Here is a 144,179-nt window from a genome sequence, read left to right on the forward strand (position 1 = left end):
TGTGACAAACATACCTCAAAAAGTCACAGTAAAAGTTTGTTTCTTGGTCACGTAATAGTTCAATATTAGTGTTCCTGGTTAGGGGTGGAGGAGCAAGAGAATAACCCTTTGCCATACAGTCATCTAGGGACCCAGGCTTATACAGGCTCTGTCATCTTCAACATGTAACTTCAAAAGTTTCCCTTGGGGCTTCCCTGGTGGCGCAGTGGTTGAGAGTCCGCCTGCCGATGCAGGGGACACGGGTTCATGCCCTGGTCCGGGAAGATCCCACATGCCGCGGAGCAGCTGGGCCCGTGAGCCATGGCTGCTGAGTCTGTGCTCCACAACGGGAGAGGCCACAACAGTGAGAGGCCCGCGTACCGCAAAAAAAAAAAAGTTTCCCTTGACATCAAATTCCAAACAGTAGATGCCAGAAGAGAGGGAGGACCACATGTGGGAGGTTTTATGGGCCAGGCCTGGAACTGGTGCCATCACTTCTGATCACATTCCATTGGCCAATGGAATGTAAGTAAAAGTAGAGCGTGCATATTCCAGGAAGTGTTCTTAAAGGGAGGGAGCATACCTTTCTTCCTTCTGAGCATGCCTTGCATCTTCTTGCTGGTTGGAATTGAGAAATGGCTGGAGCTAGAGCAGCCGTATTAGACCATAGGGTAAAAACCACACGTTAAGGATGATGGAGCAACAGAGCTTGGGTTCCTGATGATCATGGAGCTCTCCTACCAGCTCTGGACTCTACCTCCTGTCTTTACTCAATTAAGAAAGAAATGAGCTTCTGTCATATTTAAGCCACTGTTGTTTTGAGTTTTCTTTTATTTGGAGCTGAACCTAACTTTAACTTACATAACTATTCTCTAACTGTTCGGTATGGTTACTTTTTCTTCTGCCCACTCCTCTTAGTTGGAGACCACTTATACTTCCTTCTCACAGTAGAGGGTACTATAAGATCTCTCAAATCTCTGATACAAGTAGTCTTAGCACATGACTAGCACCTTTATCGTTTTACCTGAGAAGTAAAGCACTTAGGATTGGTCCATAAATTCATATCATTTCAAGAAACACTTATTGAATACCCACTAATGCCAGGTATTGGGCTAGATACAAGAGATACAAAGATGATTAGCAAACCATCCCTGCCTTTGAGGAAATTTATTATAGGTATTGGGGTAGATATTTAGATCTGCTGCCTCAATTTCCATTCCATTATTCTACTTGAAGAAGTTGGAAAGCTAAAAATTATATTCCTCAGACTCCCTTGCCACTTGAATTCTAGATGCAAATAAGGTCAGCCAAATAGATGCACTTATGAAAAAATAGGTGCAAGTGAAATTCGGGCTATCTTCCGGCTGTTGAGGCAAGTGGGTGCTCAAAAGCTTTTTCAATCTTATTTCCTTTTCTTTGAAGTACAGAACACCTTGCAAGCAAGCTGTGATGACATGCTTGTGGCATCTAGACCCTTCATATGGGCTCCATGGTGGTGGCAACAGCAGCAGCAGCGCCCTATTTTCAGTTTCTCATCCCAGCTACATTGTAAATTAGTCAGAAGAGGCTAGCCTAATGCTTTAGTTACAAGCAATCCCCCCAAACTCAGTGGCTTAATACAATAAAAGTTTCTTTCTCACTGACAAAAGTTAACTGCATGCACAGCAAAGGAAACCATCAACAAAATGAAAAGGCAACCTACGGAATGGGAGAAAATATTTGCAAATCATATATCTGATAAGGTGTTAATATCCAAAATATATAAAGAACTCATACAACTCAATAGCAAACAACAACAACAACAAAAATCCAATTTTAAAATGAGCAGAGGGAGAATTCCCTGGCAGTCCAGTGATTAGGACTCGGTGCTTTCACTGCTGGGACTGGCTTCAATCCCTGGTCGGGGAACTAAGATCTTGCAAGGTGTGAGGCACGGCCAAAAAAAACAGTGGGCAGAGGAATCAAATAGACATTTTTCCAAAGAAGACGTACACGTGGCCAACAGGTACATGAAAAGGTGATCATCATCACTAATCATCAGGGAAATGCAAATCAAAACCACACTGAAATATCACCTCACACTTATTAGAATGGCTATTATCAATAAGAAAAGAAATAACAAGTGCTGGCAAGGATGTAGAGAAAAGGGAACCCTTGTACACAGTTGGTGGGAATGTAAATTGATAGAGCCACTTCAGAAAACAGTATGGAGTTTCCTCAAAAAATTAAAAATAGATCTACCGTATGATCCAGCAAGCCCACTTCTGGGTATATACTTGAAGGAAAGAAAATCACCATCCTCAAGAGATATCTGCACTCATGTGTTCATTGCGGCATTATTTATAATAACCAACTCATAGAAAGAAACTAAGCGTCCACCAATGGATGAACGGATAAAGAAAATGTTATATATAGACATAATTCGACCATATGAAAGAAGGACATTTTGCCATTTGCAGCAACGTGGATGAACACTGAGGGCATTATGCTAAGTGAAATAAGTCAGACAGAGAAAGACATATACCATATGATCTCACTTATATGTGAAAACTAAAAAAAAAACACACAGATACAGAGAACAGATAGGTAGATGACAGAGGAAAGGGATGGAGAGCTAGGCAAAATGGGTGAAGAGGGGTCAAGAGGTACAAACTTCCACTTATAAGAGAAATAAGTTCTGGGGATGTAATGTACAGTATGGTGACTATAGATTTACTGTATTGTGTATTTGAAAGTTGCTAAGACGCAAAAGGGAGGGGATATGGAAACATATGTATATGTATAACTGATTAAATTTGTTATAAGGCAAAAAATTAAAAAAAAAATAAACAAATAAATTTAAAAAAAAAAAAAAGAAAGTTGCTAAGAAAGTAGATCTTAAAAGTTCTCAACACGAAAACACAAAATTTGTAACCATGTGAGGTGATTGATGTTAACTAAACTTATTATGGTAATCATTTCACAATGTATACCTATATCAAATCATTATGTTGTACATCCTGGACAAATACAACGTTACATGTCAATTATATCTCATTAAAACTGGGGGACAGGGCTTCCCTGGTGGCGCAGTGGTTGAGGGTCCACCTGATGATGCAGGGGACATGGGTTCGTGCCCTGGTCCGGGAAGATCCCACATGCCGCCGAGCGGCTGGGCCCGTGAGCCATGGCCGCTGAGCCTGCACATCCGGAGCCTGTGCTCCCCAATGGGAGAGGCCACAACAGTGAGAGGCCTGCGTACCGCAAAAAACAAACAAACAAACAACTGGGGGGCAAAAGTTTATTGCTGCTGCGGGCAGTTGTTCTCCAGGGGCTGACTCAGTGATCTGGGCTGCTTCAATCTTGTGGCTACCACATCTTCACACAAGGTTTCCTCCATGATAATTGTAGCAGGGAAGAGAAAGTCTAGAGAACTGCTCAAAAGCTTGTCACTGTCTCATCCTGGAAATGACATATTACTTCTCACATTTTATTGGCTAGATCTAGTCACATGGCCCTACTGAACTGCAAGGGGATTGGGAAATGTAAACTCCCATATGCCCAAGAAGTAAAGAAGGACCAGATATTAGTGGCATCTGATAATATTTGCCACAAATGATGTGACTTGAATTCACCAGTCTGTTGACTTCTACTCCACCAGCCCTTCCAAAGGTTTCAGAAGCACTGAATTGCCTGACTGATATCCCTTTGTTTCAGGTTTCTACAGGTAACCCTGCCTGAATCAGGTGTGCGCTGGTAGCTTTCTGTCCCCTAAACTCCATCACTCTCCACGCTTCTGTGCCTCAGGAGGCTATCCTCTAACAGCTGCATCTTCCAGGTTCCTTTGCCCTCTTGCTTTGGTTGGTTTTAGATCATGCAAGGTACCAGCAGGAGATCAGAAAGCAGGAGGTGAGAGAGGTCAGGATATTTATCCCCCCTCCTTTCAACTCCCCACCAGACTATGGGTTCCTTACTCTGCAGTTCTGTAAAGAATCCTTTCATTAAAATTTCCTCATTTAAACACTTTGAGTATGATGTCTGTTTCTTGCCTGGACCTTGACTCATACACGCTGTTTAATAATCAAACCACGAGTCTAAAAAAAGAATACTAGACTCCCTTCCTTCAGTTTTACTGAAGCTGGAGATCTTTATATACTTCAAATCTGAGTAGATCATTCCTGTTTTAAAACTTCAATGGCTCCCTATTATATTCGCGGCACCACACCCCACTCTAAGTTGCAGCCAGACTGAACTACTTTCAGTTCCTCCTGCAGCATGGTCTCTCTTCCTCTGAGCCTTTGCACACGCGGTACCTTCTTCCTGGAGACTGCTCTCCACCCCCACTCTTGCCATTCAGACATAAGCCCAGAAAGTTTTCCACAACCCTACTTATCCTAGTTGAATGTATTGTATTCCCCCAGCAGCCTCTATTAACCCACTGTCATGTAAAGATAGAATTCAATGTTACACTGTACCACAACTGCCTGCTTACTTACCTGTGTCCTCCGATAGACCCTAAGATTCCGCACAGAGACTGCATCTTAGATCTCTAGGACTTATCAAGGTGCTTGGCACATATTAAGCACTCAGTAAATCTTGGATAGTTCCTGAATGTCATTGAAAAAGCTTGAACCCTCCTCCTCTAGCTACTGTCCTTTCTCTTTTCATTCACTGACAAAAATCAGAAAAAAAAAATTTGGTCACCTACCCCTCATGACTACCTACCATTCACTTCCCAGATTGTTACCCCAAAACTGGGTTTGCCACTTGGTGGGTGTTGAGCCAAAAGACACAAAGAGAAGGAAGGATTTTTTACTTGCAACAAGTAAGGAGAATACTGGGGATCTTTCCCAAAGCAGTATCTCCCCAACAGCAAAACTGGGGAAATTTTAAGCTAAGGGTACATGCGTATTCATGAAGGGGCTTGAACAGAGGAGAATTCAGCATAGAATTGGGGCAAAGGTGGACAGAGCCCAGGCTTTAGTTGGTCGAAGCCAGAAAAAGTCATCATTCCTTAGGTTCTGATCAGTCTGGGGTCTCAGCATGTAGTTACGGTCCTCCACCTGGGTGAGGGGCCTTAGTTCCTGCAGAACTCAAAAATAAGTATCAGATTGTAATATATATCCCTTGAGGAGGAACTGGGACTCTGTTTTATTGCTGAACTATTGTTACTTGACTGCTTTCCCTTTGTCCTGCATTCCCTCACTTCCCTTAAGATCATTAATTACTGACACCTGTTCAAGGGCAACTATTGTCTCCACGCTTAGATCCCCAAATGGCTTAGGCCCAAAACGGCTTCTCTTATGTCAAGAAAACCATGCCTGGTTCTTTTTCTCCAGGGACCCCCTACCCTATCTGCTTACAAGACCATTTTAATCTTACTTTGCCATCACCTTTTATGCAGGCTTCTCTTGCCAAGATTACCAGTGACCTCCTAGGACTTCAATTTAATAGCTTCTTTTCAGTCCAAATCCTCCAGGACTGCTTCTCAGCAATAGACTGCCCTCCTCTACTCTGCATAGATCATAGACCTACCTCTCTCTCCCCCCTCTAATTTATCTGCTTGCGTATCTGTATTATAAGCCCCTGTGTGACTTGTTCATTTGTATTCTCTAGTCCCCAGCACAGTGCCTGGCACACAGTAGGTATTAATAAATACGAATGTTAAATGCTTAAAACTCTCTCTTTTCTTCCAGGCCATTTATCTTCCTTGATCTCCTCTTTCTCTGTTCTCAGGTGCCTTCACAAGCTCCTCTTCCTCCATCTACCCATTAAATATTCTTCAGAGTAACTCATTTTTATCCATTCTTGGGAGTTCAGCCGTCAGGGAAAATGCTCTAAATCCCAAATGCATATATTCAGTCTTAACCTCTCCCCTGAGCTAAGGCTGCCCTTCTCTCCCTGGATGTCTCCCAGTTCAAATAAAGGTTCATTATCGCTTCCATTTCCAACCTGCCCTCCTCCTGCTTCCAGCCGTCCAACTAGTTTTCCAAGTTACAAACCTCAAAGTCCTGTTTAACTCTTCTCACTGCCTCTTCCCCTTGTCCTGCTGGCCAACCAGCTATATTCACTACCAAACCCCCAGCTCCAAACTCCTAAACTCTGTCCCTGTGTCTTTACCTTCATTTCCTTCACCTGGAACACCTCCCCTCCCCCCCACACCCCACCTTGTCCCAAATCCTATTCATTCTTTGAAATTTAGAACACTGGTTAACTTCAATTAATTGCTCCTGCTTCTGAGTTCGAGACAAACTGCTTCTTCATTCTAAACGCACGTGCTAGGTTTGTTTTTTAACGACAGATTTGTATATGTCTCTCACTAAATTGTACAACTCTTGAGGTCAGGGTTTTTCTGTTTTTTGCGTTTTTTAAAAATAAATCATTGGGTCTAGACAGTGACTAATATTTTAGGCGATTAAAAAAATTTTATGTGAATGAATGCGTGAATAAGTGAGTGAACTGGGAACGAGAATCTCTTCAACGGCAGCCTTTCAGAGAGATTACGGAGAGGGTTATAACTCAGACCGAAAACACGAAAATTATGTAACCAAGTAGGCAATATACATTGTAACAACATACACCTACCTGCCTATAGAGGGCAGGTAATTGCTATGCATCTATGGAGACTTTGTTTTTAGGCTTTTCAGTTCCCGGTATAGACAGACGAATTTTAGAAAGGAAGGTACTATTTTCATCCTGTCTGTACTCTTTTATCCGGGATGACAGAAATTAAAGAAGAAACAAGAGAAAACGCCTGTGGCAGTATAGTGCCTGAGTCCTCAACACATTTTAATCCTTTCCTTGTTCTTCCTCGTTTTATATTAGGAGGCACATGAATTTAGAGTACCTAAAAGAAATTTTAGTTTTAGGATTTCAATTTGACGAAAACAACGTCGTGGAGATTCTGATTAACCCTATTAACCCATGACTCTCAAACCCAAGGGAAAAAAAATATGAGTGGAGGGGAAAGGGAAGAAAGGGGCGGAGCAAAAACTGAAAGAAAGGCAGAGAGGAAACTGTAGAAGGAAGTTCGTTTTTGGTAGGATTTGTCTTTTTATTAACCCCTGAGAGGCGTGACGCCCTAACGCCCAGAACCTCCACCCCCGCCCTCCCGCTTCCGCCCGGCAGTGCGCTGCTGGCCGTTGCCGCTGGGGGCGCCTCCGACCCCGAGGCGTTGAGGAGGCGGCGGCAGCAGCAGCGGCGGTTCTCGGAGCTTCGCCTCCCCTCCTCCCAGACGGGCGGCGGCGGCGGTTGCAAGCTGCACACCGAAAGGGCGCCCACCGCTCAGGCGAGCTGCAGCACGACCGCTCCCCGTGGGTCCGCGCAGCGGCCGCCGCCGCGCTCCGGCCGGGGCTGCCGCGAGAGGAGGCGGCGGCGGCGGCACCGGCCCCGGCCGCGCCTCCACGCGCAGCTCGCAGCCCCGGCCATGGGGCTGGGCGGGCCCGCGGCTCGGCCGAGTTGAAGCGGCGGCGCCGGCCCGGGCGCCCGTTGGGGCCGCCCCCGCACCCCGCTCGCCGGCGTCTGGCTCTCATGATGATGAAGAAGAAGAAGTTTAAGTTTAAGGTGGACTTCGAGCTCGAGGAGCTCTCCTCGGTGCCCGTCGTCAACGGGGTCCTCTTCTGCAAGATGCGGCTGCTGGACGGCGGCAGCTTCACCGCCGAGTCCCCCAGGTAACGCGCCGGCCGCTGCTCACGAGCAGCTGCGCCCTCGCCTGCCCCGCAGGGGCTTGTTGGATGGGCAGCATCTCTTTCCGTGGCCCATTTGCTCCAGGAGGGCGGCCAGCCTCGTGAGCTCTTCTTTCTCTAGGGACCCGTCTGAGATCGGTCAGGAGTGTATCGATCTGCGCCAAGTGCTTCGCAAATGGGTTCTCGGCTGGAGTAAGCCACCTGTGCTCATGATTCCAGATGGTTCCTGGTATCTGCCCTTCCCTCCTAAATTCTCTTGGAATGGGAGCGATGGTCAGAAGGGAGAGGATGCTTCTGGTTTCTCTTTAGACCTTTCCATATTTGTGAGATGCAAAGTGGAACTTGAGCTGTTGTTAAAACAAAAATAACCCAAACTGCTCGAGTTCCAAGAGCGCCCGCTCTAAACCGAAGCCTGTGCTTTTAGCGTTTCTTCTTCTCCGTGTTGGTTACTGGAGGGCGCTGGAGTCCAGGATGAGGCCGGGGTAGGCCTGGTCAGGTTTGAGTCAAGTGTTCCCTGGCACAGACAGGACAACAGTTTGTGCCTCATCTCAGAGCTGCGTGTCCAGTTACGCGCTAACACGCACTGAATTGCCCGTTTTGAGGTGACCACTAGTGGCTCTCAGTGGGGAGGAATTAGAACCAGAAGGAGAGCCCAGGCCCTGCTCTCATTTTGAAATGAGCCCTTGGGCTCTCTCAGGGAGTGTCGTTGGCAGGTTTCAGAATGAAGTCAGGACTGGTAGTGTTCCTTGAGTCATTTCAGGGGTATTTGTAGGTTGACAGATCTCTCCTAGGGTAAATGTTCCTTAAGAGAAAATATGTGGAATTTTAAAAAATGAACTTTTACGTTCCTGAGATCAAGGAATAAGGCTCATAGTTAATGCTTATTTTGCTTAGATGTGCTGTTCATGGACTTCATTTTTACCCTAAAAAATATTCTGCTTTCCTTTTATCTGTCATCCCTATTAATAATGTAAAGGAAATAATGTCCATGGGTTGTGGAATTGGGACCAGAAAATTGTCCGCAGTGGCAATATTGAAGCCTATGAAAGCCAAAAAATGTAAATGTCTAGTTGGCCAAAGCAAAGGACGTATGAAGCAATACTGATTCTCAGAATTAAAAAAAAAAAAAAAGATCAGCTGAAGATAGTTTTTTAGATTAAGCTATGATGACACATCTACACAATCATTTTTAACACATTGGTAAGAGAACACTGTAACTCAGAATGGTTGAGCAAATATTGTACCAGCTCTTAAGGTGCTGAATGAAGTCCAAAGCCAATTCTTGAATGTTGTGTAGGTGCAAATGACAGTCTTACCCTGTTCTGTGGCAAAGTCCCACCCACCACTCTGGCAGTTAGACCAGCTCTCCTGGGCCAGTGGTGACACCTGGTGGTCAGGGTACTTCCCTGCTCTCTCCTTTCTCCCTCAGATTATTGGTTTGGCTTGCTTATAAATCAGTTATTCTGGTGTTGCAGACAGTCATTTATTCAGCAAATAGGTATAGGCTAAACCTTTTAAATATCATATTTAATTCTCACAGTAAGCCTATGAGGTAGGGATCCCCATTTTGTAGATGAATAAACTGAGATTCAGCATAACTAACTTTCCTAAGGTCCCCACATCTGGTAGGTGAAATGCCAAAATTCTAATACAAGTCTCTCTAATTTCAAGCAGATTGATGCCATGTAAAGGAGAAAATTGTGTGTTGTGCTGAAGAGGGAGCTTCCCAATGGTTTTAACAAGCAAGGGGTGTAATTTGATTTGGAATTTGCAAGATTGGAAAGGAAAAAGCAGAGTACCCTGTATTAAATTTACCCCTTTTTCTTCCAACTAAAATGTGACTTTAATCGAAGTCAGTTAGGTTAAGAGTAGTGCTCTGTATAACCAGCCAAAAAACACCCATAGTTTGGAGGGAAGTGATTCATAAGAAGGAGCATGTTCCTTATTAGGTACAGGTAGTTGGTGTAAAGCTAAGACCAAGATGTTGGAATGAGGTGGGTCTGAACCTAAATCCTAGCTCCACCATGGCAAACCTGGGTTGGTTACTTAGCCTCTCCAAGCTTCCATCTATAAAACAGAAACCATCACTGGCTTATGGGGGTGTTGTGAGGATTTAGTAAGACGATGCACCTAAAACAGCTACCACAGTGCTCTGGCACCAACTGACATTTAAAAAGAAGACAAGGAGCTTGTCTGAAAGGGTTTGTTTCCTTTACATGTTATACTTAATTTTTTTCAATTTTTTTCTCCTGGCAACTATGAAAGTATTGATTTCAAAAAGATACCTCATTTTAGAAGAAAAAAGAAAGAAAACCAGAAATACTTAAGGATGTGAATTATTTAAAAATTGCATAACTTAAGGCAGAAATGTAGAGAACAAACGTATGGACACCAAGGGGGGAAAGGGGAGGTGGGATGAATTGGGAGATTGGAATTGACATATATACACTAGTATGTATAAAATAGATAACTAATGAGAACCAGCTGTATAACACAGGGAACTCTACTTAGTGCTCTGTGGTGACCTAAATTGGAAGGAAATCCAAAAACGAGGCGATATATATATACATATAGCTGATTCACTTCGCTGTACAGCAGAAACTAACACAACTTTGGTAAAGAAACTATTCTGGGATTTCCCCAGTGGTGCAGTGGATAAGAATCCACCTGCCATTGCAGGGGACACGGGTTCGATCCCTGGTCCGGGAATATCCCACATGCCGCGGAGCAGCTAGCCCGTGGGCCACAACTACTGAGCCTGCACTCTAGAGCCCGCGAGCCACAACTACTGAGTCTGCGTACCGCAACTACTGAAGCCCACATGCCTAGAGCCCGTGCTCCACAACAAGAGAAGCCACCGCAATGAGAAGCCCGTGCACCGCAACGAAGAGTAGCCCCCGCTCACCGCAACTAGAGAAAGCCCATATGCAGCAACGATGACCCAACACAGCCAAAAATAAAATTAAATCTTTAAAAAAGTAAAAAAATAAAGCAACTATACCCCAATAAAAAAAATTTTTTTTAAAGGCATTGAAGTTTTAAGTGTTTTTTAAAAAAATGGTATAACTTTTCATTCTTGGGTACCAGTCTAGGCAGTGCATCTCTAAATAAATGCTAGATTTTAATTTTTAAAAGAATCACCTGTACCTCTCATAAATCAAATATAGTTAACACTTAAAATTTCTCCCATAAAAATATGCAATGAACTACACAGAAAAGGGTTAACTTAGCAGGCCCAAGACTGCTTTCCTGAGAAAGGCCTGTTTACAGTGTTTTTGCTGGCATCTGGGAGCCTGAATGTTCAGCAGTTGCCTACAGTGAATCAAACTTTAGAGTGGCTCATTGTGCCTAGACTACAGTGTGATTTGTGCTGAATACTTTCTGGGAGTCTGGAATTTTGGCCTGTTCTAGGCAGAGGGCGCCTACGTGACCAGCCCGGAGGTGCCTATGTGGGGGGAGGGTACCCTTAGGTACTGCATCTCTAATGAGTTTCCTTGGTAGACACATGTGTTGTCACAATTTGATGTTGGAGAAATTGTGTTCTGGATGACTCCACTGAGAAAGAACTCTTGGAAGCTTGCTCTTGGTTTCTGAGGACTTTGTTCTGTGCCCCTTTCTCCTTTGCTGATTCTGCCTTGTATCGTTTTGCTATAGTACATGTACGATACATCTTAGACATGGGTAGGACTATATGCTGAGTCCTGTGAGTCCTCCTAATGGATCACTGAACCTGGGGGTGGTTGTGGGGACCCCTGATGCATGAACCTACGTAAAAGAATAATTCATTTTGTTAAAGAAAAGCCTTGGAGGTACATAGCAAATTATAAATATATTTAAATATATTTTGTTTTGTGCAGAAACTAAAGATGAAGATCATTCATTGTTTACCAAATATTGAGCATTTACCAAGTTTCTAGCTGCCTGTCAAGGGCAACAAATATAAAGGCCTATAAGGCAATTACCTCTACTTAATGAAATTAGATCATACATGGATAATTGCTTGATGATAGGAGACAGTATAATCAGTGGGTCACACAATATGTGAGTGTTGTTGAAATTCTGAAGGTAAAGAGTTTGTTTACAGCTGTAAAGGTTACTGAAAACCACATCAGCTTTTCAGTTGTGCATGCTGGAAGGATGAAGTGGCGTTGACAAGGAAGTGTGGGTGGGAGGACTGATTGAGCAAGCTGGCAATAGGAGTTGGTGATAGATCAGCCTGACTGCTGAGAGAGTTCACGTTAAACTTCTAGCAGAAGATAGAGACATTGAATGCAATTATAAAGAATTTACTTTCCACTGCTTATAGGATAAAAGTCAATCTAATTACTCCAATAAAGATGTTAAAAAAAGTCAATCTAAGATTCTTGAGCTAGGTTGTAATGTAATTAAAGTGGTGTTTAAGCTGGCTGGTGGGCTGATGCTCTTTGGATTCAAATGGGGATAGATTAGAAATGAGGAGACAAATTAGGAGTCTATTAAAATAACCCAGGCAGAAGTGAATAAGAACTTGAACTTGGAGGCTTCTCATGGAAGTAAGTGATGAAATGAAAATGCTATGACAGATGCCTTGATGACATGACAGAGTAAAGAAGCCAGGAAGAATCTTTGTTTTGTTTTGAAAGGGGAATATACATATCGTTGGGGAGATAAGAGGAGGTCAGTTATATGTTTAACATACTACATTTAGTGACAGGCTGATAAGCAGTTGGAGACATATTTACTGTGGATTTCTTAGCTCTGGTCTATTGTAAGTAAGCCTGCTTACTGGATTTTTCATCTAAAATTTCCTTACACCGTTTTGCCCTTTTAAAGATTATTAATGAAAATTAATCTTAGAAGGATCCAGTTTCTCATGGGAAGGTGTATCCAGTGAAGATGTTAAAAAAAAAAAAAGACTTAAAAGGTACTTATTTGTGTACCGTATGCTAACACATATATATGGAATCTAAAAAAAAATGGTTCTTAAGAACTTAGGGGCAGGACAGGAATAAAGACGCAGACGTAGAGAATGGATTTGAGGACACGGGGAGGGGGAAGTGTAAGCTGGGATGAAGGGAGAGGGTGGCATTGACATATATACACTACCAAATGTAAAATAGATAGCTAGTGGGAAGCAACCAAATAGCACAGGGAGACCAGCTTGGTGCTTTGTGACCACCTAGAGGGATGGGATAGGGCGGGTGGGAGGGAGACACATGAGGGAGGGGATATGGGAATATATGTCTACATATAGCTGATTCACTTTGTTATACAGCAGAAACTAACACAACGATGTGAAGCAATTATACTTCAATAAAGATGTTAAAAAAAGATATTTATGTGTAATAAATGTTATTAAAAAGGTCAGATTTTTACATACAATAGTTAAAACACTCAGAAAATACATTGTACGATTATAATAATCTAATAAACTGAAGCCAAATTATTGCCTAATAAAATATTTTTGAAGACCTTTCAAAATGACAGAATGTTACATAAAAATCTTTTCAGAGCACTCTTCCTTTGTAAAAGCATTCAAATCACTTTAGAGGTTTACTAAGACTATCAGAACAAGTTTAATAATTTTGGGTCTGCTTTAATAAAGAAATATAATGAGAAAATTTTCCTGTATTTTTTTAGAATTTCCAAGTTTGCTTTATTTTTTTCATCTTTTTTTGTGCTCATAACTAAATACTTTTCTAAGTTTCACATGAGCTTGTGGCAGAAAACCACATGTGAATTCAGGGCGTATCTGGGAAGCTTATGAGCATATCTGTGTTGGATCTTTTACTTTGTAAACAAGTTGAAGGCATTTTTTTCTCTTTGGCCAGAGTATCTTCATGTTTTCAAGATTTTAGTTCGCTGCACACTGTGTACTTCTTTTTAGTAACTTTTTTCCTTATTGCAAAAATAACACATATTTATGTGGAAAACTTACAAAATAGAAAAGCAAAAAGAACAGAAATTGCATATAAATGAACCAGCTAGAGATAATCACTTATTATTTTGATGTATAACCTTGGAGGCTTTATTGATCTGTACACACACATATATATACACAAACACCCTCCACACACACTTATCACATACTTTTTAAAAAAAACCAAAGTGGGATCATACTATACTTATTTTTTTTTCATTTAATGTATCTTCCCATATCATTAAGTATTCAATTACAGACTTATTTTTAATAGATGCATACCATTCCATTGTATGGATTTCCATGGTTTGCTGAACAAAGCCCCTTTTGAAATAGTCTTTCTTCTTTGCTTTCTTTTTTATTAACATTTTTATAAACACACTAAATTGAGCATCCTTAAAGATGTGCACATCATTGTTATTTTTTTAGGATTCACACTTAGAAATGGAATTATTGAGTCAAAGGGCGGTTTTAAGGCTTTTGATATATGTATACTATTAACTTGCCCTTTGATACATTAAATTGACTTTTTTAAGATGAAAACATTACTAATAAGTAGCAAATACAAAAAATAATGCTATTTGACCATATGGCACAAAATTATTTATACCCTGACCAGAAATGAGGTCATCTATTCACATTATTATAATAGCTATGAAAATGGTAGCTAACACTTAATTGAGCTAGTACTTTTTAAAAAGTAGATAGCACTTTGCCCATGTGTCAGGAACTTTTCTAAGCCTTTACAGCCTCAAAATAATCCTAGGAGGAAGGTATTATTATTACATTATCACTATTATTACTACTGCTATTACTCTCATTTTATACCTGAGGAAACAGAAGCCCAAAGAGGTGCTGAAAGTTAACACAGCTAGTAAGTGGCAGGGCAGGGAGGCAGTCTGGCTCCAGGGTATGCTCTTAATCACAAAACTCTGTTGCCGCTCAAATTTTGTTACATGTTTTCTCATTCTTATGTTTTAACAAAACAGTAGATAAATATATATAGTATGGCTTTTTCTGAATGCTAGTCTCAGAAAACTGGTTCCAGTGTGTGACACCACTAAACAAGTCATTAGACCTGGCCCCTTTAGATTTGCCCAAAGTTATTGTATATGAAAGATGAGAAACATAGTACTCATGCACGTACTGTTTTTTTCAAGGTGTGACTTTCCAGTTGTAAGTCCTCAAAATTGTTTCATTACTGGATTGTTGTACCTTGTAAAACTGTTATTAATGCCATTTTCCACTAGTAAGTTAATAGTCACTATTGTATGTCTAAGCCTTGTACACTAGGCAGTTTATAAATATTTATTGAAAGAATGCAGATATTTGGAGAAAGGATCTGTTGTAGCTTTGCTAAGAATGACAAATACACAGAGATTCCCAAATTAAACACATGGGGAAGTCATATGGGGAAGTATATGCTGTTCTATGTACACAGCTTATAAAGAATTAATGTTCAATTTGGGGTGTCAGCCTTTGAGGGATATTATCAAGTAGAGATCCAGGGAACTGTATTAAGATTCTGAGGAATCCCGAATTGTGTTCGTAACAGGAGACTAAGGTGAGTCTCAAGGGAAGATGATGGTGTTCAAATACTAAAAATTGAGCAGGTATACATGTATATTTTACATTCCTAATTTTATGTATTACAAAATCCTTTTTATAGATGTGTTACCTCCTGTTGGGTTAGGATATAGATCAAGTTCTGTAACACATATATTTGAAAAATAACAAGTGGCTTAAACTAGGTAGAAATTTATTTCTCTCACATATAAAGCCCAAGCTGATGTGGTGGCTCTGACCCCTCAGGTTATCAGGGGCCCTGACTCTTTATCTGGTTGCTCTGTTATGCCCAACCAGATATTTTTCTCATCCCCAGGGACTAAGTTGGCTCACCCCACGTCTGAATTCCAGCCACTGGGAAGGAGGAAAGGGGAAGGGGAGGCCCTTTTTGCTCACAGCCTGTTGACCAGAACTTGAGCACTAGGACACATCCAGCCCCAAGGAGGGATGAGAAATGTTGTCTTTGCTGGGTGTCCATGTGCCCAGCAAAAGAGTCAGTTACGATAAAGAGAAGGGGAAGACGGTTATCAGAGGACAGTTAGCCTCTACCACTCCTCTCTTTTAGAGAAGAGAAAGTTGATCTGCAGAAAAGCAACACAGTTTGTTCAAGATCACACGTCAATTAAATGAAAGATATTTGAAAGACTGTCCCATAAAGAGCGAATAGACTTATGCTGGGTACATCAGAGAAGAGAACAGGACCAGTGGGGAAATGTTAAAGATGGCATGTTTCTATTCAATATAATAACAGAAAAGATAATCTGTAACACTTAAAAGAAGACGGTAGTTGGTGAATAGGCTACCTTGTCCATTTGTCAGGAATGTTATCCTTCATTAGAAGGATGGGTGACCTAGGTGATTCTTAAGGCCCTTGCTAACTCTAGGTTTTCTATGATTAAGCTTTCAATTTTATTTCCTAATACTGCTCTTTCTAAACCTCCCATTTTAGCCAAGACTGGTCAGTTTATATTAGCCAAATATGTGTGCATTTCTGTCTCCTTGGTACTCTATTTCCACCTCTTCTTTACCATTCTTTTGGTTGATTGAAATTCCAAGCATTCTTCAAGATCTAGAGCAAATGTCTCATCAGCTTTATGCCCACATCTGTCCCAGCCTACAATCCACCCACTGCTTTCCTCCAACACTTACTTCGTATACTATGTCCTTAATAAATATTCCTTGGTTGTTGAATGAACGAAATCTTTTTTCATCGCCCTACTATGATTTCACCTCTTACTCAATTCCTGTACTTCTTGTTTCTACCATTCATTTCACCCAAATTTGTTCTTTTAATTACCTATAAAAATTTTCCATGCAGTGTAAAATTTACAGTAGTAGAAATAAATACAAGAAAAGGTAGGAAGAAGTGTTTAACTGTTTTTATTTTTTTTGGAAGGGGTGGGTCAGGGGAAGTGTCATGGAAGATAATTTTTTAGCAAGGTTTTGAAAAAAGTCTAGCTGGAGAAGGAGATGGAACGGTAGAAGGAACAGTACACACAGCGGCAGGGAACAGCAGCATGGTGTGTGCTGGAAGTACCGTGAGTATAGTGGTGTATTACTGCCGCCACATAAAGAGCAGCAGAGAGTGGTCATTTCGCGGGGTCTGGGCTTGCTTGGATACTCAAGCATCTTGGGAACAAAGAGCAAAGGAGTGACTTATGCAAAGTTAGTAGGTTAGCTTAGGTAGGGCTGGAATTTAAGAGAATTCTCATCTGATGACCTTAGCTTTCTCAGTAGGAGCCAAAAAAGATGAAGTGAGGGATATGAGGATAATGATAAAAAATCAGAAAAGCTTCTATAAGGAATGAGAGAAGCAGCTGACCAAAGACAAGGCCTAACTGAAATTTAGAACATGAATTTTAGTGATGGCAGCATGCATTTTCCTGCATCTTTCTCTAGAGAAAGTCTAGAGAGTAGGCAAGGTCCAGGGTATAGGTGTTACTGAAATGGTATGAGGATAGGCATAGGGCAAAGAACTCTGGGTCTAGGGTGTTAGGTTATTTGCACAGTGTTAAAATAGCCAGTATGATTGCAGGTGTTGGAGTGAAGAGAGAGAGAGAGAGAGAGGGAAAGGTACTTCTGTGTGACATTAATTAGGAGAAGAAGAGTGTGACATAGCCATATGTCATGTGCCTCAAGCTGAAAGTAAAAGAGGTAACAGCCTGTAAGTGGCACTGAGGAGTTAGGGAAATGCTATCGCTGCCTCCTGTGGAAGATGGGAGTGGAGAACACTACCCCCTATAGAGCTTCAACACAAGTAGTGTGCTCACGAGCTAGCCAGGTTTCACTTAGGCAGTGAGTAGACTGTTAGGTGAGGAGGTTGAGAATGTAGAGTTTGTTCAACCCTGGAACCAGGGTTTCAGGTGGTGTGGTAGAATGAGTTGGGAAAGAGAGCAGCAACAGAAGAATGAATCAGGGTGAGGAAGAAAAGAACTGTAGGAAAGAGCAGTCTGGAGATTCAGGGAGAATAGGTGACCAGGACTTGCACTATCGTCTTTTCCTGTGGATTACAGGGATGAAAAGTATACATACAACTGAATGGCCTTAAGATTTCTAATACGGATATAAAACAAGTTAGTGTCATATCTAAGGCCCAGGTAATACAAAACAGGTTCTCCAGCTGCTACTTCTAGGAGAGCAAGAATGAGATCATGTTAAGTTGTGCCTTTCACTTCCTAGGAGTCCTTGCCTCCTTTTATTGGCTGTGTCTGTTTCTGTCTCACACCCTCCACCTACAAATTTAATCTTCATCCTCACTAATCTTTTCACACTCATTTTGGAGAACAAAATATTTCTCTTTCTGTTCAGTGCCAACCCATTTCCCTATCTTTGATCCCATATCCACCTAACTTCCCTTTCTCTCTCTGTACAGTTCTGATCCAAACTTTATGAAAGAATGATCTGCATTTGCTGTCTCTTAAACATTCCTCCTCTCCCCTCAAACTCATACTCTGACCTCCACCCCACCACTCAGCGGAAACTGTCCTTGCTCATATCATCAGCTATTCTAATAGCTAGTCATTATTTTCTCATTTGTGCCTTTGTGCTCTATTCAGAATTCTGTGATCATTACCTGTTTCTTGAAACTTGCCTATCTTGGCTTCCAATAACTTTTTTCTCCACTTTACCCTCCCACTTCTCTGATTCCTTCACTGAATTCTCTGAGGGCACTTCTACCCACCCTCTCTCCCCCTTTTTTTTTTTTTTAATAAACTTTACTTTTAGAGCAGTATTAGGTTAGCAGCAAAATTGAATGAAAGCACAGAGAGTTCCCATGTACCCCCGCCTGTGTGAGTGTACACACACACACACAGAGCCTCCCCTGCTATTAACATCCCACACCAGAGTGGTACATTTGCTACAGTTGATGAACCTACATTGACACATCATCATCACCCAAAGTCTGTGGTTTGCATTAGGGTTCACTCTTGGTGTTATATATCCTATAGGCTGTGACAAATGTATAATGACGTGTACCCACCATTATAGTGTTATACAGAATAGTTTCAGTGCCATAAAAATCTTCTGGGTGCAACTTATTCACCCCTCCCTCCCCCTAACCCCAGGCAACTACTGTTCTTTTTACTGTCTCCATAGTTTTGCCTTTTCTACAATGTCATATAGTTGGAATCATACAGTAGGTAGCCATATTCTGTAGATAGTCTTCTTTCACTTAGTAATATACATTTAGGTTTCTCCCATGTCTTCATGGCTTGATAGCTCATTTCTTTTTCACACTGAATAATATTCTGTTATCTGGATGTACCATACTTTATCCATTCACCTACCAGTCACTGTGTGATTCCACTTATATGTGCTACCTAGAGTGGTCAAATTCACAGAGATAGAAAGTAAAATGATGGTTGCCAGGGGCTGAGGGGAGGGAGCATTGGGGAGTTGTTGTTTAGTGGGTACAGAGTTTCAGTTTTACAATATGAAAGGGGTTCTTAGAGATTTAGTGAACAACAATATGAATGTACTTGAAGCTGTTGAACTGTGCACTTGAAAATGGCTAAGATAGTAAATTTTGTTATATTTTTCCACAATTATTAAAAATGAATAAATATCTTACACTCTTCCCCCAATTTTTATTAGGCCAATCCAATTATTTACATGTTAATATATTCAAGTAAAGTGAATTAGTATTAAAAAGAAAGTTTTCTCTCTTTTTTTAAAAATTTATTTATTTTATTTATTTTATTTTTGGCTGCATTGGGTCTTTGTTGCTGTGCACAGGCTTTCCCTAGTTGCGGTGAGCGGGGGCTACTCTTCATTGCAGTGCGAGGACTTCTCATTGCCGTGGCTTCTCTTGTTGCGGAGCATGGGCCCTAGGCGCACAGGCTTCAGTAATTGTGGCACTGGGGCTCAGTAGTTGTGGCTTGCAGGCTCTAGAGCGCAGGCTCAGTAGTTGTGGCGCATGGGCTTAGTTGCTCCGTAGCATGTGGGATCTTCCCGGACCAGGGCTCAAGCCCGTGTTCCCTGCATTGTCAGGCGGATTCTTAACCACTGTGCCACCAGGGAAGTCCTGAAAGTTTTCTTTTTTTTTAACTTCGTAATTTAGAGACATTTTGCCCTGAATTTTCTGCAAATTCAGGGCAAAATGAGCATTGATGAGTCTGTTCAGTCATTCTACCAACTAATATGATTTAACAAAATATAGACATATTGGCTTATTTGGTAATTAATTTTTTTTAATTAATTAATTTATTTATTTATTTTTATTTTTTGCTTTATAACAAATTTAATCAGTTATATATATACCTATGTTCCCATATCCCCTCCCTTTTGCGTCTCCCACCCACCCTCCCTATCCCACCCCTCCAGGCGGTCACAAAGCACCGAGCTGATCTCCCTGTGCTATGCGGCTGCTTGCCACTAGCTATCTACCTTACGTTTGGTAGTGTATATAGGTCCATGCCGCTCTTTCACTTTGTCACAGCTTACCCTTCCCCCTCCCCATATCCTCAAGTCCATTCTCTAGTAGGTCTGTGTCTGTATTCCTGTCTTACCCCTATGTTCTTCATGACATTTTTTTTTCTTAAATTCCATATATATGTGTCAGCATACAGTATTTGTCTTTCTCTTTCTGACTTACTTCACTCTGTATGACAGACTCTAGGTCTATCCACCTCATTACAAATAGCTCAATTTCATTTCTTTTTATGGCTGAGTAATATTCCATTGTATATATGTGCCACATCTTCTTTACCCATTCATCCGATGATGGACACTTAGGTTGTTTCCATCTCCAGGCTATTGTAAATAGGGCTGCTATGAACATTTTGGTACATGTCTCTTTTTGAATTATGGTTTTCTCAGGGTATATGCCCAGTAGTGGGATTGCTGGGTCATATGGTAGTTCTATTTGTAATTTTTTAAGGAATCTCCATACCGTTCTCCATAGTGGCTGTATCACTTTACATTCCCACCAGCAGTGCAAGAGTGTTCCTTTTTTTCCACACCCTCTCCAGCATTTATTGTTTCTAGATTTTTTGATGATGGCCATTCTGACTGGTGTGAGATGATATCTCATTGTAGTTTTGATTTGCATTTCTCTAATGAGTAAAGATGTTGAGCATCCTTTCATGTGTTTGTTGGCAGTCTGTATATCTTCTGTGGAGAAATGTCTATTTAGGTCTTCTGCCCATTTTTGGATTGGGTTGTTTGTTTTTTTGTTATTGAGCTGCATGAGCTGCTTATAAATTTTGGAGATTAATCCTTTGTCAGTTGCTTCATTTACAAATATTTTCTCCCATTCTGAGGGTTGTCTTTTGGTCTTGTTTATGGTTTCCTTTGCTGTGCAAAAGCTTTTAAGTTTCATTAGGTCCCATGTGTTTATTTTTGTCTTTATTTCCATTTCTCTAGGAGGTGGGTCAAAAAGGATCTTGCTGTGATTTATATCATAGAGTGTTCTGCATATGTTTTCCTCTAAGAGTTTTATAGTGTCTGGCCTTACAATTAGGTCTTTAATCCACTTTGAGTTTATTTTTGTGTATGGTGTTAGGGAGTGTTCTAATTTCATTCTTTTACATGTAGCTGTCCAGTTTTCCCAGCACCACTTATTGAAGAGGCTGTCTTTTCTCCATTGTATATTCCTGCCTCCTTTATCAAAAATAAGGTGACTATATGTGCATGGGTTTATCTCTGGGCTTTCTATGCTGTTCCATTGATCTATCTTTCTGTTTTTGTGCCAGTACCATACTGTCTTGATTACTGTAGCTTTGTAGTATAGTCTGAAGTCAGGGAGCCTGATTCCTCCAGCTCTGTTTTTCTTTCTCAAGATTGCTTTGGCTATTCAGGGTCTTTTGTGTTTCCATACAAATTGTGCAATTTTTTTGTTCTAGTTATGTGAAAAATGCCGTTGGTAGTTTGATAGGGATTGCACTGAATCTGTAGATTGCTTTGGGTAGTAGAGTCATTTTCACAATGTTGATTCTTCCAGTCCAAGAATATGGTATATCTCTCCATCTGTTTGTATCATCTTTAATTTCTTTCATCCATGTCTTATAGTTTTCTGTATACAGGTCTTTTGTCTCCTTAGGTAGGTTTATTCCTAGGTATTTTATTCTTTTTGTTGTAACGGTAAATGCAAGTGTTTCCTTAATTTCTTTTTCTGGTTTTTCATCATTAGTGTATAGGAATGCAAGAGATTTCTGTGCATTAATTTTGTATCCTGCTACTCTACCAGATGCATTGATTACCTCTAGTAGTTTTCTGGTAGCATCTTTAGGATTCTCTATGTATAGTATCATGTCATCTGCAAACAGTGACAGTTTTACTTCTTCTTTTCCAATTTGGATTCCATTTATTTCTTTTTCTTCTCTGATTCCTGTGGCTAAAACTTCCAAAACTATGTTGATTAATAGTGGTGAGAGTGGGCAACCTTGTCTTGTTCCTGATCTTAGAGGAGGTGGTTTCAGTTTTTCACCATTGAGAACGATGTTGGCTCTGGGTTAGTCATATATGGCCTTTATTATGTTGAGGTAGCTTCCCTCTATGCCTACTTTCTGGAGAGTTTTTATCATAAATGAGTGTTGAATTTTGTCAGAAGCTTTTTCTGCATCTATTGAGATGTTCATATGGTTTTTATCTTTCAATTTATTAATATGGTATATCACATTGATTTGCATATATTAAAGAATCCTTGCATTCTTGAGATAAACCCCACTTGTTCGTGGTGTATGATCCTTTTAATGTGCTGATGGATTCTGTTTGCTAGTATTTTGTTTAGGATTTTTGCATCTATGTTCATCAGTGATATTGGCCTGTAGTTTTCATTTTTTGTGACATCTTTGTCTGGTTTTGGTGTCACGGTGATGGTTGCCTCGTAGAATGAGTTTGGGAGTGTTCCTCCCTCTGCTGTATTTTGGAAGAATTTGAGGATAGGTGTTAGCTCTTCTATAAATGTTTGATAGAATTCGCCTGTGAAGCCATCTGGTCCTGGGCTTTTGTTGCTTGGTAGATTTTTTTTTTTTTTTTTTTTTTTTTTTTTTTTTTTTTTGCGGTACGTGGGCCTCTCACTTTTGTGGCCTTTCCCGTTGCGGAGCACAGGCTCCGGACACGCAGGCCCAGCGGCCATGGCTCACGGGCCCAGCCGCTCCGTGGCATGTGGGATCCTCCCGGACCGGGGCACGAACTCGCGTCCCCTGCATCGGCAGGCGGACTCTCAACCACTGCGCCACCAGGGAAGCCCTCTTGGTAGATTTTTAATTACACTTTCAGTTTCAGTGCTTGTGATTGGTCTGTGCATATTTTCTGTTTCTTCCTGGTTCAGTCTCGGAAGGTTGTGCTTTTCTAAGAATTTGTCCATTTCTTCCAGGTTGTCCATTTTATTGGCATAGAGTTGCTTGTAGTAATCTCTCATGATCCTTCATATTTCTGCAGTATCAGTTGTTACTTGTCCTTTTTCATTTCTAATTCTAGTGATTTGAGTCTTCTCCCTTTTTTTCTTGATGAGTCTGGCTAATGGTTTATCAATTTTATCTTCTCAAAGAACCAGCTTTTAGTTTTATTGATCTTTCCTATTGTTTCCTTCATTTCTTTTTCATTTATTTCTGATCCGATCTTTATGATTTCTTTTGTTCTGCTAACTTTGGGGTTTTTTTTTTTTCTTCTTTCTCTAATTGCTTTAGGAGTACGGTTAGGTTGTTTATTTGCGATGTTTCTTGTTTCTTGTAGTAGGATTGTATTGCTATAAACTTTCTCTTAGAACTACTTTTTGGTGCATCCCATAGGTTTTGGGTCATCGTGTTTTCATTCTCATTTGTTTCTAGGTATTTTTTGATTTCCTCTTTGATTTCTTCAGTAGTCTCTTGGTTATTTAGTAGCATATTGTTTAACCTCCATGTGTTTGTATTTTTTACACTGTTTTTTCCTGTAATTGATATCTAGTCTCCTAGCATTGTGGTCGGAAAAGATACCCGATATGATTTCAGTTTCCTTAAATTTACCAAGGCTTGATTTGTGACCCAAGATGTGGTCTATCCTGGAGAATGTTCCATGAGCACTTGAGCAGAAAGTGTATTCTGTTGTTTTTGGATGGAATGTCCTATAAATATCAATGAAGTCCATCTTGTTTAATGTGTCATTTCAAGCTTGTGTTTCCTTATTTATTTTCATTTTGGATAATCTGTCCATTGGTGAAAGTGGAGTGTTTCCTTATTTATTTTCATTTTGGATGATCTGTCCATTTGTGAAAGTGGGGTGTTAAAGTCCTTTACTATTATTGGGTTACTGTTGATTTCACCTTTTGTGGCTGTTAGCATTTGCCTTATGTATTGAGGTGCTTCTGTGTTGGGTGCATAAATATTTACAATTGTTATATCTTCTTGGATTGATCCCTTGATCATTATGTACTGTCCTTCTTTGTTTCTTGTAATAGTCTTTATTTTAAAGTCTATTTTGTCTGATATGAGAATTGCTACTCCAGCTTTCTTTTGATTTCCATTTGCATGGAATATCTTTTTCCATCCCCTCACTTTTAGTCTATATGTGTCCCTAGGTCTGAAGTGGGTCTGTTGTAGACAGCATATGTACGGGTCTTGTTTTTGTATTCATTCAGCCATCTATGTCTTTTGGTTGGGGCATTTAAACCATTTACATTTAAGGTAATTATCGATATGTATGTTCCTATTACCATTCTCCTAATTGTTTTGGGTTTGTTATTGTAGGTCTTTTCCTCCTCTTGTGTTTCCTGCCTAGAGAAGTTCCTTTAGCATTTGTTGTAAAGCTGGTTTGGTGGTGCTGATTTCTCTTAACTTTTGCTTATCTGTGAAGGTTTTCATTTCTCCATCGAATCTGAATGAGATCCTTGCTGGGTAGAGTAACCCAGATCCCTGCTGGGTAGGTTTTTCCCTTTCATCACTTTAAATGTGTCCTGCCACTCCCTTCTGGCTTGCAGAGTTTCTGCTGAAAGATCAGCTGTTAACCTTATGGGGATTCCCTTGTATGTTATTTGTTGCTTTTCCCTTGCTGCTTTCAATACTTTTTATTTGTATTTAATTTTTGATTAATATGTGTCTCAGCATGTTTCTCTTTGGGTTTATCCTTTATGGTACTCTCTGTGCTTCCTGGACTTGATTGACTATTTCCTTTCCCATGTTAGGGAAGTTTTCAACTATAATCTCTTCAAATATTTTCTCAGACCCTTTTTTTCCCTTCTTCTTCTGGGACCCCTATAATTTGCATGTTGCTGCATTTAATGTTGGCCCAGAGGTCTCTGAGACTGTCCTCAATTCTTTTCATTCTTTTTTCTTTATTCTTCTCCCTGGCAGTTATCTCCACCATTTTATCTTCCAGCTCACTTATCCTTTCTTCTGCCTCAGTTATTCTGTTATTGATTACTTCTAGAGTATTTTTAATTTCAGTAATTGTGTTGTTCATCACTGTTTGTTTCCTCTTTAGTTCTTCTAGATCCTTTTTAAATGTTTCTTGTATTTTCTCCATTCTGTGTCCGAGATTTTGGATCATCTTTACTGTCATTACTATGAATTCTTTTTCAGGTAGGTTGCCTGTTTCATGTTCTTTTATTTGGTCTTGTAGGTTTTTACCTTGCTCCTTCGTTTGTATCAAATTTTTTTGTCATTTCATTTTTTTTTTTTTGATGGGTGGTGCTGTATTCCTGTCTTACTGGTTTTTGGCCTGAGACATCCAGCACTGGAGTTTGCAGGCAGTTGGATAGAGCTGGGTCTTGGTGCCGCGATGAGGAACTCCAGGAGGCCTCACTCCGATTGATATTCCCTGGGGTCTGAGGTTCTCTGTTAGTCCAGTGGTTTGGACTCGGAGCTCCCACCACAGGAGCTCAGGCCGGACCTCCGGTCTGGGAACCGAGATCCTGCAAGCTTTGTGGCATAGTAAAAAAAAAAAGAAAAGAAAAAGAAAAAGAAGAAAGAAAGAAAAAGGGAGCAGTACAGCATGAAAGAATAAAAAACAAAATAAAATTAGAAAGATAAAAATTATATTAGGAAAAATAAAACTATAATTGAAACAACTGCAGCAAAGTAAAATAAAACCTCAACAGAAGAAAGAAAAATATAAAAAAGGGGTGGGGAGGTGGAACAAGCCAAAAGCAGACATCACTAACAAAGTATAAAGAATAAAATAAAGTTAGAAAAATAGAAGATTTATTAGGAAAAATAAAAATATAAAAGAAGCAACAGCAGTGAATCAACAAGGTATAACAGAACCCCAATCTAAAAGAGGAAAAAAGGAAAGAAAAAACAAGCCTTGGCTATAGGGGTGGAGTTTAGGCAGGGGTTGGAACTTAGGCAGAGGTGGGGTTTTGGATGGGGCAGTGTTCAAGTGTGGGGCGAGGCCTCTGCTTAGGACCTGTGCAGAAGGGGAAAGGCAGCATCTGGAAAGGAGAGCCTCTGGTGTGTGGAGTTCAGAGTTTGGAGGTAGGGCTGAGTGAGGGTGTGTGGGTGGGGTTTAGGCCCAGCTCCTTGGAGGGGGTCTCCGGGTGTAGAGGTAGGGCCCTGGGTGCGGGCATAGGGGCGGGGCTTGGGCTCTGTGTGGCAGGAGGGAGGCTCCGAGGGCAGAGGTTTAGGTCTGGGAGCCCAACAGGCTTCTTGGTGCCTCAGTTCACAGGGAAAGCACTGGCCCGGTTCTGTTCCTTCGTACCCCTCCCCCACCGTCTCCCCCAGGGTCTCCCCCCTCACCACTGGACCCCTAACCGTTGGTGGGTCCCACTGGGTGTAGGAATTCCTTCCCTCCCCCAGCCACCCCTCAGGGGTGCCAGTCCCGGAGGTCCAGCCTTTACTTTTGTTCCCCCTTCCCTCCCTCCCACTCCCTCAGGACCCACGCCATTGGAGGGGGGCCTTGGTGGGCAGATGATCAGACCTGGGATCTCAACAGGTCCCTGGGAGCCCAAGTGGGCAGGGGAACCTGGCCACGCAGACTTTTGATGCTCTGCCCTCCCAGTGGTTCCCCAGTTTCCCCCTTTGGGTGTAGGATCCCTTCGTCTCCCCCAGCCACCCCTCAGGGGCACCAGTCCCGTCCGGCCTCCACTTCTCCTCCCCCTTCACTCTCCCCACACCCCACATCCTACCCAGTCACTGGGGGTTTCTCCCGTCCCCTTAGGTGTCCGTGGTCCCCCACCAGTTCCTGGTAGGTGCCCTAGTTGTGCAAAGGAGTACGTTTCTAACACACAGCAAAACTTTGTAAAGTCCTATTTCTCTTGCTCTCAGTATCTTTCATTTGCAAGGCAGCTCCAGATGTGCATGTAAAACGTCCCAGGAGTTTATAGGAACAAGAGAATAATTTTGCCCAGGGGCTCAGAAAGCGCATCATAGAAAAAGCTTTTGAGTGAAGTCTTGATTCATAACTCTCTGTAGTTTACACAGTTATAAAGATATATATAGATATTTACACAGTGATATATGTATGTTTGTACATATATATATATTTTTTTAATTTCAAATTACCCTTTTTTTGAGTGACTAAAACAATGGAAATTTATTTTCTCACAGTTCTGGAGGCTGGATGTTCAAGATCAAGGTGTGGTTGAGTTTGTTTCTGGTTTGCAGATCCCTTCCTTCTTGTTGTGTCTTTTCTCTGTGTGCCTGCATCCTTTGTGTCTCTAAATTACCCTTTGCAGTAAGTTTTTATAGATTTTATAGATTCAGGCAACATGTTTACCAATTTATATGGTATATAAGTATCTATACATATAATTTATATTAATACATTTAGCTGAATTCAAAGCATTTCATAAAAGAGGAAACTTATGTAAAGGAAAGTAATTTGTGCAGCATCATTCAGTGTTGAAATTAGACTTGAGCACAGGTACTCTGAGTCTTAAGATTTGTTTCCTTTCCTATATCATGTGGATGAGGTTGGATCACAGGAAAAGGCTAGAAAGCATCCTAAAGGAAAAGAACAGCATGCAGGCAGGTGTGCATAGAGTCTGGGTAGGGAGTAATGGATAATTGAGTTTGGTGAAGTCACCGAAGGTAATCAGAGGGGGTCAAAGTTGAGAGGCTGAGGGCAGACCTTGGAGGGGTAAATGCGTAGTTGAAGAATTTGGCCTTTAGTCTTCAGACAAAAAAGGGGCCATTCATTTATTGATCTGGAAACTGGCTGATTGAATAAGTGAAGAAACTGTTTACAGCTGTTATTTTCACACATGCCTTTAGACAATTCAGAAAGGAAAGGAAAAAGAAGTCCTCTTGTTCAAACGTAAAATATTTTTTAGAGAACAGGTAACATACTGAATTGGTTTCTTGCCTTTTTTTGATTCTTAAGCTCTAACTTGTAATTCATTTTTCTTGTTCTTGCACAATTCTTTAAGTGTCTTATTCAGAAAGGGTACCTGTGATAGTTTTTTGAGATAGTTTTTTGCTTTGTTTTGTTTAGTTTAGTGCTTGCATACCTCACAAAATATTTCTTTTTCCTTCATACACAATACATTTTTTGGCTAGATACGGAATCCATAGTTCACATCTGCTTCTGAGTTCTGTAGTTAGTCCCTTGTCCCTTTGTTTTTAGGGTTGTGGAGGACATAGTTTCATTCCTATGTATATAACCTGATTTTAATTTTCGATATATTGAAGGACTTTTACCTGATGAAAGTTGGGAAGCTTTGTGTAGTTTTCTTTTCATTAAAATTTCCTAGACTATAATAGTATTCTTAAATTTTTAGTATGGGTCTTTTCTTAGATTAGGATTTTTTTCCTGTTATTTCATTTTTTATTGTGACATTTTCATCTGTACTGTCCTTTCTAGAAACTGAAGAAGTGATGCTATGTAGAATGTGTATAGTTACAGAAAAATAAATTAATTTTCATGTATGATAAAATATTTGTCAAAAATATTCATTTTGATTCTACATAGCTCCTAATTCAACACTTGTTACTCGATGAGGAAATTGAGGTCCCAACAGGTTAAATGATTTGTCCAAAGTCACTTATATAGTTTATGCTAGAAAACATCTTGATTCTGTGTCCTTTTCTCTTTCCATTATGCTATCCTGCTTTCCTTTTGACTGGCTGATAAGCTGAAAAGTTATGAATAGGAAACTATATATTAGAGAACAGACTTGTGGTTGCCGGTGGGGCGGGGGTGCAGAAGATTAGGAGATTGGGACTAGCAGACGCAAACTATTGTATATAGGATGGATAAACAACAATGTCCTATTGTATAGCACAGGGAACTATATTCAATATCCTATAATAAACCATAATGGAAAAGAATATGAAAAAGTATATATATAATTGAATCACTTTGCTGTACACCAGATACTAACACAAGTATAGTAAATCAACTATACTTCTATTAAAAAAAAACGAAAGAAACTAAACTATATGTAAACTGACCTGGATGCTAGTCTTCCTTTTTTATATTATTCTAATTGTATTAAATGTTTAGAAATGTGATCCAAAAGTATATAGAAAGAGTGATCTGTGAGTATATATGAGGGAACTTAAAGAATACATGTCTCTTTAGGTAAACATAAATTCATATTTGAGTTTAAACATTTTTACTCATAAAAACAGTTATTAACTAGTCAATTATCATACTATAAAAATGGGCATAATTTTACATACTTTTTTAAAAATGAAATTTCTCATTAGGACATCTGACAAGTCACTGAACAGCAGTCTTTCTTACATGAGACTTCAAACATATTTTTGTTATGTACAGCAGATTATTAACAAGCAAGTATTCAGCAAACATTTATTTGAGGACCTACTATATACCAAGCAGTACTGTTTTTTATATGAAATTTCTCATTAGAACAGTTCTGGGCAATGAACAGTGATCTGTTGACAAACTCACCTGCTTTGGAGCTTGGTCCTTTCTCTTCCCCTCCTCATGATGCAAGAGGAGCCCCTTCTGTCCAGGGCCAGTCCCCCCAGCTATTGTCTGAATCCCATCCCGTCTGACATTCGCAGCAGTGAGTCCCTCTGGCACCATCATTCATACGCTCTCAGATCCTTGACTTTTTCTCTGTCCTGGTTCCCTCCTATAACACTAAAGCATGTTAAAATGAAATCCTCACTCTACCCCATATCCCCATCTGGCTGCCACCCTAATTTTTTCCACTTTATTACTAAAATATTTGAAATCAATTGTCTGTGTTCCCTGTCTCTACTTCCCATAGTAATCTGCCTTCACCCCCACCTTTTCACCGAAACTACATTTGTCAGTGTTATCAGTGACTTCATTGTTGCTTCTTTCTAATCTTCATCTTACTTGATCTCTCTGCCACATTTGATTTTGTTGAGCAATTCCTTCTTAAAAATCTTTTGGTGATAGCATGATCTCCTTTGTTTCTCTCTGTTACACTTGAGTCTCCTTTGCCTGCCCCCTTCTTCTCCTATATCTTATATGTCAGTGTTCCATAGAGTTCCAGACTCTAGCATGGTGGCACATGGAAACATTCTGGTTCCCTGATGTGGAAGCTCTCAGGAAAAGGACCAAAACACTATCCTTCTGGGGTTTTATGAAGCCTTCATTATATAGTCTGGATTGTCTAAATCATTGGTCAATGGCTATTGATTCAACCTTAAAGCCTCTCTCCCCTCCACAGAAATCAGGGGGTGGGACCGAAAGGTCCAATCCTCTAATCACATAGTTGGTTCTCCTGGCTACCAGCCCCCAACCTCCTGCGAGATCTGAAAGTCACATCATTCACATAACAAAAGACACCTTTATCAATATCAGCATAGGACATTCCAAGGGTTTGGGTAGCTGTGAGCCAGGAATAGTGGATGAAGACCAAATATATATGAGAAGTATATTTTGGTCATCTGAGTGAACAAATATATATTTCTGATAAGTTACAGTATCACAGGGACTCTCAGGTTCCTCAACCTCAAGATGTCCAAAACTGGATTATCATTTCTCTCACTAACACTACCAGCAAAATGAATGAATGTACAACTGAGTGAATGAATGAATAAAAAAAATCTTGTGTTCAGTTTTTTCCACTGAACGGTGGTACTGTCCACTGAGTTCCTCAAGCCAAAAATAACCTCTGGGGTATGAGAGATTCATTAATCCTTAGTGTTGTATTTTAAAGTCACAACTTTATAGATCTAATTTATCCTTGGAGTCTCAAAATATTGTTTTTGCCTCAGTTTCCAAAGGTTCATTTTTTCAGGATTCTATATATCTTTCATAAAATAGAAATCTCCATTAATGTTGAAGAAAATTCTCTACTCATAAATTTAACCATTATTTCTCTGTGGAGGGCAAATGTAAGTGGACTTAGAACTACTTATATCCTTGATAGTAACAATTTCTAGCATTTATTTATTTATTTATTTATTTATTTATTTTATTATTATTATTATTATTTGCGGTACGCGGGCCTCTCACTGTTGTGGCCTCTCCCATTGCGGAGCACAGGCTCCAGACGTGCAGGCTCAGCGGCCATGGCTCAGGGGCCTAGCCGCTCCACAGCATGTGGGATCTTCCCGGACCGGGGCACAAACCCATGTCCCCTGCATCGGCAGGCGGACTCTCAACCACTGTGCCACCAGGGAAGCCCTCTAGCATTTATTATTGAGGTCCATTATAAACCAGGCATGGTTTCAAATACAGAGTGTAATAACTAACTTGGTTTCCCAAAATTCCCATGAGGTATAAGTACTATTACCATCCCTGTTTCACAGAGGAGGAAACGGAAATGCAGAGAGTTTAAGGACTGTGTCCAGAGTGACACATGGCAAGTAGAAGAAGCAGGATTTGAATGCAGGCAGACTGGCTCTGGATACAAGCTCTTAACATGCATGCAATAATGCTGTCTGGCAAAACAGCTTGCATTCCTCATAGCAGTTTTTTATCACTGTTTTTTTTTTTGTTTTTTTTTTTTTTTTTTGCGGTATGCGGGCCTCTCACTGTTGTGGCCTCTCCCAGTGCGGAGCACAGGCTCCGGACGCGCAGGCTCAGCGGCCATGGCTCACAGGCCCAGCCGCTCCGCGGCATGTGGGATCTTCCCGGACCGGGGCACGAACCCGTGTCCCCTGCATCGGCAGGCAGGTTCTCAACTGCTGCGCCACGAGGGAAGCCCATTATTACTGTTTTTAACAAGTTAAAAATGCTTTAACTAGCACAACATTGTAAAGCAACTATACTCCAATAAAAATTAATTTAAAAATATTAAATAGAAAGAAAAAAGTCCAGAAAAAAATTGCTTTGCATTACCAAGATATGGCATAATTTTATTATGTGCCTAGAGTATACACGTGCAAGTTATTCTTAGAATATTAAGTAATGCAGTTCGCTGGTACAGTAACTAAGCAGTCATAAAAAATGGATCCATAGTTTTTATTTCATTTTATATTATTTTTATTTTTTTAAGACTTTTTAGATTTTCTTTGACTCTTTGAAGCATAAACAATGGCAATAGCAACATTTATCTTCTGTTAAGTCCCCTGCTTACATATTTCACAATCAGCAACTTTATCACTTTATCTTGCAAATACTTGGCTGTCCACAGTATCAACACGAATCATATTCTTTTCCTTTGTTGCTTGAAAATGGTTAAGCAACTGTATAAGACTCATAGGAAATCAATGAGTCACATAATGGAAAGCATTTACTAATGTGACTTTTGTCTCGGTTGCCAAGTAATCTGAGTTTGTTTCCATGGTGACCCATCAGTATAACAAACTGTCACAAACTGACTTGGCCACTTTGTTTGTGTTGTCTGGACAGCTTTCTGCCAGCTGTTTGTGTGTGTGTATGCATTAAAGATTACCACAAAGAAAATTCTGAGTAATTGCCTTAAGCACACAAAATTTTTTTTATTTGGATAAATTGTTTCAAACTCCAGGGCTATTATTTTTTGTTTTGTTTTGTTTTGTTTTGTTTTGTGGTACACGGGCCTCTCACTGTTGTGGCCTCTCCCGTTGCGGAGCACAGGCTCCGGACGCGCAGGCTCAGCGGCCATGGCTCACGGGCCCAGCCGCTCTGCGGCATGTGGGATCTTCCCGGACCGGGGCACGAACCCGTGTCCCCTGCATCGGCAGACGGACTCTCAACCACTGCGCCACCAGGGAAGCCCCCAGGGCTATTATTTTGATAGTACAAAATCTAAAAGCTTATTTAAATTAACATATTTATTTCTACTTGAGTTCCTGTTAAGAAAGAGCATAGTCAGGAATATCTTAGTCTTATAAATTTTTTTCTTTACAATATTGGTTCATTTGAAATATATAATCATAGGAGAATCTGCCAGAAACAAGGCAAGGATAAAGGAAATTAGGACTACATCCTGGGGGATGAGGCCTGAATGTAATGATGGAGGAGGCCAACTCAGCCAGTTCCTGTCAGCCCCTCCCCTGGGTGGCAGTGCTCTAGGACAGGGAATGGTGGACGCTGATGTATTCAGGGGATGAAGGCAGGCCATGTCATACAGGACACCAGGCTTTCACCTGGAGGCTGAGTCAGGGAAAGATTCCTAGAGGGGGTAATAACTAATCTAAATGAGTTAAAATTAAATTGGTGAATGTAGTAGTTGAAAGGGAGAGTAGATAGAATACGAGGGAAAGAAAACATCATGAACAAAGGCATACAGATGAGAAATAGTGTGAAGTAAATTGAAAATGACAATTAGTATGAAACAGAAGGCATCAAGCAATGAGACTAAAGATAGTCAGGGGCCTAATCATGCAGATGCCATGTGAAGGAGGTTGGACCTAATCTGAGATGGGGAAGCAGTGAGGGATTTTAAACAGAGGAACGACATTACCAAATTTGTATCTTAGAAGAAGCTCTCTGGTAACATGAGGAAGGTAGGTTTGCATGGGGGCCATTTAGGAAACTGTTGCCGTATTTCAGGGAAGAACTGTTGAGGGATGGAATCAGGGTAGTGGGGCTAGACATATGAAAGAGGTTGATTTAGGAATAGTTGTGAAGTAATACAGGCAGGAATTGGTAGCTGGGACTGTTCATTTGTAGCCCATGAATGACATTTATGTGTTCAGTTCACAAATATTTATTGTTTACTATGGTTGGCAGTGTATTGTCCAGAATATTATGCTGGGTTCGTATCCTCTGCCTTCATCATTTTTGGGTTTCTCCTCCAGTAAGGATTCTTTACTGTGCCACATTGTGAGTTAATTAATAGATGAGTATACTTTGCATAGTGCAATTCATCCCAGCCTGATCTCTTGGCTCATTAGACTTTCTTACTCTCACATAAGAACCTGTTCCAAAGTCCTAGCTCATGTGTCAGTCTGCTGCTTGGGAGGCGGTATTCATGTGTCTAGATCGTGTCTTAATCCCTAGCAAGTGGGTCTGAGTTTATCTGTGACTTCATGAGGTGAGGCTATACAAGTCATGAAAAATATGGATAGGTTCCAAAGCATTTCATTCAAACAGTAATTTTTTTAGCTTTATTGAGGTATAATTGACAAATTTAAATTGTTTATATTTAAGGTGTACATCTTGATGTTTTGACATACATATACATTGTGAACTGACTGCCATAATCAAGCTAATTAACATATCCATCACCTCACTGAGACGATCTACTCTCTTAGCAGATTTCAAGTATACAATGCAGTAGTGTTAACTATAGTCACCATGCTGTACATTAGATCTCTAGAACTTACTTATCTTGCCTAACTGAATTCTATATGCTTTGACCAACATTTCCCCATTTCCTCCACTTCCCAACCCTGGCAACCACCATTCTCTGTGCTTCTGTGAGTTTGACTATTTTAGATTCCACATGTAAATGAGATCATGCAGTGTTTGACCTTCTATGTCTAGTTTATTTCACTTTGTATAATGCCCTCCACATCCATACATGTTACTGCATTTCCTTTTTTGTGGTGGAATAATATTCATATATATATATATGTATGTATATATGTTTCACATTTTCTTTATCCATTCATCCACTGACAAACACTTAGGTTGTTTCTATATCTTGGCTGTTGTGAATAATGCTGCAGTAAACATGGGAATACATCTGTCTCTTCAAGATACTGATTTCGTTTCTTTTGCATGTATACCCAGAAGTGGGATTGCTGGATCATATGATAATTCTATTTTTTTATTAATTTTTTATTGGAGTATAGTTGCTTTACAATGTTGTGTTAGTTTCTACTGTACAGCAAAATGAATTAGCTATACATATACCTATATCCACTGATAATTCTGTTTTTAATTTTTAAGGACCCTTCACAGTATTTTCTGTACTGGCTTTACCAATTTATATTTCCACCAACAGTGTACAAAGGTTTCCTTTCCTCCACAGTCTTACTGACATTTATCTTTTGTCTTTTTGATAATAACCATTCTAAGAGGTGTGAGGTGATACCTCATTGTGGTGATCTGCATTTCCCTGATGATTAGCAATGTTGAGCATCTTTTCATATATCTGTTGGCCTTTGGTATATATTCACTTGAGAAATGTCTTTTCAAGTCTTTTGCCCATTTTTTAGTTAGATTATTTGGGTTTTTTGCTATTGAGTTGTTCAAGTTACTTATATATTTTGGATATTAACCCCTTATCACATAATATGGTTTGCAAGTGTTTTCTTCCATTCCATAGGCTGCTTGTCACTCTGCTGATTGTTTCCTTTGCAGTGCAGAAGCTTCTTAGTTTGATGCAATCACATTTGTCTATTTTTGCTTTTGTTGCCTGTGCTTTTGATATCATATCCAAAAAATCATTGCCCAGACCAATGTCAAGAAGCTTTTTTTCTGTTTTCTTCTAATAGTTTTACTGTTTCAGGTCCTGTGTTTAAGTCTTTAATCCATTCTGAGTTGATTTTTTTTTTTATGGTGTGAGGTAATTACAGATCCAATTTCATTCTTCTGCATTGGATAACCAGTTTTGCCAGCACCACTCTTCTTTCTCCATTGTGTGTTCTTGGCACCCTTGTCAAAAATCAGTTGAGTGTACATAGGTGGATTTATTTCTGGGCTCTCTATTCTGTTCCATTGGTCTATATTTGTTTGTATGCCAATACAATACCATTTTGATTATTGTGGCTTTGTAATACATTTTGAAATCAGGAAATGTGATGCCTCCAGCTTTGTTCTTCTTCCTCAAAATAGCTTTGGCTATTCAGAGTCTTTTGTGGTTACATGTGAATTTTAAGATTGTTTTTTCTATTTCTGTAAAGAATGCCATTGGGATTTTTGTAGGGATTGCATTGAATCTGTAGATCACTTTTGGAAGTACAGACATTTTAAGAATATTAATTCTTCCAATCTATTAACACAGGATATCTTTCCATTGTGTCTTCATTAATTTTCATCAATGTTTTATAATTTTCAGTTTACAAGTTTTTTACCTCTTTGGTTAAGTTTATTCCTAAGTAGTTTATTCTTTTTGTTGTTATTGTGGATAAGATTGTTTCCTTAATTTCCTTTTTGGGCAGTTCATTGTTTGTGTCTAGAAAATACCCTGATTTTTTTTAATGTTGATTTTTGTATCCTACAGCTTCACTGAATCCATTTATTAGTTCTAATCTTTTTTGTTGCTGTTGAGTCTTCAGGGTTTGCTGCATATATGAATAATGTCACATGCAGATAAAGATCATTTTACTTCTTTTTTCTAATTTGGATGCCTTTTATTTCTTTTTCTTATCTAACTGCTCTGGCTAGGATTTCCAGTACAATGTTGAAGAGAAGTGGTGAGACTGAGCTTTCTGACCTTGTACTAGAACTTAGAGGAAAAGCTTTCAGTTTTTCCCCATTGATTATGGTATTAGCTGTGGGCTTTTCACATATGGTCCTTACTGTGTTCAGATAAGCTCCTGCTGCACCTCTTTTGTTGAGAGTCTTTATCATAAATAGATGTTGAATTTTGTCAAATGCTTTTTCTGCACCTATTGAGATGGTCATGTTTTTTTAATCTTTCATTCTGTTACTGTGGTATATATATCACATTGATTTTGCATATGTTTATCCTTTTAATATTTTGTTAAGTTTGGTTTGCTAGTATTTTACTGAGGATTTTTGCATCTATCTTTATCAGGGATATTGGCCTGTAGTTTTATTTTCTTGTGGTGTTTTTGTCTGGCTTTGGTATCAGGATGATGCTGCTTATAAAATGAGTTTCAAAGTGTTCTTTCTTTTTTGTTTCTTGGAAAAGTTTAAGAAGGTTTGGTATTCTTCTTTGAGTATTTGGTAGAATTCACCCATGAAGCTAGCTGGTCCTGGGCTTTTTTTTGTAGAGAGGTTTTTGATTACTGACTCAATCTCCTTATTTTTTATTGGTCTGTTCAGGTTTTCTTTTTCTTCTTGATTGTTTGATAAGTTGTGTATTTCTAGGAATTTATTAATTTCTTCTGGGTCATCCAATATGTTGGCATGTAATTGTTCATAATAGCCCCTTATGGTCCTTTTTATTTCTGAAGCATCTGTTGTAATATCTCCACTTTAATTTCTGGTTTTATTTGAGTCTTCTCTCTTTTTTCAAATTTATCTAGCCAAGGGTTTGTTGATTTTGTTTACTTTTTATATAGGCAACTCTTATTTTTGTTGATTTTTTTCTGTTGCTTTTCTGTTTGATTTATGTCCTCTGTAATCTTTATTATTTCCTTCAGTCTTCTAACTTTATGCTTAGTTTCTTCTTTTTCAGATTTTGAGGTATAAAGTTAGGTTTATTTGAGATCTTTCTTTTTTAATGGAAGTGTTTATTGCTGTAAACTTAGTATGCTTTTGCTACAACCCATAAGTTTTGGTATGTTGTGGTTTTGTTTTTATTTGTCTTGAGATATTTTTTAATTCTCTTTTGATTTATTCTTTGAACCAATGGTTGTTCAGGGGTATGTTGTTTAGTTTCAACATATTTATGAATTTCCCCATCTTCTTACTGTTATTGGTATCTAGTTTCATTCCATTGTGGCTGGAAAAGATACTTGGAGTGATTTAGATCTAGTTAAATCTGTTGACTTCTTTTGACCTAACTTGTGATTGATCCTGAAGAATGTGTGCACTTGAGAAAAACGTGTATTCTTCTGCTGATAGATAGAAAGTTCTATATATATCTATTAAGTCCATTGGTTCCATAGTGTTGTCCAGTTCTGTTTCCTTACTGATTTTCTGTCTGGATGATCGATCCATTATAGTGAGTGAGATATTGAAGTCTTCTGGCAGGAGAAGGTCTTTACCTGCCAAAACCAGTCTGTAAAGACTGGAAGAGGTGTCTTCTCTTTCAAACACACAGATACCATGCAAGATTACATGGATCACGAAGAGTCAGGTAAACATGATATCACCAAAGGAAATTAATAAATCTAGTACCAACTGAGGTGCAGACCTGCCTTCTCAAAGCAGCCCTCCTTAGTTTTGGGGCTCCATCAGAGTGTCACAGCCTCCTACCTGGAACCCAAGGTTCCCACAAAACCACTTTTGTTTGTGGATGTCTGTCAAATAGTTGTTTCTGTAAAAGGATGAGGGCTAGGAACCTCTTACTCTGTCTTGCTTCATACAGTAATTTTAAATGAGGAGAACAGGACTCTGGGATTCCTGGAGCACCTACCATGATGAGAATAACATTTGAATTTTACAGATTCCTTTATTTGGGAATGATCAGTCTTAGGCTATATCAATTAGGATTTGGTTAAGCTGCATATAACAAAACCCCAAATAAGCATTTTAAATAATAAGGTGTAAGTTTGGAGGGAGACCGAGCTGCATGATTATTGGGACCCGTCTTTCTTCTGTCTCTGTGCACTATCATCACATTGCTTTTCCTCAAGGTAACCTTATGGTCCAGGATGGCTATTGACACTCTTAACTGTTGTCATTACAGTTTTCTAGGTAGAGGAAGGAAGAAGAGAGGAAAGGTAAAAGGACATATCTTAACTATATTTCTTTTCTTGTGCCTTTCTAGAAGTTATACCCAGTAACTTCCATTTATATCATTGGCTTGTACTCAATCCCATGGCTACCCCAAGCTGCAAGGAAGAATGGGAAAATGCAGTCTTTTAACTGGACACATTGCTATTCTGAATAAAATCAGGTTTCTGTTTGTTTTGGTTTTTGTTTCTTTTAGATTTTTTTTTAATGTGGACGATTTTTTTTTGAGTCTTTACTAAATTTGCTACAATATTGCTTCTGTCTTATGCTTTGGTTTTTTTGGCCATGAGGCATGTGGGATCCTAGCTCCCTGACCAGGGATCGAACCCATACCCCCTGCACTGGAAGGCAAAGTCTTAACCACTGGACCGCCAGGGAAGTCCCAGGTTTCTGTTTTTAAAGAAGAGATGAGACTGGATATTGGATAAGCAACTGGCAATCTCTGTCACATATGCACCTGGGCAGTCCATTGACTAGTTTAGCTAATTAGTTAAGCTGGTGGGTAACCAGCCTACTGGTGAGTACCATTATGGACAGAGGTCAGAGGCCTAAAGCCTCTCCTAGAGACTAAGAATTCTAGGTGGAGATTGCTAGTAAATTGGTGGATATATTAATCCAATGACTAAAGTAGAAGACTTTAAATTTATATATTCTCAGTGTATACATAGTAGTTAAGGCCATAAAAGTAAAAAGAAAAGAAAGCTAGAGATAGAGACATCAACATTTAAAGTGGTGGACATCAGCATTTTGCGGTGACAGAAGAAGCTGAGAAGAACTAGTCACAGAAGTAGAAAGGGACTAGAGTATTTCAAGAACATATAAGAGGAGTCAGCTACGATAATAAAAAAGAACTCATTGGATTTGGCAGTTTATTGTTCACTGGTGAGCAGTTTCAGGGGAGTGGTGGAGGATAGAAGCCTGATTGAGGGCATGGAAAAGTAACTGAGAGGTGAGGAAATGGAAGGAAAATGTCTACACTGTAGACAGGTCTTCAAATTCCAGTTCCAAACAAGTCACTGACTTTCTCCTTTTTTTTTTTATCTATAAAATGGAGCTAATAGTACCTTCCTCATAAAGTTGTTTTGAGGTCTCAATGAGTTAATACATGTGAAGTATTTACAACAATGCCTGTTGTATAATAAGCACTCAATAAATGCTGTCACTGTTGTCGTCATCATCTTCAAAGGGCTTGGATCTGAAGGGAAAGAGAGTGGTAGTAAGTAGATGGGAACATAGGGTTATAGAAGCATACTCTTTTCCCTTAAGATTTAACATTATATCCTTTATGAAAACTTATTCTTCACCTCTATTCTATACTATGATATCAATTATCTACCTGTATTTGTAATGGTAAAGTTTTTTTATCTCTTGTTTCTTCCCAAGTCTACCAGACTTAATGTTGCCTTCCTCCACTCTCTAGCCAAACTAGACCAGTGTTTCTGTAGATACTCCTTTCCTACTTATGTGTTTTTTAAAGAAAAACACCCACATATGAAGTTTGCTTGATTTCTCTTATTTTTATTACTCAGGCCAAAGCTGCCCTCCATTTGTGATAGCATATACCATTTGGTATGTAAAGGCTGCTACATTATAAGGGCATTTTAAACTAGGTAAAAATCTAAAGATGTATTTCTGTAATTAGTATTGCTGAGGAATTGTTTCACAATGTAATGAAAAGTAGCAGAATATAAAACAAAGTTTTAGGGTTTTGCACTGAGTATTAATGGATTTTTTTATACTTATGACATAATTTCTAGAATAATTGGCTGAAAAACATTTTTTTTTTTTTTTTTTTTGGTACGTGGCCTCTCCTGTTGCAGAGCACAGGCTCCAGACACGCAGGCTCAGCGGCCATGGCTCACGGGCCTAGCCGCTCCACAGCATGTGGGATCTTCCCGGACCGGGGCACGAACCCATGTCCCCTGCATCGGCAGGCGGACTCTCAACCACTGTGCCACCAGGGAAGCCCTGAAAAACATTTTAAGATACCATTTAATTTTCATGTATTAGCCAATAAAGAAGGTTCTTGGGTTTCTTTTTTTAAAAGCAGTTAGAAAAAAATGGCTTGCAATGTTATATACTTTTGTTCCCATTTTCAGATTATTCAATACTAGACAACTTTTTAAATTTGGTTTTTATTTTAACCAAGTTATAAATACATATAGTTTATTTTTTTGTTTGGCTTTTTTTTTTTTGGCCACGCCATGCAGCATTCAGGACCTTAGTTCCCCAACTAGGGATTGAACCCATGCCCCCTGCATTGGGAACATGGAGTCTTAACCACTGGACCTCCAGGAAAGCCCCTAAATGTATATAGTTTAGAGACTAAGTTCTACAAGGTATATTATGGAAAATTGCAGTCCCCAGCCACCTCCCTGTTTTTCATGTGGCCTGACAGGGAAGGAGCAGGAGAAAAATACACCAACTTCTCTCTCCTCCTGCGCTCCATCTTTGCATTATTTGTCCCTTTAGCACATGCGGAGGCAGAGGGCAGGGGAGCCTGGTTGATATAGTCCGTAAAAGCCAGCCTCCTGGGCCACAGCAAAGGGTAGAGTGGATCTGGAATGACAAACAGAATATCAAGCCCAGTAGTTTTGATTTCCATGAGTACTTTTTAGTTTCCTGTATGTTCCTTTTTTTAAATTTAACAGCATCCTATTTCTGTATGGTAGATGTACTTTTTTTCTCTCTGAGAATCTTTTCTTCTTCCAGCATAGACTTTGTTTTCTTCAAGTTGCTTTTTGCTCTTTTTTTATCTCTGTCTTTCATATTAAGATAAGTGTCTGCTCATTTACTACAAAGCACTAAAAGTTGATTAGCTTTGTGCATATGGCGGGTGCTCACTGATTCAGATTTTCACTGTAGATTGTTTTGTTGGGAACCCTCAACATCCGTCTCATTTTCTTTGGGGCTGATTGGCTTCCCCAGGGAATATTCTTTCCACATCTTGAAGAATGTGCCCTGGCTCCAGCATTCTGAGGAGGCAGGTTAAGGGAGAAGATTGGAGGCTTCAGCATTCAGTGAGTCATCTTTAATCCACCTCCCCCCAATATAGTCATGCTATCATGCCATTTTCAATACCTTGCCCTCACGTCAGGTGTTTCAGGGATCCCTTTGTTTTACCTTGTCAGGAGAATGATCTCAGTCTTCTGCAGGAGTCACAGGATCTGAGGTTCTGTTTCTAAAACAGTTTTCAATCAATCCTTCTGCCTTTTGTGCTTCCTTCATTCTACTTCAAGATCAATTTTAGATTCCTTCTCATGGCTTTCATTATTACCAGCTTAAGGTTCAGCTTTCTTCAATTTGCTTAATCAGTTATCACTTGTCTGCCCCTGTCCACTTTTTTTTTGTCTCCTGTCTGGTTCTCTTTGTCCTTGGTGATGGTGACTTCAAAAAAAATTTTTTTTTTAATTTAGAAGATTTTGGGGAGGGAGCAGAGGCTAATACAGGTACCCAAACTGCCATCCTTAACCAGAAGTTTTAATGTAATTTTATCAGAAAAGTAAAATAACAGGTTTTTTTTTATGTTATCTCTGATCCTTGATCATTCTATCAGTGGTCTCAGTAACAGGAACAACAAAGTGCCTTGAAGCTCAGCATACTCTTGAAGGGTCCAGGAGTATTGGGACATTGTTATATCTGCATACCTTTTTTGGGAAGCTCCAGAGGCCATGGCTGATGCCTTGACCAAGTCTTGAGGCCAAGAGATGTTGAGAGGGAAACAACAATAAAAAAAATTCTGGTTTTATTTTTTTCTTGCTTGTTATTTTCATTATTATTCATTGATTTTTTTGAATTCACTATTTTTCAGTATACAGGTTAGCTACTGCTCATCTTACTATGGATGCCTTAGGTTGCCTGTCAAACACCTTCAGATCTGTCCTTTGCCAAACAACTCTCAATCTGCCTGTGTTGTGACCATACAGATAAATTGCACCCCTGCTGGATTTCTAGGGAAACTCCCCTAAGAACACATATACATTCTCGTCATATCATAATTCATTAAATCACCTAAAGCTTCCTAATGAAAAAAAAAAAAGCTAAAGTTATGACAGTTAAACCTATGATAAAACACACACCCTCCTTTCTGTTTGCATGTCTGTTTACATGTATATAAGTAAACGTACATGCACGTACCACACACAAACACATACTTGGTTTTTAAATTATATTTGTTTTTGCACTTCTTGTTCTTAGATTTCTGTGCATTGATGGAGAAATCCATAAAACCAAATTGATTTGTCCCAATACAAACTCATTTTATTCACTGAGGCAGCTACTAAGTTGACTCCCTGTCACCTTCACCGTCCTCAGCCTTTATCTAAACTTAACAACTCGCGCATCAGCTACTATCATCCTGTAGAAGTAACCTCATCTATTACTTTCCTAAGAAAATGAAAACTAACCTGGGCTCTCTTGCCTTTCCTTTTTGCTTTCTCCAGCTATGTCTTTATTTTTGCCCACTGCCTTTCTTTTCTTCTGATGTTAGAGGAATAATTATCTTTCCTTTCTAAGGGAATGGTAGAGGGAACAGCATGTACAGAGGCCTGGAAACTTGAAAGAGCAGAGTTGTTGGAAAAAATAGACAAGTGGACTTTTGAGTTAAATGAGCCTAGTTTAAATGCTAGTTATGCTACTTCCTACCTAAATGACCTAGAGTTATCTTCTCTCCTTGTGCTTCAGTTTCCTCACCTGTAAAGTGAGGATAATGCCAGCTACCTCCTAGGGTTGTGAGATAAAATAGCATGTGGTAAACTGTCCATAAATGGTAGCTGCTGTTGCTCTTATGGCTGGAATAGGAGTGAAACTGTGACAGTAGTTCACTTTAGAATAAGTAATGTTTATATTTCTGTCTCTTACACTAACTAAACTATAAGCCCTATAAGGTTAGAAACGCTGTCATTCTGATCTTCGTATTTTAATCACCTAGCACATACTCATCACATCTAATACAAACAAATGTGTAGTGTGTGTTGAATGAATGAATAGTGAAGCATCAGTTTATATTGATTAAATTGATAAGTAAATTCACTTTTTTTTCAGTTTCCTGTGGATAATAAAACTTTCTAAAGATTTTTCAGATCACATTGTTAGGAATTTGTTTTCTTCAAGTTTCATTGTTTCCAAGTACTGATTTTTAATATGTCATGTTTGCATTATAGATTGGAGTGAAAGACTGTGTGTGCTTTTTATTTTTAACATGTCATCAATACTAGTTAATTAACTGGTTCTTTTTTTTTTTTCCTCAGGGAGGTGGTGCAAGCAAACTGTGTTCACTGGAGAAAGAAGTTCTCATTTATGTGCAAAATGAGTGCAAGTGCCACCACAGGCATCCTAGACCCTTGTATCTACAGAGTATCTGTGAGGAAGGTATAAAAACAGCCTAGTACTTCTCCCCTTTCAGAAACCATGATAAGTTCCATAGTCACTGACTCACTTTATTTAGCTGTACTTTATTGTTAGAACTGTTATATGTAATTTCACTTCACACTTGCAACATAATTTAAATTACTGTGGCAAATATGATGAGGAATCTGAAGTTATAAATTAAAATATTATTCAAGAACCTTCATCTCATCATCACTATACATATAATTATTTGTATTAGTTTGGGGGCTGTAAATGTCTCTATCCTGCCATTCATTAAGTTTCTCTTCTTTATTAGGCACTAGTTTTAGGGACTTTACATATTTTGTGTCTAATAACCCTGAAGATATGTGTTATTTTTTCCATTTTCAGGAAAACCAAGGCTCAGAGAGGTTGTTACTTGCCCAAATTCACTTAGCTAATAACTGACAAAGTAGGAACTCAAGCACAAATCTTTCTGATTCTAAGTCCATGTTTTCTTTTTTATATAGTTCCTTTTCCACTTATTAAGTGGAAGCATATTACCAATAATCTAAAAAAATTGCAATCTCAGATTGTTTCAACTTAATATATATCATATATACATCCTACCTCTTTTGGGTGAAAAAGAGAAATCCATTAGGAAGCCACTACTGGTGAATTAAACTACTTGCCTTAAAATGTAAACTTCATGTTTTACATTTTACATACATTTTTTAAATAACCAAAGTAATAACATATACATGTTCAGAAATTAAATAGAGAACTATTTAGAATGAAAAGCAAGAGTCCCTTGCCTCATTCTTTTCCACTCCAGTTTTTCATCCTTCTGTATCAGATAAAAAGTTGTATTTTTAGCTTTTTTATTCTGTTTTTTGAGTGAACTGGTAGCACTATGATGTATATGATTATATTTTAATTTCTCTTATACTGCTTAATTTACTCAGTTAAAATATATCACAAGCACATACATACGTTTTATAGGTTTTAAGCCTTTAATGAAAATAGACCTCTAAAATAGTCATTTGGTGCAGCAATAGTTGAATGGAGGCTTCTTTAAGGGAAGGATGGTGCTGTGAAAGTGTTTATGGCATCATATTGACCTGGGTTTGAATCCCAGATATATCATCTATTAACTGTGAAACCTTAGGCAGTTCTCCTGACTTTTAAAAATCAGTTTTCCTCATCCAAATAAGGGTATAATAACTTCCTCATTGAGTTATTAGGATTAACCAAGATATAAGTAAATCATTCTACCTTCTTCCCTTGCTACCTTAATTCCTACTGTGACTCTTACATTGAAACTTTTTTTTTTATTGTAGTAAAATTGCTTTACAATGTTGTGTTAGTTTCTGCTGTACAATGAGGTGCATCAGCTATATGTATACATATATCCCCTCCCTCTTGGACCTCCCTCCCACCCCCACCATCCCACCCATCTAGGTCATCACTGAGCTGAGCTTCCTATGCTATACAGCAGGTTCCCACTAGCTGTCTATTTTACACATGGTAGTGTATTTATGTCAAACCTAATCTCCCAATTCGTCCCACCCTCCCCTTCCCCCCTGTGTCCACATGTCCGTTCTCTACGTCTGCATCTCTATTCCTGCCCTACAAATAGGTTCATCTGTACCATTTTTCTAGATTCCACATACATGTGTTAATATACGATATTTGTTTTTCTCTTTCTGTCTTACTTCACTCTGTATGACAGACTCTAGGTCCATCCACATCTCTACAAATGACCCAGTTTCATTCCTTTTTATGGCTGAGTAATATTCCATTGTATATATGTACCGCATCTTCTTTATCTGTTCATCTATTGTTGGACATATAGGTTGTTTCCGTGTCCTGGCTATTGTAAATAGTGCTGCAGTGACCATTGGGATACATGTGTCCTTTTGAATTATGGTTTTCTCAGGGTATATGCACAGTAGTGGGATTGCTGGGTCATATGGTAGTTCTATCTTTAGTTTTTTAGAAACTTTTTCTAAATGGAGTTTAAATCATGATTTTTGAAAGATGATCTGTCTTTGAATTTTAAGAAAAGGAAAATATGTAACCAATTTATAGTAGAGGATAACGCAGAATTCCTTTATTTTTAACTTTTCTTTTTTGTTTTTGCTACTTAAGGTAGGGCTTATTCAACTGAAATAAACCAGTTCTTCAGACTATAATGGTTTGGTGTATTAGTTAAGGCATATATGATAAGCTGCTAAAACAGAGACCCAAATATGCAATAACTTAAACAAAATAGAAGTGTATGTCTCTCTAGGGTAGTAGCCAAGGGATCCAGGGCTGGTAGAGCAGCTCTGCCATCTTCACTCTATGGTGCCCATTTTTAGATCCAAGGAAGTTGCTTTAGTCTTGTTATCTCTCCACCAGTGAGAAAGAAGAAAAAGCCACATGAGAACAAATGTATTCCTTTTCAGTGCGTGACTCAAAAGTGGTGCTAATGGCTTTTGCTCATGTCCTACTGGTTAGAACTTAGCTATGTGATCATGCCAAACTGGAAGAAAAGCTGTGAATGTAGTTTCTAACTGAGTGGCTGTCAGATTCCAACACTAAAGAAGAAGAGAAGAGATATTGGTGAACCACTAGCATTCTCTTACCATGCTTGGTAAATGGAAATATTTACTGAACTTACTCTACCTATCCTATCTAAGTATTATGTAAAAGTGAGAACCCATAAAGAAAATTTAGTAAAGTCAACTGTATAAATATTTTCTGCATTGCAAAAAATACCTTAAGATATAATATTTAACCAAATATCTAGGCACCCCATGACCCAGTCAAGTTGACATATAAAATTAACTGTCACAGACCTGAAAGTTAAAAAGCCCTTTGTTAGATCGCTAGGGCTGCTGTAACAAAGCACCACAACCTGGGTGGCTTGACACAATTTATTGTCTTACAGCTCTGGAAGCCAGAAGTCCAAAATCAAGGTGTCAGCAGGGCCATGCTCCCTCTGAAGACAAGTCTTTCCTTGACTTGTAGCTGTCTAACTCCAGTGCATGTCTATATTCAGATTTCCCATTTTATATTAAGACTCCAGTCATATTGGATTAGGACTTCATTTTAACTTGATTACCTATGTAAAGACTCCTCTGTTTCCAAATAGGGTCATATTCTGAGGTACTGTAGGTTAAGATGTCAACATATTTTTGCAGGGAGCACAATTCACTCCATAACAGACACTAAGATTATAATAAACCTGGGGATTTATGCTTCTGAAATTAATGGACTGGCTTGTTACAGGCCATCCTTCCCTCTGAGAACAACCAGAAAATCTAGACAAAATATTAAAAATAGCTGCTTGAAGGTATCAGAAGCTGCTTCAGTAAGGATTTATGAGGCTTAGAATCATAGACCAGGGGAGCTTAAAGAGATGAGCCTGACATTTGGCATTGCTTTTACCCTCAAAGCATTTGCTCATTTGTAAGCAGTAGCTAAGGAGCTGAGCCAAAAGCAGTGATGGAGAGACTAAGAAGCTGAGCTGAGATTCTGGCAATTTTACAGGACTAAGGGGACAAAAATGGAGTCCAGGGCCCACCAGCAGAAGGAGCCTTGGTAAATACCCCAAGCTTTTAGTTGGGACTCTCTAAGCTTTAAGTTGGGACCCTCTTAGCTTTTAGTCTAAGACTCTCTAAGAGTTTCAGCCTAGAAGAAGGAGTATAGTGGCTACAGATCGACCCTTACAAAAACTGAAATTCAACTTCCAATTAGCTCAGTCGCTGCTTGGATGAAGGTTAGCTCAATCCCTGACCTTACTACTTGCCAGAAGCAAATGTATCAATATATCTTCTCTGGAGGAGAATAACATTACTCTGAGCCTAAAATTATTTCTTCAAGTTGTCACACACACAAATTACCAAGCATACTAAAAGACATGACTACATGACCAAAATCAAAAGGAAAAATAGATAATAAAAATAGACCCGTGGAAGATACAGATTTGGAGAAGATCTAAGACAGGCTTTTTACAATAATTGTAATTAGTCAGCAAAACAGGAAATCAGAGAACTTGAAACTATTTAAAAAATCAAATTGAATTCTAGAACTGAAAAATACAATAACTGATATTTAAAGCTAAGTAGATGAAACTAAATCTCAGCAGATGTATTTAACAGCAGGCTTGTCACAACTGAAGAAAATCTTGGAAAATAAGACAAAATAAAATATCCAGACTAAATCATGGAGAGAAAAGGTGTGGGATACACAGAACTGAGTGTAAGACATGGGAAACAGTGTAAAGGTTTCTCACACACACACACACACACACACACATAAAATTGGAGCCCTAGAAGGAGACGTGAGAGATTGTGACTGAGGATCTTCTAAAACTGATGAAAGATACTGAGCCACAGATTCAAAAGTACCGTGCACCTCATGCAGGATAAACAATAAATCTGACATGTTTAAAGATAGAAGACCAGCCTAGCTGGAACATGGAAAACATGGAAAGGGAAGTCCTTGATGATGAGGTTGGAGTCACTGGATCAGGTAGAGCCTTATAGGAGTTTAGATTTTATTCCAATTAGATTTGGAATCAATTTGAGGATTTTAATAAGGAGAGACGTGATCTTGTAAGATCACTTTTGCTGATCACTTTGTGATCTTTTAAGATCACGAAGGATGAATTACAGAGACCACTTAACTGATTGGAATAGTTCAGGTGAGGAATGCTTATGTTTTGGCATGGAGTTATAACAGTGGAGGTGGTATGATTCAGGATGTATTTTGGAGGTAGACCGCCACTAATGGATTGGATATAGTGAATGAGAGAAATTGAATTGAGAATAACTCTTAGACCTTTTGCCTGAGCATATGGGTAGATGATTGTGCTATTTATTGAAATGGCAAAAACTCAAAGTGGAGCAATTTTGGGGGCAGATAAACAGAGATCAGTAGGCCTATTTTGGCCACGTTAAATTTGAGGTGTCTATGAGACATCAAGTGGACATGTCATGTAGGCATTTAAAATACTACTCTCGGGAGAAGTTCAGACTAGGGATAAGGATTTGGGAGTCATCAGCATACAATTTTTATTTAAAGCCATAGACCTGAATGGGATAAACCAGGGAGAAAGTGTAGATAGAGAAGACAAGAGGCCTAGACCAAACACTTAGAGGTAGTATAAAAGTATTTAGCAGGTACAAGAAAGGAGGAGGAATTCATATATATCACTTCTTGTATACTTTTGGCCAGATCTTAGTTACGCGGCCATAGTACAAAAAGCAAGTGGAAAATGTAGTCAGTTACTTTATTTTGGGTAGCCAATGCCCAACTAAAAATAGAGGATTCTATTATTATGGAGAGGGGGAGAATGGATAGTTGGGATACAACTAGCATTCTTTCCACAGAGGTTGAATAAAGGAATAGGTCTTGCCAAGGAGAGTGAGGAGCAGCCAGAGAGGTAGGAGTAAAACTAGGCAACGGTGGCACCTTGGAAGTTTAAAGAGCAAAATGGTATAAGGAAGGAGGCAGAGTGGCCAAGACTGTCAAATACTGTTGTGAAATTAAGTAAGATAAGACAAAGCCTCTGGCTTTGATAAAAATGGAGATCATTGGCAATCCTTAGAGCCACTGCAGAGGGAAAAATGAGGGCAAAAGCCCAATTAGAGTAGATTGAACAGAGAGTGGGATACAGCATATTTGGGTAAATCTTTTGAAGAGTTTGGCTGTAAAGGGGAGCAAAGAAAAGAATTAGCCAGTAGAGACACGGATCACCTGGAGAAAGTTTTGTTTTGCTTTGTTTGATGAAAAGCGCTATTAATGATATGACAGTAATCTAATAAAGAAGGAAAATTTGGTAATTCATAATGGAGTAGATCTGGTGGCTTGGCCACAGCCTCACTAAATGGGCAGGGAAGGGGAGGGATAGCAAATATTCATGAACAATAGAATTTACCATAGATTACTCTTCAGCTTATTTCAGTTTGCCTCTTTAAAGATGGAAATGGTAGATAATGAGTTGTGTATCTGGTTTATGAAAGAAAGACAAGAGACAGCTCCATTCAGCAAACACATTTTTAAAAGTGAGTGAGGAGAGCTGTGGCGGCGGTTTCCATCCTGTTGATTAGTGTTTCTTCCCTGCCGGAGCGACTACATAGACCATGGCGTCATGGTCGAGGAGGTACAGAAACATTCTGTGCACACACTTGTGTTCAGGTTATTGAAGAGAACCCATGTCATGTTTGTGGCTGATAATGGAAAACCTGTGCCTTTGGATGAACAATCACAAACGAGAAATAACAATCAAGCTGCATAATGAGTATGGTCCTGTGTTGCATATGCCTTCCTCAAAAGAAAATCTTAAAGAGAAAGGCCCTCAGAATGCAGCAGATTCATATGGACACAAACAGTATCCTGCCAATCAAGGACAAGAAGTTCAATGTTTGGTGACAGGTACACATCCATATCCACCAGGACCTGGGGTTGCTTTGACAGAAGACACTAAGATCCAAAGAATGCTGAGTGAATCAGCTGCACAGTCCTTAGCTGTGGCATTACTTACTTCTCAAGCCAGGGTCGATGCCAACCATAGTGCACCTGCTGGAGGTGAATACCGACACCCTGGGGCTTCTGACCAGTCACAGCCTGCAAGGGCAGTTGTTACAGACAGTGGCAATGCCAAGAACTCCACACTGATGGCTAAAAAAGCCCCTACAATGCCAAAACCTCAGTGGCACCCACCGTGGAAACTCTAGAGAGTGATCAGTGGGCATCTTGCCTGGGTTTGATGTATTGCTATGGAAGCTGGAAATCAGTGGTTTGTTACTGGATCTGCTGACAGAACTATAAAGGTCTGGGACTTGGCTAGTGGCAAGTTAAAACTGTCATTAACTGGCTAGTGGCAAGTTAAAACGCACATCAGTACGGTGCGTAGTGTGATAGTGAGCCCAAGGAGCGCGTACCTGTTCTCCTGTGGAGAAGACAAGTCAACTGCTGGGATCTTGAGTATAATAAGGTTATAAGGCACTATCACGCACATCTGAGTACAGTGTATGGTTTGGATCTGCACCCAACAATCAACGTACTGGTGACCTGTAGTGGAGACTCAACTGCACGGATTTGGGATGTGAGAACTAAAGCCAGCGTACACACCTTATGTGGACATACTAATGCGGTGGCTGCAGTGAGGTGTCAAGCTGCAGAACCACAAATTATTACTGGAAGCCATGACACTACAATACGATTATGGGATTTGGTGGCTGGAAAAACAAGGGTCACATTAACAAATCACAAAAAATCAGTCAGGGCTGTGGGGTTTTTTTGTTTTTGTTTTTTTTAGATGTTGGGGGTAGGAGTTTATTAATTAATTTATTTTTGGCTGTGCCGGGTCTTCGTTTCTGTGCGAGGGCTTTCTCTAGTTGTGGCAAGCGGGGGCCACTCTTCATCGCGGTGCGCGGGCCTCTCACTGTCGCGGCCTCTCTTGTTGCGGAGCACAGGCTCCAGACGCGCAGGCTCAGTCGTTGTGGCTCACGGGCCCAGTTGCTCCGTGGCATGTGGGATCCTCCCAGACCAGGGCTCGAACCCGTGTCCCCTGCATTAGCAGGCAGATTCTCAACCACTGCGCCACCAGGGAAGCCCAGGGCTGTGGTTTTACATCCAAGACATTACACATTTGCATCTGGTTCTCCAGATAACATAAAACAGTGGGAATACCCTGATGGAAGTTTCATTCAAAATCTTTCTGGTCACAATGCTATTATTAATACACTGACAGTGAATTCTGATGGAGTGTTTGTATCTGGAGCTGACAACGGCACTATGCATCTTTGGGACTGGACAACTGGCCACAATTTCCAGAGAGTTCATGCAGCAGTGCAGCCTGGGTCTTTGGACAGTGAGTCAGGAATATTTGCTTGTGCTTTTGATCAGTCTGAAAGTCGATTACTAACAGCTGAAACTGACAAAACCATTAAAGTGTACGGAGAGGATGATACAGCAACAGAAGAAACTCATCCAGTCAGCTGGAAGCCAGAAATTATAAAGAGAAAGAGATTTTAATGTGGCGTTGTCTTCATGGTGGTTCCAGTTTTGTTTTTTGTTTCTTTTTAAGCTTGGTGTTGATGAGAATATCCAGTCATTTGTGCTCTGGCTAGGAATATAAAGCAAAAACTCACATGCCTGAATCATTACTTTTTCATATTTTACAATGAACTGTCCTCTCCCCATGTTTTTATTTCTAAAATAAACAGTTTGAGATCCTGGGAGGTAAGATGCAGATATCGAGCATATGTGGGTTTGCTGAACATAACTCTCCTAAAGGTAGAATGATTTATCACTTTTATTAAAACACACCTTTTTTTTTTTAACTTACAAAACTGCTTACTGTAGTACGACATGTTTTGAGGGGAGCAGTCTTTCTTTTTAATCCTTTAAAAACTGCTATCTGTGACTGATAATTTGGGATTAGAGGATTTGAAGTCTTCTGTATGTTTATTCCACAGTTTTTGAGTGCATGTTCTATAAAGTTCTGCACTAGATACTGTTCAGGAAGTAGACAGGTGAGGTGTGTGTCTGCCTTTTAAGACAGGGGTCCCCAACCCCGGTACTGGTCCGTGGCCTGTTAGGAACTGGGCCGCACATCAGGAGGTGAGCGGCGGGTGAGTGAGCTAAGCTCCATCTGTATTTACAGCTGCTCCCCATCAATCACATTACTGCCTGAGCTCCGCCTCCTGTCAAATCAGCGCCTGCATTGGATTCTCACAGGAGCGCGAACTCTACCGTGAACTGCGCATGCGGGGGATCTAGGTTGCGCGCTCCTTATGAGAACCTAATGCCTGATGATCGGAGGTGGAGCTGAGGCTGTGATGCTAGCGCTGGGGAGCGGCTGCAAATACAGATTATCATTAGCAGAGAGGTCTGACTGCACAGAGACCATAATAAATCAATTGCTTGCGGACTCATGTCAAAACCCTATCAGTGCGTGGCAAGTGAAAACAAGCTCAGGGCTCCCACTGATTCTGCATTATGGTGAGTTGTATAATTATTTCATTATATATTACAATGTAACAATAATAGAAACAAAGTGCACAATAAACGTAATGCACTTGAATCATCCCGAAACCATCCCCCCACCCCAGCCCCAGTCCATGGAAAAATTGTCTTCCATGAAACTGGTCCCTGGTGCCAAAAAGGTTGGGGACCACTGCTTTAAGACTTCCACTTCAGTACCTTATTACAGAAATGCTGTCATAGAGGTACCAGCAAAAAGCCAGGATAACACAGAGGAAAAGCCCATTTATTTTCCCTGAGAAGGATTACGGAAGACTTCATCAGAGTCAGTGGTGTTTGAGCTGAGCCTTGAGAGAGGTCAGAGAAGAAAAAGGGTACTCTAAAATGAGGTGTGAAGTGACAAACCAGACATGTGAGAGGTGTGTGTCCCAGGAGTAGAGAGTTGTCTGCTGCAGTTGAATGAGAACAGCTGGTGGTGGCAGGGAAAGCTTATGTTTTGAGTTTCGATTGTATTCCACAGGCAGTAGGTTACCAATATAGGTATCAAGCCCTCCAAGCCCTTTTGGAGATACCAATGGACATATGTGAAGCTATAGCAAGGGCTGCAGTCTTTTATGAAGACTTCATAGAAAAGTGTTAACTTAAGTTTCTGATGCCTGTGCCTCTTTCTGGCATATACTGAGTTTTACAAACCCTGTCCTTAGCATCCTGATTCCCTATCAGGCAAGAAAATTTGTCACACTTCACTTTCTATAGTTAGAAAACAAAATTACAGGAACAATCAGTTTAAAATTTGTTTCAAATTAAGAAATTATACCATAATTTTGAATAAACATTTCCAAATATACGTATCCCATCTTACATGCTGTAGGTGGGAGTGTAGTTGTTACAACCTTTAGGAGGGTAGTTTTCCAGAATATACTGAAGATGCTTGGAATCTTTGGCTAACTCTTCATTAGGAATGAAATTACTAGGAAACTGCCTAATGGGAATAATCAGACAACTGTACACAGCAAATATATTTCACCTTTGTCTTTAATTAAAACTAGCCCAGATGTCCTAACAATAAGGGACTGGTATAATAGATTATGGTATCTTCATGTAGTTTCTCTCCATTAAGAGTGAGAAATATCTCTGGAATAACATGTCCAAATTTTACTCTTACATAAAAAAGGAAGCTGTCCAAGCATTTTTTTTTTGGTAGAGTAACTTGTTAATGCTCTAAAAAATAATGGGGCTTCCCTGGTGGCGCAGTGGTTGAGAGTCCGCCTGCCGATGCAGGGGACTCGGGTTCATGCCCCGGTCTGGGAAGATCCCACATGCCGCGGAGCGGCTGGGCCCGTGAGCCATGGCTGCTGAGCCTGCGCATCCGGAGCCTGTGCTCCGCAACGGGAGAGGCCACAACAGTGAGAGGCCTACGTACCACAAAAAAAAAAAAAAATGGAGAAGTAACACCACATTGTTATCAGTGGCTTTGTGAGAGTGGGATTATGGGAGAACTTTCATGATTGGCTTTATATATTTCTATAATGTTTTAATTTTCTATAAGCATGTATTTTGTAAACAAATAAAGGAAAAAAACCCACTAGAAAAGAAAAAGTGAGTGAGGAGAGGAGAATTTGGCCCTAATTTTAATGGCAAACACATAATACAGAGTACATATACTGTGTGCTAAGCAGTGTTCTAAGTGTTTTACACTTAATTCTTGCATCTGTGTGATGTCCTAAATTGGGGGATTTGGCAAATTAATGTAGTTATATATTTTAAAGTAAAATGTTAAGATATATATATACTTTTTTTTTTTTTTTTTTTTTTTTTACTTTTCACTTTTGCCAGTCTCCTTCACTTAGATAAGAATTAGGTAAGGGAGTTTCTACTATATTACCATAGAACAATGCCATATATATTAAGTGGAAAAAGTAAGGTATAGAACAGTATATGTAGTGTGCTATCATTTGAGTAAAGCAGAAATGTATATACACATCTTTTGGACAGTTCCTAAAAATTGATAACAGTGGTTGTCTCTGGGGCGGGGGTTTCAACTCTTGTTGAAATCTTTGTACAATATATTATTAATATGCTTAACTCAGAAATTAATTTAACCTTTCTTTGGTGATTCATGTTCTTGCAATGTGTCCAGGACATTTTTGGCAGTTTCTTCTTCAGCAAATAGATTAAATATTAGCTTGTCTTCTCACCATTTGTCTCCTTCAGATTTAAGTTAAATTCTAAATAAAAATTCTGGTTATTTTCAGGGGGGCAGGGGACATCCAAACAGTTGGATTTAAGATCATCAGAATTTTACTCTGTATTTGCTAGTCTGTAAATATCTACCTCAAAATTATTTTACATATATTTAATTTTAAATCTTTAGTCATATGATATCCTTATAGTGTTTTTTATCTTTGACAGGAATTAAAAGGTGGAAAAACTTATGCAAAGGTAAGTTAGTGTTCTTTAACGCCTTTGGAATTTGCTATTTATAAGCTTAAAAACTAAATGGTTTGCTTTTCTAATTGCTGTTTAAGCTTGACTATTTTTAAATAAAGCAACTCCGAGATTGAATAGTTGGATCCAACAATAAATTATAGGCATATTCTTTCTAAATGTTGATTATGGGATGTTATTCTTAAGTTTCAGTTTCCTTACTAGGAGACAGTCTCTGGTTTGCATTAAACAATAGCAACTGTTAATTCAGTTTCCCTTGGGAAGTATTCTCAGTCCCACCCAACCCCCAGTGGAATAGGACTTGCCCTCTGTGCTCTCTTAGCACTCTGTATACATGATCACTACTGTCCTTTATACTTTTACTAGCTGTATGGAATTACTAATGAATGTGCTCACTTTTTTTGCTGGATAGAAGGAATTAGTAATTAATACTACTACCAGAAACCCAACTCTTTTATTTCTAAACCTCTTTAATCTCTAAATCACTTTTTTTTTTTTTTTTTTTTTTTTTTGGCCACGCTGTGTCACTTGAAGGATCTCAGTTCCCTGACCAGGGATTGAACCCGGGCCACGGTAGTGAAAGCCCGGAATCCTAACCACTAGGCCACCAGGGAACTCCCCACGTACTCCTCTTGTATTTCTCTGTGATGGTAGCTCTATCAGTCTAGTCATCTAAGCATCTAAGCCAAGAACCAGGGCACTAGTTTCAACTATCAAATCTACCTACCCCTCTAAAACTAGTTGGCTGCAATATCAGTTAGGATGCTCTTTGTGTACCAAAGAGTAACAGAAAACCCTCCTCACCTAGATATTTTTTTAATCTCACAAAACAGGTAGATATGAGATAGAGCTATAGATGTGAGATAGAGCTGCTCCAGGATTGGTTAATCCACTGACTAAAGAACATCATCAAGAATCCATGTTACTTTTCTCTTTTTTTTCTTACATTCTCTATGTGATGTCTTTGTCCTTGGCTAACTCCCTTCATGGTCGGGAGGTGGCTAGCTGCTCAAGTTTTAGTCAACACATTCACATATGACAAAGCCCAGCTGCTTCCCCATTTATGACTTTTTCAAGTGAGAAAACTTTTCCTACATGGCCCCCAGAGGATTTCCCTGTACCTTTGATTGGACACAACTGGATCATATGCCCACTCCTAAACTAGTCATGGGCAGTAGGAATGGATTGCCATGGTTAGCTTAGACTAATCACAATTTAACAGTCAGCTAGAGGTTGGGTTACTTTCCTTGTGTACATGGATGAGCTAAGAGTGGACACTTGAATAAAATCAGGACTTGCTAGCAAGGAATATCAGGGCATTGAATGGTGGGTAGGCAAAAAACGGTCTGCTTTGACTGACAGATCTTGATTTCTCCCTTCTAAAAAGCTTTTGAAACCATCTCTTCTCTCCAGTCCCAAGACCACTGCCCTAGGTTATGCCTTCATTATTTCTTATTTAAAACCTGCATTGGCCTCCTATCTTTTCTCTGCCTCTGTCGCCTCCCACCAGTTCATCCTCTATATTATTGCCAGAGGGATTGTTCTGAAATTCATTGATGATCATATCCTTTCCCCACTTTTAGTCCTTCAGCAGCTCTCTATTGCCTGTAAAGGAAAATGAAATGAAAAGTCTTTAACCTAGCATATTGGACCCATCTTGGTTTGCAAATCATCTGTCTGCACACTCACCCACTCACTCACTCATCCTTATGCTTCAGACATACTGCCCAGAGAACATTCCTGGAGGGTGCCATGCTGTTTTAGCCTTATTGCCTTGTGACTTGATGTTTTCCCTGCCATGCATGTGCTTCTGTTGACTCATGTATCATTAAAAACTCAACTTAGTCATCCCTCCCCACTGAGAAATTTTCTTTTCCTCTCTTGTAATTGTGCCTTCCTTTATCACAGCACTTATACTTTTTTATAGGAATTTATTTCCTTTTCTATCTTCCCTTATTAAACTATGAGTTCCTTGAGAATAGGAATAATATACATTCTTAATACCTAACATTATCTGGAATGAAGGTGCTCAAAATTATTTGCCAATTGAAGGAAGCTCTACCACAGTTATACCTACAATTTATATATATATATATATATATATATACACACACACACATATATATATGCCATTTTATTGAGACAGTTATCTCAGTGAAACCAAAGAGAAAATCATAAGGAAATATGGACTCTCTTGTACCTCATTACAATGTAAGCTCTTGCAAGATGCTTCTTATCTGTCCTGTTCATCACTGTTTTCCAGTATTTAAAGCAGGGCCTGGCACATAAAAAGTACTCAGTAAATGTTGACCTTAGCATGCTTTCTTAATGGGGACTGACCAGATTCTTTTTTAAAAATACTTGCTTTATGCTTAGTGACTGTAATACCAACATTCCAACAGTGGATGGTAAGCCAAAGGGCTGTTTTTTATTCAGAAAATACGTGTTAACTGCCTACCATGTGCCAAGCATTGTTCCTGCCACTATTTTAAGTATTAGAGATACAGCAGTAAACAAAACAGACAAAAATCCCTGACTTTGGGGAGCTTACATTCTAATGGGGAACTGAGGGAGGGGGACAGACAATAAAATAAATATGAAATGTGTATATACATGATGTGATGATAACTACTAAGAAAAATAAAGCAGATAAGGGGTAGACAGTGCCAGCTACAGGGGAAGGGAGGGGGGAGCCAGGCATGTTCTAGAATGGTCAGGGGAGGCCCCTTTAGAGAGATGACATTTGAACATAGACTCTAATGCAGTGAGGAAGAAAGCTGTGAGAAAATCTAAGAGAGAATGTATCAGGCAAAAGAACAGTAAGTGCTAAAGGCCTTGAGGTGATCTTGGCATTTTTCAAGGAAAAGGACCTTGTTGCTGGAAGACTGGATGAGGAGGAGAGGGGGAAATGAAGTTGACAAGGTGGCCATGGACAGAGGAATCAGAAACAGTCAATATAGACAAGTCTTTCGAGGAGTCTTGCTCCAAAGGGGAGCAGAAGAATATTACAGTAGACTGGAGAGGGGTATGGCATGAGGTTTTGTTTTCTTTTGTTCATTAAGATGGGAGAAAATCCAGCATGTTTGTGTTCTGGATGTGATCCATAGAGAGGGAAGAATCCCTGAAGCGATGAACTTGAATAGGCGAGAGGAGAGTGGTTGGCCTTGGATGGGAGCACAGCCAGCTCACTTACAGTAAGTGGGAAGGTAAATATGTGGGCACAGATTCAGGTAGGCAAGTGGATGTGGCTGGTGATAAGAGCTTGTGGAAGTTGAATGCTCTTTTGATTGCTTTTATTTCTGAGTGAAATAGGAAGCAAGGCATCAGCAAAGAGTGTGGATGGAAAAGGTATTGGAGGTTCAAAGAGAAAGGATAATGTATGAAATAAGGCATGTGGATGACGTGTGATCACACAGCCACAGGAGTCTTCCCATGTTCATTTGGATGTGGCTTTGCCCTGGACATATCCAGGCTTTTTGCTGATCTCTTGGACCCCTAAAAGAGGCAGTAAGACCAGAGTAATCATGTGAAGATTAGGTAGATATTACCTGTGGCTTGATATGTTCCTGACTTACTGCTTTTGGAGATTGTGGTCCTTCAACTGGTCTCTTAAGTTCTTATTCTTCATTCTTCTTATACCAATTAAAAACCACTAAAATAATGCTCCATCCTACAATAAAAATCTTCATCTTAAATGCCATTCATATGTTCTTCACTGCATGTTTTAAAGCAGGCAACTTAAAATCATGGCACTCAACTTAAAATCAAGCAGGGTTTGACGTGTATAATACTTTTTATTATATATTCAGGGAGATGTACTTGCAAGCTCAAAACATTTTTTGTTAATAAAAGACTGTATACACTTAGTCATATAGAATAGACTGTTCAAAAAATAGTGATATAAAGGAGTGATTTTTTTGTACCACTTGGAAATGAGAAATAGGGTTGAGCAACATCAGAGGAAAGACCATAGGGTAATGTTTGGTAGCTGCAGAAAATGGGGACCAAACCTGAGTAGTAATAAGAGGGAGGAATGCGTTTGAGCTGAGCTTCTGGGTAACAGCAGAGAAGGTTGGTGTGGGAAAGGAAGGAAGAAGGCTTCATAAAGAGAGATTCAGCTCAAGGGGGACCAGCAAGGCAAATGTTGTGGAAGGTGGTAAAGGAGGAGGAGCTTGTACCAAAGGAAGTATGTGATACACTTAAATCGTTTCGCTCTTGGGTGGGCAGTGAGAACTTAATAACCTGCAGCTATCTGCAGTCACCAGTGGTTAACTGGGAATAGAGCCAGACCAGAACAGGGAGAGGAGAGTCTGACTGGTTTTCTCTGTGTGTGCAAATGACCATGATTGGTCTGCTAGTATTTCCCATAGAGCGGTGTGAGCACCGCTGCTAACTTGCAGTGATTTCAGTTGTTTAATATGCATTATTTTTACCTTAAGTTATATATTTTAATGTGTACAGAAGAATACATTTAGCAGTCAAATATGTGATTTCAGAGATCATATTGCTTAAGACAAGAGTAGAATAGGTGGTACATTTTTGCAAAAAGGGAGCCAATTTTTTAAGACACATTAGGGTGGCCAAAAAGTTCATTCGGTTTTAAGTAAAAAGACACATTTTTCATTTTCACCAAGAGCTTGATTGAACAACGTATTCATTAATCGAAGAAGCTTTTTGGCCAACCCAATATTAAGCAAAGAATAGAACAGGTGTTGTTAAGTTGGCAAAAACTGCAAATAACTGAAGTTTGAGACCACTTGGCTAGAGCATGGGTTGAATGTTTATTTTAAAGGTAATATTAATATTCTATTAATATAATTATCTTTCTTTTCATAGCTGGGCTTTGCAGATCTAAACCTGGCAGAGTTTGCTGGATCAGGAAATACCACTCGTCGCTGTTTACTGGAAGGCTATGATACCAAAAATACAAGACAGGATAATTCCATTCTTAAAGTAAGCACGTTTCTAGACTTACATGTCAACAAATGAGATTCTTTGCCTTTAAATAATCATAGGTATATACTGTCAAGGGCAGGATGGGAATCAGTACTGAGATCATAAGCTGGACATACCACTGAAATACTCACCATGTAGAAGAAAAAACTATCCAAATCACAGAAGCACTGAAAAGTAACAAATGTTCACCTTCATGATCACATGGTGCTGTAAACATTCAGGGAAGAGTACACACAACCACTACAGCATAAGGGCTCAATGAGTGGAAGGGAAGGAGCATCATAAATGAATACCTTACAATATGCGTATAGCTCCCAAGAGGTGATTTCCAAAGCAGCTGTGGTGGGCACATAGAAGTCACTGGGTTCTCTCGCAACAAGTGAAATTCACTTTGGGCATCTGCCCTACTGTTTCCAAGTACCTTCAGGAGCCATGTATTCTGGTGAACCCAGAGGGAATACACACTTCAGAGAGCTGGAGTATTAAATGAAACCAGTAGAGAAAATGTTTGTAAGGTACCTTGCATCTGGTAAAACTCACTGGATAAACCTTTTGCTGTGTTTTAGTTAGGTTTACCCCATTATGGTAAGTTATCTCATGATAAGAAAGGAAAATAATCCTGAATAAAAACTGAATGGTCAGAAGTTAGTGGACAAAAGAATTACCCTATATCTAACAGTTTTCAAACCCACTTAGCTTATGCCTGGCACTTAATAGATTCTTAATTTATGACTACTGTTAAGGTTTTTGTTACTATTACCATTATCATTATTATTCCCAGAACACAATAAGATCCTATGGCTGATTCTTTTTTTTTTATTAGTTTCTGCTTTATAACAAAGTGAATCAGTCATACATATACATCTGTTCCCACATCCCTTCCCTCATGCATCTCCCTCCCTCCCACCCTTCCCATCCCACCCCTCCAGGCGGTCACAAAGCACCGAGCTGATCTCCCTGTGCTCTGCGGCTGCTTCCCACTATCTATCTACCTTACGTTTGGTAGTGTATATATGTCCATGCTATGGCTGATTCTTAAAAGGCAATCAGCACCTAGAGAATAGCAGCATTTCAGAAAGCATTAGCAAAGCTTTAAATTCTGGTCCAACAAAAATATACCATTTCTGAATAATAGTACTCTAGGTATTCATTCATTCATTCAATCAGAATTTTTTGAGTAGCCAGAGGTTTAGGGAGCTTAAGGAGCATAACCCCAGCCATGTAGCAGGAGCGTGGATTATGGTGTCAGGGCTCTGTGTTTGTTCTTAGATCTCTGGAGCCCTGTGTAAGCACTTCACCTCTGCCCCACTGTTTCCTCCTCTGTAAAAAGGGAATTTCAGTAGTTGCCCCATGGACCTGTTCTTGAGGCCTAAATGAGTTACTGTATGTGATTTTGCCAACACTAGTTGTATGGAATAGAAATCCCTCAGGTTAGCTCATGTAAAAGAGAACTTTAGTTCAAACACAAGGACGTTTCATAGAGCCCTAGGGTGGGAAGTTAACAACAAGACCTGAACTCCCAGGAACTAAAGGAGCTTTCTAGGCCTCTCAGGGACTGTTCTTGGCTCTCTGCATTATCATTCTGTCTGTAGACCAACTTCTTGTGCTTACTCACGGCTTCCCTGCCCTCCCTAGAACTTCAGCTGCTAAGTGGCATTGGCTTGCGATGACGTCAGCAGAATCTGGGAGGCGGGGGAGGCTGTTTCCAGAGACCTTCTCTAAAAGGTCTTGTCCTGGTAGGTTTCCCAGAATGTGTTTGCAGTAGTATCCTCACAGAGCCTAGTATACTCTGGGGCAGGGTGGATGTTCTACAGATGCTAACTCCTTTCTAGAAGGTGGCAAGAGCATTAGTTAAAGTCACATAGTAAGTACCTTGAGAGAGAAGCTGATCCATTTGGTAGATAGAGAAGGACATTGAGTACTTCTAAATTTTTATAGCTTTATTGAGCTATGATTCATTTACCATACATTTCACTCAGTTAAAATACACAGTTGAATGGTTTTTAGTATATTCATAGGTGTGTCCAACTATTGCCATAATCAATTTTAGAACATCTTCATCACCCCAAAAAAGAAACCTCGTATGTGCCCAATAGCAGTCACTTCCCACTTTCCCCCAACTCTCCTCCCTTCCCCCCAGCCTAAACAACCACTAATCTACTCTCTGTCTATGGATTTACCTATTCCGAACATTTCCTATAAATGGGATTATAGAATATGTAATGTTTTGTGTCTGGCTTCTCTAAACTTCTCATAATGTTTTCAAGGTTCATCCATGGTGTAGCATGTGTCAGTACTACACTCCTTTTTGTGGCTAAGTAATATTCCATTGTATGGCTATACCACATTTTATTTATTCATCAGTTAATGGTCATTTGGCTTGTTGTTTTCACTTTTTAGCTATTATGAACAATGCTGCTCTGGACATTCATATACAAGTTTCATTGTGGGCATATATTTTCTTTTCTCTTGGGCATATATCCAAGAGTAAGTACTCTTGGAGCAGAATTCTTGGGTCACATGGTAACTCTGCTTTTAACCTTTTGCAGAGCTACCTGACTGGTTTTCAGGTGGCTGAAACATTTTACATTCCCATTAGCAGAGTGTATGAGAGTTCACATTTCTCCAGATATTGAGTCCTTTTATTCTTTAGCTTCTTAGAATGAGGGACTGCATAGATAACCCTGTGCATTTCATATTTCAGATGCTGCTGATAGGTATGTGGAGACTTGAATTAAGCATTTAATCTTCAGGATAAACACATATAGAGATCCTCCAGAGGAAATGCCTCTTACTGTGGGTGAAAGGTCTTGAATAGCTCGGGGTGTCAGGAAGATCAGATATTTCAAAGCCTGATCTTTACAAAATATTATAATTGCTTCATGAATGAATAAAATCATGAATGATTAAAAAATAAATTCATTCATTCATTCTTGTCCAAAGCTAGAGCAAAGGCCAGAAGCATTCTACTCTTACAGGCCACCAGCAGGCACCCCTGAAAGCATCATTATGGCAAACATGTTGGAGGAAAACATTCCAGACACTTAAACACCAAAGGAGTCTGGGAGGAAAGACAGATAAAATAGACCAGAACAGCACACACCCAGAAGATTGTTACTGGTGAAGCCCTTGCTTTTTGTTTCCATCTTTTCCACTCTTATTTTTGCAGTGACAAAGTTGTTAATGTTAAAAATGATTTTTAACCTATGTTTGTATAAAGCAGCAATTCAATATTGGATATAACCCAATTCAGTAATCATTTTATTTATAAATAGGAAATACTGGACTAGGTGATTTGGAAGGTGCATAGATTAGCAGAATGTGGCTTCTCCTCTCAAGATTTTTATAATTACAATATTTCTTTTTCTTATGTTTAGGTTTTAATCAGTATGCAACTGATGTCTGGTGACCCATGTTTTAAAACGTAAGTTGATGCTCAGTAAATGAGTTATTTGTCTGAAAGTTTAATAGTGATTTATTTGTTTAAATTTTCACATTCATATTATGTAGTGTTTGTAGGCTAATACCAGTGAAGGAATAGTTCCTCTTTTAGGAGACTGACCTGACCCTCACAGAAGTTACTATTACTTATTACCAAACAAACTCTCCATGCTCTAAATTATTTAAGCCATGGGTCTTTTGTCATCTTCAGGTTTTGGGTGAAATTATACAGATTTAACTTTTTAATTTGATCTCTGTGGATTTGTCATTTCTTCAATAAATGCCTATTAAGTGCCATGTGCTAGGCCCTAATCTATAGACACTAGAGCAGGGGTCCCCAACCCCCGGGGCCGTGGACTGGTACCGGTCAGCAGCCTGTTAGGAACTGGGCCGCACAGCAGGAGGTGAGTGACGGACAAGCCAGCGAAACTTCATCTGCCACTCCCCATCGCTCCCCATCGCTCACATTACCACCTGAACCCCCCACCCTCCCACCCCTGTCCATGGAAAAATTGTCTTCCAGGAAACAGGTCCCTGGTGCCAAAAAGGTAGGGGACCGCTGCACTAGAGAAACAGCAGTGAAAAAAATAGATCAAGTCCCTGACATCTTGGAGTTTGTACTCTAAGAGGAAAACAAACAACAAGCTAACAAGTAAATATACACTATAAAGATAGTTATGAATGCTTTGGAGAAAAACAAAGCAGGGTAGGAGAGGCATGGTGTGAGAAGTATTGCTGTTTTATATAGTCAAGGACGTCCTTCCTGGTAAAGGTGATATTTGAGCAGAGACCTGAGGGAGGTAGGAAGCAAGCCATGCAGATATTTGGGGAAAGAGCATTTGAGACAGCGGTAACAAGGACAAAGGCCTTGAGAGAGGTGGGTGTTTGGCATGTTCAGGTAACTGCCAGGAGACCAGTGTGTCTAGAGCAGAGTGGGTGAGGAGGAGGGTGATAAGAGATGAGACCAGATGATAAAGGATCTTGTAGGCCATTATAGTAATAGTCTCATAGGCCGCTTATAATCTGAGTGAGATAAAAAGCTACTGGAGTGTTGGGAATTCCCTGACAGTCCAGTGGTTAGGACTCCATGCTTCCACTGCCAGGGCCCGGCTTGGATCCCGGGTCAGGGAACTAAGATCCCGCGTGCTGCACGGCGCAGCCAAAAAAAAAAAACATGCTACTGGAGGGTTTAAAACAGGAGTAAATGTAAAATTATCAAACTTCTGGCTGCTAGGTAGAGAATAGACAATTTGTGGGAGCAATGAAGGGGCCAAGGGCAGAAATAGGTAGATGAGTTAGGAGGCTGTTTTGTAATCCAAGGTTCTGGGCCTGAGTAAAGAATGGTGTAAATTTATTGAAATGAGAGAGCCTACAAGAGGAAAAGGTTGGGAGCTTGGGTATCAGACATGTTAAGTTTAAGATGTCTATTTAACATCCAGCCAGGCATTTTGAGTAGGCAGCTGGATATATCACTGTAGGGTTCAGTGGGGAGGCCCAGACTGGAGATATAAATTTGGAAATCATGACATCATCGGCACATTGGTACTGGTTAAAGCCATGAGCTTTGATTAAATGACCTACAGGGAATGAGTATAAATAAAGAAAAGGACCACAGACTGAGGTGTGGGACACTCCCGCATGTTAGAGGTCGGTGAGATAGGGAAGAACCAGCAAAGGAGCAACCAGTGAAATAGGAGGAAGGAACCGAAGGAGACTACTGTCCTGAAACCAGGTAAAGAGTGTTTCAAAAAGGACGGAGTAATCAGCTGTGCCACACACTACAGAATTAGGTCACGGAAGACGTGGGCTGAGAATTGACCTATGGATTTTGCGGTATAGAGACCACTGGTGACTCTGACAAGCACTGGTGGAAAGCTTTTAGACTACGGCCACATTGGAGTGGGTTAAAGAAAGTTTTGGAGGAGAAAAATTGGAGACAGTGAGTATAAACAATTCTTATGAGGAATTTTGCTACGAAAAAGGAACAGAAAAACGGGGTCATAAATAAAAAGAGGATGTGGGGTTAAGGGCAGCTTTTTGTCTTTTTTTTTTTAAGATGGGAGATAGCACAGCATACTTGTATCCTGATATGAATGGTCCAGTAGACAAGGAGAAATGTGGTGCAGAAGACAAAAGGGCCAATTGCTAGAACAGTGTCCTTGGATGGTCAAGAGGGATGAAGGCAGAGAGTGTGGATACAGATGCATATATATGAGAAGTGGAAACATATAGAAGCTATTTTCAAATTGCTCCTTTTCTTAGTGATACAGGAAACGAGGTAATCATTGAAGAGCGAGGATGGGAAAGATGGAGGTGGGGGTTTGAGCAAAGAGGAAAAATGTGTAAAAGTCTTCTCAGAGAGCAAGAGAGTGAGCTGAATGGGAAAAGGCAGTAGGATGCCTGTCAGCAATCTTGAAGACACTTAATAGTTAAAAATGAAAGGGACTTCCCTGTTGGCACAGTGGTTAAGAATCCGCCTGCCAGTGCAGGGGACACGGGTTAGGTTCGGGAATATCCCACATGCTGCAGAGCAACTAAGCCCATGCGCCACAACTACTGAGCCTGTGCTCTAGAGCCCGCGAGCCACAGCTACTGAGCCTGCGTGCCACAACTACTGAAGTCCACGCACTTAGAGCCCGTGCTCCGCAACAAGAGAAGCCACAGCAATGAGAAGCCCGCGCACCGCAAAGAAGAGTAGCCCCCGCTCACCACAACTAGAGAAAGCCCACACGCAGCAACGAAGACCCAACGCAGCCAAAAATAAATAAATAAATAAGTTTATACCAAAAAATAGTTAATCAGATATCATTTAAATATCTGAGAAAAAAATACATCTAGAAAAGAAAACAATTAATTCCCTATGCATGAACTTCCATGTAGCAACATCCATGTAGTTCTCTATTTACATACTATTTTATAAAGATGAAAATATATATATTTAACACAAATCAATTCTTGATTAAAATTATGCATTTTCGTAAAACTTAGCCTTCCTGTGCTGTGTTCTCTCAAACCATAATTTCCTGGCTTCTTTCTTTATTTCCTGCTCTTTTGAGAGTAAACAATTTTTGGTTTCTTAGGTAACAATATGTTTTCCTAGTGGAATATGTTTAGGGTGAAATGTGAAAATGAGCATTAAAATTTAGTAGAAGAAAATGTATTCGTCATTCCTTCTTAGGAGCTTTTTATGAATGTTCCCTTTCTGGCACTTTCTCTGCCATTTTATCTCTCTATCTGTGAAACTCAAATACTGCAGAGCTCAAAAAGTAGATTATCTTATGTCCTGTATTATCTCCACAAATGTAATTCTGATAATCTAGAGATTATACTTATAGAGAAAGACGTTTTTTTGTAAACGTTGCTATTTTTATTACTTTTAACAAACAGGATATCACATGTTAGCCTTCTCCTTTCCTAGACATGCGCATATATCAGCACATCTTCATATAACATATTACCCATCCCTTCCTTTCCTTTTGGACTGTGCCGTTTTGGGGGGTTTTTTTAAACATCTTTATTGGAGTATAATTGCTTTACAGTGGTGTGTTAGTTTCTGCTTTATAACAAAGTGAATCAGCTATACATATACATATATACCCACATCTCCTCCCTCTTGCGTCTCCCGCTCACCCTCCCTATCCCACCCCTCTAGGCGGTCACAAAGCACCGAGCTGATCTCCCTGTGCTATGTGGGTGCTTCCGACTAGCTATCTCTTTAACATTTGGTAGTATATATATGTCCATGCCACTCTCTTACTTCGTCCCAGCTTACCCTTCCCCCTCCCCGTGCCCTCAAGTCCATTCTCTGTGTCTGCGTCTTTATTCCTGTCCTGCCCCTAGGTTCTTCAGAACCATTTTCTTTTCTTTTTTTTTTTAGATTCCATATATATGTGTTAGCATATGGTATTTGTTTTTCTTTTTCTGACTTACTTCACTCTGTATGACTCTAGGTCCATCCACCTCACTACAACTAACTCAATTTTGTTTCTTTTTATGGCTGAGTAGTATTACATTCTATATATGTGCTACATCTTCTTGATCCATTCATCTGTAGATGGACACAGGTTGCTTCCAAATCCTGACTATTGTACATAGAGCTGCAATAAACATTATGCTACATGACTCTTTTTGAATTATGGTTTTCTCAGGGTACATGCCCAGTAGTGGGATTGCTGGGTCGTATGGCAGTTCTATTTTTAGTTTTTTAAGGAACCTCCATGCTGTTCTCCATAGGGGCTGTATCAATTTACATTCCCACCAACAGTGCAGTAGGGTTCCCTCTTCTCCACACCCTCTCCAGCATTTAATGTTTGTAGATTTTTTGATGATGGCCATTCTGACTGGTGTGAGCTGATACCTCATTGTAGTTTTGATTTGCACTTCTCTTACGATTAGTGATGTTGAGCATCCTTTCATGTGTTTGTTGGTAATCTGTATATATTCTTTGGAGAAATGTCTATTTAGGTCTTCTGCCCATTTTTGGATTTGGTTGTTTGATTTTTTGATATTGAGCTGCATGAGCTGCTTGTATATTTCAGAGATAAATCCTTTGTCATTTGCTTCATTTGTAAATGTTTTCTCCCTTCCTGAGGGTTGTCTTTTCATCTTTATGGTTTCCTTTGCTGTGCAAAAGCATTTAAGTTTCATTAGGTCCCATTTGTTTATTTTTGTTTTTATTTCCATTTCTCTAGGAGGTGGGTCAAAAAGGATCTTGCTGTGATTTATGTCATAGAGTGTTCTGCCTATGTTGTTTTTTGTTTTGTTTTTTTTTTTTGCGGTACGCGGGCCTCTCACTGTTGTGGCCTCTCCCGTTGCAGAGCACAGGCTCCGGACGCACAGGCTCAGCGGCCATGGCTCACGGGCCCAGCTGCTCCATGGCATGTGGGATCTTCCCGGACCGGGGCACGAACCCGTGTCCCCTGCATCGGCAGGCAGACTCTCAACCACTGCGCCACCAGGGAAGCCCTGCCTATGTTTTCCTCTAAGAGTTTTCTAGTGTCTGGCCTTACATTTAGGTCTTTAATCCATTTTGAGTTTATTTTTATGTATAGTGTTAGGGAGTGTTCTAATTTCATTCTTTTACATGTAGCTGTCCAGTTTTCCCAGCACCACTTATTGTAGAGGCTGTCTTTTCTCCACTGTATATTCTTGCCTCCTTTATCAAATATAAGGTGGCCATATGTGCATGGGTTTATTTCTGGGCTTTCTATCCTGTTCCACTGATCTATATTTCTGTTTTTGTGCCAGTACCTTACTGTCTTGGTGACTGTAGCTTTGTAGTATTGTCTGAAGGCTAGGAGCCTGATTCCTCCAAATCTGTTTTTCTTTCTCAAGATTGCTTTGGCTATTCGGGGTCTTTTGTGTTTCCATACAAATTTTGAAATTTTTTGTTCTAGTTCTGTGAAAAATACCTTTGGTAGTTTGATAGGGATTGCATTGAATCTGTAGAATGCTTTGGGTAGTATAGTCATTTTCACAATGTTGGTTCTTCCAATACAAGAACATGGTATATCTCTCCATCTGTTTGAATCGTCTTTAATTTCTTTCATCAGTTTCTTATAGTTTTCTGCATAGAGGTCTTTTGTCTCCTTAGGTAGGTTTATTCCTAGGTATTTTATTCCTTTTGTTGCAATGGTAAATGGGAGTGTTTCCTTAATTTCTCTTTCAGATTTTTCATCCTTAGTGTATAGGAATGCAAGAGATTTCTGTGCACTAATTTTTTATCCTGCTACTTTACCAGATTCATTGATTAGCTCTAGTAGTTTTCTGGTAGCATCTTTAGGATTCTCTATGTATAGTATTATGTCACCTGCAAACAGTGACAATTTTCCTTCTTCTTTTCCGATTTGTATTCCTTTTATTTCTTTTTCTTCTCTGATTCCTGTGGCTGAAACTTCCAAAACTATGTTAAATAATAGTGGTGAGAGTGGGCAACCTTGTCTTGTTCCTGATCTTAGAGGAAATGGTTTCAGTTTTTCACCACTGAGAACGAGGTTGGCTGTGGGTTTGTAGTATATGGCCTTTATTACGTTGAGGTAGGTTCCCTCTGTGCCTACATTCTGGAGGGTTTTTATCATAAATGGGTGTTGAAATTTGCCGAAAGCTTTTTCTGCATCTATTGAGATGATCATATGGTTTTCTCCTTCAGTTTATTAATATGGTTTATCACATTGATTGATTTGCATATATTGAATGATCCTTGCATTCCTGGGATAAACACCACTTGTTCATGGTGTATGATCCTTTTAATGTGCTGTTGGATTCTGTTTGCCAGTATTTTGTTGAGGATTTTTGCATCTGTGTTCATCAGTGATACTGGCCTGGAGATTTCTTTTTTTGTGACATCTTTGTCTGGTTTTGTTATCAGGGTGATCATGGTCTCATAGAATGAGTTTGGGAGCGTTCCTCCCTCTGCTGTATTTTGGAAGAATTTGAGAAGGATAGGCATTAGCTCTTCCCTAAATGTTTGATAGAAATCACCTGTGAAGCCATCTGGTCCTGGGCTTTTGTTTCTTGGAAGATTTTAAATCACAGTTTCAATTTCAGTGCTTGGATTGATCTGTTTATATTTTCTATTTCTTCCTGCTTCAGTCTCAGAAGGTTGTACTTTTCTAAGAATTTGTCCATTTCTTCCAGGTTGTCCATTTTATTGGCATAGAGTTGCTTGTAGTAATCTCTCATGATCTTTTGTATTTCTGCAGTGTCAGTTGTTACTTCTCCTTTTTCAATTCTAGTTCTGTTGATTTGAGTCTTCTCCCTTTTCTTCTTGATGAGTCTGGCTAATGGTTTATCAATTTTGTTTACCTTCTCAGAGAACCAGCTTTTAGTTTTACTGATCTTTGCTATTGTTTCCTTCATTTCTTTTTCATTTACTTCTGATCTGCTCTTTATGGTTTCTTTCCTTCTGCTAACTTTGGGGTTTTCTTGTTCTTCTTTCTCTGATTGCTTTAGATGTAAGGTTAGGTTGTTTATTTGAGGTGTTTCTTGTTTCCTGAGGTAGGATTGTATTATTATAAACTTGCCTCTTAGAACTTCTTTTGCTGCATCCCATAGGTTTTGGGTTGTCATGTTTTCATTGTCATTTGTTTCTAGGTATTTTTTGATTTCCTCTTTGATTTCTTCAGTGATCTCTTGGTTATTTAGTAGCATATTATGTAGCCTCCATGTGTTTGTATTTTTTAGAGATTTTTTTCCTGTAATTGATATCTAGTCTCATAGCATTGTGGTTGGAAAAGATACTTGATACCATTTCAGTTTTCTTAAGTTTACCAAGGCTTGATATATGACCCAAGATATGATCTGTCCTGGAGGATGTTCCATCAGCACTTGAGAAGAAAGTGTATTCTGTTGTTTTTGGATGGAATGTCCTATAAATATCAATGAAGTCCATCTTGTTTAATGTGTCATTTAAAGCTTGTATTTCCTTATTTATTTTCCTTTTGGATGATCTCTCCATTGGTGAAAGTGGGGTGTTAAAGTCCCCTACTATTATTGTGTTACTGTCGATTTCCTCTTTTATGGCTGTTAGCACTTGCCTTATGTATTGAGGTGCTCCAATGTTGGGTACATAAATATTAACAATTGTTATATCTTCTTCTTGGATTGATCCCTGTCCTCTTTGTCTCTTGTCTTTATTTTAAAGTCTGTATTGTCTTATATGAGAATTGCTACTCCCGCTTTTTTTTGATTTCCATTTGCATGGAATATCTTTTTCCATCCCCTCACTTTCTGTCTGTATGTGTCCCTAGGTCTGAAGTGGGTCGCTTTTAGACAGCATTTATATGGATCTTGTTTTTGTATCCATTCAGCCAGTCTATGTCTTTTGGTTGGAGCATTTAATCCATTTACATTTAAGGTAGTTATCAATATGTATGTTCCTATATCCATTTTCTTAATTGTTTTGGGTTTGTTATTGTAGGTCTTTTCCTCCTCTTGTGTTTCCTGCCTAGAGAAGTTCCTTTAGCATTTGTTGTAAAGCTGGTTTGGTGGTGCTGAATTCTCTTAGCTTTTGCTTGTCTGTGAAGGTTTTAATTTCTCTGTTGAATCTGAATAATATCCTTGCTGTGTAGAGTAATCTTAGTTGTAGTTTCTTCCCTTTCATCACTTTAAATATGTCCTGCCATTCCCTTCTGGCTTGCAGAGTTTCTGCTGAAAGATCAACTGTTAACCTTATGGGCATTCCCTTGTATGTTATTTGTTGCTTTTCCCTTGCTGCTTTTAATAGTTTTTCTTTGTATTTAATTTTTGATAGTTTGATTAATACTTGTCTTGGCGTGATTCTCCTTGGATTTATCCTGTATGGGATTCTCTGTGCTTCTTGGACTTGATTGACTATTTCCTTAACCATATCAGGGAAGTTTTCAACTATAATCTCTTCAAATATTTTCTCAGTCCCTTTCTTTTTCTCTTCTTCTTCTGGGACCCCTTTAATTCAAATGTTGGTGTGTTTAACGTTGTCCCAGAGGTCTCTGAGATTGTCCTCAATTCTTTTCATTCTCTTTTCTTTATTCTGCTCTGTGGTAATTATTTCCACTATTTTATCTTCCAGGTCACTTATCCGTTCATCTCCCTCAGTTATTCTGCTATTGATTCCTTCTAGAGAATTTTTAATTTCATTTATTGTGTTGTTCATCATTGTTTGTTTGCTGTTTATTTCTTCCAGGTCCTTGTTAAACGTTTCTTGTATTTTCTCCATTCTTTTTCCAAGATTCTGGATCATCTTTACTATCATTACTCTGCATTCTTTTACAGGTAGACTGCCTTTTTCCTCTTCATTTGTTAGGTCTGGTGGGTTTTTACCTTGCTCCTTCATCTGCTCTGTGTTTCTCCATCTCTCATTTTGCTTAACTTACTGTGTTTGGGGTCTCCTTTTCTCAGGCTGCAGGTTTGTAGTTCCCGTTGTTTTTGGTGTCTGCCCCCAGTGGCTAAGGTTGGTTCAGTGGGTTGTGTAGGCTTCCTGGGGGAGAGGACTAGTGCCTGTTTTCTGGTGGATAAGGCTGGATCTTGTCTTTCTGGTGGGCAGGACCGCGTCCGGTGGTGTGTTTTGGGGTGTCTGTTACCTTATTATGCTTTTAGGCAGCCTCTCTGCTGATGGGTGGGGTTGTATTCCTGTCTTGCTTGTTGTTTGGCATAGGGTGTCCAGCACTGTAGCTTGCTGGCCGTTGAGTGGAGCTGGGTCTTAGCGTGGATATGGAGATCTCTGGGAGAGCTTTCGCCATTTGATATTATGTGGAGCTGAGAGGTCTCTGTTGGGCCAATGTCCTGAACTTGGCTCTCCCACCTCAGAGGCACAGGCCAGACACCCAGCCGGAGCACCAAGTCGCTGTCAGCCACATGGCTCAGAAGACAAGGGAGAAAAAAAGAAAGAAGGAAAGAAAAAAATAAAATAAAATAAGAATTTATTTTAAAATAATTAAAAAGTAATTAAAAAAAATGAAAGAAAGAAGAGAGCAACCAAACCAAAAAACAAATTCATCAATGATAACAAGTGCTAAAAGCTATACTTAAAAAAAAAACGGACAGACAGAAGCCTAGGACAAATGGTAAAAGCAAAGCTATACAGACAAAATCACACAAAGAAGCATACACATACACACTCCCAAAAAGAGAAAAAGGAAAAAATATATATATATCATTGCTCCTAGAGTCCACCGCCTCTATTTTGGGATGATTCGTTGTCTATTCAAGTATTCCACAGATGCAGGGTACATCAAGTTGATTGTGGAGATTTAATTCTCTGCTCCTGAGGCTGCTGGGAGAGATTTCCCTTTCTCTTCTTTGTTCGCACAGCTCCTGGGGTTCAGCTTTGGATTTGGCCCCGCCTCTGCATGTAGGTCGCCTGAGAGCGTCTATTCTTCGCTCAGACAGGATGGGGTTAAAGGAGCAGCTGGGGCTTCCCTGGTGGCACAGTGGTTGAGAGTCCGCCTGCCGATGCAGGGGACACGGGTTCGTGCCTTGGTCCAGGAAGATCCCACATGCCGCGGAGTGGCTGGGCCTGTGGCCCATGGCCGCTGAGCCTGCGCGTCCGGAGCCTGTGCTCTGCAACGGGAGAGGCCACAACAGTGAGAGGCCTGTGTACCGCAAAAAAAAAAAAAAAAAAAAAGGAGCAGCTGATTAGGGGGCTCCGGCTCCCTCAGGCCGGAGTGGAGGGAGGGGTACGGAATGCGAGGTGAGCCTGCGGCGGCAGAGACCAGTGTGACATTGCACCAGCCTGAGGTGCACCATGTGTTCTCCCGGGGAAGTTGTCCCTGGATCACGGGACCCTGGCAGTGGCGGGCTGCATAGGCTCCCGGGAGGGGAGGTGTGGATAGTGACCTGTGCTCGCACACAGGCTTCTTGGTGGCTGCAGCAGCAACCTTAGCATCTCATGCCCGTCTCTGGTGGCCGCGCTGATAACCGTGGTGAGCGCCCATCTGTAGAGCTCATTTAGACAGTGCTCTGAATCCCCTCTCCTCGCGCACCCCGAAACAATGGTCTCTTGCCTCTTCTGCAGGTCCAGGCTTTTTCCCGGACTCCCTCCCGGCTAGCTGTGGCACACTAGCCCCCTTCAGGCTGTGTTCATGCCGCCAACCCCAGTCCTCTCCCTGGGATCCAACCTCCAAAGCCCGAGCCTCAGCTCCCAGCCTCCACCTGCCCCAGTGGGTGAGCAGAGAAGCCTCTGGGGCTGGTGCGTGCTGGTTGGCACCGATCCTCTGTGCGGGAATCTCTCTGCTTTGCCTTCTGCACCCCTGTTGCTGCGCTCTCCTCTGTGGCTCCGAAGCTTCCCCCGTCCGCCACCCGCAGTCTCCGCCCGCGAAGGGGCTTCCTAGTGTGTGGAAACCTTTCCTCCTTCACAGCTCTCTCCAGAGGTGCAGGTCCCATCCCTATCCTTTTGTCTCTTTCTTTTCTTTGTCCTTTTTGCCCTACCCAGGTACGTGGGGAGTTTCTTTCCTTTTGGGAGGTCTGAGGTCTTCTGCCAGTGTTCAGTAGGTGTTCTGTAAGAGTTGCTCCACATGTAGATGTATTTCTGATGTATTTGTGGGAGGAAGGTGATCTCCACGTCTTACTCCTCCGCCATCTTGAAGGCCTGTCCTGTGCCGTTTTATAATCTATCCCATATGCAGCTCATCTCAGCGCTGCATGCTGATTATCTGCTCTCCATGTCACCTCTCCTCAGGGGGCTCAAAGGAATAAGCAAATCCCCTGCATCAGAGCTAAGAATCCCCAGCACAACCCATTCACACACAGCGGGGTGGCTAGAGAAAGACTTTTATAACTCATTAAAATAAACAAACTTTACCTAATCCCCAGATACATGAAAGTATTTCTCAGGAGAATCAAACTCCCAATATTTGTTTTCTCTTTTCTTTGAGTATCTGCCTTTGTGCAACTGTCAGTAGAAAAGGGACAGCTCTAACACATCCATGTACTTACTGAGTATGGATTGAATAGAAAAATGTTTGAACTGCTGATGTGAAAAGTAAATTCTTTTTACCAGGTTGTGTTTCAATGTATTTCAAACATGTAAAATCACAGTACTTGGGAATTCCCTGGTGGTCCAGTGGTTAGAACTCCATGCTTTCACTGCCAAGGGCCCGGGTTTGATCCCTGGTCAGAGAGCTAAGATCCTGCAAGCCGAGTGGCGTGGCCAAAAAAAAAAAAATCACAGTACTTAAGAGCTGAAAAGAGTGTTGGTAGTTGTCTAGTCTGGTGACTTTTTTCCCCAGAATATTTAGCCACAGAATCCCTTTGCACAAATACATTATGAATCCTGTATATAATATTTGTCTATTGCGGGAGAAAAAAGGTGTAGTACCCTACTACCCCTGAAGTCCCTAAGGGAGCTTCATGAAGCCAGTTTTTAAGGTATGGGTATAATGCAAGTTCACTTTTTACTGATGAGGACCCTAAAGCACAGAGCAATTGAGGGACTTGACTGAGTATTTGTAAGACAAAGATGTAAATAACTGATGGAGAGGGTCATTGTACTATTCTCTCTGCTTTTGTCTGTCTTTTAATTTTTCATGATGTAAGTTTTCAAAAACCTACTAGAGAAACAGACAAGAGTGTAGCAGATTCTTAGCACTCTGAGTTAAATTCTAGTTTTGATATTTTACGAACAGAGGATCTGTGACTTAGATCAAACAGTTTTTCAGAAACACAAATTTTATACTAAAGCCAGTATTTATGAAGAAGACAGCTGATAAGTCAGCCTCTAACCACTTACCCTAAACTCCGCTTTATAGTTCTCTACAATTTGTCAAATATCCACCAGCTCTCAAAAAGAATGAAGCTGACTCTGAAGAGAAAGCCAACCACTAATGCTTATGAAAAGGATATTTTAAAGGAGAAATTATATGTACTGGCATTTAATGATTTGTGGTAAAGCAGATCTAGGGATGATATACTCTCTTGAATAGCTAGGGCTCTGGAGCGTTCATATTCTAGAAAGGAGGAAATTACCACTTGTCAAAATGATTTAATGAATATTACTGTGTCCCAATTTAATTCTTGAAACAACTCTGTGGTGTGAGGACATTGAGTCTCAGAGTCTACAGAACTAATTTGTTCAACTCCCCAGTATTCTCTCATTCATTACATGTGCATAGATAGCCTACCATGTGCTAACGTTTACCAAACTCAATAAGACCAACCCCGTGCTCTGAAGGATTCACTATTTATATGGGAGACAGAGGCACAACATATGATGTTATTGAGGCATAGAGGAGAGTCCTTAACTACTCTTCCTTGAAAGCCAGGAAAGTCTTCACTGAGGGGGTGACACTGAGCTAAGTTTTAAAAGATGAATAGGAAATCACTAAGCAGGGGAGGTGGGTAGAGACATTCCAGGAAGAGAAAACAGCTTGCACAAGTTTATAGCATTGTTACAGGGCATGGAGAGAATATTTATGAAATACCAAGTAGGTAGTAGTGTCATTTTAGGAGGTCATTTTTCACATACTCTTAACATTACATGAAATTAAAATAATCCCATCCCTTTCATTCTGAAATTGAACTACATTAAACAATTTCTGATAAGAGATATAAAAACACTTTCAGAACAAAAGGGATAATAGAATAAAAAAGTGGCACGTGATAGGCACTCAGTGATTATTTATTCAACGATTGAAATTTCCTAATAGCTGTTAGGAGATTTCAAATTCTAAATTTGCTAAAATTTTAGATTCTATATTTGCCTTAATATCAGTCCCTGTGGTTAATGAATTTTCTGCATAATGCTTAGTTGCCCCAGCGTTAGATCAGTTTGTGCAGATGGCTGAAATTATCAAAGGTTGGGGTTCTTCAGATGTTTTGAGACTGCAGAATGAGTAGTGCCAAACTGAAGGTATTGCTCAAAGTGATATGGCTGTGAAGTCAGGCTGGACAGGGAAGAGCGGAGCCAGAAGGAGACTGATAGAGAGGGAGAAAGGGAAGAGGCCACACGGGGGGAGTTCTGAAGGGCTGGAAAACAGGTCTTAGAGGTAGATGGTTGGAGACACTGTAATCAGGCCAGCTGTGAAAGAAAAAACAAAAGGTAGTGGCATTAAAAAGATAAGAATTGGGCTTCCCTGGTGGCGCAGTGGTTGGGAGTCCGCCTGCCGATGTAGGGGACACGGGTTCATGCCCCAGTCCGGGAAGATCCCACATGCCGCGGAGCGGCTGGGCCCGTGAGCCATGGCCGCTGAGTCTGCGCGTCTGGAGCCTGTGCTCCGCAATGGGAGAGGCCACAACAGTGAGAGGCCCGCGTACTGCAAAAAAAATTTAAAAAAAAAAAAAAAAGATAAGAATTTAGGGAGGTTCCCTGGCTGTCCAGTGGTTAGAACTGGGCGCTTCGCTTTCACTACTGTGGCCCCGGGTTCAACCCCTGGTCGCGGAACTAAGATCCCACAAGCCATGCGGCATGGCCAAAAAAGTAAAAATAAGAACTTAGACAGGCAGTAATGTGTCACCATCAGTGATTAGTGACTCTGACTACAGACTCCATTCTTTGTAAGTGTATTTCCTTTACGTGTTAGTATTTCTTATAGAATATTGAATGCAGGAGGTTTTTTCACCAAGCTGTTTGACGTTGTTTAAAAATATGCATTTTGGTAATTGAAGAGGTAGCTCTAGGCCAGACTGCAAAGGGCCTTGTATTGCCATTCTGAAGAGTTTGAGCTTTATCCCATAGGAAGCTATTGAAGCATTTTTTGTTTGTTTGTTTGTTTGTTTTTTAATATCTTTATTGGAGCATAATTGCTTTACAATGTTGTGTTAGTTTCTGCTGTATAACAAAGTAAATCAGCTATATGTATACATATATCCCCATATCCCCTACCTCTTCTGTTTCCCTTCCACCCTCCCTATCCCACCCCTCTAGGTGGTCACAACGCACCAAGCTGATCTCCCTGTGCTATGCTGCTGCTTCCCACTAGCTATCTCTTTTACATTTGGTAGTGTATATATGTCCATGCCACTCTCTCACTTCATCCCAGCTTACCCTTCCCCCTCCCTGTGTCCTCAGGTCCATTCTCTACGTCTGCGTCTTTATTCCTGTCCTGCCCCTAGGTTCATCAGAACCTTTTTTTTTTAGATTCCATATATATGTGTTAGCATATGGTATTTGTTTTTCTCTTTCTGACTTACTTCACTCTGTATGACAGACTCTAGGTCCATCCACCTCACTACAAATAGTTCAATTTCGTTCCTTTTTATGGCTGGGTAATACTCCATTGTATATATGTGCCACATCTTCTTTATCCATTCATCTGTCTATGGACACTTAGGTTGCTCCCATGTCCTAGCTATTGTAAATAGTGCTGCAGTGAACATTGTGGTACATGACTCTTTTTGAATTATGGTTTTCTCAGGGTTTATGCCCACTAGTGGGATTGCTGGGTCATATGGTAGTTGTATTTTTAGTTTTTTAAGGAAACTCCCTACTCTTCTCCATAGTGGCAGTATCAATTTACATTCCCACCAGCAGTGCAGTAGGGTTCCCTTTCCTCCACACCCTCTACAGCATTCATTGTTTGTAGATTTTTTTTTTCCATTTCAAGAGAAATTTTACTTTTTTTTTTTTTGCTTTATAACAAATTTAATCAGTTATACATATACATATGTTCCCATATCCCCTCCCTTTTGCGTCTCCCTCCCACCCTCCCTATCCCACCCCTCCAGGCGGTCACAAAGCACCGAGCTGATCTCCCTGTGCTATGCGGCTGCTTCCCACTAGCTATCTACCTTACGTTTGGTAGTGTATATATGTCCATGCCGCTCTTTCACTTTGTCACAGCTTACCCTTCCTCCTCCCCATATCCTCAAGTCCATTCTCTAGTAGGTCTGTGTCTTTATTCCTGTCTTACCCCTATGTTCTTCATGACATTTTTTTTCTTAAATTCCATATATATGTGTCAGCATACAGTATTTGTCTTTCTCTTTCTGACTTACTTCACTCTGTATGACAGACTCTAGGTCCATCCACCTCATTACACATAGCTCAATTTCATTTCGTTTTATGGCTGAGTAATATTCCATTGTATATATGTGCCACATCTTCTTTACCCATTCATCCGATGATGGACACTTAGGTTGTTTCCATCTCCGGGCTATTGTAAATAGGGCTGCTATGAACATTTTGGTACATGTCTCTTTTTGAATTATGGTTTTCTCAGGGTATATACCCAGGAGTGGGATTGCTGGCTCATATGGTAGTTCTATTTGTAGTTTTTTTAAGGAACCTCCATACCGTTCTCCATAGTGGCTGTACCAATTCACATTCCCACCAGCAGTGCAAGAGTGTTCCCTTTTCTCCACACCCTCTCCCGCATTTATTGTTTCTAGATTTTTTGATGATGGCCATTCTGACTGGTGTGAGATGATATCTCATTGTAGTTTTGATTTGCATTTCTCTGATGAGTAAAGATGTTGAGCATCCTTTCATGTGTTTGTTGGCAGTCTGTATATCTTCTGTGGAGAAATGTCTATTTAGGTCTTCTGCCCATTTTTGGATTGGGTTGTTTGTTTTTTTGTTATTGAGCTGCATGAGCTGCTTATAAATTTTGGAGATTAATCCTTTGTCAGTTGCTTCATTGGCAAATACTTTCTTCCATTCTGAGGGTTGTCTTTTGGTCTTGTTTATGGTTTCCTTTGCTGTGCAAAAGCTTTTACGTTTCATTAGGTCCCATGTGTTTATTTTTGTCTTTATTTCCATTTCTCTAGGAGGTGGGTCAAAAAGGATCTTGCTGTGATTTATGTCATAGAGTGTTCTGCCTATGTTTTCCTCTAAGAGTTTGATAGTGTCTGGCCTTACATTTAGGTCTTTAATCCATTTTGAGCTTATTTTTGTGTATGGTGTTAGGGAGTGATCTAATCTCATACTTTTACATGTCCCTATCCAGTTTTCCCAGCAGCACTTATTGAAGAGACTGTCCTTTCTCCACTGTACATTCCTGCCTCCTTTATCAAAGATAAGGTGACCATATGTCCGTGGGTTTATCTCTGGGCTTTCTATCCTGTTCCATTGATCTATCTTTCTGTTTTTGTGCCAGTACCATACTGTCTTGATTACTGTAGCTTTGTAGTATAGTCTGAAGTCAGGGAGCCTGATTCCTCCAGCTCCATTTTTCGTTCTCAAGATTGCTTTGGCTATTCGGGGTCTTTTGTGTTTCCATACAAATTGTGAAATTTTTTGCTCTAGTTCTGTGAAAAATGCCAGTGGTAGTTTGATAGGGATTGCATTGAATCTGTAGATTGCTTTGGGTAGTAGAGTCATTTTCACAATGTTGATTCTTCCAATCCAAGAACATGGTACATCTCTCCATCTATTTGTATCATCTGTAATTTCTTTCATCAGTGTCTTATAATTTTCTGCATACAGGTCTTTTGTCTCCTTAGGTAGGTTTATTCCTAGATATTTTTTTCTTTTTGTTGCAATGGTAAATGGGAGTGTTTCCTTGATTTCACTTTCAGATTTTTCATCATTAGTATATAGGAATGCCAGAGATTTCTGTGCATTAATTTTGTATCCTGCAACTTTACCAAATTCATTGATTAGCTCTAGTAGTTTTCTGGTAGCATCTTTAGGATTCTCTATGTATAGTATCATGTCATCTGCAAACAGTGACAGCTTTACTTCTTCTTTCCCGATTTGGATTCCTTTTATTTCCTTTTCTTCTCTGATTGCTGTGGCTAAAACTTCCAAAACTATGTTGAATAAGAGTGGTGACAGTGGGCAACCTTGTCTTGTTCCTGATCTTAGTGGAAATGGTTTCAGTTTTTCACCATTGAGGATGATGCTGGCTGTGGGTTTGTCATATATGGCCTTTATTATGTTGAGGAAAGTTCCCTCTATGCCTACTTTCTGCAGGGTTTTTTATCATAAATGGGTGTTGAATTTTGTCGAAAGCTTTCTCTGCATCTATTGAGATGATCATATGGTTTTTCTCCTTCAATTTGTTAATATGGTGTATCACGTTGATTGATTTGCGTATATTGAAGAATCCTTGCATTCCTGGAATAAACCCCACTTGATCATGGTGTATGATCCTTTTAATGTGCTGTTGGATTCTGTTTGCTAGTATTTTGTTGAGGATTTTTGCATCTATGTTCATCAGTGATATTGGCCTGTAGTTTTCTTTCTTTGTGACATCCTTGTCTGGTTTTGGTATCAAGGTGATGGTGGCCTCGTAGAATGAGTTTGGGAGTGTTCCTCCCTCTGCTATATTTTGGAAGAGTTTGAGAAGGATAGGTGTTAGCTCTTCTCTAAATGCTTGATAGAATTCACCTGTGAAGCCATCTGGTCCTGGGCTTTTGTTTGTTGGAAGATTTTTTATCACAGTTTCAATTTCAGTGCTTGTGATTGGTCTGTTCATATTTTCTATTTCTTCCTGATTCAGTCTTGGCAGGTTGTGCATTTCTAAGAATTTGTCCATTTCTTCCAGGTTGTCCATTTTATTGGCATAGAGTTGCTTGTAGTAATCTCTCATGATCTTTTGTATTTCTGCAGTGTCAGTTGTTACTTCTCCTTTTTCATTTCTAATTCTATTGATTTGAGTCTTCTCCCTTTTTTTCTTGATGAGTCTGGCTAATGGTTTATCAATTTTGTTTATCTTCTCAAAGAACCAGCTTTTAGTTTTATTGATCTTTGCTATCGTTTCCTTCTTTTCTTTTTCATTTATTTCTGATCTGATCTTTATGATTTCTTTCCTTCTGCTAACTTTGGGATGTTTTTGTTCTTCTTTCTCTAATTGCTTTAGGTGCAAGGTTAGGTTGTTTATTCGAGATGTTTCCTGTTTCTTATGGTGGGATTGTATTGCTATAAATTTCCCTCTTAGAACTGCTTTTGCTGCATCCCATAGGTTTTGGGTCGTCGTGTCTCCATTGTCATTTGTTTCTAGGTATTTTTTAATTTCCTCTTTGATTTCTTCAGTGATCACTTTGTTATTAAGTAGTGTATTGTTTAGCCTCCATGTGTTTGTATTTTTTACAGCTCTTTTCCTGTAATTGATATCTAGTCTCATAGCATTGTGGTCGGAAAAGATACTTGATACAATTTCAATTTTCTTAAATTTACCAAGGCTTGATTTGTGGCCCAAGATATGATCTATCCTGGAGAATGTTCCATGAGCACTTGAGAAAAATGTGTATTCTGTTGTTTTTGGATGGAATGTCCTATAAATATCAATTAAGTCCATCTTGTTTAATGTATCATTTAAAGCTTATGTTTCCTTATTTATTTTCATTTTGGATGATCTGTCCATTGGTGAAACTGGGGTGTTAAAGTCCCCTACTATGAGTGTGTTACTGTCGATTTCTCCTTTTATGGCTGTTAGTATTTGCCTTATGTATTGAGGTGCTCCTATGTTGGGTGCATAAATATTTACAATTGTTATATCTTCTTCTTGGATTGATCCCTTGATCATTATGTAGTGTCCTTCTTTGTCTCTTCTAATGGTCTTTATTTTAAAGTCTATTTTGTCTGATATGAGAATTGCTTCTCCAGCTTTCTTTTGGTTTCCATTTGCATGGAATATCTTTTTCCATCCCCTTACTTTCAGTCTGTATGTGTCTCTAGGTCTGAAGTGGGTCTCTTGTAGACAGCTTATATATGGGTCTTGTTTTTGTATCCATTCAGCCAATCTTTGTCTTTTGGTGGGAGCATTTAGTCCATTTACATTTAAGGTAATTATCGATATGTATGTTCCTATTCCCATTTTCTTAATTGCTTTGGGTTCGTTATTGTAGGTCTTTTCCTTCTGTTGTGTTTCTTGCCTAGAGAAGTTCCTTTAGCATTTGTTGTAAAGCTGGTTTGGTGGTGCTGAACTCTCTCAGCTTTTGCTTGTCTGTAAACGTTTTAATTTCTCCATCAAATCTGAATGAGATCCTTGCTGGGTAGAGTAATCTTGGTTGCAGGTTTTTCTCCTTCATCACTTTAATTATGTCCTGCCACTCCCTTCTGGCATGTAGAGTTTCTGCTGAGAGATCAGCTGTTATCCTGATGGGGATTCCCTTGTGTGTTATTTGTTGTTTTTGCCTTGCTGCTTTTAATATGATTTCTTTGTGTTTAATTTTTGACAGTTTGATTAATATGTGTCTTGGCGTATTTCTCCTTGGATTTATTCTGTATGGGACTCTCTGTGCCTCTTGGACTTGATTAACTATTTCCTTTCCCATATTAGGGAAGTTTTCAACTATAATCTCTTCAAATATTTTCTCTGTCCCTTTCTTTTTCTCTTCTTCTTCTGGAACCCCTATAATTCGAATGTTGGTGCGTTTAATGTTGTCCCAGAGGTCTCTGAGACTGTCCTCTGTTCTTTTCATTCTTTTTTCTTTATTTTGCTCTGCAGCAGTTATTTCCACTATTTTATCTTCCACCTCACTTATCCGTTCTCCTGCCTCAGTTATTCTGCTATTGATCCCATCTAGAGTATTTTTTATTTCATTTATTGTGTTTTTAATCGATGCTTGATTCATCTTTAGTTCTTCTAGGTCCTTGTTAACTGTTTCTTGCATTTTGTCTATTCTATTTCCAAGATTTTGGATCTGGGAAATAGAATCTTGGATCATCTTTACCATCATTATTCTGAATTCTTTTTCAGGTAGACTGCCTATTACCTCTTCATTTGTTAGGTCTGGTGGGTTTTTATCTTGCTCCTTCTCCTGCTGTGTGTTTTTCTGTCTTCTCATTTTGCTTACCTTACTGTGTTTGGGGTCTCCTTTTTGCAGGCTGCAGGTTCGTAGTTCCCGTTGTTTTTGGTGTCTGTCCCCAGTGGCTAAGGTTGGTTTAGTGGGTTGTGTAGGCTTCCTGGTGGAGGGGACTAGTGCCTGTGTTCTGGTGGATGAGGCTGGATCTTGTCTTTCTGGTGGGCAGGTCCACGTCTGGTGGTGTGTTTTGGGGTGTCTGTGGACTTTTTATGATTTTAGGCAGCCTCTCTGCTAATGGGTGGCGTTGTGTTCCTGTCTTGCTAGTTGTTTGGCATAGGGTGTCCAGCACTGTAGCTTGCTGGTCGTTGAGTGAAGCTGGGTGCTGGTGTTGAGATGGAGATCTCTGGAAGATTTTTGCCGTTTGATATTATGTGGAGCTGGGAGGTCTCTTGTGGACCAGTGTCCTGAAGTTGGCTCTCCCACCTCAGAGGCCCAGCACTGACTCCTGGCTCCTCAATTTGGGATGATTTGTTGTCTATTCATGTATTCCACAGATGCAGGGTACATCAAGTTGATTGTGGAGCTTTAATCCGCTGCTTCTGAGGCTGCTGGGAGAGGTTTCCCTTTCTCTTCTTTGTTCTCACAGCTCCTGGGTCTCAGCTTTGGATTTGGCCCCGCCTCTGCGTGTAGGTCGCCGGAGGGCGTCTGTTCTTCGCTCAGACAGGACAGGGTTAAAGGAGCAGCCTCTTCGGGGACTCTGGCTCACTCAGGCCGGGCGGGAGGGAGGGGCACGGAGTGCGGGGCGAGCCTGCAGCGGCAGAGGTCGGCGTGACGTTGCACCAGCCCGAGGCGCGCCGTGCGTTCTCCCAGGGAAGCCGCCCCTGGATCCCGGGACCCCGGCAGTGGCGGGCTGCACGGGCTCCCGGAAGGGCGGTGTGGACAGTGACCTGCGCTCGCACACAGGCTTCTTGGCGGCGGCAGCAGCAGCCCCAGCGTCCCACGCCCGTCACTGGGCTCCGCGCTTTCAGTCGTGACTCGCGCCCGTCTGTGGAGCCCCTTTAAGCAGCGCTCTTAATCCCCTCTCATCGCGCACCAGGAAACCAAGAGGGAAGAAAAAGTCTCTTGCCTCTTCGGCAGCTCCAGAGTTTTCCCGGACTCCCTGCCGGCTAGCTGTGGCACATTAGCCCCCTTCAGGCTGAGTTCTCGCCACCAGCCCCAGTCCTCTCCCTGCGCTCTGACCGAAGCCCGAGCCTCAGCTTCCAGCGCCGCCTGCCCCGGCGGGCGAGCAGAGAAGCCTCTCGGGCTGGTGAGTGCCGCTCGGCACCGCTCCTCTGTGCGGGAATCTCTCCGCTTTGCCCTACCCAGGTATGTGGGGAGTTTCTTGCCTTTTGGGAGGTCTGGGGTCTTCTGCCAGCGTTCAGTAGGTGTTCTGTAGGAGTTGTTCCACGTGTAGCTGTATTTCTGGTGTATCCGTGGGGAGGAAGGTGATCTCCGCGTCTTACTCTTCCGCCATCTTACCCGGAAGTCCTGTTTGTAGATTTTTTGATGATGGCCATTCTGACTGGTGTGAGGTGATACCTCATTGTGGTTTTCATTAGCATTTCTCTAATGATTAGTGATGTTGAGCATCCTTTCATGTGTTTGTTAGCATTCTGTATATCTTCTTTGGAGAAATGTATGTTTATGTCTTCTGCCCATATTTGGATTGGGTTATTCGTTTTTTTGATATTGAGCTGCATAAGCTGCTTGTATATTATGGAGATTAATCCCTTTATTAGTTGCTTCATTTACAAATATTTTCTCCCATTCTGAGGGTTGTCTTTTCATCTTGTTTATGTTTTCCTTTGCTGTGCAAAAGCTTTTAAGTTGTATTAGGTCCCAGTTGTTTATTTTTGTTTTTATTTCCATTACTCGAGGAGGATCTTGCTGTGATTTATGTCATAGAGTGTTCTGCCGATGTTTTCCTCTAAGAGTTTTCTAGTGTCTGGCCTTACATTTAGGTCTTTCATCCATTTTGAGTTTATTTTTGTGTATGGTGTTAGGGAGTGTTCTAATTTCATTCTTTTACATTTAGCTGTCCAGTTTTCCCATTACCACTTATTGAAGAGGTTGTCTTTTCTCCATTGTATATTCTTGCCTCCTTTATCAAAGATTAGGTGACCATATGTGCATGAGCTTATCTCTGGGCTTTCTATTCTGTTCCACTGATCTACATTTCTGTTTTTGTGCCAGTACCATACTGTCTTGATTACTCTAGCTTTGTAGTATAGTCTGAAATCAGGGAACCTGATTCCTCCAGCTCCATTTTTCTTTCTCAGGATTGCTTTGACTATTTGGGGTCCTTAGTATTTCCATACAAATTGTGCAATTTTTTGTTCTAGTTCACAAAAAAATGCCATTGATAGTTTGATAGGGATTGCATTGAATCTTTAGGTTGCTTTGGGTAGTATAGTGTTTTTCACAGTGTTTATTCTTCCAGTCCAAGAACATGGTATATCTCTCCATCTGTCTGTATCATCTTTAATTTCTTTCATCAGTATCTTATAGTTTTCTATATGCAGGTCTTTTGTCTCCTTAGGTAGGTTTATTCCTAGGTATTTTATTCTTTTTGTTGCAGTGGTAAATGGGAGTGTTTCCTTAATTTCTCCTTCAGATTTTTCATCCTTAGTGTATAGGAATGCAAGAGATTTCTGTGCATTAATTTTGTATCCTGCTACTTTACCAAATTCATTGATTAACTCTAGTAGTTTTCTGGTATCATCTTCAGCATTCTCTATGTATAGTATTATGTCATGTGCAAACAGGGACAGTTTTACTTCTTATTCTCCAATTTGGATTCCTTTTATTTCTTTTTCTTCTCTGATTGCTATGGCCAAAACTTCCAAAACTATGTTGAATAATAGTGGTGAGAGTGGGCAGCCTTGTCTTGTTCCTGATCTTAGATGAAACGGTTTCAGTTTTTCACCATTGAGAACAATGTTGGCTGTGGGTTTGTCATATATGACCTTTATTATGTTGAGGTAGGTTCCCTCTATGCCTACTTTCTGGAGAGTTTTTATCATAAATGGGTGTTGAATTCTGTCAAAAGCTTTTCCTGAATCAGTTGAGATTATCATATGTTTTTTATCCTTCAATTTGTTAATATGGTGTATTGATTGCTTTGCATATATTGAAGAATCCTTGCATTCCTAGGATAAACCCCACTTGATCATGGGGTATAATCCTTTTAATGTGCTGTTGGATTCTGTTTGCTAGTATTTTGTTGAGGATTTTTGCATCTGTGTTCATCAGTGATGCTGGCCTGGAGATTTCTTTTTTTGTGACATCTTTGTCTGGTTTTGTTATCAGGGTGATCGTGGTCTCATAGAATGAGTTTGGAACTGTTCCTCCCTCTGCTGTATTTTGGAAGAGTTTGAGAAGGATAGGTGTTAGCTCTTCTCTAAGTGATAGAATTTGCCTGTGAAGCCATCTGGTCCTGGGCTTTTGTTTCTTGGAAGATTTTTAATCACAGTTTCAATTTCAGTGCTTGTGATTGGTCTGTTAATATTTTCTGTTTCTTCCTGGTTCAGTCTTGGAAGGTTGGACTTTTCTAAGAATTTGTCCATTTCTTCCAGGTTGTCCATTTTATTGGCATAGAGTTGCTTGTAGTAATCTCTCATGATCCTCTGTATTTCTGAAGTGTCAGTCGTTACTTGTCCTTTTTCATTTCTAATTCTGTTGATTAGAGTCTTCTTTTTTTTTCTTGATGAGTCTGGCTAATGGTTTATTATTTTTGTCATCTTCTCAAAGAACAAGCTTTCAGTTTTATTGATCTTTACTATTGTTTCCTTCATTTCTTTTTCATTTATTTCTCATCTGATCTTTATGATTTCTTTCCTTCTGCTAACACTGGAGTTTTCTTGTTCTTCTTTCTCTAATTGCTTTAGGTGTAAGGTTAGGTTGTTTATTTGAGATTTTTGTTGTTTCTTGAAGTAGGATTGTTTTGCTCTAAATTTCCCTCTTAGGACTGCTATTGCTGCATCCCATAGGTTTTGGGTTGTCGTGTTTTCATTGTCATTTGTTTTTAGGTATTTTTTGGTTTCCTCTTTGATTTCTTCAGTAATCTCTTGGTTGTTTAGTAGCATATTATTTAGCCTCCATGTGTTTGTAATTTTTTACATTTTTTTTCTTGTAATTGATATCTAGTCTCTAGTCTCATAGTGTTGTGGTTGGAAAAGATACTTGATATGATTTCAGTTTTCTTAAATTTACCAAGGGTTGATTTGTGACTCAGGATTTGATCTATCCTGGGAATGTTCATGAGCACTTGAGAAGAAAGTGTATTCTGTTGTTTTTGGATGGAATGTCCTATAAATATATCAATGAAGTCCATCTTGTTTAATGTGTCATTTAAAGCTTGTGTTTCCTTATTTATTTTCATTTTGATGTTCTGTCCATTGATGATAGTGGGATGTTAAAGTTCCCACTATTATGTTACTGTCGATTTCCCCTTTTATGGCTGTTAGCATATTTGCCTTCTGTATTGAGGTGCTCCTAATTGGGTGCATAAATGTTTACAATTGTTATATCTCCTTCTTGGATTGATCCCTTGATCATTATGTAGTGTCCTTCTTTGTCTCTTATAATAGTCTTTATTTTAAAGTCTATTTTGTCTGATATGAGAATTGCTACTCCAGCTTTCTTTTGATTTACATTTGCATAGAATATCTTTTTCCATCCCCTCACTTTCAGTCTGTATGTGTCCCTAGGTCTGAAGTGGGTCTCTTTTAGACAGCATATATATGGGTCTTGTTTTTGTATCCATTCAGCCAGTCTGTGTCTTTTGGTTGGAGCATTTAATCCATTTACATTTAAGGTAGTTATCAATATATATGTTCCTATATCCGTTTCTTAATTGTTTTGTTATAGTAGGTCTTTTCCTTCTCTTGTGTTTCCTGCCTAGAGAAGTTCCTTTAGCATTTGTTGTAAAGCTGGTTTGATGGTGCTGAATTCTCTTAACTTTTGCTTGTCTGTAAAGGTTTTAATTTCTTCGTTGAATCTGAATGAGATCCTTGCTGGGTAGAGTAATCTTGGTTTCATCACTTTATTTTATTTTTTTAACAACTTTATTGGAGTATAATTGCTTTACAATGGTGTGTTAGTTTCTGCTATATAACAAAGTGAACCAGCTGTATATATACATAAATCCCCATATCTCCTCCCTCTTATGTCTCCCTCCCACCCTCCCTATTCCACCCCTCTAGGTGAACACAAAGCACCGAGCTAATCTCCTTGTGCTCTGCGGCTGCTTCCCACTAGCTGTCTGTTTTACATTTGGTAGTGTATATATGTCCATGCCACCCTCTTACTTCGTCCCAGCTTAACTTTCCCCTTCCTCTTGTCCTCAGGTCCATTTTCTAAGTCTGCATCTTTATTCCTGTCCTGCCCCTAGGTTCTTCAGAAACCTTTTTTTTTTTTAGATTCCATACATATGTGTTAGCATACGGTATTTGTTTTTCTCTTTCTGACTTACTTCACTCTGTATGACAGTCTCTAGGTCCATCCACCTCACTACAAATAACTCAATTTCGTTTCTTTTTATGGCTGAGTAATATTCCATTGTATATATGTGCCACATCTTCTTTATCCATTCATCTGTCGATGGACACTTAGGTTGCTTCCATGTCCTGACTTTTGTAAATAGAGCTGCAGTGAACATTGTGGGTCATGACTCTTTTTGAATTATGATTTTCTCAGGGTATGTGCCCAGTAGTGGGATTGCTGGGTTGTATGGTAGTTTTATTGTTAGTTTTTTAAGGAACCTGCATACTGTTCTCCACAGTGCCCTTTCATCACTTTAAATGTGTCCTGCCACTCCCTTCTGGCTTGCAGAGTTTCTGCTGAAAGATCAGCTGTTAACCTTGTAGGAATTCCCTTGTATGTTATTTGTTCCTTTTCCCTTGCTGCTTTTAATATTTTTTCTTTGTATTTAATTTTTGATAGTTTGATTATTATATGTCTTGGCATGTTTCTCCTTACAGTTATCCTGTATGGAACTCTCTGCACTTCCTGGACTTGATTGACTATTTCCTTTCCTATGTTAGGGAAATTTTCAACTATAATCTCTTCAAATAGTTTCTCAGACCCTTTCTTTTTCTCTTTTTCTTCTGGGACGCCTATAATTCAAATGTTGGTGCATTTAATGTTGTCCCAGTGGTCTCTGAGAGTGTCCTCAGTTCTTTTCATTCTTTTTTCTTTATTGTGCTGTGTGGTAGTTACTTCCACTATTTTATCTTCCAGGTCACTTATCCGTTCTCTGCCTCAGTTATTCTGCTATTGATTCCTTCTAGTGAGTTTTTAATTTCATTTATTGTGTTGTTCATCATTGTTTGTTTGCTCTTTAGTTCTTCTAGGTCCTTGTTAAACATTTCTGGTGTTTCCTCCATTCTGTTTCCAAGACTGTGGATCCTCTTTACTATCATTACTCTGAATTCTTTTTCAGGTAGATTGCCTATTTCCTCTTCTTTGTTTGGTCTGGTGGGTTTTTACCTTGCTCCTTCATCTTCTGCGCATTTCTCTGTCTTCTCATTTTGTTTACCTTACTGTGTTTGGGGTCTCCTTTTCGCAGGCTGCTGGTTCATAGTTTCTTTTGTTTTTGGTGTCTGCCCCCAGTGGGTGAGGTTGATTCAGTGAGTTGTGTAAGCTTCCTGGTGGAGGGGACTGGTGCCTGTATTCTGGTAGGTGGGGCTGTATCTTGTCTTTCTGGTAGGCAAGGCCACATCTGGTGGTGTGTTTTCTGATGTCTGTGAACTTAGTATGATTTTAGGCAGCCTCTCTGCTAATTGGTGGCGTTGTGTTCCTGTCTTGCTAGTTGATTTGCAGGGGACATCCAGCACTGGAACTTGCTAGCCATTGGGTGGAGCTGTGTCTTAGCGTTGAGACAGAGATCTCTGGGAGAGCTCTCACCGATTGATATTACATGGGGCTGGGAGGTCTCTGGTGGACCAGTGTCCTGAACTCGGCTATCCCACCTCAGAGGCTCAGGCCTGACAGCAAGGCGGAACACCAAGACCCTGTCAGCCACACAGCTCAGAAGAAAGGGAGAAAAAAAGAAAGAAAAGAAAGCTCTTAAAAATATTTTAAAAATAATAATAATGAAAAAGAAAGAAAGAGCAACCAAACCAATAAACAAATCCACCAGTGATAACAAGCACTAAAAACTATAGTAAGATAAACATAAAAATCAGTCGCAGACAGCAGACCCCAAGTCTACAGTTGCTCCCAAAGTCCACTGCCTCTATTTTGGGATGATTCGTTGTCTATTCAGGTTTGACACAGGGTGCATCAAGTTGATTGTGGGGATTTAATCCGCTGCTCCTGAGGCTGCTGGGGGAGATTTCCCTTTCTTTTTGTTCGCACAGCTCCTGGGGTTCAGCTTTGGTTTTGGCCCCACCTCTGTGTGTAGGCCACCCTCGGGCATCTGTTCCAGCCCAGACAGGATGGGGTTAAAGGAGCGGCTGATTAGGGAGCTCTGGCTCACTCGTGCTGGGGGGAGGGAGGCGTATGGTAGTTATGATTGGAATGCGGGGTGAGCTTGTGGAGGCAAGGCGGGTGTGATGTTTCAGCAGCCTGAGGTGCGCCTTGTGTTCTCCCAGGGAACTTGTCCCTGGATCACAGGTTCCTGGCAGTGGCGTGTTGCACAGGCTCCCGGGGGGTTGTGGATAGTGACCTGCGCTTGCACACAGGCTTCTTGGTGGCTGCAGCAGCAGCATTAGCATTTCATGCTTGTCTCTGGTGTCCGAGCTGATAGCTGTGGCTCACGCCTGTCTCTGGAGCTCATTTAGGCGGTGCTCTGCCTTCTGTGGGCAGACAGGGAAGGAATCCTCTCTCCTCGTGCACCCTGAATCAATGGTCTCTTGCCTTTTCTGCAGGTCCAGACTTTTTCGCAAACTCCCTCCCGGCTAGCTGTGGTGCACTAGCCCCCTTCAGGCTGTGTTCATGCAGCCAACCCCAATCCTCTCCCTGGGAGCCGACCTCCAAAGCCCGAGCCTCAGCTCCCCGCCCCCACCCGTCCCGGCGGGTGAACAGACAAGCCTCTCAGGCTGGTGAGTGCTGGTCAGCAGCAGTCCTCTGTGCGGGAATCTCTCCGCTTTGCCCTCCGCACCCCTGTTGCTGCGCTCTCCTCCGTGGCTCCGAAGCTCTCCCCCTCCGCCCACAGTCTCTGCCCGCGAAGGGGCTTCCTAGTGTGTGGAAACCTTTCCTCCTTCACAGCTCCCTCCCACTGGTGCAGGTCCCATCCCTATTCTTTTGTCTCTGTTTTTTCTTTTTTCTTTTGCCCTACCCAGGTACGTGGGGAGTTTCTTTCCTTTTGGGAGGTCTGAGGTCTTCTGCCAGCATTCAGTAGGTGTTCTGTAGGAGTTATTCCACATGTAGATGTATTTCTGATGTATTTGTGGGGAGGAAGGTGATCTCCATGTCTTACTCCTCTGCCATCTTTAAGGTCCCCTACTATTGAAGTGTTTTAAATCAGACAGTAACATGTGCATATGCACATTCAGAAAGACCACAGTAAGAGTAGTATGGAATAGAGGTAGGCAGACTAGCTAGGAGACTCTTGCACTCATCCAGGTACAAAGGCCAAACTCAATTAATTGGTGGAGACAGAGAAGAGGTCATGAATAGGAAAAATATTAAGAGAGAATCTGTGGGGTGTGGAAATTAATTGGATATGAAGAAAAGTGAATAGGAAGGAGACAGAGGCAATATCTGGAATTCTAGTTTTGGTGACTTTTTTTTTTTTTTTTTTTTTGTGGTCCATGCCATGCGGCTTGCAGGGCCATGGCAGTGAAAGTGTGAAATCCTAACAACTAGGCCACCAGGGAACTCCTTTTTTTTTTTTTATCGAAGTATAATTGATTTACAATATTGTGTTAGTTTCAGGTATACAGCAGAGTGCTTCAGTTATGTATATTTTTTCATATTCTCCATTATAGGTTATTATTAGATATTGTATATAATTCCCTGTGCTATACAATAAATTCTTGATGCTTATCTATTTAATGTATAGTAGTTTGTGTCTGTTAATCCCATACTCCTAATTTATCCCTCCCTTTCCCCTTTGGTAACCATAAATTTGTTTTCTATGTCTGTGAGTCTCTTTCTGTTTTGTATATAGATTCATTGTATTACTTTTTTGACTCTACATTTAAATGATATAATGTTTGTCTTTGTCTGACTTACTTCACTAAGTGTAATATTCTCCAAGTTCATCCATGTTGCTGCATATGGCAATATTTCATTTTTTATGGCTGAGTAATATTCCATCACATATATATATATATATATATATATATATATATATATATATATATGTACACCACATCTTCTTAAGCCAGTCATCTGTTGATGGGCACTTGGGTTGTTCCCATGACTTGGCTATTGTGAATAGTGCTTCTATGAACTTTGGGGTGCTTATTTAGTCAGAGAATGTTTTGCCTATGTTCTAGGAGTTTTATGGCATCATGTCTTATATTTAGGTCTTTAAACCATTTTGAGTTTATTTTTGTATATGGTGTGAGGCAGTATTCTAATTTCATTGATTACATGTAGCTGTCCAGCTTTCCCAACACCACTTGTTGAAGGGACTGCCTTTTTTCCATCATATGTTGTTGTCTCCTTTGTCATAGGTTAATTGACTATAAGTGTGTGGGTTTATTTCTGGGCTCTCCATTCTGTTCCATTAAATCTGTATATCTGTTTTTGTGCCAGTACCACACTGTTTTGATTACTGTAGCTTTGTAGTATAGTCTGAAGTCTGGAAGGGTTATGCCTCCACCTTTGTTCTTTTTTCACAGGATCACTTTGGCAATTCTGGGTCTTTGTGGTTCCATATAAATTTTAGGAGCATTTGTTCTAGTTCTGTGGAAAATGTCATGGGTGGGACTTCCCTGGTGGTGCAGTGGTTAAGAATCTGCTTGCCAATGCACAGGACACGGGTTCTAACCCTAGTCCAGGAATATCCCACATGCTGCAGAGCAACTAAGCCCATGCAGCACAACCACTGAGCCTATACTCTAGAGCCCACGAGCCACAACTGCTGAGCCCATGTGCCACAACTACTGAAGCCTGCTCACCTAGAGCCCATGCTCTGCAACAAGAGAAGCCACCGCAATGAGAGGCCTGCACACTGCAACAAAGAGTAGCCCCTGCTCACCACAACTAGAGAAAGCCTGTGCACAGCAACGAAGACCCAATGCAGAAAAGGGAACCCTCTTGCACTGTTGGTGGGAATGTAAATTGATACAGCCACTATGGAGAACAGTATGGAGGTTCCTTAAAAAAACAAAAATAGAACTGCCATCCGACCCAGCAATCCCACTACTGGGCATATACCCAGAGAAAATCGTTATTCAAAAAGACACATGCACCCCAATGTTCATTGCAGCACTATTTGCAATAGCCAGGTCATGGAAGCAAACTAAATGCCCATCGACAGACGAATGGATAAAGAAGATGTGGTGCATATATACAGTGGAATATTACTCAGCCATACAAAGGAACGAAATTGGGTCATTTGTAGAGACATGGATGGACCTAGAGACTGTCATACAGAGTGAAGTAAGTCAGAAAGAGAAAAACAAATATATATTAACGCATATATGTGGAATCTAGAAAAATGTCACAGATGAACTGGTTTGCAAGGCAGAAATAGAGACACAGATGTAGAGAACAAACATGGACACCAAGCGGGGAAAGCAGGGTGAGTGGTGGTGGGATGAAATGGGAAATTGGGATTGATATATATACACTAATATGTATAAAATAGATAACTAATAAGAACCTACTGTATAAAATAAAATAAAATTCAAAAAAATAATTAACTTTTTAAAAAATCCATTAAAAAAAGAAAGAAAATGTCATGGGTATTTTGATAGGGATTGCTTTAAATCTATAGATCACTTTGGGTAGTATGGCCATCTTAACAGTATTCTTCCAGTCCAAGGGCATGGGATATCTCCATTTCTTTGAATCATCTTCAGTTTCCTTTATCAATGTTTATAGTTTTCAGCATATAAGTCGTTCACCTCTTTGGTTAAATTTATTCCTAGGGTTGTTTTTATTGTTTTTCTTTTTACCCAGTTTTAAACAGGATTGTTTTTTTCACTCTCTCCTTCCTATATTTCATTGCTAGTGTAAAGAAATGCAACTGATTTCTGTATATTAATCTTGTATCCTGCTACCTTTGAATTCATTTATTTGTTCTAATAGTTTTTGTGTGGAGACAGAGGCAATATCTAGGATTCTAGTTTTGGTGACTTTTGGATTATAATGGCATTCACAGAGAAGGGGAATATAGGAAGAAAACAGATTTAGGGAAAGAGTATGAGCTTAGTTGGACAGAAACTTGCAGGATAAATATCCTGCATAGCCCAATAGGATATGTAGTTTTGAAATTTAGGAGACCCTGGGATAGGAATAATCTATCAATTAAATAGGTTTACTGGCAGTCTTAAATGTCTATATTCCCAAGGACCTGAATAGCCTGAAGTGAACTAATACAGTAAGATTTAAAGAATTGCCGCGTAATGGATCAACTTCATGATCCCCCTTCAACCGCCTTCCTGTTTTATTTCAGGTGACCAAGGGATAGTCTCTAGGAAGATGTGATTTTCCTCTCAGTAACCAACTCAAAAAATTAAGGATGTTCTCTTTAAACAAAAAAAGTTCTTAGAACTCAATCTTGCCCCTCCCTGCTTCACACCTTCTACATGGAGATGGGAGCCTTGAATGATCCAGTAAAAATCTATCCATCATCTACTCCCAGAGAATACAGCCCAAAGTATCAAATCTAAACAACTGGGGCTCTTTATAGACTCTCCCTGGGGCAGGTGGACTGTTTACAGGGAAGAAGGAAGAAGATAAAATCATGGATAATTTAAGTTAATGGAGCCAACAAGAGATCTTAGGCACCGGAGCTGGAGGCATGAGGTATCCCCTCCAGCCTCAGCTGCCAAGGGGCTTGTGCCACCACCTCCATCTCACAGAAACATCCCTGCCTGGCCTGAGAGTAGAGATGACGAGGCGCCCTCCACTGACACTGCTGAGAACGTACCTCCTCTCTTTTCCCAAATCAGTGCCTTTCTGGTCTCACTTTTTTTGTTGTGTAAAAACCCGTTTTTCCCCAGTGAATTTTATTCACGTTTTGAGGATGTTCATACATTATTTGTTGATTTTTGTCACTTTCATCCTCAAGGAGGCAACATCACCTGGCACCTTACTAAGGCTGTGTAGTAACTACACAACCAACCTCTTAATAATATTTCGAACTTTCAGATTCACCAGAAATCAAGTTCTGACCCTTAGAAATGTTTATTTACAGGCCTCCTTCTACATCAATGTCTATACCAATTGCTGGTGAATCTGAATCTCTGGAAGAAGATAGAAAAGGTGGAGAGACTCTCAAAATTCCTCTTCGGCTAGCAGGTATGGATGTGTTGCTTACTGGTTTTTCAGTTTGTGAGAAACAGTACTACCCTAAAAGTTTCCCAAAGTCCCTCCCAGATTTAAAATTCTGTGGGTATATATGACTTGAAATGGGCCAATAATTATCAGCAGTTTCAATCATGCAACTTTTGTTTAAGCCAGTGCTTCATTTTATCTAAAAGGTGTGTTATCCTCTGACCGATTAAAAGCTAGATGTTGCAGTTACACTCCCACCCCCACCATTGTATGCCTCTACTCCCCACAGAAACGACAGGACACGACAGGACTGTTCCCGACAGGACACGACAGGACTGTTCCTGTTCCACATGCCCGGCAGCTTCTGCCAGTCACCTCTCAGATGGTGCTTCACTTCCATGAATCACGTACCCTCTGTCATTGGTTCCCAAACATTAGTGCACATCAGAATCACCTGGTGGCTTGTTAAACCATAGATTGCTGACACTGCAGCCAGAGTTTTTGATTAAGTAAATCTAGGTTGCGGCCTGAAAACTGCATGACTAAGTTCCCAGGTGATGCTGCTGTTCCTGCTGCCCAGGCCACACCTCGGGGGCCACTTCTCCAGGTAAACACCTGGTCATAGGCTGCTCCCCGAGCTAAAAGCAGGTGGGGGAATGTCAAGTTGGCTGGGGCAAAAGCATTTATGAGCTTCCTTTTTTCTCCCACGCCATGTGACCAGGATTATTATTTGAAAGAATGAAAGGAAAGGTGTAGTGATGTGGTTAACATTTTCACCACTTTTCAGATTGCAAAGATAAGATTTCTTATGCGTAATAAGGATTCTCAAATTTCCTGATTTGGGATCAGTGAATCCTTTGTGTACTTTTAACTCTTCCATTAGCTCTTTGTCTTCAGCATTTAAATATTATGAATTCTTTCTCATGTTGGAAACCAAACACTCATTAGCCCTACATGCTTCTCCATCTACTGCTCTCCCATAGGCTCGCACTCTCCTTCCCCCACCATCCCCCACCCTCTTTCTCTCAGACTCAGGGGAGCAAGTTATAGCCAAACTTCTAGGAAGAATATACTGCCCATTTATTCCTAAACACATGTGTGGTCTGGCTTCTACATTCTGCCCTCTCTTGATGATGTCTCCAAGAACATGACTGTCAAATCCTGTGGGCATTTTTTCTGCTCTCATCTGAATAAATTGGCCATTTATTCTCTCTGGAAGTTTTCTCTTCCCTTGGCTCCCACCTCTTTTCTCTAGCTTCTCAGAGGCTTCTTTATCTTATTCCACCTTCCTGTTAAAATATCGATACTCTCCAGGATTTGGTTCCCTCCACTCACTCTCCCTGGGCAATGGCATCTGTACCTGGGATTTAACTATCACATAAAGGTAAATGTGGTCATGTAAATATGAGTTAATATGTTTGATTTACAAATTCGTGTTGCCTCCGGGCCTCCGTCCTGACCACAGGCACATATTTCCAAATGCTTTTTGGAAAGGTCCACTTTATGTCACATTAGACTGAAACCCATCTGTTTATCTTCTTTTCTCAGCAAGCTTCTAAGTTCTTCGTGATCAGGTCTTAATTTTTCTTCGTATCAATAGCATAACGGCCAGGGACACAGTAGAAATTCCATGAATAGTGAATGGGTGTCCTCAGGTGTCTCAAATTCCACATACCCAGCACGTCGTCTTCCTAACTCTTCCCCCTGTATTTTCTGTTGCAGTTATCCTGGCACACACTTCTAGTTAGTAATTAAGTACTGTCATTTGTGCCTGCTCAACATCTCTCAGCTGAATTATTATGAAAATCTTCACTCCTTCACCCCCTGTTCATCCTGCTGCCAAAGTGATCTTCCCAAAATGTCAATCTGGTCAAGTCACACCCTTTCTTAAAGCCATTGAATTATTTCCTTCCTTAAACCCATAGGAGAAGGTCCTTCATTAGCAGGCATCTGCTCATCTCTCTCTTTCCTTCAGTCATCTACACCACTACCCTATATGCCAACTTTACCAAACTGTTTGCTTTCCTACAGACAAGGCATGCTTTTCCCTGCCTAGTCTAGCCGAGAAATTCCTATGCATTGTTAAAGACCTGGAGTTAACCTCCTCTATGAGGTTGTTCCTTCATTACCAAGTAGTGTTCGATGCATTTGTCCTTTGGAGCTCTTGATAGCTTCTTTTTGGTGCTTGTATTTTGGTACTTGCCACGTTGTATTATAACTGCTTCTACTCTAAACTGTGAAGCATCTACTTTATCTTATTTATTTTGTACCCCTATATCTTGTACAGTATTGGGCACTGACCTGGTAAGAGCTTAATAAATATTTAGTGAATGAATACATTTTGAAAACCAATAAATAAATGGATGAATTAAGATCTGAGCCAATGCTAGGAGTAAAGTATATAACTCTTGATATGAACCAACTCTTTTAGTTCAGAATTTGCTGTAGCCAAACATTTGGGCTTAGGACCACTGTCAAGCAGGACTAGGGATGCTGGTTTGGATTTGTACCTTACAGTCTCTCCAGAAATGAGAAACCCTTTGCAGAAGGGCCAGGTCGCTCCAGCAGCTTACTTATTTGGCAGCATTCGTTGGCCCATCTGTGTTCAATATCATTTATAGAACTGCTGCTATAATTGCTGTGTTACTCAATTGGTTTCCTTTTGCCTCTAAGTGAAAAACAGTTCTAGTTTCCAAATATTTCACCCTAATGAAAATGGTCACCCTTCTGCATTCTGTGGAAGAAGTCTAGTTCTGGAAATACATAATTGGCATCCGGAATACGCACATTATTAGGAAACTAATAGAAATAGCTTTGACACTGCTGTTTTTGTACATTTACTTTGAAACTGAATACTATAATCAATTTCTGAAGAAACTTATTCTCAGTGCTACATCACATGCTGTGTTGATTTAAACCACAGACCTTTGTCCAAATTATAGCCTAGCACCAGCATCGCTAACGTAAAAGTAACAAGTGTCTACTGTCGTGATGGATTTGGGGAGTGAGGGTTCCTCAAAAACCACCCCAAAAACCTGGCAATTTTGTGAGAATTTATAAGAATCCATCTGACTCCTTTTTATAAGAGGAATACTAAATGTAAGAACTGAAATAGTTTTATTTAAGATAGAGTGCTAATAAATCTTATGAAAAGTACCATAGCACTTCAGTAAACTGAGGAATTTACGTTCTTTGCACAGTATTTCTTGCAGCACAGTTGTTTACACTATACTGATTTAAAGGGATCTCTTTCACTCTGTAACTTGATAATGAACTTAGTTTCTAAAATACGTAGATTAGAATACAAATCGACCATTGACTTGTTGACAGTAATAGTAACATTATGTTATGACGTACTGCAGATCTCTCAGCAAAGAGTGCCTCTGTTCCAGATGAACTTGGTGCCTGTGGACATTCTAGAACATCAAGCTATGCAAGCCAGCAGTCAAAAGTATCAGGTAGAGGCTAAGAGTGAAGTTGAATTGCTCTGAAGGGACTTGGAATTGCCATGGTGCGGGAGGAGAATGTTTGGTTGCAGTGTGTTTGATACTAGTGTTACATCCAGAGTGATTTTCCTGACAGGGTATAGCTCTTGCCACTCCCGGTCATCTAGTTTCTCTGAGCTCTGCCACAGGAGAAATACCTCAGTGGGAAGTACATCAACAGGAATTGAAAGTATTCTAGAGCCATGTGATGAAATTGAGCAAAAGATAGCTGGACCAAATCTTGATACAGCTGATAAAGAAGATACAGCTTCGGAAACATTCAACAGGTATCATTTTGGTCTCAGTTTAAATGGAAAAAAAGAAAAAAAAACACATTTTTTTCATAATATAATAAAAAAGGAGGAAATTTTTAAAAATTATTTTCAAAGATGCCCAGTGAAACAAGATTCTGTAGAATCTCAGCTGAAGCGAGTTGATGACACCAGAGTGGATGCAGATGATATTGTGGAGAAAATATTACAAAGTCAAGACTTCAGCCTAGATTCCAGTGCAGAAGGTATGTAGATAACCATTAAGTATACATGGATGTACGTGACCTGGGTTTGTATAATCAATGTGGTCAGCAGTAAAGAGTCAGTACATTATGATACTGAGTGTTGGGTATTTGTAAAACAAATTTCACACCCATAAAAATCTGAAGATAACTTTTTATTTCATTTGTTAATGGATATTAAATTTGGAAAAGAATTAACTTTAGTTTAAAAATATCAATTTTAAAGAAAGCTTTTATTGTATTTTTTAACTATGCATCAATGTCTGCCATGATTATATACCTTATGACAGATATCTACATCTGCTTTGTCATAACTGGGCATAAGTACCTCAAGTCACTGTTGCAATTTGGAAGGTTAGGTGGTGATCTTAAAATGATAGTGAGTAACAGAATGCCTCATTCCCTCCTTAGCATTTTCACTGAAACTGAAAATTTACGTGCCACCAATTTGAAAGTTACAATTATTCATGCTGGTGTGAATAGAGAGCAGTTAACAATGGACTTAGTTTCATTATGTAACTGGTTGTAAAGAGAAATAATTAAACCCTACTTGAGGAAATTTGTAGGAACAGCTGTCTTCTTTACTGGGCTTTAAGAAAAATAGCTTTAAGAAAGTTAACAAGAAGTAACTATTAGGATATCTTTTAAACTGCCTGTTTTAAAACATGTATGTAGTTCTTTTTTTAAGTTTTTATTTCTTTAACAAAACTGAATGTAAAATGTGAATTTATTATAATATGAATATTATTTGACAATAATCTAATAATTGTACCTATAACAAATATTGTAAATGTATATTGCAGAAGAAGGACTGAGGTTATTTGTGGGTCCTGGGGGAAGTACAACCTTTGGCAGTCATCATCTTCCAAACAGGTATGTAGTCCAAAGGGTATCTTACTAAAATAAAGAATAGACTGACTTTTTCTTTTAAATGCTCATGAGTGGAAGATGAAGGTTACAAAGTTTGTATTAGATTGAGGCTAGAAAGCACAATATTAGTAGTTCCATGAGAAGAATTACAGCTTAGTGTAGCTCTTAGTTTTCCTTATCCTGAATATGTTTGAAATTGTATTTTATAAGTTTATTTGTTGATTTCCTTAGATGTATTTTTAGAATGTATTAGTAGAGAACTGGTAGGCACTGGGCAAGCTGCAGTATAAAAAGGACATTTAGAAAAGAGTTCTTAGTCTGATACCTTACAGCAAAGCAAAATTATATTTTCCATCAGTGATCTTGTCTGTTATGAGCAGTTACACAACCACTCAGTAGCAGACGCTAATATTAATCTTTTTTGTACTCTCTTTTCTGCGCCCCACTAGAGCCTAACATACATATTAAGAAAAATAAGTTCGGAAAACTAATCTTCATGTTGGTAGTTATTTAGATTCAGATGAAGAAAAGGCACCTGCCAGACTTAGCATTCTGGTTCCCAGCACTGCAGCAGATGATAGTGAGCACAGGTGCTGAGGACACCTTAGAAATTCTGGTCACTCCACTGCTTCCCCACAGCCTGATCCCTGTGCACCCAGTACCCAGTATTTCTGTGGAGTATTTATGTAGAATTCCAGCACAACGACAGTCTAAGTCAGAGTTGCAGGGGGAGGGAGCCCCCTTGGTCCAAGACAGTTATTTTATTCTCTAATGCTCAAAACCAGAAAGAATGTTTAATTCATTTCTCCTACCAGTACTCATTTTATTGAGTACCTCCTATGCGTCCAGCATGTTGCAGGGCCCAAAGGATACAAAGGAGCAAACACCTACATCAGCAACTAACTACCTTCAGATGTGATAGGTGGGAATAAAACGATGCTGTGGAGGAGGAGTTAATTTGAACAGAGGTTTATAGAGGAGTCACACAATTTAGACCTTTTGTAACTTTCATTTACTTATGCACTTTTTAAATTCAGTAACAATTTATTGGGCCAACTTGTGGGTAAGGGTGCAAAGAAGAAAGACCCAGCTCTTACCCCCAGCTAGATTATAGTCTAGTATGTGAGTTTGGAAAACTACAGCCCGTGGGCCCTGTTGGCTCACTGCCTATTTCTGTAAACAAAGTTTTATTGGAATACAACCCACCTGTTTATGTATTGTCTAAACTGGCTGCTTTGTACTACAGTAGGAGCCATGAGCAGTATAACAGAGATTATGTGGCCCTCCTAAGATATTTGTTATCTGACCCTTTCTAGCAGGTGAAATAGACAAACTAAATTTTATAGTAGTATGACAAATTCTATAATATATAGAAGTAGAGGAAACTCTGAGATGGCACCTCACTCAGAGAAAACTTCCTGGAAAAGTTGACACTTGAAGAGGGTCTTTGGGAAAATAAAAGATAAGTGAGCGGTTACGAAGGGTTATGTGGAAGACAGATATTCCTGGTAGTAGGAACAAATAGAAGGAACTTAACAGGGATAATAATTATAATATATAATTATATAATAGTGAATATATAATAATTATAGGCAGTACTTATTGAACTTTTATTAGTTATGTGCTGAGCACCACGTGTATGTTTCATTCAATTCTCATCTCTTTCAATACTATTATTAGTTTTTTAAAAGAGGAAACAAAGATAAAAAGAGGTTAAGGAAGTTTACCCAAGGAAGGCCTTAAAGCTAGTAAGTGTTAAAACCAAGGTCATACCCATGTCTCTTGAGTCTAAAGCCCATTCATTGTACTTAATCATTTTATCTTACTGGCTTATGAATAATATCACCTACTTAGAGAATGCCCATAAACAGGTTTTTCTAAGGAGGTGGGGCATGTGAAATGGAGTTGTGGGACATGAGGCTGGGAAGTATCTTGAAGACAGGTTGTAAAGAGCCTCTGTCCCCATAACAAAATGTTTACCCTTCTTGTGTATACTGGGGAGCCATTCTTCAGCAGGGAACTGACCTATCAGATTGGCATTTTAGAAAAGTAACTGGCCATAATTTTGAGGGTAGATAGGAGCAGGGAAAGACTAGTAGCAGGGAACAGGTAGAAGAATGACATTTATAAGGACAATGATATGTATGGTAGAGAAAATGTGTTTTTGAGTTAAAGAGACAGGTTCATATCTTAACCAGACCACTTTGGGAGTAAATCATTTAACTTCAGTTGAACTTAACTCTATTGAAAAATGTGATTATATGCCTACTTCATGGAGTTGTTTTAAAGTATAAATGACATGATATACTCAGTAAGCCCTAGCTATTATTATTTTAGGTGGAGAAACAGCAAAAGCTACAGTTCCAACCAAAAGGAACCAAAATAATAAATGCATGGGCTATCTCATTAGACTGCTCAGGGTCCAGTCATAGCTCTTCCACTATTGACTTTACAGTGTTAGTAAACTCTCTGTAAGCCTCATTTTCCTCACCTGTAAAATGGGAATGATAAATAAGTTATGTAACTCATAGGATTTTTGTGAGGGTTAGGTTAGGTCATTTATGTAAGGTTATTTAGCACAGTACCTGGCACATAAAAAGTTCTCAATATATGCTAGCTTTTTGTGTTGTTACTCAGAGAAAAGAAAGATAATTTCTAGTTGAGAGAGAATCTAGAACCTAGGATATAAAGGCATTTATGTAGTTAAGAATTCTGGCTCCCATCCTCCTTCCAAATGAATATTAAAAAAAATCACCCAATACATGAAAGCCTAAAGGGACAATTAGGGGTTGAAGTAGATTCATATTACATGCTGAAGAATGTCAGAAACAATGTGTCATGGTGAAAGGAGGATGGGCCATGGAGTCAGATATGGGTTCTGTTCCTGGCTTAGCCATAATTACCCAGCTTAGCCATGATCTTGACATATTGCATCTCTCACTTGCTACCAAAAAGACAGCTGCATCCCTGGGAGAACAACACACGCTCTGGAGTGGGCTGCCTGAGTTCAGTCCCAAGCTCCACCATTTATTAGCTGTGTGTCTTTGGTAAGTTACTTCACTTCTCTCTGCCTCAGTGTCCTCACCTGTAAAATAGTGATGATAATAGAACCCACCTCATAAGAGTTAATACTGTTAAAATTAAACGAGGGAAGACATGGTAATGCTTAGGACAAAATCTGGTATGCAGTAAACACTCAAGTACTTTGTATATACTAATTAAAGGTCTGTCTTTCAGAGTTCTTATGGCAGTTAATTTGAACTGTCCAGCAAGTACTTGTACACATAGGCTCTCCATAAATAGTGGGTATTCATCAGAGAAGCTAATGTGTTAGTGTTAGATCCATTATGTAAGATAAACTAGTAGCACAGGATGAAACCAGAATCATTTACCTAGGGCACAGAAGAGGCACAAGAACCACAGTTCCAAAAGGGAATCTGTGAGATTGAAGAGAACAGGGCAACAAGTGATAGAGACTTGGGGAGGACTGTTTGCAGTAATCCATTTTAAGTCTGGTGGATATAGCCTGGCCAGCTCAGGGCTGCTTACAGAACCCTGCATGCACCTCCTTGCTTGCCTTTGGGACATTTAATTTCTGACAAGTAGTCTGCTTTCGTTTCTACTTTTATTCCTCTGTGATTTGTCTTTCATCTCTGACTGCTTTTAAGCTTTTCTCTTTATCTCTGGTTTTTAGCAGTTTGGTTATGATGTGCCTTGGCGTGTTTTTCTTTGTGTTTATTCTGCTTAGGGTTCATTGAGCTTCTTGAATCTGTGGGTTTACAGTTTTCATCAAAATTGGAAATTCTGCAACCATTCTTTTTCTCCACTCCTTCTGGTACCCTGGACTTACGAATTGTAGCTCCTGCATCCCTGAGCTCTGACCTGAGTCCTCCACTGACAGAGACCACCTAGCTGTATCTGGGTCCTCCCTCCCTTCACTGTAGGCTGGGAGAGTCCAGAAGGAAATGGCTTTAGGCAGCAAGCTGAGGCAGTTTGTCTGGCTTTCTTTCTTTCTTTCCCTTATCTCAGGGCCAGTCCCATGCTGCCTGTTGTCCAGTGTGTGAAAACTGTTGTTTCATATAGTCTATCCAGTTATTTGAAGCAGGAGCGAAAGTCTGGTTCCTGTCACTCCATCACTGCCCGAAGCAGAACCATCTTAGGGCATCTAAAAGCCTATGTGCAGTGGTGCTCACCAAGGTTCCTTCAAATTCTGATTATCTGCAGCTGTGAAAGAGTGTTCACTGGTATTCTGTTGAGGATGTTCCTATTTCTTCTTTAGAATGAATCTGTAAGAACAGAAGTCTCTGAGCAATCAACTGAGAATTCCAATTCAGTCCTGGTGGACTACTAACCACTACCTTACTTCCATTTTTTAGAGTTTCCCCTTAAAATTCCATTAAGGTCAGAGACCAGTCATGGTGGTTGCTTCTGGTCTTACTGATCTCTGGCATACTCAGAGTGAAATGTCAGCTAGTAGTCCCTGACATCTTGACAAATGAGGAGATAGGTGCCTGGTGATAACTTTAAGCAGTAATACCCTCCCACCATGCAATACCACTTTAGCTTTCCTCCTGATCACTCAGGAGGGGTCAGTGAAAGGGTAGAATGATCCTCATCCAAAAATAAATCCAGCTCCCTCAGAAAGACACTGTGTTTACAGGCTTATAGAAAACCTTTATCAGGGGAGTTCGGGGGTTTTTATGGTTTGGTTTGGTTTGGTGTTTTGTTTGTTTGTTTGTTTGTTTGTTTTTGCTATGCTGCAAGGCTTGCAGGATCTTAGTTCCACAACCAGGGATTGAAATTGAACCCGCGCCCTTGGCAGTGAAAGTGCGGAGTCCTAACCAATGGAGTGCCAGGAAATTCCCAGTTTGGAAGTTTTGAGCGCTACCTGCCCTGGACTCCTTACATGGTGCCCTGCAATAAACGCTGCACTTTCCTTCAGCACCAAAAAAACAAAAACAAAAACCTTATCCTCCCAGACCAAGAAACAATAGACGGAACATGTGTTCATTCCATTATAACGTAAGGCCAAGGTACCAGGTGAATCGACAATAGAAAAAAAAAAGCCTGTTGATGAGGTCTTTACTTAATTTAAGGATTTCTAAGTACTTTATTCACAAAGCTTGCAAATTTTAAGTCTTTTAGTATTCTCCATATTTCATTAATAGAGGTCAGTTAATACCTGGCATGTTAGGGCAAAGGCTAAGCTGCTATAATAAAGAGACCCCAAAATAAAATGGCCAGCCTGGAGGGACAGCTTTGCCCCAGAAATGATTCATTGGTGCAGGTACCTCCATTTTGTCCTTTACCATCCTCCTTAACTGTGTTATCAAAATTGCTACCAGTCCTAGGCAAGCAATGTCCCTTTAAAGCAGTGAGGCAGAAGTTGGCATATCTCCATTCACGTTCCCTGGGGGTGAAACTTAGTCACAAGGCCACACCTGTAGACAAAGGAGTTCAGGAAATGTGGTCTCTAACCAAGCAGGCTGTCCCTAGCTAAAACGATGGAAAAGGGGAGAGTAGATGTGGGAGGACAGCCAGCAGTCTGACAAACCAAGCTCGTGAAGAAATAAAGCCCTCTTCAAGAGCATTTTCCCTTTTAATCTGCATTAGCATAGATATAATTTACAATACTGACCACTTATAAAGACATTTGCATTTGACTAAAATAAGTTTTGCGCCTCCTAGTTAAGTACGTATGTTAAGACGCCACACTACTCATGCAACTAAAAACTATCATCCATTAAGTCAGCGCGAGACCTGAACTGCTAGAGTCAATATATGCTCCTGGATAAGACCGATTTTAGGATTTATATATAAACACGTTTGCCACAGTGTGTTGATAGGTAAGAATTTGGAAACATTACTAGATTACTGTGGGAATAAGTATGAGGTGATCAGGGACTAGACTAATCCCACCCAGTGTATCAATTACAAACATTCAATACTTCAAGTACTTTCTCTCTGTGATATCTAATATAAACCTTGTGGATATCAAATCAAGTAGAAAATGCCTAATGCACTATCTCTTTGGGGACAAAATTAACTGGAAAAATCTCAAACACTACAGCTCACAAGTTTGAAGTTTTGTTTTGTTTTTTCCCTACTTTTAGGGTGGGGTCTGGAGCTTATGAACAAGTTGTGATCAAACGCTAGAAATCAAGCTGGTGAACTGAAGCTTCCCTGGGAGTTTAAGATGTGGTCAGTTGAGCTGTCAAGGCACTTTATTCAAGCACTTATGAGAAAGTGAACCTATTAAAAAAAAATGAAGCATGTTCATCTATCAAGAGGAAAGCCAACACTGATTTCTCCTCTAAAGGTGCCCACCACTCTCCTTTCTCACCCACCAACAGGGAACATCGGAATGGTAGTATCAGGGCAGTGTGCCACGTGTGCTTATAGGTACACAGCTTCTGTGGTCACTACACATAATAATGAAAAGCCTGCTTTTTTTTTCAAAACATCCAGTGGGAAAAACAGCACTATGCATCTGAGTATAATTTTAGTGTTGAAGTGTAAAACCTGTGATAGAAGTGCTTGACTGATTTGGGCTCTAATTTCTTAATTTTATGTTTGAGAGACAATAAGTGAAAATAATTTAAACTCTATAAATTTTGCCAAGAATAGATATAATTCCTGTGAAGGAAATCTTCCATATTATACTATCACGGTATTGTACTAAGTTCATTCACTCTTTTTGATGCAATATTTGATATAAAATATGGGTGTTCGTGATTTGGGAAAGTGTTATACTACATTTTAAACATGTAAAATGCTTAATTCTAAATGTATTAGTCATAAATTGAATAACAAATGTGAGTTATTTAAGTCTGAGATACGTGAATGGGTATAATGCTATTATTACACAGTATGTATCATTACTTGTTAATATTAGATGAGCTACAGAACTCCCACTAGCACTATATGAGAGACTGAAGTTTACGACTCCATATGTTAGGCTACCGTAAGACACCCTAATGTAAGAGCTCTGTTAACTAACAGAATAATATCTGATGGTTTCAGGAGTCAAAATTTAGAACAACAGGAGGAAAATTGTGATATGGTCAGAAACAGAGCTGGCTTTTCTCTGTAAGTTCAGGCTTACATGAAACTGAAAATTATTCCAAGGAGGTAGTGGATAAAGGACAGGCGACAGCTGCTTGACATCACTGACATGGACCCATGGTTTTCTGTTTTCTTCTTTACTGTATCAGAAATTAGTTATTTTGAGGCAAGAATAGAATATAACATACATCAAATAGAGCTTTTAAAATAAGAATATCTGATCTGGATCCAGTTAAATAGCACAGCAGATAAACCTTAAGAGTTTTTCTGGTCTTACATGACAGTGTCTGTATGGAAAGATCTTAATTTTCTTGGAATCACTCAGTCACTGAAGAAAAATGTTGATTCTGTAGAACCGGTAATTCCCAGTCCTTACTTTCAAAGCCATATCCAAGAAATGTGCTGTGTTAGAATTACTTTGGTCTAATATTTCCATGTTGGCAAAGTAAGAGGGAAAAATATATTACTTTTTTAAATTTATTTTTAATATCCAGATTTAGAGGTTTGAAATTTTTTGAATAGTTCATGTTAGGGTTTTTTTTTTTAATATTTCAAGGATTGGGTATTCCAAATTAATTCAATACTACTTTTATAAATAGATTCTGATATTTTTTTAAAGAGATAACACCCCATTTTAGAATATCTTGAATGTTGAAAGATAGGATTTTCTGACTCATTAGTCATGCTTTCTTATTTTTTAAGATTTGTTTTGAAGAAAAAAATTGACCTGAACATTTTAGTCTAACCAAGGAAAATATTACCTTAATGGTAAAGACTTGCTGTCTGCAAATAAACAGGTGAATTGATCCATTCGTTATATATCATGGGAAGAAAAAAACAATCAAAGAAAGTTTTTAATAGAGATGTGAAGATATTGTTTAGAGAGATATTTATTATGACGTCTTAAAAACATGTTTTTCTATTTTCAAAGTATTATTTCCAGGCTATATTTTTTATTGGCACTTCTGCAGATGATTTTGCAGTTTTGAAAGTGATAATAAAAACTAGATTGTAAGTTAGGTTCAGTGAGGACATTCTTCAGATATGTAAAAGATGCTGTGATTAGGGCACTGCCCCCATCTTACTCATCCTTGGCTGCCCTTGGCCCAATACCTTTATATAAGACTGGCTCTTGGTATTTAAGATGATATAGCATTATTTTTTAAGAACAGAATGCGGAGAGATTTTGAAAATCGTGCCTTTATAATTTGAGCAGCCACCAGATACATCTTGCTTAAGGTACTAGTAAGCATAACATATGTTTTGATAAGTAGAAACATTAGGAAGAAAAAAGATGACGCTGTCCGCTTTCTTCAGTGAAAGTCTGGATTTATTTTATTCTATTTTGTGTTCTGTCGGCATACTTTGCAATCAGATTTCATTACAGTCCTTGAAAATATTTGTTAAAGGACCTAAGTGTCTTACTTTCTAGTTTTTCTCAGAGTATGTACTAGTAATATCTTAACCATATAGCTATTGAAAAAAATCTGCTTATTAAATACCAAGTCTACTTTTGGTTCCATTTTGAGTTTCAAAAATAAATCTGAAAAATTAAATCTTAATAAATTTTCAACTTTTAAATATTAAATGTCTTATTTTTTTAATATTAAAGTCGAATTTTAAATCACCTAGTCCTGGAGAATTTGCCAATATATAACATTTTCTTTTTCTAATCTTACCCTAGAGAAAAAGATTCATGGTATTTTTAAAGCTAAGTATTTCTGATCAGATAATGAAGTGTCTTAAATACCTTGTTTGGGGGAAACACAAACCAGAGACCAGTCAGGAGCCCACTTCCTATGACTTGTGCTGGTGACCAAGACTAGAGAGGATGTGAAGGGTAGCAAAGGGCAGAGAAGGCCCTGGGCCATTAGTTTACACTCTAATGGTTGACTCCCGCTTTGCGATGGTGGTGGTGAAGGCTTCTGTATACAGACAACTAATTTGGACTGGTACTTATAATCTGAGAAAGTCTTGACCAAGCATCCTAAAGTCCACCAACCCATTTCAGCAAAATACTATCAGAGTAATGATGTCCTAACTACATTCTTCTGTATATGTGCTTTTTGGTTTTTTAAATGGAAACCATGAGCCACAGAGGTCCACCACTTAGCCCATTTGTTGCTAGAAGGGAAAAAAAAATCTCCTACTAACCTCCAGTCACACACACATTCAGGTATCAATGAGTTTTAATATATTAAAACATCCAGAAGTATTTTTAGAATTTAAGATTTCCATGGCAACTAGACTACCTTACAAGTTCATGCTGATGGTATTATTAAATACTTCGTTGAAGTTCTCTGAAGTGTTAGGCTTCCATTATATATGTTAATGCTCTAAAAGAGACTGGGCTCATATGACAGGGTTGCATTTTATTTTACCAGATCTTTAACTGGGGCAGTTCAGAAATTATGCTTGGTCAGTTCTCTTGGATGGTATGTCATGTTAATGTAACCTAGTACTGTAGTTGAAATTGTGTTGTGCCGTTACCCATGTGTTGGCTTAGGTACTGTACATAGTCTTAATAGCTGAGATGTTAAAGAAGATGAGGATGAAACATGCCTATATTAACCTGTTTTAAGACTGCTTTAGATATAAAGGCCTTATTCCCTTATATATGTGACCTTTCAGAAGATAATATATACACAGTATATTTTAAATGGTCATGTGGGTGGTCTCTAGCTACTCTCCATATGACAAAACTGGCAAAATTTTTAATTTACGTGGACAACAAACTCCACATTTACAAATGTTTATGTTCATCTTATGCATATAACAATGAATTTTTTGCTGATATTCATTGACCAAATCCCACATACAGGAAGACATTTAGGGTATATTCAGTTTGTTTTTTTGGAAATACATCTTACTTGGGGGATCACCTTCCTCTTAGACATTTGTTTGGTCCTCTGGAAATTGATACAGTTGTGGGTAATCGTGTAAATGTTTATGAAAAATTTTTTATCGAAGTGATTCCATTAGTATTCTAATCTCTAATACATGGAGAATGACCTTCATATTTATATATTTCTTTATTTTAACTGCCCAACTATTAATCCAGGAAATGTTTTCCTTTTCTTTGCCAAAATTTTTTATTGTAAAATATTTGAGTAATGTAAAGGTGAATCTTATACATGTTCAATAAAAATCATATCTTAAACTTTAGAATGTTGTTTATACTTTAAAATTTCAGTTAAGATTCTGTCAGTTGCTTGCCAAGGAAAGAAAACCGAAGGGAAAAGACCAGCACGTAACTTCTCCCTGAGGGCTTCCCTTTATTTATGACCAGGTAGTATAGCCAGTTTACAGGCTTGAACGCCTCCAGTGAAAGACTTTTCTCTGAGACCTGAGGCAGCCCCTGCCATCCTGTGGGCATGGACTTTGGAGTAAGACAGACCTGAGTCTGAATTCAAACTCACTTCTGAACCTGTTTTCTAATCTAAGACGGTGATAATACCACCAACTCTTTTGGGTTGTGATGAAGAACACAAAAGCTAATGTAAGGAATATGCCGTAGGCACTCAAGCCAAAATTTGATCAAGCCAAAACTTGTCTTTGTGTAGCACCTACATACATACCTTAATTCTAGTGTTAGACATGTGGAAGATGGTCAATAAATGTGGCACTATTAGAGGTTAAAATCATGACTTAAATGATATTCATAGTCACCACACTCTTGTACAGACTGCTTTTCCTTTTGAATAGAATGTCCTCACAGAGAGGAAAAACAATGCCAACAAATGCTCTCTGCTGATATTCAAATTACAGCAGCAACTTCAAGTTAATAAAGAACTATGGTTCAATATGAGTTTGAACGTGATCTTTCTATGTAGATTGTCATGATTTCCCTGGACAGTGCAGATTAAGAAAGGTTACATAAGTTAAGGAGAAAGTACCCCACTTGCTGGCAGAAGCAGGGTGGGGTTATGGCCACTCTAGGGGAAACCCTCAAACCTCCTCCCCAGTACACAGGATTGTACGGGATCATCTGGGACAACTTTGTGCCGATCACAGCAGAGCCTAGCAGGAGCCTCTGCTCTGTCCCCTCAGGCTTTTCTTTTCAATATAGTTGATGTACAATATTACGTAAATTACAGGTGTACAATATAGTGATTCACAGTTTTTAAAGCTTACACTCCATTTATAGTTATTATAAAATATTGGCTATATTCCCTATGTTGTACAATATATCCTTGTAGTTTATTTTATACTTAATAGTTTGTACATTTTAATCCCCTACCCCTGTCTTGCCCCTCCCCCCTTTCCTCTCCCCTCTGGTAACCACTAGTCTGTTCTCTGTAAGTTTGTTTGTTATATTCACTAGTTTATTTTTTAGATTCCACATATAAGTCATATATACAGTATTTGTCTTTCTCTGTCTGACTTACTTCACTTAGCGTGATACCCTCCAAGTCCATCCATGTTGTTGCAAATGGCAAGATTTCATCTTTTACAGCTGAGTAGTATTCCATTGTATATATATATACCATGTCTTCTTTATTCATTCATCTGTTGATGGGCACTTGGGCTGCTTCCATATCTTGGCAACTGTAAATAATGCTGCTTTGAACATTGGGGTGCATTTATCTTTTCAAATTAGTGTTTTCATTTTTTTCATATATATACCCAAGAGTGAAATTGCTGGGTCATATGGTAGTTCTATTTTTAGTTTTTTGAGAAACTGCCGTACTGTTTCCCACTGTGACTGCACTAATTTACATTCCCACCAATAATGTACGAGGATTCCCTTTTATACATTCTCTCCAGTATTTGTTATTTGTGTTCTTGATGATAGCCATTCTGAAAAGTGTGAGATGGTATCTCATTGTGGTTTTGATTTGCATTTCTCTGATGATTAGCAACGTTGAGTACCTTTTCATGTGCCTCTTGGCCATCTGTATATCTTCTTCGGAAAAACATCTATTCAGGTCTTCTGTCCATTTTTTAATCAGGTTGTTTGGGGTTTTTTTGATGTTGAGTTTTATGAGCTCTTTATATATGTTGGATATTAACCCCTTATCAGTCATATCATTTGCAAATATTTTCTCCCATTCGTAGGTTATCTTTTCATTGATGGTTTCCTCTGCTGTGCATAAGCTTTTACATTTGATTAGGTCCCATTTGTTTATTTTTGCTTTTATTTCTATTGCCTTGGTAGACTGACCTAAGAAAACATTGCTATGATTTATGTCAGAGAATGTTTTACCTATGTTCTCTTCTAGGAGTTTTATGTCATCGTTTCTTATATTTAGATCTTTAAACCATTTTGAGTTTATCTTTGTACATGGTGTGAGGGAGTTCTAATTTCATTGATTGATAGGTAAGCTGTCCAGCTTGCACAGCACCACTTGTTGAAGAGACTGTCTTTTCTCCATCATATATTCTTACCTCCTTTGTCATAGGTTAATTGAGCGTAGGTGTGTGGGTTTATTTCTGGACTCTGTATTCTGTTCCCTTAATGTTTGTTTTCATGCCAATACCACACTATTTTGATTACTGTAGCTTTGTAGTATAGTCTGAAGTCTGGAAAGGTTATGCCTCCAGCTTTGCTCTTTTTCCTCAGGATTGTTTTGGCAATTCTGGGTCTTTTGTGTTTCCATACAAATTTTTACATTTTTGTTCTAGTTCTGTGACTAATGTCCTTGGTTTTTTGTTTGGGTTTTTTTGGGGGGGTGTTGTTTTTTGCTTTTGTTTTGTTTTGTTTTGGTGGTGCCGCATGGCATGCAGGATCTTAGTTCCCTGACCAGGGATAACCCATGCCCGAGGATCTTAGTTCCCTGACCAGGGATCAAACCCATGCCCCCTGTAGTGGAAGCACAGAGTCTTAACCACTGGACCACAGGGAAGTCTCTGTCCTTGGTATTTTGATAGGAATTGCATTGGGTCTGAAGATTGCCTTGTGTAGTGTGGTAATTTTAACAATATTAATTATTCCAATCCATCTGTTTGTGTCCTGTCCCCTCAGACCTTCTTGCCCACGTCTCAGGCATGGGGTTCCCAGGCCCAGCCTTCTTATGACTTACCCCATCTTTCTTCAACACCTAGTATTTTTTCTCCCTTCCTCCCTACATCCTCTCCCTTCCTTTACCTTATTTTACATTTTCCTTCCTGAACATACATAGCACATACCAGGTTGCTGCACATTTAAGGAAATGAAACCTTTCTTTCCATTTGCATGATATGAAATCTTTGATGGAGCTAATCCGTCGCACATTACACAAAATGTAACACAAATTTAGGAAACATATAGAAAAGGCTTAAACTTAGACATTTCCTGAGTCAGTGATCTCAAACCTAATAAGGAAACGTCTGAGACCATCCTGTATGAATTAGTTTAGACCCCATTCCTATGCAATTACAGCTCAGCTAGGTTGAGGTATCTCCTTAGTCATTTCTCTTAAGAAATTGACTTCACCGCTAGATCTTTAAACCATTTCAGCGGTGAGTTTCCTGAGTATGCACGGCAAAGAGTTTCAAACCTCTAAAGAAAATGGGCATAACTAGGATTTCTTTTTTTTTTTCTTTGCGGTACGCGGGCCTCTCACTGCTGTGGCCTCTCCCATTGCGGAGCACAGGCTCCGGACCCGCAGGCTCAGCAGCCATGGCTCACGGGCCCAGCCGCTCCGCGGCACGTGGGATCTTCCCAGACCGGGGCACGAACCTGTGTCCCCTGCATTGGCAGGTGGACTCTCAACCACTGTGCCACCAGGGAAGCCCAACTAGGATTTTTTTTTTGCATCTTATTTATATCAGGGAGTCCTCAAAGCAAATGAATGCATTTAAGTGGAAAAAGTGTGCCACCTTCTGGTACTGAACTTCAATGATTCAGTTCAAATCTACCTCTCCCACATGATCCTGTGTCTGGCTCTTCTTTCGCCTATATTCTCTGGAATTAAGACCAAAGGAAAAACATATTTTATATTTTTTCAGTACTAAATTTTAAAATTTTGAAATACTTAAAAAGATTTTAAAGCATTGCATGCTTTGCTTAAATAAGGCAAAATTGTTTTTAGTATGGGATTAATGAAAGATGCTGTAAGTTCAGTGACAGGATGATTCCTCCTAGAAAAGACTGGGTGATCAGCATGATAAAGGGATTCCACACAGAGGGGCAAGGCTGGACAAAGACATAGCAATGGGAAAACACAGCCTATTCAATGAAAGCAAAGTATCTGAGTCAAGGATGAGGTGTGAAAGTAGGGAGCAATGCAGTGTTTCCAGGTAAGAATAGAATGACCAGAGTTTAATTTGACTAGTTCCAGGTAGGGTCACAGCATACAGGATGAAATGGAGTAGGTAGCAATAACTGCAGCCATGCTGGCACAGAGTACATACAGTTTGACAGGAACTTAGAAATCAACAGATAAATGGGCACAGGCCCTTGACAGTTAACTTTCAAAAGACAGGTGTATAACTAGCCTTCCCCTGGCTTCAAAAACTAGTCACAAAAGAGGTGAAATTAACATTTACTGTACCAACTTGACTTCCAGCCCCTACAAGCTGGCTTGCTAGATCTCACCAATACTCTTAAATGTTCCCTATTTCAGGATATCCCCACAGATGTGCACCGTATTCAGTGATAAACCATGGTGACCATAGTTAACACCTGCATCCTCCGTGACCGTATAATCAAGATTCCACCATGGCACTGCTGGCAGTGCTCAGTCCCTGACCTCCAGTCTACAACTACTCGGCTCAGTCTCCACAGTACCAGCTGTAATGAGCTGATTTTGTTGGCACCCAAACTCTAGCTGAGGGCGTTACTTTCATCTGGAATAATTTCCTGACAGAAATGAGCCCCAGGGGCTTGAGAGCAGTACTTTAAAGAGAGCTGAACTGCTGGGTATGCTGTAGACAGGAGGGTTAGAAAGGCAAGAGGGGGTGGGGAGGTGAGGAGATAAGGGAAGGATGTGGAGACTGGTGCTGTGTAGAAGTGCTCTGTGAGTCTTGTGGAGACACTGAAGGGGTTTCACATCTCAATTGTCTGGCAATTGCACCAGAAGGAGTGCTGTGAGCTTCTCAGAAGTTCTTAAAGGGGTTTTGGAATTGCCCAGGCCGTGGAAATAGGAATTACAGGCAAATCTTACTCAGAACAAGGGGGAGGGAAGTTCCACCTAATACCTGGCAACACAAATTTCAACCTGCTCTGGTGGGTGGGCCATGGTGGTGCCAGTGGTGGTAATTTTCCCACAAATATCTGTAGGTAAAACTCTGCCCCCTTACAGAACCACATTTTTCATCACCATACAGTGCACTTTAACTCCTTGGAGCAAAGTTCGCTATTCGTAAGGCCTTTATAGTTACAGAACTGTGGCCCATTCAGGTGGTTTTCCAAAAAAATGGAAAAACCTGCCCCCCAAAAGGCCACTAGTTCTTGCAAAATTGGAATTTACTTGTACTTAACTGGGAATGACAGTACAGAAATGAGGCAGCGCCGAATAGAAGTTAATGTGGGGCTCAGGAAAGCTAAGAAGGGTGACCAGATGCTGAAAAGGAGAAATGTCAGCTCTTTTCCAGGTGATGCTGCTTCTCCACGGCAGGAAAACCACAACAACCAAGGCACTGTAAATTGGTCTGTTGATGACACTGTCAAAGGCATAAGTAGCAACAATTTGGAAAGCCAAATCCAAGCTACTCAAGCTGCTAGGAAACTGCTTTCTAGGGAAAAACAGCCCCCCATAGACAACGTAATCCAGGCGGGTTTGATTCCAAAATTTGTGTCCTGCTTGGGCAGAACTGACTGTAGTCCCATTCAGTTTGAATCTGCTTGGGCCCTCACTAACATTGCTTCCGGGACATCAGAACAGACCAAGGCTGTGGTAGATGGAGGTGCTATCCCAGCATTCACTTCTCTGTTGGCATCTCCCCATGCTCACATCAGTGAACAAGCTCTGTGGGCTCTAGGAAATATTGTAGGTGATGGCTTGGTTTTCCGAGACTTGGTTATCAAGTATGGTGCAGTTGACCCGCTGCTGGCACTTCTGGAGGTTCCTGATTTGTCATCTTTAGCGTGTGGTTACTTATGTAATCTCACCTGGACACTTTCAAATCTTCGTCCCAACAAGAGTCCTGCACCAGCCCCCTTAGACGCTGTTGAGCAAGTTCTTCCTACTTTAGTTCGTCTCCTGCATCACGATGATCCAGAAGTTTTAGCTGATACCTGCTGGTCTATTTCCTACCTTACCGATGGTCCAAATGAACAGATTGAAATGGTTGTGAAAACTGGGGTTGTACCCCAACTTGTGAAGCTTTTAGGAGCTACGAAATTGCCAATCATGACTCCCGCGCAAAGAGCCATAGGGAATATTGTCACTGGGACAGATGAACAGACTTACGTTGTAACAGATGCAGGAGCACTTGCCATCTTTCCCAGCCTGCGAACAAACTCCAAAACAAATACTCAGAAGGAAGCTACGTGGACAGTGTCAAACATTATGGCTGGCCGCCAGGAACAAATACAACAACTTGTACATCATGGATTAGTCCCGTTCCTTGTTGGCGTTCTCTCTAAGGCAGATTTTAAGACACAAAAGGAAGCTATATGGGCTGTGACCAACTATACACGTGGCAGAACAGTTGAGCAGATCGTATCCCTTGTTCATTGTGGCATAATAGAACCGTTGATGAACCTCCTAACTGCGAAAGACACCAAAATTATTCTGGTTATTCTGGATGCCATTTCAAATATCTTTCAGGCTGCTGAGAAACTAGGTGAAACTGAGAAACTTAGTATAATGACTGAAGAATGTGGAGGTTTGGACAAAATTGAAGCTCTACAAAACCATGAAAATGAGTCTGTGTGCAAAGCTTCATTAAACTTGATTGAGACGTATTTCTCTGTGGAGGAAGAGGTAGATCAAAATGTTGTGCCAGAAACTACCTCTGAAGGGTTTACATTCCAAGTTCAGGATGGCACTGCTGGGACCTTCAACTTTTAGACTGTACACCTGAGGCATTAAGTTGTTTGTTGTGTACTGTGTTTGGCAGAAGTTTGTCTTACTGTTTCTCTACTAAGAACTCTTTTTATACATGGTTTGTTATTGTAGTACTTTTTACAAAGAAACTATACTTGAACAGTTCTAAACTGCACATACTGTATGAAGCTTCTCCTCTCAATGGGTTTCTTATTTCTATGTGGAATTTCATATCTTGCAGTGCCCTGTAAATAAAGATTAAATTCCACCCTTTTCTTTACTTCAAAAAAAAAAAAGCAGATGTAATCATTAAAAAGAATGGAGTACAAATAGATGGAAGTGAATTTATAAAATATATTACTAATGATAAAGCTGCATCAGAATGTATAATACCATTTATGTGAAATAATTGATATCAGAATAGATATTTTATCCACTGGAATTCTATGAGGAATGGTGGACTCTCTAAGAAAAGCAGTGAATTTGAGAGGCAGGAAGTTCTCAGTGGTGTTCCCAATGGCAGGCATTAAGGAAAAAGTTTAAAGTCTACAACATTTAGGGAATTCCCTTGTGGTCCAGTGGTTAGGATTCCCCGCTCTCACTGCCAAGGGCCTGGGTTCAGTCCCTGGTCAGGGAACTAAGATCCCGCAAGCTGTGCGGTGCAAAGTTTGCCTTAAATTCCATCAATGAAAAGATTTTTAAATTATGTAAAACATTTCTCCCGGGACTTCCATGGTGGTACAGTGGTTAAGAATCTGCCTGCCAATGCAGGGACATGGGTTCGAGCCCTGGTCCGGGAAGATCCCACATGCCACAGAGCAACTAAGCCCGTGCGCCACAACTACTCAGCCTGCACTCTAGAGCCTGCAAGCCACAACTACTGAGCCCGCGCACCACAGCTACTGAGCCCGTGCACCTAGAGCCCGTGCTCCACAACAAGAGAAGCCACTGCAGTGAGGAGCCCGTGCTCCACAACAAGAGAAGCCACTGCAGTGAGAAGCCCGTGCACCACAATGAAGAGTAGCCCCCGCTCACCACAACTAGAGAAAGCCCGCACGCAGCAACGAAGACCTAATACAGCCAAAAATAAAAAACATTTCCCGAGATACAAAAGGCCTACTAATATGCAGCCCGCCAAACTGGGAAGGGAGGGACCCACTCCCAGCAAGGCATGATTGTGAAATTTCAGATAAGATTATGTCCCTTCTCAGGAACCTCCTGGCAAATTATTCTCAGAAGCCCAGTCGTGATGCAAAGCCACAGGCCATCCAGCACTGCACCCTGGGGAGCTGGTTTCCAATGAGCTAGGGGTGGCAGTAAAGGGAGCAGAAGGCAAGTGTAGCAGAGGCAGCGGCCAGAGGGGACTACCGCATTTCAGCAGGTCCTGACACTCCACGAGTACCTGAGACACATGAAATCTGGCTAGGTACTATACAACCTGTTCTGTATACAGATATGGGTAGGGCTGCCAGCGTTGTTTCCTTTAAGTCAGATATTTGATCATTTGGTCTTAGAAAGACTCTTGTATGTAGAATTATTGTGTTCACTTTTCCATTCAACTCATGTAGTTGCAACATTGATAGTTACTCTGTCCCCGCAGGAGCATTTGCTGATCCCCAGCTTAGAACCATTCAACATGCAAATAAAGACCTATATCAAGACAGGGAGGTAAAGACAGATTAAGAAGAATGTAGGTGCAGGGCTTCCCTGGTGGCGCAGTGGTTGAGAGTCCACCTGCCGATGCAGGGGACACGGGTTCGTGCCCCGGTCCAGGAGGGTCCCACATGCCGCGGAGCGGCTGGGCCCGTGAGCCATGGCCACTGAGCCTGCGCATCCGGAGCCTGTGCTCCGCAACGGGAGAGGCCACAACAGTGAGAGGCCCGCATACCACAAAAAAAAAAAAAAAAAAAAAGTAGGTGCAGGAGTTGCAGAGACGTGGGGGAGCCATGGGGAGCGTGGCCCCCATCACCCGTGGCAATCATGAGCATTTAAACACTTCTGGGAGGTGCTTAAGCCTGAAAAAAGTTAATTTTTGGAGACTTGGCTAGAAGATCTTGGCTCTAACAGAAGAGCAATGGGAAGAAAACCCTAGAAAGTTGCACAGGCCTAGAAAGGTGAGGACAGAGGGCCCTTTGGGCAGGGTGGGGATGCAAAACTCTAGATTGCATGCATTCAGGAGTAAAATCAGTGCAAGTACACAGAGGGGATCTGACGGAGCAGTCTGAGTAACACCGTTCTCTTCCAAAACCTCTTTTTTCTACTCACGCCCGTGGCCAAATCTACTTTCCATTGACTTAATTATTAACTCTTCAAAACTCAGCTTGGGAATTACATCCCCAAGGAAGCCCTTCCCAGGTACCCATGCGACCCAGCCACAGCCTGTTTCAGGACATTCCAGTTGTGGCAGGTGGGCACCATGTCCTCTCTGCCCCTTGTTCCTTGACAGAAGCCCACCAAATGGGCACGTGGCATCCCAGAAAAAAAGACTGCACTGCCCAGCATCCCTTGCTGTAAGGTATGGCCATGAGGTTTCCATCTGGCCAAGAAGCAGCAGCAGTCCAACAGACCTTACCAGGCAACTGGCACATGCCCTTCATTCTTTCCCTTTTCTGCTGGTTTGGAATACGCAAGTGGTAGCTAAAGCTCAAACATCCATCTCTGTCCCCAAGGTGCACATGAAGTACAGTGGAAAGGCAAGATGGGCATATGGGTCCATACGGGTCCCTGTGAGTGACAGTACAGCTGCCATACCTGGTTGGCTAACCTCTGCACTCCCACACCTTAGAAAGAAATGTCTCAGGACTTCCCTGGTGGCACAGTGGTTAAGAATCTGCCTGCCAGTGCAGGGGACACGGGTTCAAGCCCTGGTCTGGGAAGATCCCACATGCCGCGGAGCAACTAAGCCCGTGTGCCACAACTACTGAGCCTGTGCTCTAGAGCCCGCGAGCCACAACTACTGAGCCTGTGCGCCTAGAGCCTGTGCTCTGCAACAAGAGAAGCCACCGCAATGAGAAGCCCGCACACTGCAAGGAAGAGTAGCCGCTGTTTGCTGCCACTAGAGAAAGTCCGCGCACAGCAACGAAGACCCAACACAGCCAAAAATAAAAATAAATAAATAAATAAATGTCTCATTTGGACCACTTTTTTTCTCCATTACAAGAAGCTGTATTTCCCTCTCTCCTACTGCTACTACCACCCCAATTCCAGCCAGTAAGCTCCCAGAGAGCAAAACTCAAAAACCACAGGCAATGTTGTAATTATGAAGTTTTGTTCCGTTCAAATACCTGCATTCTTGTTTTGTATGTGTTTTAGGCTAAGTATTACAGGTTAGAATTTAGCCCAGAGTAGGTACAGGTTTTAAAGCTACTCTACCCCCAGGAAAAGATTTTAAACACTACTAGATAATTCCATTTTCTTTAAAAACTCTTTAATGTCACATTCAACACACAAGAAAACAAAAGTTAGGTGATTTTTAAATTAAAAGTTACCTGAATTATGGCTGCACAAAGTTTAAATTCTAAATGAGCCCAACTATTGCTAAGACCCTGAACGTCAGGAAATAAAGAAGGCTCAGTAGTCACCACAATCATGCAAGTCAACCTTCACTGCAGAACCATCGCAGTTCAGTTCTACTACATCAGCAAGGAACTCTCTCAGCTTCCCTACATTACCACATATGTGCCCCAGCCTGGGATAAGCAATGATTCTCTCCAGGGGTACGTAAAACTTATCTCCAATACAGAAAGGTTGGGGAGTCATCTCCATGGCTCTGCCTGCCTCTGTGAGTACTGGAACTGGAAGGTCTGAGATGAATTTTCTTGTTGGGTTGCCAGGGTCTGCGGACTCAGGTTCCAATTCATGCTGTCTCAGACTCTCTTGAAATCTCCGTTTCATTCTGTTCACCTCTCGGTACACTAGATAAGTCACTACACGTCTACAGTAATCCATTTGCTGTAAACTCGGGTATGAGGTCGTATAAATCTGAAGAGAAAAAAATGCAAAAGACTGGGAATAGAAGAAAATTTTCAAAACCACTAGTAACCTGTTACCACATTAGAATTAACTGTACGTACAGATTAAGTATATGTACATGTCAAACCCTACCCTTTGTGAATGCTACAATTATAATGGGAGTCCAGAACTATTGACATAGACACTCTTCACCATATTCTTCATCATACATACCTCCCAAAACCAAAAGGGTCTGACAAGCTTGGAGGCTCAATTTCATGTCATTTCCCAAACCAAGCTACAGAGAAACTGCTAATCCTAACAGATTACAAAAGCGGGAGGGTGGTTTGCTGGAGCAAACAGCCTGGAAGTATTTCTAAGACAACAGCAGATCATTCTCTGTAACATGCTTTGAGACACTGTGGGGCACGGGATTCTCCTCAAAAAAGGTCATTTACACTTCTCTATAGTAGGGACTTATTTCACCATCCCAATAAATGAACTTGCTCTCAGAGCCACAAAGAATACTCACAACTTCATAAACATGTTCGCCATGGTGCTCCAAAACAGCAGATTCAGTTGCCTTTGCTTTTTTCCTGAAGACCCCTATCTGGGTACACCATCCAACATCCTCAGCTCCTGCTAGTGGTTCTCCCACACCAGTAAACTCCACAGAGTAACTGTAGTGATTGGCCACGTCTAAAGCCCTAAAGTCAAAACAAAGAGAAAAATCATTTTTCCAAACTATCGTTAAACAACCATTTCCAGTAGAACAGAACATGAAAATTACAAGACAAAACAAGCTGCAATTCCTACAACACCACCTAATGCCATATCACGGGGTTTGCTTATTTCTGGTAAGAGCGTTAAGGCAATGACAGTGTCAGTTTCCCAGTAAGCACCAGAATATGGAGCAGTATGCAGGGATGGACAAGGAAAGCAGAAGGGCTATAATCCCAACTCCTATTTGGGTTTGCAATTATGCCAGAACATGACCATCTGTCATGCTCCTGGGAGATAACTCCTGATACCTTCACGTGAAAGGTACCTGCTGCCCACACACCCTTTCCACACGTGCCTGCCTGTGGGACCTGACAGAGAAAATAACACCCAAATGTGGTGGTTTCTTAATGATTATATGCTAAGTTGCACTTTGGGAATCAATTTTATTGGAATAAAATAAGAAATAACTTAATTGTAGATAATAAGATTTATTTCATAGGGTTTAAAACTCCAGCATAGTCACAAAGAAACAAAAACACTTAAGAACTCACCAGGTCTGAAACTGCATTCTACTCCACTCAAATTTGTGATCTGAATCTCTGAAGACTGCAAGTGGAAACAGGGGATTGAAATCAGAGTTCGGTGTGCTGATGACAATCATGGCTGGAGACATGTACCCAAATACGACTTCAGGAAACTTCGCCAGATCTTCTGAATTTAAATGTTCTATTCTATAGTGGTAAGTGAGAAAGATATAAGTAAACCTAGCTTCACTTGCAAGTAGTTTCCTAATTGATGTAGCAAAACAACCTCTAACCATGGACCTCTCAGACCAGATAAGAGAAATATGGTTCAGCATTATTCACAATAGCCAAAAGGTGGCTGTAAACGGATGAATGGATAAGCAAACTGTGATATACACAATGGAATATTCAGCCTTAAAAAGGAAATTCAGGGCCTCCCTGGTGGCGCAGTGGTTGAGAGTCCGCCTGCCGATGCAGGGGATACGGGTTCGTGCCCCGGTCTGGGAGGATCCCATATGCCGCGGAGCAGCTGGGCCCGTGAGCCATGGCCGCTGGGCCTGCGCGTCCGGAGCCTGTGCTCCGCAACGGGAGAGGCCACAACAGTGAGAGGCCCGCATACCGCAAAAAGAGAAAAAAAAAAAAAAAAAAAAAAAAAAAAAGGAAATTCAGACCCAGGCTGCACATGGATGACACTTATCATTGCTCCTTGACTCTTCAACCAATGCTCTAATGTTCTCCATAAGTAATTTCAAACATTAGGCGCCTACTATGTGCCAGGCAACAGGAAATACAAAAGAAAAACACTCTGCTCTAGAGAACACATTACTAAAAACTGGAAATCTGAACACAATACCAGGTAAACTGACCCCAGAATAAGACCCTTAACTACCATTAAAAGGTCATTAAGAGACATCTTGGTTTCTGAATACCATTTCCCATTAAAAGCAACCAGAAATGGCAGACTGGGAAGGAAAAGTAGACAGCCGGCCTGGTGCCAGAAATAAAGTGCTCAAAAAAGGACAGACATATCACAAGGACACAGGAGCCAGCTTGAAGGGACCCCCACTGGCCAATCTTGGGAAGATCTGAGCAACAAAATACAGTAAGTTACAAACCATTTTAAAAAATAGAAATTCATGAGTTCATACTGATGATAAATAAGTGAGGTGGGAGGGCTACTGACTAGTAAATATAGAGAAGTGCTGAAATTGCAAAAACCATTTGCCACCATATAATATAGGGAAATTTGGGGGGAGAAATATGGATGAGTGACAAGATATGTGTATGGTCTGCAGTCTCCAGACTGCTTATCAGTTGTCAGGGGTGAGGGGGATGAGGGAGAGTAGTAATTGTACAGCTAAGCAACCACACCTTGACTGGGAAGATCAAAATTAACCTCCCCAAGGACAAACGGATATTGGTGCCTCGAGATGGAATGACCCGAGGATCCAAATAACATCTTCAGTGCTCTACTGTGTTCCAGGAATGCATAGCCTGAGGCTAATCATTAAAAGCCAAAAATGAAAAATATTCTTAATAAAAATAAAGGGAAGGGCTTCCCTGGTGGCACAGGGGTTAAGAATCCGCCTGCCAATGCAGGGGACACGGGTTCGAGCCCTGGTCCGGTAAGATCCCGCATGCTGTGGAACAACTAAGCCCATGTGCCACAACTACTGAGCCTGTGCTCTAGAGCCCGTGAGCCACAACTACTGAGCCTGCGTGCCTAGAGCCTGTGCTCCGCAACAAGAGACGCCACCGCAATGAGAAGCCCGCGCACCACAACGAAGAGTAGCCCCCACTCGCCGCAACTAGAGAAAGCCTGCGCACAGCAGCAAAGACCCAACACAGCCATAAATAAATAAATAAATTTTAAAAGCAAAAAAAAAAATAAAGGGAACTGGGGAATTCCCTGGTGGTCCAGTGGTTAGGACTCAGAGCTTTCACGGGGTTCAATCCAGGGTCGGGGAACCAAGATCCCACAAGCCTCAAGGCATGGCCAAAAAAGAAAAGAAAAAAACAGGAATTGGTTATTTAATACTGAATTTATTAGGGGCAAAGAGTAAAACCTACCCTTTGGTAAAACTTGGGTAAAACCTACCCATTTTCTGAACCTTAAATGGTTCAGAAAAAAAAAAAATGTGTGGAGGGAGAGGGAGACAGCAGGAGAGCACATATACACAAGATAAAATAAAGAAAATGTTAATCTGTGAATCAGGATAAAGGATATGGATGTTCCTAGTACTTCATACATTTTGCATCTTACCTATAAACTTGAAATCATTTCCAAACAAAAAGTTGAAAAAGGCCAGTAAAAAGCCAATCCCAGCTGACAAGCAATTTTATTTACAAATAACTCAGATTATGACAAATATTTAGGACACTAAATTTACTGAGACTAATTCATTCCGATTTTTCAAATGAATGTATACAGTAAGAATCAGTTTAATACTTACAATTCAATACATGCTACCAAATCAAATCCAAGCAAACGACAGTCTTTCTCCAAAACAGAACCGTGATACAAGGTAATAACTAAATCCAGCTCTCGAGGATCCAGATAATCCCCCATGCATGGGGACAGTCTATACCTGCAGAAGCATAATTGCAGAAGGAACATTTGAACACATATAATCTATTTGGAATATCTTACCAGCTACAGAAACTCTGATCCTCTGATAAATTATCTTCTGTTTACATTGGTAAGTCTGACATGGCCTGTTTCCATGACTTGCTGTATTAAGCACAAGGTCATAGGGTAACTTCCTCGCTCATAGGGCATTTTTTTAATACATCTTTATTGGAGTATAATTGCTTCACAAAGTTGTGTTAGTTTCTGTTGTACAACAAAGTAAATCAGCTATACATATACATATATCCCCATATCCCCTCCCTCCCTCACTATCCCACCCTCCCTATCCCACCCCTCCTGAGCTGATCTCCCTGTGCTATGCGGCTGCTTCCCACTAGCTATCTGTTTTATATTTGGTAGTGTGTATATGTCAATGCTACTCTCACTTCGCCCCAGCTTCCCCTTCCCCCCCAGCCCCCTGTGTCCTCAAGTCCATTCTCTATGTCTGTGTCTTTATTCCTGCCCTGCCACTAGGTTCATCAGTACCATTTTTTTTTTAGATTCCACATATATGTGTTAGCATACAGTATTTGTTTTTCTCTTCTGACTTACTTCACTCTGTATGACAGACTCTAGGTCCATCCACTTCACTACAAATAACTCAATTTCGTTTCTTTTTGTGGCTTGAGTAATAATCTATTGCATATATGTGCCACATCTTTTTTATCCATTCATCTGTCGATGGACATTTAGGTTGCTTCCATGTCCTGGCTATTATAAATAGTGCTGCAATGAACATTGTGGTACATGACTCTTTTTGAATTATCTCATAGGGCATTAAATGGCCAATGAGAACAAGATTTTTAATATTTGATATTCCTCTCATTATTAATACTTTTGGTTCTCTCACCTCACTTTGGATCAGTGATTTTCAATTTTTTGTTCTTTAGAAGAAAAACATTCTTAAAACAATCTGTGGAAGTCATACATGAGTGAGACTCATTCAAACTGAAGGAGGCCTTGGGCTTCTACCCCGGTGCTGTGGCAATTTAAATCCTCTGCTATAAGTTATCTTGGTGTTCAGCATTAGACTTTGCCATTTGAAATTGAATTTGCAATGCTTTGATTGCTATAATTACTGAATTGAAGCTATACTTTCTACATAGGTAGAAGCAAAACTTCTAGGTATTATTCACAACATACAGGCAAATCACTGTCATGGTAAAGGCATTATTTGGTGAGCCTGGGGCTCTCATAGTGCCTCCTTTTAAACAAGTTATAAAGAACTTGTATAAAAAACACTTCATCTGAGTGTAGAGAAGAAACGTTATGGACACCAAGGTGGGGAAAGTGGCGGGGGCGGGTGATGAATTGGGAGATTGGGATTGACATATATACAATAATATGTATAAAATAGATCATAAGAACCTGCTGTATAAAAAAATAAATAAAATTCAAAGAAAACCCACTTTATGTGGGAATTCCCTGGTGATCCAATGGTTAGGACTCTGAGCGTTCACTGCCGAGGGCCCAGGTTCAATCCCTGGTCACAGAACTAAGATCCCACAAGCTGTGTGGCCATAAAAAAAATTTTTTTAATTAAAAAAAAAACCCACTTCATCTAACTATAATTAATAGTGCCACTAGTTTTACAACATCGTAAAGCAACTATACTCCAATAAGAATTAATTTTTTTAAAGTGCCACTAGTTTTAGACTAATGCATAATTATTTTAGAAACTCAGTATTACCCATTCCATTTAAGTCTCTCTTCATTGATATCCACTCCAACAAGCTCTTCAATGCACTTTTGGTATTTTAATATCACTAGGAGGCAAACATCACCACACCCCAAGTCTGCAACCTGTAGATGAGAAAGAATGTTATTTCAAAGACATTATAGCCAGAAGTCACATATGATCAAGCATGTTTTTTTTTTCCAGAAGGAGTGGGTATCAAAAGAATTATACAGTATCTTTTTGGTAGAAAAAATAAACAAAAAGAAAATTAACCTGAAACACTGTAAACCCCAGGGGGAAAAAAATAAGGCCTGTTAACCTCCCATGACCTACTAGAGTGTTTGGACAATAAACTAACTCAGGTATCAAGGTATATCCTAGGGGCCTGGCACAGGGAGAGCACACATGACAGGCAAGTGTGCTAAGAGGAATCTGTGCCTCTGAGAAGCTTCAACAAGATTTAGAAAAGGATGCTGACCAAACATACCAGGATATAGCTTGATCTTGTTAATCTAATCCCCTTAATATATATTCACATATTCTTAAAGATTTTTATTTAATCTGTTTTCTTCATCACACAACAGTCTTCATTAACCACAGGTAAGTTACCTATATATTTCTGAACCCCACTTTAGGTGAAAAGGGCAAATGAAGATAACTCATGACAGATGCTTAAAAGTACCCACACCCAAAAAGATGTGCAATCTAAGTTGCACCCATGGTTATTCAGTAATTTTCCTCTTTGAGGCAGGCACATTTATGGAATGGTGGAAGAAGGGGAACACAGAATTGAAAAATGAAAATCTAGTTTCAGAAAGCAAATCACAGGAAGCAATGAACTTTACTAATTTTTAAACAGTATACCCAATTTTCTACCAAGCAGCAATTGAGCTGAAACTATGCTAAGGATACATGAGCCCCATCACTACCTACAAACTACATCATAGCAAAAAGAAGTTTGTAGAGTTTAACTTTACAAAACTCATGAGAGAAACCACCATTTTCCTTAAGTCTGTCATCCTTTAGCCTGTAACTGACCCTATAGACCTCAGATATTCACTGGGCCTAGCCAGCTCCCTTGGTCCTATGAAATCCAAACACTGACACAGAAGGGAGGTGTTACCCAGACAAAAACCAGTGCCAGCACTGATCATGAACCTTTACTACAAAGGGAAAGCGAATAAATGCCAAGGGCTCCTTGCCTTTCCCCCACCATTATTACCTAATTAAAAAGAACCACAGTACCTATGTCCACAAGACTAGTCTGCTTGATGTTCAGACTAAATGCTCTAGAAATGTGGAACACATAAAGATCACATCCAATGGTAAAATGTCAAGATTTTCTTCACATCTGAAACTGGCAATGTTGAATTTTACTGGAGCTCTGTGCGCCTGGTAAACAGGTTAAAGGTATCCACCTATGCTTTGTATTTCCAGAAAGGGCTTTCAGAAGGTACCATATTCCCCCACACTCACAGATGCTGCCTAGTGTTCCCATTCTTTGCCTTGAATGATTACCTTGACTACTTGTCCCAAAATTCTCCTCCCTCCAGGCCCCTGAACATTGGACTGTATTTAGCTAAGGATCCCTCCCAGAAAATAGGCTGGTTTCAGGGTTCACACATTCCACTATCCAATCATACCACCCTTGTATCCCACTTCCGCTCATCCTCCTCTCTATAAAAGAAAAATCCTTTTTGCTCATTAAGACAGATGCTCTCCCTATGCAACCCTTTCCCTCCTTGCAAAAGTCTTTTTGTATAGTCTCTGCTTACTTGCTAAGTCCTTATTAAGATTTTTTTATTTGACAAAGCATTACATAAGGCATTATAAACAAATGTTTGGAAAGAGAAATACCTACCTTCCTGGGTTGATGTTGCTCCACTAAATTTTTAACGAATTGGTAACGCTGTTTGTATAATGGAGGATTAAACTTAATTATCTTCTTGTTGGGGACTTCTTCAACATTACCGTCAACCACACTATTGCACTGAAAGTTTACAAACAAAATAAAAGGGGGGGTGGGGGAAGTGTTCTAATCATGCATGACTTCAGGAATTAAATAAGAAGAACGTTTTATGTCCCCCAACCACTTCATAGAACACATAGGCCCTTGAATCATCTCAAGTCCTAAGATCAGGTGGCACTGTGCTTCCTCCACACTTCATTTCATTTAAGCCTCCTCTCATGTCTTTTAAGTGATTATCTGGCTTTAATTCTCCCTATAGCCTAGAGTCGGCTGAAGAGAAAATTACTTATGAATGCACTTAATAAAACAATTCTAAGTCTCCTAGCCACACGGGACTTTTAGTGGAGTGAACTGCCAAAGCCTGGGGTCCAGGTCGGCAGGAGGCTAGAAGCTGTTTATAACGGACAAAGACTCTCCTTAACCAAACTGAAGTCAGACTGAACCGCTTCTTTTTTTTAATTAATTTTTATCGGAGTATAGTTGCTTTACAATGTTGTGTTAGTGTCTGCTGTACAGCAAGTGAATCATGGGCCCTCTTTTGACTACACCTACCTGGACCCTGTCCTATCTTTGGCTGGCCTGGCCCAGTTTTAGCAGGAATCCTGCTAAGTCACCCACACTTGATATCTGCTCAATCTGTATCTGATCAAACACCTCATCCCCTGCCCTCGATGTATGATCAAGCTGGCCCACCTTCAGAAGCCTATCAAGTAGGTTTAGCAAGAACCCCATACCCTTGATGGGGTTCTCCTCTCTTTTCCATCCACTGATTCCCTCACTCTGCTCATATGCTATAAATCCTCCCCCCCACACCCCCACACCCCCATCTACTGCATGGATTTGGGCCCCACCCCTCTCCCCTACTGCAATGCTCTTATTGCAATAGTCCTAAGCAGTTTTCCTTTTTAATAGTCTTATTCGGAGCCTTTTACAAATGTCAAAATTTCCTTGACATGACCCCAGTAGAAAATAATGTCATGATTAACCCATAACTGCTGTTACTGCAGCTCCTAAATAGTAGTCTTATAAAGGAATACAGTCCAAAAGGCACGAGGGGGCTTCCCTGGTGGCGCAGTGGTTGAGAGTCCACCTGCCGATGCAGGGGACACGGGTTCGTGCCCCGGTCCGGGAAGATCCCACATGCCACGGAGCGGCTAGGCCCGTGAGCCATGGCCGCTGAGCCTGCGCGTCTGGAGCCTGTGCTCCGCAACGGGAGAGGCCACAACAGTGAGAGGCCCGCAAACCGAAAAAAAAAAAAAAAAAAAGGCACTAGGGCATTGCTGTCCAATAGGAATATGCAAATATGCAACCTTCTCATAGCCTATTTTTAATGTTTTTAAGAAGGTGTAATTATATTAACCAATATATCTGAAATATTTCAAGATAAAATCAGAAATGCTTGATCTGTATTTGAATTTCAAAAACAAAAAAGGTACATTTAAAACGATTCACATACCCAAGTTATTCCAAACATATTAAATGTTTTCCAATAATGAAATCTTTTAAAACTAATTTTAAAGTCAAGTGAAGTTCTGTTCCTCAGCTGTTCAAGCCACATCTCAAGTATTCAATAACCATGTGTAATATAACCATTTTATATTGTAAAAAGGACTTGAGCATCCGCGAGTTTTGGTGTGCACGGGGCGTCTTAGAACCAGTACCCCAGGGATACGAAGGGAGGACTGTACCTCACAGTACATAGCGGGGATGACTCTTCCGAGTCATACAGCAGGTCACGAAGGGAAGCCTTACCTCTATGTTGTTTTCTGCCATTGTTTTCAAGTTTTGTTGAGACAAAAATGCATATGTCTCCTTCAATCCCTAGGAATCAGCAACGACTAGGCTGTAAATACAATATACCAGTTTTTGTAGAAGAGAAGCCTGGACTGAATAGCTGCCTAGATCATTGAGAAGGAAGAGAGCGAGCTTTCTTCTTTCTCTTTACATTTAATCCACAGAATTTATCCAGGAAGTTCTTTTTCAGACAATATCAAAGAGGCTCAGGAAGCCTAAGTAACTTTCCGCCACGCCAAACACATTCAGTAACACCCATTCTTTCCTTTTACTATTAGTTTGATACAAACTGAGCAATTCTATCAGTTGTGACTATTTCATTAAAGCCCTCAACCTCACTCAAATTGCTTTCAACTACTCTTTCACACATGGTCGAAATGAAATTTAAAGAGAAAAGTGTCCTAAGCAAGTGATAAACTAAAGATGCTCCAGCATATATCCAATTCACTACTGGCCTTGAATTTAAGTTTTAGTTCTCTATTACACACCTCTATCAACTACAATTCAGTCTAAAAAGTAGACATGTCAATCTAACTTTTGAGTTATTCTCTAAATCTAACTCCGAAACCCTGCTCAAGCGAGCCAGCGTTAAGGCATTTATAGAGCATGGGTCGATGCAACTATTACCTTCGAGTAAGAAGTACCTCCAAATGCACAAGCAAAGCGCGACGGCGACCACCAGATACTGCAGAGAAGAGCGGGTCCCGCAGAGCGGCGGCCGCATTTAACTCCGGGCCCCGCCCTTGACTCCTGCGCACGCGCCGCCTCGCCACCTGACGTTACCCGCCCGCCGTCACACGTGCGCTCTCCGCGCCTGCGCCGCCGGCTCGGCCTAGGCGCACACTACTCCTCCGCCCGAGGCGTCCAGATCCCAGCTCGGGGACCAGCCCTATTCCTCTAGGCTCCCGGCTCCAAGGCGTCGGTTTTGTGTCTCTTAACGACCGCTGTTGGCGCATGCCCCAAAGCCATTTCTACGTGTTCATCCACACCTCGGCGGGGGGACCACGGTCCCTGCCACGTCCCTCCTCGCGAGCGGCTGCGACCCACCCCAGCCGCCCAGGAGCCGCGACTGTTGGATCGAGGCGGCGCCTCGCTCGGCGTGTCCTCGGTAGCGAGCAGGGCCAGCGGCTCTGGCGGCTATTAGATTCGTGGCTCTCCCCGCGCGCTGCAAAGAGCTGAAAACAGTCCCGGCCAATGGAAGGTGGCAAGAGGAGCGGCCAGGCTGAGCGCGAGCCGCATAGCGGCTCATGTCCGAATCAGCCAACGCTCCCATCCCCAGAACAATCCACAAGGGCCTTAAAGCGGGCCCTGGGCTGCCTGAAGTTGGGCCAATAACATCTGAACTCAAAAAAAACCTTCAGACCTTGCAGCCCGCACTACTGCATGCTGGGCACGCAAGTAACTGATCTCTTAGAAAAGTTACTGTATCAGGTCCCCGGTCCCTTGCAGAGATTCAGATTAACACTTCATAAATAAGTTCTTTCTTTGTTGTATGTGAGGGAAGAGTTTAATGAGGAGAGGAGAAGCGAAGGTGTCTTTTTTTTGTGGAGGGGGGGATTTAGTCCTATTTTAAAAGAATCAATCTGGTTTTACTAATGAATTAATAAGCCATTAACATACCATAAGTAATATATTCAGAAATAATATATTTTCAAACACTTAATCCCTACTACATGCAAAGCACAATGCTGACCCCTTTGGGGTATCACAAAGATATATTGCAAAGTTTTTATTTTTGGTATGTTGAGGTATTTAGTCTCATAGGAAAAAGTTTGTAAGTTACGGGAATGTTTGAGAGGTTCCTGTTGGCCCTAGGAAACAAAAGTTTTTTGTTTTTGTTTTTGGCGATATGTGGGCCTCTCACTGTTGTGGCCTCTCCCATTGTGGAGCACAGGCTCCGGACGCACAGGCTAAGCAGCCATGGCTCACGGGCCCAGCCGCTCCGCGGCATGTGGGATCCTCCCGGACCGGGGCACGAACCCGTGTCCCCTGCATCGGCAGGCAGACTTCCAACCACTGCGCCACCAGGGAAGCCCCCGGAAACAAAAGTTTTAACCAATAGCCTTCCATGAAGGAGCATATTCCTTATTACAGAATATATAAACAGTACCTTCAAACGTTAGTAAGTTAATTCCACTTCTTTGTATTTTTTAATTAGTTAAATAAGGAGGCCATTAGATGAGGTGGTTCTTGTGCCCTGAAAAGCCTGTATAAGCAAACCAAAACCAAAGTGTGCAGATGCCTCAGTGTTAAGAAATGGAAACCTAAGGACAACTAATCATAAGCAAGCAGACTTTCCCAAATAAGGCACCAGCTTAGCTTGTGAAAGAAAAAACAAAATGGTGTGGGTAGGGCTTCCCTGGTGGTGCAGTGGTTGAAAATCTGCCTGCCAATGCAGGGGGACACGGGTTCGACCCCTGGTCTGGGAAGATCCCACATGCCGCAGAGCAACTGGGCCTGTGAGCCACAACTACTGAGCCTGCGCGTCTGGAGCCTGTGCTCCACAACAAGAGAGGCCGCGATAGTGAGAGGCCCGCGCACTGCGATAAAGAGTGGCCCCCGCTCGCCGGAGAAAGCCCTCGGACAGAAACGAAGACCCAACACAGCCATAAATAAATAAATAAATAAATAAATAAAATGTTTAAATGGTGTGGGTATTGCTAAGAGAGCTCTCTGAAATGGAGCCTGGAGGCCATTGAAGAAGTATGACTAATGCACATCTCAGCCTGGGTAGAATCTGAACTTAGACCATTTATTGTCTTAACGCAGGCAACCAGAACATCTGCCCAATGTTCCAGAAACTCAAGATATTTATTGGACCCTTACCCTAAAATAACTCCTGAAAGAGTATCCCTTAAGGACAAATATTTCCTTTCTTGTGTCCAGTCAATCATAATTCTTGCCAGACAATTTTAACAACTTCGTGGTTGTGTGTGACTCTCTCTTCCCCAAAACACTGGGTTTTACCTGAATCTGTGTTTCTTTTTTTCTTTTTTTTTTTTTTTTTTTTGGCCACACTGCTTAGGGATCTTAGTTCCCCGACGAGGGACTGAACCCAGGCTGCGGCAGTGAAAGCCAGGAATCTGAACCACTAGGCCACCAGGGAACTCCCAAATCTGTGTCTCCTGCGTTGCAATTCCTAAGACCCCAAATAAACTCTTTTCTTATTTGCAACCTTCTGCATTTCTTTGTCAACAAGCTATAGCCACTCAAGTAATTTCCTTGCTTTGCTTTGGCATCTTCCCTATAAAGCCTTCCCTGAAAAATAGTTTTCAGTAGAGCACTTTTATGGATACTGGATTCCAGTCCTGTTCATTACCTCTGAGCTTTTGTCATCTACCTACAAATTGGACTGGATCCTGAATTCTTCTAGTTTTCTCCAATATCTGAGTCACAAAGCTAACATTTCCACATTTCTCCCACTCTTCTGACTTGGAATCACTAAGAACAAAAACTGCCCTTTTCTCAAAGCTCTGAAAGCTGAAGCTGGATGACGATATAAACTTCAGAGAAATCGCCTCAACAGCTCATGTCCAGACAAACTTTGTGCTTTTTGCTCTGTGAGCCACTCAGAAAGTTCACTGGAACACCTTATGAGATCAACCAGAGATAACAGGAAAATCTATCAGATTGCTACTGCCTCTTCTCATTCTGACTGAAGATGCTTCAAGCCTAACATCTAGAAATCTTCTCGACTAACTACTCCCTGGACTCAAAACCTTTGTTTATAGTCTGTTCTAGCCATTAACCTTGTTTTTCTTTTGTTTCCATTGTAATGCCTCTTATTAAACACATGATTGCTTGCACCATATAGGCCTGACTTTGTGAGTCCACCAGCATCACTGTCTCCTGAAATGAGACACAACTCTTTAATTCAATTGACCTATTCTCAGGATTAAGAGACTAGTTCAATGAGATATAAAACAATCTACCAACTCAGCTTCTGAGGAAGTTTCAAAGGCAGGAATAAACTCTTGGGGAAGTTTCAAAGGCAGGAATGAAGGGTAGAAGAATATGGCACCCCAAAATATGCCTCTTTGGCATAAGGACTGTTTTAAGCTGATTGTTTAAAGAAACAGCAGACATAGGAGAATCTCTGAAAACATAGTAGAAGTTACCCTTTTGAAATGGAAATTTACGTTTATAAAGGAAAGCTCCATTTGTAAGGATGTCTCTCTCTCTGTACCTGGCAGAGAAAGATGACTAAGTCACATGAAATCTTATCATTGGAGAAAGAAGACATTGATTTGATGGACTTCCCTGGCGGTCCAGTGTTTAAGACTCCATGCTTCCACTGCAAGGGGAGCAGGTTCGATCCCTGGTTGGGGGACTAAGATACCACATGCCACGGTTGGGGGGGAGAAGACACTGGTTTAAATCTGCAAAACAAATATTACCCTTTTCACCATGCTTTTTCCTGGTAACCTCCCATAACTGGCCTCTCCCCACCCCAACTCCAACATCTTTCCTTTGTCTTTACAGAAGACAGTAGTAGGTAAGATGGTAACTTGGGCTTTCTCAGAGAGTAACTCATTCTTCCTGGGTATAGCCCAGTGTACAGTAGGTATACAGGTTAATAAACTTCTATCTGTTTTTCTCTTGTTAATCCATCTTTTATTACAGGAACTCTCAGCCAAGAACTCAGAAGTGTAAAGGAAAAATTATTTTTCCTCCCTTTGGTATGATTCCATTTTTACAGGATACCTAGAATAGTCAAATTCATAGAGACAGAAAGTAGAATTGTCACCAGTGGAACAGCAATTTCCTTGGTTCTTGTTCTCTCAAGGGGAAGAATTCAGACAAGAGACATAAAGCAGTTTTAAGCAGCAAGAGTTTTATTAAGCAAAGTGAAAGTACACTCCCAGGAAAGGATGAGAGAAGACTGTCTGGAAACCAGAAGCAGCCCCACAATGGGAGTAGGGTTTGTTTTTAAGAGTGGTGGAAAGTCCCTCTCTGTGTCCTGTGTCATTTGACTGACAAGTTGATTGACAGCTTTAGGTTATACAACTTTTCTCCTTGTGTGCAGGTGCTTACCCTTAAGCACCCAAGCGAAACCCATGGCGGGGGGCGTTGGGGGGCAAAAATCACAATGCTAATTTATTACAAATAAGGCATAATGAACCCGGGTTACTTCGAGTCACGTTTTTGGTGCTCCTGCACCAACCTATGCTGGCAGATTTTATCTAGCTTGGTCCTGATAAGGCTGGAAACCTAGCAGTCCTTGACCACAAAAGAGAGGATCTCCGGGCATGTTCTGATCACCAGTGTCCAGGTCGGGGAGGGAAAGATGACCCCATACCGGACGGGGTGGGGACCTGCTCACATCTGACTAGCTACCTAAAAGAATGGTAGTTGCCAGGGGCTGGCGGAGGGATTTGGGAGTTGCTGTTTAATGGGAACAGAGTTTCAGTTTGGGATGATGGAAATGTTCTATAGATGGATGATGGGGATGGTTGGACAACAATGTGGGGTTTTTTGTTTTTGTTTTTTTTAATTTATTTATTTATTTATTTATTTTTGGCTGTGTTGGGTCTTTGTTGCTGCACGTGGGCTCTCTCTAGTTGCGGCGAGCAGGAGCTTCTCTTCGTTGCTGTGAGCGGGCTTCTCATTGCAGTGGCTTCTCTTGTTGCGGAGCACGGGCTCTAGGCACGTGGGCTTCAGTAGTTGTGGCACGTGCGCTCAGTAGTTGTGGCTCACGGGCTCTAGAGCGCAGGCTCAGTAGTTGTGGCGCACGGGCTTAGTTGCTCCACGGCATCTGGGGTCTTCCCGGACCGGGGCTCAAACCCATGTCTCTTGCATTGGCAGGCGGATTCTTAACCACTGAGTCACCAGGGAAGTCCCACAACAATGTTAATGTACTTAATGCCACTGAACTATACACTTAAAAATGATAAGTTTCATGTGTATTTTACCTCAATTTAAAATACTTTAAGAAAAAAAAATTTAAGTTAATAAATGATCTCTATAGGATTCCTGGATTTAGAGGTTTTGCTTTGCCTGCTGTTTGGCTCATTTATACAATTGAATTCTCATGTCCAGCTCCAGCTCCCTCTCCAAATTTGCCTATTTCATCATTCTCTTGGTCTCCTACTCTCTCAGAGCCTGAACATCATCCTTGGCTCTAGCCATGTCCACCCTTCCCACATTTGGACAATCACCAAACCTTGACCTCCTCAAGCTGTCAGTTGCATCTGTTCCTTCCCACAGCCAATATTGTAGCTTACCCTTTGTCATCTCATTTTCTCATCATACCTAATCTTACCTTCCTCCACTAGATTCTAAGTGCCACTGAGATATAGGCCACGTTATACCTTTTCAGAATGAGTTTTAAGTCAAATAGACCTTAAATCCTAATTTGGCTATTACTTTCTAAACTTTGGAAATTTACTTACCCTCTCTGTTAATCTTTTCAGTTGAAAAATGAGAAATAAATAAGATTACCTATTCAATAAGTATATATTGTGTGCCTATCGTGCACCAAGTACTGGTTTGAGTGAAAAAGACAGTTAAAGTTCCTCTTTATGGCTCTTTTTTTAATTTTTATTTATTTATTTTGGCTGCCTTGGGTCTTCGTTGCTGCGCGTGGGCTTTCTCTATGTTCGGTGAGCAAGGGCTACTTTTCCTTGCGATACACAGGCTTCTCATTGCATTGGCTCCTCTTGTTGCAGAGCACGGTACAGGCTCTAGGTGTGGGGGCTTCAGTAGTTGCTGCACGTGGGCCATAGAGTGCAGGCTCAGTAGTCGTGGCGCACGGGCTTAGCTGCTCTGCGGCATGTGGGATCTTCCTGGACCAGGGATCAAACCCATGTCCCCTGCATTGGCAGGAGGATTCTTAACCACTGCGCCACCAGGGAAGTCCCTTTTATAGCTCTTCTATTCCAGCAGGTATAGATGTCTGACATGAAATAAATGACCAAAAGTTATCCTGGATGCCAGTTTGAGCCTGATGCTCAAAACAGGCTGAATAATTTGAAGGTTTTGAAAGAAGGTGATTGTATTTCACATGTAAAAGGACTGTAAAGAGTTTGTGGCCAGGAGGAAGATTGTGACAGATTAAGGTGTACAAAATTCTTTGACATGCCTATTGAAAAGTGAGGTCTATTCTCTTTTTGAATCTGGCTGGGTTTTGTGATTTCGCCAATGAATGGAATACTGAAGTGTCAGTTTCAGGCCCAGGGGTTAAGAAACTGGCAACTTCTACTTCCTGTCTCTTGGAATCCAGATGCCATGCTGTGAGGATGAACATTCCTACTCCCTTGCATGGGGCCGTGCAATAAACTCCGTACTTTCCTTCACCACAACCTGGTGTTAGTAGGTTGGCTTTGCTGCACTGAGGGCGAACATTTTTAGAATAAGGATGAGCCATGAGTACCACCATATGCTGAGTCCTGTGAGTGCTCCTAGTGAGATACCCAACCTGAGGGGGACCTTGGGGACCCCTAACATACTGCCTAAAACAACTTTCCTTTGTGTCTCTTTGGAATGCACTCTTGCCCTGGGAGTCTGCTGACAGTTTCCAGGACATGAGGAGATTAAAGTGCCAGTGTTTCTTTAAAAGGAAAAAGAGAGGGCTTCCCTGGTGGCGCAGTGGTTGAGAGTCCACCTGCCGATGCAGGGGACACAGGTTCGTGCCCCAGTCTGGGAAGATCCCACGTGCCATGGAGCGGCTGGGCCTGTGAGCCAAGGCCGTTGAGCCTGCGCGTCTGGAGCCTGTGCTCCGCAATGGGAGAGGCCACAACAGTGAGAGGCCCGCGTAACGCAAAAAAAATAAATAAATAAATAAAAGGAAAAAGACATATAGGTCATGAGTGCAGAGAATCCTTATTTACTCACCAATCCCAGAACTGTTCTGGGTATCATTCGGACAGCCAGTATTCTATTTGTGTGGGAATCCCTAAACACCACCTGCACCCCTCATAGGTCTGTGAGAACATTTGGTGGTGACAGGATTGAAGAAGTATCTTACAGTGGGGTGCCCATCCCAGGTCAACAGGAATATATTAAGCTAAATGAGGGAAAGTAAAACATTCCAACATAGGTGAAAAGTATGTCAGTCTTTTGATATCATTGAGGTGGCCACCCAATTCTTTGAGGAATTAAAAGCAACTCTCCTTGTTTTACAAATCTAGGCTTTATAGGACCAGAGATGTGGTTCCAGAAATAATCCAAAACCCACCAATCTTTTTACCACTCCCCAGACCTCCCATATTAAGAGGCTTGTTACTTATATTTGTGTTCTGCAGGAACTAATGTCCCCATGCAGGTGGAGGACGGTAACTGCGGGCTGAGACCCCAGACTGATCAGAACCTAAGGAATGATATCATTTCCCAGGCTGTTACCCAAAAACTGCGTCTGCCTCTTGGTGGTTGTCGAGCCAAAAGACACAGTGAAGCCAAAGATCGGGAGAAGGAGGGACTTATTAATACTTGGAGAACAGCGGGGACCTTTCCCAAAGCCGTGTCGCCCCAAACAGCAAAGTTGGGGAAGTTTTAAGCTAAGGGCTCATGTATATTCATGAAGGGGCTTGAGCAGAGGAGAATTCAACATAGAATTAGGGCAAAGGTCAACAGAGTCCAAGCTTTAGTTGATTAAAGTCAGGAAGGTCAACATCATCATTACTTCCTCCACCTGGGGTGGGGGCCTTAGTTCCTGCAGAACTCAAAGACTGTATCAGATTGTAATGTATATCCTTGAGGAGGAACTAGGACTCTGTTTTACCCTTGAACTATTATTATTTCTTGACTGCTTTCCCTTTGTTCCTGCATTCCCTTACTTCCCTTAAGATCATTAATTTCTGAGAACTGTTCAAGGGCAAGCATTGTGGCCAGACTTAGATCTCAAAATGGCTTCTTTTATGTTAAGAAAGCCATGCCTGGTTCTCTTTCTCCAGGGACCCCCCCAGCCTATGTGCTTACATATATGGTCTGTGTCCAGGGTTCTTGGCTCACAGTTCACAAAACTCTTAGAATTTCCTGAGCAATGGGAGCATCTTTTGTCATAATGAGATAGGAGGGAAGGGGGCAGGGCACAACCTTTAAAAGAATGACTTATCCTTTGAGTATACGACAAAAACTGTTTAGAACCTATTAGGCCCAAGATGGCAGAAGATTCGACTTCCAGTAGACCTTGAGCCTCATTATACTGTTCAGTGTAATTGATTAGCTACATGACACACCCACAGGCACCATGACAGTTCCAAGGCTAACCATAAAAGGGCAAAAAGTGGTCAGTGGCCCACTGACCACCCCCCTTCTCCAAAATAGTTGGAATAATCTTCCCACTTGTTAGGCTATGAAATTACCCGGCCCATAAAAGCAAACCACCCCCATATTTCAGGCTGGTCTCAAGCCTTTTGAGATGGACCTCATTCTGTTGCAAGAAGGGGGACCCCTTCCAGGGCCCAAAAGTGGGCTCTTGTCTAACAGTCAGAAATGAATTATCCGGATAGCCTCATCCACCAGAGGGCAGACAGCAGAAGCAAGAAGAACTACAGTTCTGCAGCCTGGGGAAGGAAAACCACATTAACAGAAAGATAGACAAAATGAAAAGGCAGAGGACTTTATACCAGATGAAGGAACAAGATAAAACCCCAGAAAAACAACTAAATGAAGTGGAGATAGGCAACCCTCCAGAAAAAGAATTCAGAATAATAATAGTGAAGATGATCCAGGACCTCGGAAAAAGAATGGCGGCAAAGATCGAGAAGATGCAAGAAATGTTTAACAAAGACCTAGAAGAATTCAAGAACAAACAAACAGAGATGAACAATACAATAACTGAAATGAAAAATGTATTAGAAGGAATCAATAGCAGAATAACTGAGGCAGAAGAACGGATAAGTGACCTGGAAGACAGAATGGTGGAATTCACTGCCACAGAACAGAATAAAGAAAAAAGAATGAAAAGAAATGAAGACAGCCTAAGAGACTTCTGAGACAACATTAAATGCAAAAACATGCGCATTATAGGGGTCCCAGAAGGAGAAGAGAGAGAGGAAGGACCCGAGAAAATATTTGAAGAGATCATAGTCGAAAACTTCCCTAACATGGGAAAGGAAATAGCCACCAAGTCCAGGAAGTGCAGAGAGTCCCAGGCAGGATAAACCCAAGGAGAAACACGCCAAGACACACAGTAATCAAATTGACAAAAAATAAAGATAAATTATTGGATGCAACAAGGGAAAAATGACAACATACAAGGGAACTCCCATAAGGTTAACGGCTGATTTCTCAGCAGAAACTCTACAAGCCAGAAGGAAGTGGCAGGACATATTTAAAGTGATGAAAGGGAAGAACATACAACCAAGATTACCTAGTAAGGATCTCTTCAGATTCGACAGAGAAATTAAACCCTTTACAGACAAGCAAAAGCTAAGAGAATTCAGCACCACCAAACCAGCTCTACAACAAATGCTAAAGGAACTTCTCTAAGTGGGAAACACAAGAGAAGAAAAGGACCTACAAAAACAAACCCATAACAATTAAGAAAATGGTAATAAGAACATACATATCGATAATTACCTTAAATGTCAATGGATTAAATGCTCCAACCAAAGACACAGGCTCGCTGAATGGATACAAAAACAAGACCCATATATATGCTGTCTACAAGAGACCCACTTCAGATCTAGGGACACATACAGACTGAAAGTGAAGGGATGGAAAAAGATATGCCATGCAAATGGAAATCAAAAGAAAGCTGGAGTAGAAATACTCATATCAGATAAAATAGACTTTAAAATAAAGAATGTTGCAAGAGACAAGGAAGGACACTACATAATGATCAAAGGATCAATCCAAGAAGAAGATATAACAATTATAAATATATATGCACCCAACATAGGAGCACCTCAATACATAAGGCAGCTGCTAACAGCTATAAAAGTGGAAATCAACAGTAACACAATAATAGTGGGGGACTTTAACACCTCATTTACACCAATGGACAGATCATTCAGACAGAAAATTAATAAGGAAAACAAGCTTTCGGGCTTCCCTGGTGGTGCAGTGGTTGAGAATCTGCCTGCTAATGCAGGGGACACGGGTTCAGGCCCTGGTCTGGGAGGATCCCACATACCGCAGAGCACCTAGGCCCGTGAGCCACACCTACTGAGCCTGCGCGTCTGGAGCCTGTGCTCTGCAACAAGAGAGGCCGCGATAGTGAGAGGCCCATGCACCGCGATGAAGAATGGCCCCCACTTGCCACAACTAGAGAAAGCCCTCACACAGAAACTAAGACCCAACACAGCAAAAATAAATTAATAAATTAATAAACTCCTACCCCAACATAAAAAAAAAATAAGGAGCACATCCTTTAAATGACACAATAGACCAGATAGATTTAATTGAAATTTATAGGATATTCCATCCAAAAACAGCAGATTACACTTTCTTCTCAAGTGCACATAGAATATTCTCCAGGATAGCTCACATCTTGGGTCACAAATTAAACCTCAGTAAATTTAAGAAAATTGAATTCATATCAAGCACCTTTTCTGACCACAACGGTGTGAGATTAGAAATCAATTACAGGGGAAAAGAACGTAAAAAACACAAACACATAGAGAGTAAATAATACGTTACTAAATAACCAAGAGATCACTGAAGAAATCAAAGAGGAAATCAAAAAATACCTACAGACAAATTACAACGAAAACACGATGATCCAAAACCTGTGGGATGCAGCAAAAGTAGTTCTAAGAGGGAAGTTTATAGCAATACAAGCCTATCTCAAGAAAAAAGAAAAATCTCAAATAAACAATCTAACCTTACACCTAAAGGAACTAGAGAAAGAAGAACAAATAAAACCCAAAGTTAGTAGAAGGAAAGAAATCATAAAGATCAGAGCAGAAATAAATGAAATAGAAACAAAGAAAACAATAGCAAAGATCAACAAAACTAAAAGCTGGTTCTTTGAGAAGGTAAGATCAAAATTGATAAAGTTTTAGCCAGACTCATCAAGAAAAAGAGGGAGAGGACTCAAATCAATAAAATAAGTAATGAAAAAGGAAAAGTTACAACAGACACTGCAGAAATACAAAGCATCCTAAGAGACTACTACAAGCAACTTTATGCCAATAAAATGAACAACCTGGAAGAAATGGACAACTTCTTAGAAAGGTATAACCTTCCAAGACTGAACCAGGAAGAAATAGAAAATATGAACAGACCAATCACAAGTAATGAAGTTGAAACTGTGATTAAAAATCTTCCAACAAACAAAAGTCCAGGACAAGATGGCTTCACAGGTGAATTTTATCAAACATTTAGAGAAGAGCTAACACCCATCCTTCTCAACCTCTTCCAAAAAATTTCAGAGGAAGGAACACTCCCAAACTCATTCTATGAGGCCACCATCACCCTGATACCAAAACCAACAAAGATACTACAAAAAAAGAAAATTACAGATGAATATCACTGATGAATATAGATGCAAAAATCCTCAACAAAATACTAGCAAACAGAATCCAACAACACATTTAAAGGATTATACACCATGATCAAGTGGGATTTATCCCAGGGATGCAAGGATTCTTCAGTATACGCAAATCAATCAATGTGATACACCATATTAACAAATTGAAGAATAAAAACCATATGATCATCTCAGTAGATGCAGAAAAAGCTTTTGCCAAAATTCAACACCAATTTATGATAAAAACTCTCCAGAAAGTGGGCATAGAGGGAAAGTACCTCAACATAATAAAGGCCATATATGACAAACCCACAGCAAACATCATTCTCAATGGTGAAAAACTGAAAGCATTTCCTCTAAGATCAGGAACAAGACAAGGATGTCCACTCTCACCACCATTATTCAACATAGTTTTGGAAGTCCTAGCCATGGCAATCAGAGAAGAAAAAGAAATAAAAGGAATACAAATTGGAAAAGAAGAAGTAAAACTGTCACTGTTTCCAGATGACATGATACTATACATAGAGAATCCTAAAGATGCCACCAGAAAGCTACAGAGCTAATCAATGAATC

General features: G+C 40.4%; 3 protein-coding genes and 1 pseudogene across 5 annotated transcripts; 3 read left to right on the plus strand and 1 right to left on the minus strand.

The window, feature by feature from the left end:
• Positions 1 to 7,400: 7,400 nt before the first annotated feature.
• On the plus strand, positions 7,401 to 111,177 carry EEIG2 (EEIG family member 2). Of its 2 annotated transcripts, none has more exons than XM_082615352.1 (11): positions 7,401 to 7,628; positions 43,629 to 43,749; positions 55,102 to 55,131; positions 59,974 to 60,090; positions 63,471 to 63,517; positions 95,996 to 96,099; positions 99,438 to 99,533; positions 99,658 to 99,847; positions 99,950 to 100,077; positions 100,878 to 100,947; positions 107,058 to 111,177. In XM_082615352.1, the coding sequence occupies exons 1-11, from the start codon at positions 7,489 to 7,491 to the stop codon at positions 107,098 to 107,100; spliced, it is 1,086 nt and encodes a 361-aa protein (XP_082471478.1). In that variant the 5' UTR covers positions 7,401 to 7,488; the 3' UTR covers positions 107,101 to 111,177. The 2 variants fall into 2 exon arrangements, with proteins under 2 accessions (XP_082471478.1, XP_082471479.1); XM_082615353.1 differs by lacking the exon at positions 7,401 to 7,628 and adding an exon at positions 24,850 to 26,003.
• LOC309800601 (pleiotropic regulator 1-like) lies at positions 49,815 to 51,968 on the plus strand (annotated as a pseudogene). The gene is made up of 2 exons (XR_014296149.1): positions 49,815 to 50,980; positions 51,316 to 51,968. The product of XR_014296149.1 is annotated as a pleiotropic regulator 1-like (transcript).
• Positions 111,178 to 115,924: 4,747 nt separating the features above from the next.
• Positions 115,925 to 118,219, plus strand: LOC309800989 (importin subunit alpha-1-like). Its single transcript, XM_082615350.1, has one exon. The coding sequence runs from the start codon at positions 116,349 to 116,351 to the stop codon at positions 117,945 to 117,947; it is 1,599 nt and encodes a 532-aa protein (XP_082471476.1). The 5' UTR covers positions 115,925 to 116,348; the 3' UTR covers positions 117,948 to 118,219.
• A 3,180-nt stretch (positions 118,220 to 121,399) lies between these two features.
• On the minus strand, positions 121,400 to 131,925 carry HENMT1 (HEN methyltransferase 1). The gene is made up of 8 exons (XM_082615351.1): positions 131,819 to 131,925; positions 131,150 to 131,240; positions 129,290 to 129,418; positions 127,441 to 127,553; positions 125,575 to 125,709; positions 123,149 to 123,328; positions 122,407 to 122,581; positions 121,400 to 121,904 (listed from the first exon to the last, which is right to left on the minus strand). Exons 2-8 carry the CDS (start codon positions 131,168 to 131,170, stop codon positions 121,494 to 121,496), a joined length of 1,164 nt encoding a protein of 387 aa, XP_082471477.1. The 5' UTR covers positions 131,171 to 131,240; positions 131,819 to 131,925; the 3' UTR covers positions 121,400 to 121,493.
• Between the last annotated feature and the right edge of the window lie 12,254 nt (positions 131,926 to 144,179).

The sequence above is a fragment of the Mesoplodon mirus genome (genome assembly GCF_964341445.2).
Source record: "Mesoplodon mirus genome assembly, chromosome: 3".
NCBI classification, from domain to species: Eukaryota; Metazoa; Chordata; class Mammalia; order Artiodactyla; family Ziphiidae; genus Mesoplodon; species Mesoplodon mirus.

Coding starts and splice junctions, on each gene's coding strand:
- EEIG2 (XM_082615352.1), top strand. CDS start 7,489: ATGATGATGAAGAAGAAGAAGTTTAAGTTTAAGGTGGACTTCGAGCTC. Junction 60,091..63,470: donor AGGATAATTCCATTCTTAAA/GTAAGCACGTTT, acceptor TCTTATGTTTAG/GTTTTAATCAGTATGCAACT. Junction 100,078..100,877: donor CCTAGATTCCAGTGCAGAAG/GTATGTAGATAA, acceptor TGTATATTGCAG/AAGAAGGACTGAGGTTATTT.
- LOC309800989 (XM_082615350.1), top strand. CDS start 116,349: ATGGAAAAACCTGCCCCCCAAAAGGCCACTAGTTCTTGCAAAATTGGA.
- HENMT1 (XM_082615351.1), bottom strand. CDS start 131,170: ATGGCAGAAAACAACATAGAG. Junction 129,419..131,149: donor TGGCAGAAAACAACATAGAG/GTAAGGCTTCCC, acceptor GTAAACTTTCAG/TGCAATAGTGTGGTTGACGG. Junction 123,329..125,574: donor TTGGTAGCATGTATTGAATT/GTAAGTATTAAA, acceptor TTACCACTATAG/AATAGAACATTTAAATTCAG.